This window comes from Phascolarctos cinereus, unplaced genomic scaffold (assembly GCF_003287225.1).
Source record: "Phascolarctos cinereus isolate Bilbo 61053 unplaced genomic scaffold, phaCin_HiC Scaffold_726;HRSCAF=1367, whole genome shotgun sequence".
NCBI lineage: Eukaryota > Metazoa > Chordata > Mammalia > Diprotodontia > Phascolarctidae > Phascolarctos > Phascolarctos cinereus.
In genome coordinates, this window is record NW_027556098.1 from 417369598 (window position 1) to 417513776 (window position 144179).

At 40.1% G+C, this 144179-nt stretch overlaps 4 protein-coding genes and 3 pseudogenes across 4 annotated transcripts; 4 read left to right on the forward strand and 3 right to left on the reverse strand.

Annotated features, from left to right (window-relative positions):
* The first annotated feature begins 3188 nt into the window (after window positions 1–3188).
* LOC110219890 (extracellular calcium-sensing receptor-like) lies at window positions 3189–17660 on the forward strand. Its single transcript, XM_021003609.1, is given in 8 exon segments — window positions 3189–3224; window positions 10383–11210; window positions 12709–12784; window positions 12787–12935; window positions 13896–14019; window positions 16683–16985; window positions 16988–17616; window positions 17619–17660. Coding segments are annotated over 8 exon segments (2187 nt in total).
* Window positions 17661–24968: 7308 nt separating this feature from the next.
* On the forward strand, window positions 24969–57234 carry LOC110219889 (vomeronasal type-2 receptor 26-like; annotated as a pseudogene).
* A 5477-nt stretch (window positions 57235–62711) lies between these two features.
* LOC110219749 (uncharacterized) lies at window positions 62712–76115 on the forward strand. The gene is made up of 5 exons (XM_078145949.1): window positions 62712–62787; window positions 64894–64964; window positions 68348–68474; window positions 70610–70705; window positions 74219–76115. Exons 2-5 carry the CDS (start codon window positions 64932–64934, stop codon window positions 76021–76023), a joined length of 2061 nt encoding a protein of 686 aa, XP_078002075.1. The 5' UTR covers window positions 62712–62787; window positions 64894–64931; the 3' UTR covers window positions 76024–76115.
* Window positions 76116–78772: 2657 nt separating this feature from the next.
* Window positions 78773–87596, reverse strand: LOC144454133 (vomeronasal type-2 receptor 26-like; annotated as a pseudogene).
* On the reverse strand, window positions 87596–106712 carry LOC110219888 (vomeronasal type-2 receptor 26-like). The gene is given in 4 exon segments (XM_078146261.1): window positions 87596–87889; window positions 92429–93232; window positions 99669–99960; window positions 106567–106712. Coding segments are annotated over 3 exon segments (1386 nt in total). The 5' UTR covers window positions 99957–99960; window positions 106567–106712.
* A 7373-nt stretch (window positions 106713–114085) lies between these two features.
* Window positions 114086–118652, forward strand: LOC110219887 (uncharacterized). Its single transcript, XM_021003607.2, is given in 4 exon segments — window positions 114086–114392; window positions 114629–115080; window positions 117513–117691; window positions 118334–118652. Coding segments are annotated over 4 exon segments (1257 nt in total).
* Window positions 118653–137166: 18514 nt separating this feature from the next.
* Window positions 137167–138172, reverse strand: LOC110219761 (uncharacterized; annotated as a pseudogene).
* Window positions 138173–144179: the final 6007 nt, after the last annotated feature.

Below are 144179 nucleotides of genomic sequence, written 5' to 3' on the forward strand. Positions count from 1 at the left end.
CAGGGCTTTAGGAAGACTTTAGGTTGCTTTCTTCAGCTCCTTTCAGATGAATGCTGCAGGGCACTTATCTGCCTGGGGCCCCCTTGTAGTTCTGCCTCCCTTATTTTTGCTGAGGCACTGGGAGACCCGTTTGCTGGGCTGCTGCACTGCAGCTCCTCATCTTTCTTCTGGTTCAGGTGTTCCAGGGTTTTTTTTCAGGGGTGATATTTTCTGGGTTTTCAGTGGTTGATAGGTGAGAGTGAGAGCGACTACCTTTTCACTCCACCATTGTGGCTCCCAGAAGTGGAAGTCCATTGACTCTTTATTTTATTGATGAACGTGCTTAGAGATATCAACTTGCTCTACAGAACTGCTTTACATGAATTACCAAAGTTTGGGGATGCTGTCTCATTGCCGTCATTTGCTGGGATGAAATGATCTGTTGATTCTCAGATTTTTTTCCTAGCTTGTGCAGTGGTTAGAGTGCCAGAGCTGGCGTCAAGGAAACCTTAGTTCAAATCCAGCCTCAGATACTTAGCTGTGTGACCCTCAGAAAGTCACTTAACTTCTTCTTGCCTCAGTTTCCTCATTTGTAAATTGGAGATAATAATAGCACTTACCTCCCAGGGCTGTTGTGAGGATCAAATGGGATAATAATTGAAATGCCTGGCACATAGTAAGTGCTATATAAATGCTGGCTATTATTATTAAATTATTTGTGCTTCATTTCAGTTTGAATCCTTTTCTCCAAGGCCCTTTATTGATTTTTTTTTTATTATGCTGTGGTCAGTAAAGGCAGGTTAAATATTCATGCTTTGAAGTGATTGTTTTGTGATATGATAAATATTTCTGCATTTGTTTGTAAAGTTTTTAAAGGGCTGACACATGGTCAGTTTTTTTAAAAGCACCACACACATCTGAGAAACATGCTATTCCTTCTCATTTTGATTCAGTAACTGTCAGGAACTGATAATAGCTAACCTTTCTAAAATCCTGTTCAGGTGTTTGACTTCTTAATTTATCTTTTTGTTAGACTTGGTAGATCTCTTTGAAGTGTACTTCAATCCACAACTCTTAGAGTTTTACTCTCTATTGTTCAGTGCACTTCATTCAATTTCTTCTTTACATATTGGATGCTTTACGACGTGGTGCCTACATAAAAAATATTGATGCTATTTCTTTCTCTTTGGTGCTTTTAATAATTAAATAGTTTCTCCATATATCTCTCGTATTAGATTCTGTTCTAACATCAAGGACCTGATGCTAGGCCCCTGGGCCTGATGTATGGAAACTTTCACTATTCTGTACCCAAGAATATGGTCTGAACCATTTTCAGGTGTGGGGAAACTTGGCCTTGAATGGGCAGGGGTTAAACACCTGTCGTCAGATCCATTAAACACTTGCTTGACACTTTAATTTTCTTATAGTTTATAAGCTAATCGCTCAGTTCAAGAGCTCAAAAGTTTCAGTCCTGGCTTTTCAAGCATGTGTAAATACCTCCAACAGTAGCTCTAAGTCTTTCAGTGAACCTCAGGTTAATATGACAGATGGCATTTGCACACACACACACACAAAAACATTGACAGTCCTCACTGCAGTAAATACAAGGGCCTCTGCATTCTCTGAATTGTGAGGCAGGATGGAGAAAGCAATGGAAGGCAGTTTTATGCTTGTCCTTTACCCGGAGGAAGCCATTGGGGACTTTTGAATGGGTTGATTTATCCTTTCCATTCTACAAGCACATGGTAAATGCTCGGTCATGAGGACTGTATTGAAAGTTGGTCCTAATAATGGAAGAAACATTTTTATCCATCCTCTCAGGAAGGATAAACAGTGATTTCTTCCAGTGGGTGAAAAATGGACCAGGAATAAAGATTATACCAAGATGCTTATTTTTCACAATTAAATTTCCCCCGAGGTTGGGGGAAAGGGAAGTAAAAAGATATTTAACATGTAATATGAATTAGAAATTTATTCATATACACAATAAATATTAGGCAAAAAGCAGAGCAGGTTTTAACAGAATGACTTAAAATGGAATTCAGGAATTTAATGTGAGAGATAACTAGGTGGTGCAATGATTAGAGCATTGGACATAGAATCATGAAGACAATGTGGATATTGAAATCTCCAAGGATGATGTTAAAAAGGGAGTCATTTTGTAAGCCAAGTGCCAAAGTCATGGAGAAAGATGCTAGATGTGGTCAATGCCAGTGGTAAGGATTAGAAGAGGACAAAATAGTCAGATGATAAATTTTTCCAAGGAGACTATTGAATAATGGTGGCAGGAGGAAGAAGCATTGGATAGGAATATTTTCCAAAAGCAACATGGAAAATAACTGGTGATTCTGACCCAGAAGAGAGACATCATTATATGGCGGATAGTGAGTGGTCCTTGAAACCAGGAAAACCTGGTGTCATGTATGACCTCTCACTGAAACTGGCTATGTGAGCCTGGACAAGTCACTTAACCTCTGAGTGACCCAGGCAATTCTCTAAGACCATCATTTGCAGAGAAGGTGATGATCTGCTTGAGTTGAGAGAATTTCCTAACCAGGGAGTTCTTTTTATTAATGAAATCACCAGTGCAGTCCCTATCCCCATCAGGGGCAGATGAGTGAGGGGGTGTGAATTGTGTATATTGTATCCCACTTGGGTCACTCTCTTACATCATGGTATCATTTTTGGTTAGGAATAAATACCAATGTTCTCTTTTTTGGTATCATTTCTGGTTAGAATAAATGCCAATGTTCTTCCTTTTTTGGTATCATTTCTGGTTAGGAATAAATACCAATGTTCTCCTTTTTTGGTATCATTTCTGGTTAGGAATAAATACCAATGTTCTCCTTTTTTGGTATCATTTCTGGTTAGGAATAAATATCAATGTTCTTCCTTTTTTGGTATCATTTCTGGTTAGGAATAAATACCAATGTTCTTCCTTTGTTCTTTTCAGATTTTCAACGTGAGGTTACCAGGTAGCTCGGGCTTTCATCTTTGCTATTGAGGAGATCAACAGAGAAGCACACTTGTTGCCCAACCTCACCCTGGGATTCTCTGTTTGGGATTCTGGGAACTCTATATTCAAGGCCCTTCAGGGGATTGGGGGCCTCCTGAAAGGTCAGGGGGATCCAGTTCCCAATTATAGCTGCCGGTCCAACCCTCCTCTGGCTGCTTTTGTTGGAGAAGCCCATTCTTCTCTTTCCATCCCCATGGCCAGATGGTTGCGCCTTTATAAATTTCCTCAGGTGAGTGACCTTGGACTCATTTCCTATTTCCTATTATCTGCTACCCAACATATTGAGTTACCTCATGCCTCCATATTATTAAAGAGCTTCTTTGATCGCAAACCTAGAAGTAAAACACCCCCAATCACACAGCTTGCTTATAAAGCAGATCTTCTCAAATTAGATCAGAATCTTTGCTTTGTGGGCTGCCATAGACAAAGAATTTATTATCAAGTGGTCAGCCTCCTGGAGAGGAACCCCTCATGGGCTGGTTAGCATTTATACCACTGGAGGGAATACCTGATCAAGGAGACCACAGAACCATTGGTATAGTTGAGAAACCAGAGCCAACTAATTCCAACAGTTGGTGATCTATTCCAATGAATACAACAGACTTGACAAGAAGTAGTCATCAAGCTCCAGTTAGGGGAACTCAGTACCATTTTTCCCCAAGGGCACCAATTTATTTATTGTTACACAGCTTTGTGTTGTTATGTACTTTACTCTACAGAGGAGCAACATTTTGATTTATGAGATGTTAACAAAAGTCCAAGCCCAGGGTTTCTTGCAGAACAATGCAAGCATTTCCCAATGATCATTCATGGCTCAGCTTGAAACAGTCCCCTTTTACTTCTGAAGGAAAGTAGCTAAAGATAAAGCCAAATACTGATGAGCATAAGGTGATGTGACCTGGTAGTTCTACATTCATTTCACTGGTAAGTAATGTTACCTGGAGCAGGCTTTCACTGTAACTCGCTACCTCCTAAGGCTGCCCATTCTGCTTTTGCATATCTCTAATAGGAAGGAAGCTTTTTTCCTTACATGGAAGCTAACTTTGCCTCACTACCATCTCTACCCATTCCTTCCAATTCATTTTGTATGCCCATGGTTCTTAGTATTAACAGAATCAAATTATTTTTCTCTTGAAAAGAATCATGTTGTCATTTCACAATCTACACATATCTGATTCAGATAACCCATTTTATAAATCCAGGATGGATACTACACCATGGTATTCTAAGTATAGTGAAATACAAAAGGGAGGAAATATAATCATTACTGAAAATTTGCCTTTCAAAGTTCTCCCAAACATTTTTAAAAACATACTCTAATCATAATAATTCACCCTAATTTTGAACTATTAAAATGAGAATATTACAATTATTTAAATAGCCAACAAGTAATACAGTATCCTTGAATATAATCTCCATGTTATTAGAAATATGAATCTCAAAGAACACAACCTTTATCAAATGTCTAGTAATAGGGCAAATACATCCTATAAAACACAGAAAATCATTGGCTGTGTTTATTCAAGATGAGACTTGAAGGTGGGGTGGGGATAAAGATGTCTCCTTGTTTTCAAGATATTTTATTTCCCTGCAACATTTAACATTCCCTCCTGCTTTGGTTTCTGAGATGCTGCGCTTTATTGGTTTTCCTCCTATTTCTGTTTTGATCACTTTTCTATATCACTTTTCTATGTGTTTCTAATTGTTTTCCAAGGTTCAATCCTTGTTATTCTTCTATCTCGTTACTCTCACAGGCTTGAGTTTTTCATAGTACATATAAAGAACTTCACAATCTTGTTTTGCAGTATGTAGCTTCATGGAACTGCACAATTACTGGTATAGAGTCAGAAAGGAACACAGAGGTGATCTACTCCAATTCTCTCTATTCTACAGATGAAGAAACTGAGGCATGTGCAGGTGGAATGTTTTGGCCAAGGTGGCGATAAACATCAGAAATAGAATTTGATCCTAAATCCTCTTCCTCCAGTGCCATATATATCTCTAATTGTACGTTGGCCGTCAGCTCTCGAGTGTAACATCCTATCAAATTCAATGTTTTAAAAACTTAACTCATCATGTCCTTCTCACCAAACTTTTTTTTAACCTACATACTTAGTTACATGTTTCTATGTTATTACCTTTGTCATAGTCCCTTAGGCTGGACATCTTTGACTATTCACCTCTCCTTTCACATTTGGTGAATTAAGACATTCTGACAGTTCAATTCTTCTTTTGTAATGTTTCATGCATCTGTCGGTTCCTTCTCTTTCTTACTGCCATCATCCTGATTCAGGTGCTCATTACCTGCTAACTTGGGGATTGAAATAACTATTTTCCAAAACACTACTACTTTTGTCTTAGGAAAAAATGCAGCACTTGAGCTTAAACATTGGGTAAATATTGCCAGGATATGTAATGAAGTAGGTTTCATCTAGAAAACAAAATCAGATATTTATAAAAGTAGATTTCCTTAATTTTCTTCAGAAAAACAGCTTGTATTTTAACTTGGAAACAGAGATTCCCAAGCTTTCTTTAGATTGGAGGACTCCTGTGGACCTCTTATATGAACGATGTTTTTGAGTGCATAAAATAAAATATGGTTACAAAGAAAACCAATTATGTTAAATATTTTTTAAATTAAAAAAAAAAAGCCCGAGCTACACACATAGACTCCAGGTCAAGAACCCATGTTCTAGAAAGTAAAAGTAGTCCTTGTAACAGAACTCACAATTTCTTTCTTTTTTTTTTTTGAGGATAGCCTACCATCCTAGGGACTTCTTTGATATCACATCTGGGGATCATTATGTAGACCTGTAGAAATTTTACAGCTACAGGCAAAAACAACCTTACAGAACTCTATTATGTTAAATTTTAATCTTCTACAGATATTTCTTAGACCAAATTCACCTTTTTTTTTTTTTACATTTTGCAGTTATAGATAAAGTAAAATAATGAATGGGGGAGGGTTAAGAATGATCAGACTTATCACTGAGTCCTTTCAAGACTATGAGGACTTACATTTTATAGGTACAGTTGCTAGAAAATTTAATGTCATGGCTTCATGTGGTAGAAATCCATTTGATTTTTTCTCATAGAAGGCAGCAAGGATTTCAATTTATTTGTCAGTCAGTTAATACACATTTATGAAGCATCTATTGTGTGTCTATAGTGTCCAGGATTCAAAGAAAGGTAAAAGACAGTCTCTGTTTTCAAGGGCCTCACAGTCCAATGGGGAAGACAACATATGAACAAATATATACAAGTGAGATCTATATAGAAATAAATTAAGGGTAATTTTAGAGAGAAGGCACTAAGATTAAGGAAAACTGGGAAACTTTCAGAAATAGTCACCAGAAATGAACAGATCAGTTCTCTGATTCATGGTTTGTTAAGTCAAGGTGGTCTTAACCCTATTAAAAAATACCTTATCCAATATAGAGGAGGAAGAATACAGTAAAACCTATTTATCTGGTTTTTCAACTTTATGAAGCTGGAATGAGAGAAGAACCTTTCCTGTGAGACAGCACAGAGTAGTGGAAAGTGTGCCCTGGCTTTGGAATCAGAGGGCTCAGGTCTGAGTCTTATCGCTTCTACTTACTACATGGGTAGCCTTGGGCAACCTTTACCTCTAAGCCTCAGACAGCCAGATGCAGCCTCAGATGCAATGAGGGAAGCTCAGTAGATGGCTTCTGTGGTCTGTGCCAGCTCTAAATCTACAATCCTATGACGGGGAAGTTGAATTCTTCTGACATCACAAAGATTCATTAAGGACTTCTTTTCATGGTTTTAAGATAGGCTAGCCTCTGAAATGCAGGTTAGAGAAGTGTCCCCATTCAGGTAAGGAGAAAGGGGTGAGCCCATGGAAGTGAGAATGTAGTAAGGAGTGCAAGTGCTCCCGGGCACTTCGATCAAAGATTGTAGTAACCAAAGGATGCAAGGAAGGCAGACCTCGGGATGACTACCAGTGTATTATTTTGGCATATTCCAATTGAGGTTACATTTTATGAGTAGTGCTTAGAATGAGTTATGAGGAGAGAGTGTGATATGTGATTGATGAGTTTTGGGGATGTGAATGCATAGATTTGGCCCACCAGTGATAGTCTTTGAACGTGTCCTTCCTGGGTATGGTTTCTCAGACATAAACATGATGACATAAACATCAACTTACCATTTCTATGACTCCTTAGATCAAAAATCCTTTCCTTTTCTGCCATCCATTCCCCTGTATATGTTATCCTCCTTTATTTGAAGGTAAACTCTTTGAGGGCAGGGATAGTCTTGCTTTTTTCATATTTGTATGTCCATTACTTATCACACTGCTTGGCACATTGGGAGGTCTTAATAAAACCCTTTGTATTTATTCATTCGTTAACTTATGGGCATACATAGATGGAAATGGACACAGTCCGAGCATAATTCCCTATTCTATGGATTAAATGAACCACTAGTAATACAGTGTTAGTGTCAAAACTGAAAATGCAGAAGCTAAAAAAGTCCAGGTGGCTAAGGGAAATCATAGTCTGAGTTTATGAGCAAAACATCCAAAGCATCATAGGACTTTGCACAGTTATCCCAAATAATTCTATGGCACTGTGTTAGCCATGAGACAATGTAGTATAGTGGCTAGAGAACCAACTTTGGATTCATGAAGACCTGGGTTCAAGTCTTCCCTCTGACACATATTAACTCTTTGACCCTGGGCAAATAATTTAACCTCTTAGGGGCTGCAAAGCTACTCCTGGCTCTCAGTCAGAAAGAAGGTATTGATCTGCATAGGTAAAGGAAGTTCTTTATGCTACTAAAATCAAATAACTTCACATGAAATGTTTGCAAACCTTGAAGTATTACATAAATACTAACTATTATCATTATTCACAGGGATGATCTCATTCTAGTCTGGCCTCTTTTCCCTCACTCAGTAGAGTGAGGTAGAAGGCAATACATTTGAGGGCTTAGGCACTGAGGACCAGGTAGTCCAGAAATAAGAAGCTTATGCAGAAAGCATAAGGGGCCAAGAAGAAGGACAAAATCTTTTTCCTCTAACACCGAAAATGCCTGACAAAAGATGGTATGAGCATTCTCATTGGCACAACATTTGAAACTTTGTTTTAGTATTGATAAAGTTTCCCTGATGGGATATGAACAAGTACATTTGCCCTGGGGAATCACTGCTCTGTTGACAGTATATTGAACATGATTACTTGAGTTATGGCACTTGAGGCTATTTGATTGAGTTGTAGACAGTCAGGCAGCTGAGCTACACCATCGAGGTTGTCCTTGAAAAGGACAAGCAGGCAGAGAGTTTGGAGTTGGCATTAGCAGAACTGAGACACACTGATGAGAGAGGAGTTACTGAGACTTGGATTCCGTTCTTCGGAGGGAGAGTCTGGGCATCGTGGGGCTCTCGCCAGGGAACCATGTGGCCCCAAGAGAGAAGGAAAAAAGAAACCAGTGGTCAAAGAGATGGCAGGAGTAGAGTGACAGAGTTACTACCAGGACAGTGGGGGATTCTCAGGACCAAACTTTCCCGAGAGAAGAGGGCAAGAACCAATGAGAAGCAGTGAGAGACAGTGTTGCCAAATAGAGGAAACCAAGACCTGGTTTTATGTTAGTACTGTGAGTTATGATAACAATATCTAGCATTTGTATAGACTTTAAGGCTTCCACAACACCATGCAAATATGGTGTCATTTGCTCCTCACAACAACCCTGGGAGGTAGGTGCTATTGTTATCCTCACTTTACAAAAGAGGAAACTGAGGCTGAGAGCATTTAAGTGTCTTGACCAGGGTCACCAGGATAGGAAATGTTAGAGACTGGATTTCAATGCAGGCCTTCCTGACTCTTTAAGTTCAGCACCCTACTCACTAGGCCACCTAGCTGCCACATGTAGACTAACTGGTCCTGGGGAATAGGAGGATCTATTCTCTGGCAATCCCAAATTGACATTTAATTTAACCTCTTGAGGGCTGCAAAGCTACTCCTGACTCTAAGTCAGTGGGAAGGTATTGATCTGCATAGGTAAAAGAAGTTCTCTCTGCCAATAAAGTCAGATGAGATCACTTTATATAAAGTGTTTACAAACGTTGAAATGTTGCATAAATACCATCATGGATGATCTCATTCTAGCCTGGCCTCTTTTCCCTTACTCAGTAGAGTTCCCCTTTCAGGGGACCTCCCAACCACAAGATAGCACTAAAACTCTGGAGAATTGCCCAAGTCTCTGGGGGAGATGAAGCTCATTCAGGAGAAGAAGAGTAATTCTGACCATTTATGGGCTTGAGTATAAAACCTTTCTGTTTTCTGCCTTCTGTTCAAGTAAGTTGTTAGTAAATATGTATTTGCTTGACTATTGGGTGAATAAATTCTGTCCTATATTTGACATACTTATAATGAAGGCTTGATGGCTGAGGATGTATTCAATCAGTCAGTAAACATTTGTTAAGCTCCTATTATGTACTAGGCACTGTGCTAAGTGCTGCAAAAAAGTCCCACCCTCAAGGAACCTATAACCTAATGGGTAAAGCCAATACATATAAGGAAATTGATGGGTGGGGGGAGGGGGGGGAGGAAGAAGGCAGGTATTGTCCCTGACCAGGGTTGGGGGGCATGGTGGAGAAGTCAGAAGTCCCAAATTAGTGCAGCCCAGTGAGACATGAGGAGATGGTTGCCTTGAGCCTCTTCCTTAAATTAAGGCATTGGAATTCATGGGTCTGTCCTCCAAAGAGAGTAGCAGAAGGTAGTAATAAGGTGTGATTTGCAGGATAATGAGGTTTTCTTAATAATGAGTTTCCTGCAGAATGGTGTAGATGTCAGAGAAGTCCCCAGATGGCCCGCCATTTAGGAAATGAGCAACATTAATATATTAGCTGTGTTCTGCTATTCCTAGGGCAGACCCTGGATGGGGCCAGAGCCAAGGTGTTGGACGTGTGAGGAGGCTCTCGAGACCACAGCAGTCCGTGTAAATGCATAGCGCCAGTTCTGGGTCAGGGATGACACTTTAAATGTCACATTCCAGTGCAACAGCAACAGCAGTAACAATAACAGTATTTATACAGCACTTTAAGGCTTGCAAAGCACTTTACAAGTGTTTTCTCATTTGATCCTGGGAGGTGAGTCTTACATCCATTTAACAGATTAGGAAATTGAGACAAAAAATCTAAATGACTACACAGGGTCATGTAGCTAAGTAACTGAGCCAGAATTTAAACTCAGGTCTTCCTGATTCTACCTGAAACCCACGGTGCCACCTAGTAGGCTCCTGCTGTATACAACATAAATCCTATGAGGGTGCCTGTAATAACTATTTACATTAATCTCAGTTTTATTAATGCCTTCTTCTGAGAGTGACTTACAAGCTCATCTATAGGAATATTTTCTTTTTCCAGGTCAGCTATGCATCTAGTGTAGTCAGCCTCAGTGACAAAACTCAGTTTCCTTCCTTTTTACGGATAATACCCAATGATCAATCCTGGTCTCACGGTGTGGCCTTGGTGTTGCAATACTTTGGCTGGACCTGAGTGGGAATTGTGGCTCAAGATGATGATTTTGGCAACCAGGCCAGCTACTTCCTGAGTGATGAGTTGAAGAAGGCTAGCATCTGCAGAGAATTCCTCATGAATATTCCCACCTTAAATTTTCACGAAAATTTTCCAAGTGTTGCACGCATAATGGGAACTGTGTCAGCCAAGGCCATTGTGGTGATTCTGAACACTTTCAGCTTCTCCCTCATGTTAAAGGGACTCTCAGGAAGGGATGTCACAGGAAAGATATGGATCAGAAGAAACATAGATGACAGTGAGATTGCTCTCTCCTGCCCAAACATTTCCCAAACTCTTGCCATTTCTAGACAAAGGGGAAAGATTCCAGGGTTTTCTGAATTCCTTGGCCACCTGCATGTAGATAAGACTCCAGAGAATGATTATATAAAAATATTTTGGGAAAAAATATTTGACTGTAGGTGGTCTACCCAGGGACTTCCTCGCCTGAGGAATAGGACAGAACTAGAAGGATCCAAATTCTGCACAGGTAGAGAGCATCTACAGGGTCAGACCATCTCTTCACTGACCTCAAATACCTTGAGTGAGACCTATGGCGCCTACACTGCTGTGTACAGCATTGCTCATGCCCTCCAGGACCTGATCTCCTGTGATGCTAGAGAAGGGCCTTTTGGGAATGGGACCTGTGCTGAGATCTGGGATTTCCAGCCTTGGCAGGTGAGAAGCTAAATACATTTACAATGACGTAGAATAACGAGTATAATCTTATATGTATCTAATAAGTTGCATGTAATTTCCCCCAATTATAACGTAAATTCCTTGAGGACAGGCACTATTTTTGCCTCCAATACTTGGCACACAGTAAACTTTTAACACATTCTTGTTGACTGACACACAGTAGCAGGTTAAGGACAATAAGCTGCCAGGAAAGCTAATCAGTACTTTTGTTCTCAAATGTAGTGCTTGGCTTAAGCACATTCACAGTTTTCAAAAGAATCTGGAAGTTGTGGGACATTTCAAAGGCCATTGAATCCAACCCCCTAACCCATAAGGATTCCTCTCCACAGTATTGCTGTGAAGTGGGCATCTTACCCCTCACTGGCAAATATGGAGGAATCCCTTTTCATTTTGGGACAACAATAGCTAATGATCTGAAAGGTATTTCATATATTCAACTCAATTCATTTCATCTGCAATAAACAATTGAAGCTCAGAGCCAATGATTTTAAGAGCTGGGTGATGCTTTTATATTGAAGGCAGCTTTAACTAGGGCTGTCTCAAACTCTTGATGTGAGAGATGTGAGCTCACAAGCTCAAATTATATGACAGCTTTCAGAGAGGGGATTCTATTCAATTCAACCAAGATTTGTTGGCCTAGAGCCAGAAAGACTCATTTTCCTGAGTTCAAATCCAGCCTCAGACACTTACTAGCTGTGTGACCCTGAGCTAATCACTTAACCCTGTTTGCTTCAGTTTCCTTATCTGTAAAATGAGCTGGAGAAGGGATGACAAACCATTATCTTTGCCAAGAAAATCTCAAATGAAGTCACGAGTTGGAAAATGACTCAACAACGTCATATGCAAGTCACTCTGTAAAGTTTGTGAGGATGGGAAATCCAGTATTTGTGAAATAATCAGTTTACCAGGTCTTATGAAGATCTGTACTGTGCCAGGTACATAGCTATAGGGACTACATCTATGATTTTATAGGGAACTTCTAGATGAGGAATCTCCCAGACCACTGCAGATTGGCATTTTCTCTTTCCCTTGTAGTTTTAGAGGATTACATGAGGGGCATTGAAAATTTCAGTGACTTGTCTAAAGTCACAAAGCTAGCATGTGTCATTCAGAGGTGGAATGTGAAGCCAGGTCTTTCTGGCTTTGGAGCCAAGTCTCCAGCCTCTATACCAAGCTGTTTCTTGCCTGGCACATCATAGTCACCTAAATGCTTATTGATAAATGGATTGCCTCTAATTCTCCAAGATGCATGAACTGAGTAAATTCTATTTCCTCTGTGGATGTACAACAACAGAAGACCAAGTTAGAGAACTATCATAAGTATTAAGTATCAAGCTTAGTTCTAAGGAAATGAGCAAGGTGACCAGAATTCTATCTTAATATCTTAGGATAAGTGAAGGCTGGAACCTAATACTAATCTACCTTTCCCCTGGCAAGATCAAGTAATGTAATTTTTTGTTGTTATTGTTGTCACTAGCTTTTGTGCTATCTCAAGAAGGTTCGATTCTGGGTCCATCAAGGAAAAGAGGTTGTTTTTGATGCCAATGGAGATTCCCCACTGTGTATGACGTTCTAAATGGGCAAGATACTCTCCCAAAATCATTTTCCTTGGTGAAAATTGGTGTGGTTGTTACTACAGGCCCATCAGGAAAAGAACTGACAGTCAATGAAAGTTCTATTATTTGGAGAGGAGGCCAATCACAGGTGATGTCCTGCATGTGGGAAGAATGACCCCGACAATTGTAAACAGTCAACCAAAGAACAAGAATGTTTTGGGTGTCTATTATGTTTGAGACACTGTGGTAGGTGCTGGGGATACAGACACAAAGAATGAGTCAATCCCTACTTTCAAGGAGCTTACATTCCAATGGAAGAAAATATGTATCTGGAATAAATACAAATATATACAAGAAGTTGAAATCCAAGTGGTTAGGAATAGAGTGACCAAGCAGTTGGAATCAGGAAAGGCTTCACTCAGAAGGGGGTTCATCCTGAATGAATAATGGGATTCTTTGATGTGCAGGTAAAAAGGGAGAACATTCCAGGCATCAGGATGACCTAAGCAAAGGCATAATAATGGGGGACAGTGCCATGTGTAAATCACAGGATGGAAAACCTATAACTCATGAACCTACCCATTAACACTTTTTTTTTTGGTAAGGGCAGTTGGGGTTAAGTGACCTGCTCAGGGTCACACAGCTAGTGTATGTTATGTATCTGAGGCCAGATTTGAACTTAGGTCCTCTTGACTTCAGGGCTGGTGCTGTATCTACTGCACTGCCTAGCTGCCCCATTAACATCTTTAAAGCAGAGAAATTAGGAGATTTTCCCACATAGTACATAAAAGTGTCTATAGGATATGAAGTTTTGGAGTACTGAGTTAGCTTTCAATTCTGTCTGTGAGCTCCTCAGTGGCACATATGTGAAGACTGCTTATGCTAGTCTCAGACCTATGTGCATTCCATGGGGCCACTCTGCTTCCTTTGTCCAATAACATTTCACTAGATGAATGTGACAACACCCTGAAAAAAATAATTCAGATATCACTTGTGGACCGTTCTTCTGATCCAACGATCTCAGAAGAGATTTTTTTCCCAAAGGAAAATCGAAGGCTACAATGGTCTCTGTACTCTGTCCCTCCCTATTTTCTCTCTGTGCTCTCAGGCTCCTCATTCTGTCTGCAGAGAGAGTTGCCTTCCTGGATCCAGTCAGATTCCACGACAAGGCTGGCCCCATTGCTGCTTTGACTGTAGACCCTGCCCAAGGGGATACATTGCAAAGAACAGAGGTGAGGTATTTTCAGGGATGAAACTCTCTCCCTCATCTATTAACTCTAAAATCCAGTTATTGACTGTTGTCATGTTCCTTTGTATGGAGATCCCCCTTCCATAGTAGATAATGATTGAGGCACTATACATGCATACATATATACATGTATGTGTATACATACATACACACAAATTTACATATACATATATCTCTATATATGTATGTATGTGTTTGTATATTTGTAGCAATAGAGAGCACTCAAGAATAGTCCAAAGTATTCTGTGGGCCCACAGCCATGCAAAATAACAGGTTATGAGCTTCTCCCTTGGTGATTATTTTTCTCTAATCAGTCTGAGAAAAAAAATCTTTGCATTTCAAAGATATTAAGTTGAATATCTCAGTAAGATGATTTGCAATAGAACCATTCGCCCATGTCACTAGGCACCTCAGATTTATAACACCAATAATGTGAAGAGTGAAGGCTTGGGGCAGCTAGATGGTACAGTGGATAGAGTACTGGCCCTGGAGTCAGGAGGACCTGAGTTCGAATCTGGCCACAGACACATAACACTTACTAGCTGTGTGACCCTGGGCAAATCACTTAACCCCATGCCTAGCCAAAAACAAACAAAAAAAACCCCAAAAAAGACTGAAAGCTTATAGGAATCACACATGAGAGGCTCACACCTAGGGAGTGTATGTAGAGGGGCATTTCCCCTGATATCTTCTGGTGATGTCATCATGCTGCTCCTCACTGGGTGTGGCACCTTGACTGGGTGCTTTGTTCAGCTGAATTCATCGGACCTGCTGCTCCCTGAGGATGGTGCCACTAATCGGCATGTTACTCCCCTGGGCATGCTGGTCCCTACACTTTTTCTCTGTTACTTTCCTGGTCTTGTTGTTTTGACATGGCTTTGTTCCCTACCACTGTTTTCTGGGTCATCGAAGCTATTTCACGGTGTAATAATGTCTACTAGGACATAAAGTTTAGAACTCCTGTCTGGAATTGGCTAGTTGATAGCCTTCTGGTCACAACTATAGCATCTACCTAACAGAGGCCAGGCAGTGCACCCCCAAGGGAAGACTGCATCTACCATTCTTGGAGTGGAGATGAAAAATTTCCATTACCAATAACTTACCTACTTATCTTAGGATTATGACATTCTTAAATATTTGTGAGATGATTTCTCAGTTAGCTACAAATAAATTTGAGCAAGAAGAAAATGAAGTTTAAGGAGACAAGATCAATGCTCTTCATAAACCAAGCCCAGATTCCTTTCTTATTACATAAATTTATCAGCAAGAAAAATCAGTTTTTGTGCTGTATGTTGGCCAGATTAAAACTTGATGTCCCCAAATTTTTATGTCCTTTTCCTCACTCCTTAAACATTTTTCAGATAGAAGAACAATGTTCTACCAAAGCAAATGTATATAGCAGAAATCCCTTTTCCCCCTTTCTGGATAGAAACCTCCTCAGTTGTCTGTGGTGGATAAAGTCAAACCTTCAATGTAAGAGATAAATGTTACTGCATGGTACTCACATGGTAGATTAGTGTGAGCTGGCTGGGGCTTTTTACATTCCCCAGGGATAGATGCATAGTTCGACAATGACTTGTCTAAAATTTATTTTAGCAGACTTTAGTGGACTATACATTCAGTAGGAGTCAACAGTGTGATATGATAACCCTCCAAAGAAAATATAACCTTCAGTCAGTTTAAATAATCATTTATGAAGTGCTTTCTATATGTCAGGCACTGTGCTAAGCTCTAGGGTTGCAAAGAAAGGCAAAAACCAGCCCCTGCTCTTGAGGGGCTCACAATCTGATGAAACAAAATTTCTCTCAATAAGATGGTAATAGTCCCACTGTACTTTTGTCTGGATCAGACCGTCTTTGGAGTCTTAGTTCAGTTTTAGGTGTCACATTTCAGGAACGTCATTGATAAGCTTGAGTCTATCAAGAGGAGGGCAACCAGAAAGGTGAAGGAACTTAAGTCCAAGCCATGTAAGAATCATTTACATGGACTAGGGATTCTTACGTTAGAGGAGAGAATAAAAGGCCTTAATAGCCATCTTTAAGCATTTTAAGTATGTTTCATAGAGGATGGGTTAGATTTGTTCTCTTTGGACTCATAGGTCAGAATCATGGGTAATGAATAGTGGTTGCAAAAGAGAGAAACAAGTTTGATGTCAAGGGAAAAACATTGCCTAACATCCAAAGAATGGAATGAGACACTTGTAGAGGTAGTGGGTCCTCTCCTTGGAAGTTTTCAAACAGGCTGTGTGGTCACTTATTGGATATGTTATATGGGGAATCTCTTTTTAAGATATGATTGGACTTGATGGCTGCTCCATTCACTTCCAATGCCAAATCACATTAATCTGCAACCAAGTGGGACCCCAACTCTTTACTGAGGTCCCCAGTAAAGGTCATATTTTCTTTGGGCTGCTTTAAAATTTGTACAATTACTGGCAAAAACTTACCCTTAGAATCACAGTTCAGGCAAAGGAGAAGGGTAACTTCTTGTAGACTTAGGTTGGCATTGTTAGGGAGAAAACTGGGATGAGGTTGTGTGGAAGACACTAACAATTTGATAGTTGTCACCAATCCAGCTGATGTAATTATTCCATTGGAAATGTTGGACTGCTACATATATGAATCACTGAAATGATTCCTTTCTTAGATATGGAGCAATGTGAAAAGTGCCCTGAAGATCAGTATTCAAACAGTCACGGGAATCACTGTGTCCCCAAGGCTGAAGTCTTCCTGGCCTATGAAGAGCCCATGGGCATGGCTGTGACATGTGCTGCTATTTCCTTCTCACTTCTTACAGTTTTCATTCTTGCAGTCTTTGTGAAGCATCGAGGCTGTCCTATAGTCAGAGCCAACAATGCAGTTCTAAGTTACATTCTTCTTATCTCCCTTGCTCTCTGCTTCCTTTCCTCCTTGCTCTTCCTAAGTCATCCAACCAAAGTCACCTGCCTCCTTCTACTGCTTTTGGGACTGTATTCACAGTGGCAATTTCCTCCATTTTTTCCAAAACCATCACTGTGGTTTTTGCCTTCCAGGAGACAAGACCAGGGAGCACAATTAGGAGGTGGATGAGACCCCGAATATTGAATTCTACGGTCTTTATATTCTCCATCCAACTCACTATTTGTGCTATCTGGCTGGGAACACATCCCCCTTTCCCAGCTGCAGACACCCATTTTCAGCCTGGGTACATCATCACTGAGTGTAATGAAGGCTCTGTCATTGCCTTCTATTGTGTCCTGGGCTACATGGGCTTCTTGGCCCTTGGGACCTTCATTGTGGCCTTCCTGGCCAGGAACCTTCCTGACATCTACAATGAAGCCAAGTTCATCACCTTCAGCATGCTAGTGTTCTGCAGCATCTGGATCTCCTTCCTCCCCACCTACCAGAGCACCAAAGGGAAGGCGATGGTGGCTGTAGAAGTCTTTGCCATTTTGGCCTCCAGTGCTGGGCTACTGGGTTGCATCTTTGTACCCAAGTGTTACATGATTGTCTTTAGGCTCAATGGGCACACACATAAATGGCTAAAGAGATCACCAGGTGGCACCAAAGAGGTCCATTTGCATACTCTTCCCTTAGCATCTTATCTTCTGCTTCATCTAAGGTTGGGAGGAAACCAATCAAGTGAAAAACATCTTAGTATCCACTTAAATGAAGACAAATCTACTGCCTGAAGTTCTTTGTTAATAATGGAAGCTTGGTCTTCCATTGATGGAATTCCTAACAACCAAAGGTGTAGTAACACAAGTGGTGCTGCTAGATTTTGACTTAGAAATTAAGTTTAGTGTCTGTATCAAAGCTGCCGAGATCACTCTCAAGCAGACAATAGCTCCAATTCAGCGCTCATGATGTGCTGCAAAAAGATAACAGATGTTTCTGATATTAAGCCTGAATCAACTGGGACAGTACATTGATATTACCTGAAGACACTCGGCACAAGGTCGCTTTCATGCATCCGAGGGCCATTGTCTTTCCTTAGCCAGCTGAACCATCAGGTTCCACAAGTGGTTATCTCACACAAAGGGAGCATTGGTGAAGAGGCCTGGGATCACATCCAAAGCAAAGGCTGTATGACCTTTGGCAAGTCAACAGTGCCTTCGTTGATTATTTTAATAATAAGATTAGTACTACAGACAGGTCTTGTTTTACATTAAACTCACGTTATGCAAATTCAAGTTTATGTAAAAAATTCTGAAAGAAATCCTCATTCCAAAAAAACCACCTATATTAACTTCACTGTTCTGTAGTGTGCCTTCTCTGCTCCTGCCCCACAGCTAGGCTTTCCATGGCCTCCTCCTCCTTCCTTAAAAAAGCCCTCCAGAAGAACAGAATTATGGAGAGACCACCGCCCGATCAGGGTTTGCCTTGAGACCTCCTAAATTCCAGCTGAATGAGGAGACCTTTGCTGTTCTCCGGAAGTGGTGCTGGTCCTCTCCTGTCCTGCCTGTGTCTGGCCCTCACCTACCTGACTCCCTCCCTTTTCCCCCATGTCCCCACCCCCCCCTCGCCATGGTCTATCTCTCAGTTCTGGCCAGGTCCCCACGTGGCTGGCTCCATCCCTTCTCCTCTCACATCTCTGTCCTCAGCCCCCAGGTATCCTCAAACCTTGTGCCCACCCCATCCCTCCGCTGGCACGTGACCCCCTTCCTCCCTCCCTCCCTCCCTTACCCACATCCATAGGTAAATATGCACAAAGTAAAAAATCGCTTTATGTGGAGGTCTGTGGAACTGTCCTCTTATGTAAATTGAGACCTGTCTGTACCAGTCCTTGAACAGAATGTGAATTAAAACTATCTACCACCTTTCATCTCCCTACCTGTGTTACTGAGGGCTTCTTCCACTCCACTCCCTCCCCCTTGTAGGGAGCTAGACCCATCAGGCCAGCAATCACCATCCATAGCTCTGGGTATTTAAAGAAAGGCAAAAGACAAATCACAACCTCAAGAAACTCACAATCTAATGGGTAAGATAGCAAACAAACATATATATATATATATATATATATATATATATATACAAGACACACACACACACACACACACACACACACACACACACACAAATAGGAATCAAACTATTTGGACACACAGACCACTATCAAATTATAAAATTTTGCCCCTGACAATAATATTGCTATAAGTAACTTTGCAATGTTATTCTTTTTTTATCAAATACATTTTTAGGATATAGTATCAGTAGAGGAAACACTGACTCAAATGGTAAGAACATTTTTTACTTTACTCTTACTTTATAATAACGATTTTGCTTTCCAAAAATGTTGATCAATCAATTCACAACTCCACCAGAAAATTAAAAAAAAACTTGCCTATTTTTATAGCTCTATGGCAGCATCATGAAGTTGTTTTAATTTTCATTTATCTGATTGTTATAGCTTTTGAATAACTTTTCAGGTCACTTTTTAGACTTTGTTTCATCACTGGAGCGCTGCCTCTTCATAAGCTTCTGTTTTAAATTTGTGCCCATTTCTTTTAGATTTTGCATGTCAGACTTTGATGAGAAATTACGGTAGAAGGATTTCCCTTATTCTATTTCTTTACTATTCATTAAAACCATTGCTATTTTCAAAACTTGATGTTTACATCAAATTTATCTATTTTTCTCCTATAGTTTCTTCTGCTTTTTGAATAGCTAGGAAGATTACTCTTCTCAATGACTGTAATAATATAACATTATGCTATCTCCTATTCATGTTATTCTTTCATTTGAATTTATTGTGGCATATATTATAAAGTGTGACTCTATCTCCATTTTTTCATCCAGCTGCTGTTCAAATTTCTTAAGTGTTTGATAATAATAAAATATTTTGCATTAATTTATGGTATTAGATATATTAAATGTTAGACCCATTTATCTATTTTCCTAGTTTTGAAATTCAGTACCAGAGAGCTTTACAATCACTGAATTAAAATGGAATTAGAAATCTGGCAGAGTAAGTCCACCATCATTATTATTATTACTACCAGTTTCATACTTTATCTCACTATTTCATCTATTTTTCTTCCATATAATTTGTTGACGCTAATTTTATGAAGTATCCCATTGGCATTTTAACTAGGATTGCATTAACTGTGAAGTATGTGGTTTTATAAAAACATTGTTTTTAGTATTAAGGCAGCTAGGTGGAATAATTCACAGAGTGTTAGACTTGGATTCAGGAAGACCTGAATTCAAATCCTGTCTCAAACACTTAGTAGCTGTGTTTTCCTGGGCAAGTCACTTAACTTGTATCTCCCCGTTTCCTCTTATGTAAATTGGTCATAATAACAGCACACTTCCATGATTGCTGTGAGGATCAAATGAAAGCACTTTTCAGATCTTAAAATTATATGTAAATGCTAACCATCCCATTATCAAAAGTACCTTGAAGCATAATGAAATTAATTGATACTCAGAAGTAAAAGCCATAGAATTTTAGACTGGTCTGCTAGACTAATCTATAACACAAGAATTCCTGGTGTAAGATAGTATTTAGATCCCATTCAGTCTTTGCCTGAAGACCTCAGTTAATGCAAATTTAACTACCTTTCAGGTAGTTTATTTCACTTTTAGATAGCTCTCTTTCAGGAAGTTAGATTTGATGCAAAGAGTAACTTTGTATTACATAACTTAGGGCTTCTTTGGAATTCTACTTATTGGGACATTGTGGGTCTGAGGGAAGGAGTTAAGAAATAATAATACCAAAATAGTAGTAAGGAAAAGAAAAAGGACCTTGCAACCCCAAAGGCAGAAATTCTGAAAGAAATTTGCAGTAATAAGGTCAAAACTCTATTAATAATGAAAAATGTGAATAAACCATAAAAAAGAATACAATTTAATTACTTTTTAAAAACATATATTGTTTCATAAAGTAGTTTTAATACTTTAACTAGACTGAGGATAATAAAATATATTTTCATTTCCATAAAGAAAAAAAATGTTAGAAGACAAATTACATTCAATACTTATGTTAACAATAAGATGTGAATAATATAAATTTCCCATTAAAATAAAAAGCTACACAACAGATAAAGAGCTAAAACCTATCCATGTGTTGATTACATGCCTATTTAATACAAAATGTAATGTATATAGCTGAATAAAAAATTTAAAAATTAATCTAAAATATCTTATGCCACTGAAAGTTTAAAAAAAGTAGCAGTAATTGTATCTACTAAAATGGAATAGAAACCAGAAAATATTGAAAGAAAAAACATTACACAAAAATGGAAATTAAAATAATAGTCAAATAAAACAAATATCTTGTTTTTTATATTTGAATTCTTTAATCATCGTTTAATAAATTACTCTTTTTAAAGTTCCTGTTCTTTTTAAAAATTTTGTGAATGTTATCGCAATTTAATCTTAAATTTATTGCATCATGTTATGAGAAAACATTTTTATCCAAACATGATTTCATCAGTGAAGGAAACTTCTTATGTTTAAAACCCTTCCGTAGATGCAGATATGCAACTCCTTTGAAATTTATAGTCATAAAGAGAACTGCTTCAGGGTTCTGAGAGGTCAATTTAATTTAATTCAATTCAGTAAGAATTTATCAATCACTTACCTTATTCCCAGAACTTTTTTAGACACTGGGAATGAAAAGATGGAAGGAAAAAAACCCAGTCCATTTCCTCAGGCTTTTCCTCAGGGGAAAAGCAATGTGTGCAAAAATAATTTGATACCAAACACATGCAAAAGAAACATGAAGTAATAGAGCACTAAAAACCTGGGCACATCAGAAAAAGGCTCCTGTGGAAGGTGGCGCTTAAGTTCTAAAGGAAGCTAGAGCTACCAAGGACAGAATGTGAAGTACAATGTGCAAGGAATGGGGGACAACCTCTGGAAACACTTGGGCGCTGAAGATGCAATATCATGTTCAAGAAATATCATGCACTAGAAACTGGCAAATTTTGCTAAAACGTGGATTTTCTGAGGAGGAGTAATATGAGATGTATGTGTGATATATTCATATACACACACATATAATCCTATATAGGCAATATATAGGCACACATGTGTACATATATACATGTGTATATGTACACACACGTGTATACACATATATGCACATATACACAGAGGTGTACACACATATGTATATATGTGTATACATGTATATACATATATGTGTATATACACATACATATATGTGTGTATATATACATATACATAATATATATATGTATGTATAGTTTCGGTATGTCATATGTATACACACACCAATGGGGCAGCTAAGTGACTCAGTGGATAGGGGGCCAGGCCTGCATTCAGAAAAATTAATTTTCCTGAGTTCAAATCTGTCCTCAGACACTTGGTGCTGTGTGACCCTGGGCAAATCACTTAACCCTATTTGTCTCAGTTTCCTCATCTGTAAAACGAATTGGTGAAGGAAATGACAAATCACTCCAGTGGCTTTTTGAAGAAAAACTCCAAAGGGATGTCAACTGGGTGAAGCCCACCTCTCAAAATGCAGAAGAGTTCAAGCTGAGTTGAAAGTAGAAAAGTTTTATTAAGAGGAAAACCAGACACATGCCAAGGCACCCCAATACAAAGTACAAAGGAGCCCACAGCCTGGGAGAGGCAGGAGCAATTTATGTTTAGAAACCACAAAGGGGAGGTTCAGGGAGGGTTCGGGTCAAGAATGGATAGTCTCTCCTAGGAATGGATGGGTCACAGAAGCAGGATGTTTTCCAGGAACAGCTGACTGCAAGGCTGGTTTAGGCCAGTTGGGGTGCACAGTTCAGCAAGGTCAACCAGCTAACACCAGCAAAAGCATCTGGGAGTGAGCCTAGCTAGGTTTTCATGATACTGCCTCTCCTGATTTTCCTCCTATTTATCCAACTGCTCCTTTTCAGTTGTTTTTGCTGGTTTTGCACCCACATCATGCCCACTAGCTGTGGATGTTTCTTTAAGGTTCTGATCTCTTTTCACTATAAACTATCTCACTTGGTGATCTCACTAGCACATGTGAGTTCAATGATCATCTCTATGTAAATGGTTCCAACATCTATATGTCCAGCCCTAATCTCTTTCTTGAGCTCCAGACTTGGTATAGTAACTGTCTCCTGCACTTCTGTAATTGGATATTCTGTGGATGTCTCCCATTTACCTATCATCTTCCCAGTCATCCAGTCCTTCAACCATAGTGTCATCATTGACTCTTCAGTCATTCACCTCACATGTCCAATCTGTTTCTAAGTCTTGTCATTTTTACCTTCACAACATTTCCCATCTACATCCCCTTTTCCCCACTCTCACAGCCACAATCCTAATTCAGGCCCTCATTACCTCTCATCTGGACTACTGCAGTAGCCTTCCACCTGGTCCCTCTGCCTCATATCTCTCAGCACTCTAACCCATCCTCTACTCAACTGTCAATGGGATTTTCCTAAAGTGTGGGTATGACTATGTCACTTCCTTCTCAATGAACCCCAATGGAGCCCAATCACATAAGGATCAGATATAAAGTACTTAATGTTGGGCATCTCTAAATTCTTCATAACCAATCTCTGTACACCTTACTTTCTCCTTTTCATACCCTGCCACTCCATGCACTCTCCAATCCATCCACACTAGACTCCTTGCGGTTCCTGGAACATGGCAGGATGCTTTCCATTTCTCTACTCTTCCACTGGTTGTCCTTCATTCTAATAATACTCTGCCCCCTCACTTCAATTTCTTAGTTCCCCTGGCTTCCTTCAGGGCCCAATTTAAATCCCACCTTCCCCAGGAAGCCTTTCCTGGTTCCTCCAGCTACTAAAGGCTTTACTTTTGGCATGGCCCTCTTATGCCTTCTCTCTCTCTCTCTCTCTCTCTCTCTCTCTCTCTCTCTCTCTCTCTCACTCTCACACACACACACACACACACACACACACACACACACACACTTCATATCCTCTTTCTACCTACACATTTAGATGTTTTCTCTTTCATTGGAATGTACACTCTTTGAGAGCAGGGGCTTTTTTGCTTTTACTTGTATCTCTAGAGCTTAGCAACATTCCTGGCACACTGTAAGCATTTAATAATACTTGTGGAGTGAGCAAACACCACCAGGCTGGTTCTACCTAGGCAAAGACTGTTTGAATGGGGATACCTTTACATAATTTTGAAAGTGTGGTGGGAGAGAGGATATCAGTGACTTCTACATTTAAGAGCTTAAAATTTGGAGAAATGACTCCAGACTTGGTGTAGGAGACCTGTGCTGTCCAGCCCATGGTTCAGTCAACTTCAGTGAGATGGAGGCTAGGAATATGGGAAGCTGTCAGAATAACTGGCATGCTTTTAATTTGTAACTTTGATGTTTCTGAGCATTTCCAGTATCTGCCAATTCCAGAATGCCACCACTTTACCTGATGCAATATTTGTCACCCTCAGAGTCACAGCATGGACTTTGCTTTCAGAAGAACACGTGGGTTTCACAGTCCATGGAGGCTCTGGGATCTTTCTTTCCCATAGATCTTTGCTGTTCAATGGAAAGGAAATACCAAAACAATACTTTTCCATTTGCATTTTTCTCTTGGTGACAGGGATACAGGTGTAGTGTTTCCAGGCAGGAATGATGCTTACTGAACAAGGTCTGCCTCCCTGGAGGTAGGAGGAGGACCTAGGGGATAAAGGGAGGAGGAGACCAGGCCCTTGTTCATCCTGAATAACAAGGACCCTTACAGTGATAATTAAGTGTCACAGAAACTTTATAGCACTACCTTTTAATCCAACACTGCCTTTGTTCTGGACAAGGGCTGGACTCACGTTGTGTTGTGTTTTCTCAGATATCAGAAGCAAAGCAGAATCTGGGAATCATTTAAGGGAGGAGATCTTTGTGGGAGGGCTTTCTCATTGGAATGTACCTGCAATTACTCTCACTTTTAACCTTGTTTGTCAGCTCCATAAAGACTAAGAGTTCTGGGGGTGTTCAAGACATCTTGTCCTGATGCTCACTCCAATTTTCCTGTTACTAATCATTGAGCTGCCCTTTTCTGTGTCCAGAACAGAAAAGCTCCTCTGCTTCCCACGAGGAGTCCTCATGTCTCACAAGATGGGGACCTGATCATTGGGGGATTTTTCTCCCTATATTCTCTTGAAGTAAACAGTTTCACAGGATCTTAACATCCTCACAAGGCCTTCCATGCTTATCAGTAAGTGTGTCCATGGTATCATCTCTGGAAGGGTGGGCTTGCTCCTTGATGATTGTGAAAGGGGCGAATTGGAAAGGCAGCCAAGTATCCCCATGGACTCCAAACCAGCCCCTAGGTTGCCCTTAAATGGAAATAAAAGAAAATCATACCATTTTCTACTCTGGGGTATGGGAAAGAGGTAGCAAAATACAGTGGATGACCATATTGATAATAAATCCATACCATCCCTGCCATCTTGTCTCCTACTAAGGCTGTCCCAAAGGTGAATTGACATTGTACTTTAGTTCAATTACAAAAAGCAATTATTTTATCTACTTGTGCAATATTCCATAGAACAATGGATATAAGAGTATAATAGCAAGATAGCAACTTGTCCCAGTGTCATTTAGATCTGAATTCCATTGAAAACTGAGAACAAGATGGCAACAACAGTGGTAATTTTTTGAAGAGAGGCAATGTGGTGTAGTGAATAGAGAGGCAACCTCTGAGTCAGGAAGACTAGAGTTCAAGGGCTGCTTGTGATACTAGTCGACTGAAGGATACTGGATAAATCACTAATTCCATTTCTATCTCCCCAGTATCTCTATTCTTTAAATAATAATTCTTTAAAGCATTATGCTGTGAAACTGCTTCCAATCTGCATTAATAAGGGTGATTTCATCACTTGAAATTTTCAGGTCTGGATAAAATAATAAAATAATATATTAACACTTTAGTATTTGCTAAGCACTTTACATCTATTTTCTTGTTTGATCTTCTAATCTTGTGAAGTCAGTGCTATTATTATTGACATGTTATATATCAATCATTCAGTTGATCAACAAGGATTTTTTATGCACCTAATTTATTTCAGGCATTTTATAGGTAAGTAAACTGAGGCTCTCAGGAATAGTGTTTCATTCAGGTCACAGAGTAAATGTAGGATTTGAACGCATATCTTACCAATTCCTTAATCGTTGCTCTATGGACGGTAGTCTGGCATTGAATCAAACGATCAATAAACTTTTATTAAGGGGCTGCTATGTGCCAGTCACTGGGATAAATGCTGGGGATACAAAAACAAATGAAGAGAGAATGGTGAGAATGAAGAATGTGTTTAGGAGTAGTAAGGAAGAAGAAAGGAAGCAAGATAGTGCAGTGGATAGAACACTGGGCCTGGAGTCAGGAAGACCTGAGTTCAAATCCAGCCTCAAACACTTGCTGGCTGTGCAGCCCTTGGTGAGTCATTTAACCCTGTTTACCTAACTTTTCTTATCTGTAAAATGATCTGGAGAAGGAAATGGCAAATCACTCCAGTGTCTTTACCAAGAAAATCCCAAATAAGATCACAGAGTCATATGTGACTGAAATGACTGAACAAAGGGAGAGGGGAACATGTAATATCAAGAGAGTTTATGAATTTGGAAGTAGAATTTAGTGAGGAGCCTAAGTGCTATGACCTACTAGCAGGGCTAGATGAATGTTTAAGGGGAATGGAGTTCCAATTCGGACGTACTAATCCAACAGCAAGAATTCTTGAGTCTCTTTCTCTTTGGCTAATAATCTGCTATAAAATATCTGTTCATTCATCTCTTTTTTGGTGAGGCAATTGGGATTAAGTGATTTGCCCAGGAGTCACACAGCTGGTAAGTGTTATGTGTCTGAGGCCAGATTTGAACTCAGATCCTCCTGACTCCAAGGCTGGAGCTCTATCCACTGTGCCATCTTGCTGCATGACACCCCCCCATTTCTTTAAGTGAAACTATTCCACGTCACTACTGATCTCTTTATCATCTTTAATTAGTCAGCAATTTCATCTACATAGGGAATTCTTTATGAGGAAACTCCCTCTACTGATGCAGATAGGCACCTACTCTTCAATTTATGATCTTAGAGTTTCTTGGGGCACTAAGAAATTAAGTGACTTGCCCAGGGTCACTCAGTCATATGTTTCAGAGATCAGATTTAAACTTACGTTGTTTTTTTTTTAACCTTTGACACCAGCTTTCTATCCATTATGCCATAGTTGCTTTTATCATCAAATACAGTGACTTTTTAATCAATCCTAATCCTTCCTCACCCTCTCTGCAATGTTTAAACCTGTTATATTTGAACTAACCTCCTTCTGACAACCTCACTATACTTACTAACAGTGAGTTGCAACATCCCAATTATATTTTTACTCCCTGAATATTTCTTCTCTATCTCTATTTGTGGGGAGTTTCTCCCCTCATGCTCCTAAGTGTGGATATTCTTGAAGGGATTGGTTTTTTACACTTCCCTCTGGGTTATGTATATTTTTTTCTCTGTAATATCATCCTGTCTCACAACCTTATCCATCACCCTATCTCAGCAGCTCCCATGTTTCAATCTCTAGCTTCAATTGATATTTTGAGATCCAGTTAAGTAATTCCTGAAATATTTGCATTTGAATTTTCAAACAGCAAGCTCAGTATATAAGAAAACAGATAAAAATGATCTTTCCTCTAAAGTAACTCCTCACTTATATTTCTCCATGACTGTTAATGACAGTACAAGTTTCTTTGGCTTCAAACATTGAATCTTTGACTTATTCTTCTTCCCCACATCCTATATAAATCAGTAAACTCATAATTCATCTTCAATCAATTCTCTTTCAGTCTCACTGCCTCCTCCCTGGTTCAGGTTCTTAATCAACATGAATCCTAGAATTATTGCAACACCTTCCTAATTGGTCTCCTGCCAATATTATAAACTGTAGTCATCTTACTGTATGCTTTAGTGGATTAAGTTTTCTAGACTACAATATTGTAGCCCATAAAAATTGATGGCACCATACTTCCTACAGAATAAATCTGCATACCCTTAGCTGTCCAGGATCTGATCCTTACAACAAAATTGTACAATCTTGTGGACCACTACTATGTAACCCAGTCCTTATACTTCAGTAAAATTGAATTGCTTGTTGTGAATGTAAGCAGAAAGAGGGTCAGGACTTTCATCTGGTTCTTTGTTGTGATTTTTCATATGTTTAGGATTTTTTAAAAATCAGGAACTAGGAATAAATTCCCAGGACTTGAGCCAATGAGTTTAAGAAGGATAAAGTGTTAAGCCATACAAAATAAAATTCCATGCTTCAGGTTCTGGCAATTTATTGTGTCTAGTAAAACAATGACTTTCACATGTTCTTGTAGTTCAATTGAAAATTCTAGGATTATTTTCCAAATGTTATTTTTACTCTACTTAAAATGAATTCTTCCTCCCTTCCTTCTTTTCTCTTTCTTTCTTATCTTCCTTTCTTCCTTCTTTTCTCCCTCTTTCCCTCCCTTCCTCCCTCCCTGTCTTCCTTCCTACTTTTCCTCCTTCCTTCCTTCCTACATTCCTCCCTGCCTTTCTTCCACATCTCTTTCTACCTCCATTTCTTTTCTTTTCCTCTCTTCCCTCGCTCCCTTTCCTCCTTCCTTCCTTCTTTCCTTCTCCCTCCTGCTTTCCCTACCCTCCCTATCTCTCTCCTCCTTCCCTCCTTCTTTTCCTTCTTTCTTATTATTGCCCCTCCATCTCCATTTTATGATCCCATGATTTTTTATAAAACATTACACTGTTTACTCATAGGATAATAATAAACAGAATCATAGATTTAGAGCCAAATGGATACTATAGGCCATTTAGTCCAAACTCTTCATTTTCAAGATGAGGAACCTGAAGCTAACAGTAGTTCTGACTTGCCTGAGGTCAGAAAGGTAATAGGCAATAGGTGACAAAACCAGCATTTGAACTCTTGTCCAGTAACCATTGCAAAGCCAGTTTTCTTGCCATGGTACCACCACCATCTTTTACTGAACTAGCAGTGCACTACAACCCCCAGATTGTCTTAGAACTAACTGCTATATAGCCACAGCCATCTTCTCCTTGGGAAACATATTTTTGATCTCAGATATGAGACTTCTCACTTATATTCACTAAGGCATTCAGCATAGTGGGAGAAAATGGACAAGAGTCATACAGTATGTTTAGGCTTTGGAGGGAGCTTTTAAATTCACAATAATGGCAATTTCCTGACAATATCTACCCTTCATTACAGATGGATGCACAAAAATTACCAGCAAGTACTGGCTCTGAAGTTTTCTGTGGAGGAGATCAACGAGAAACCCACTCTGTTACCCAACATTACCCTGGGATATCACATCTACAATGCCTACCCTAGTGATGCAAGGACCATGGAGAGCTCCCTGATGTGGCTGTCAGGATCAAGCCACATAATACCCAATTACCGCTGTTCAAGGCAGGATAAATCTGTGGCTATCATTGGAGGAGCCATGTATTCATTGTCTGTCCAAATGGGGACCCTCTTTGAGCTCTACAGGTTTCCACAGGTGGGGATATTGAAATTGGGATCTGTAGTGTCTTTCAGAGGCTGCCGTCCATGAGTTTTCCACATATTATGCAGCTAGAAGGGAATTAAAGTCATCTATATTTTAGAACTAGAATTGACCTTAGAGATCACCTAAATCACCTTCATCATTTTATAGCTCAGAAAACTAAAGAAATGGGCAAGGTAATTTGCCTAAGCTCTTATAGACACAACGCAAGTCTCATTACTCCCAGCTGGCTGCTCTTTCTACTATGCTATCTTATTATTTTGCCGCTCAAACTCTAAGGTGATCCTGGCTATCAATAAATTAATCTTTTTAATTAAAAAAACCCCCAGATTTATGTAGATACTACTGGGTACTGCATGGGAATATGCAGATCATTTGGACACTGGCAAAAGAAACTATGCATTGAATGAAAGGGGAAGAGGAGGAAATGGGAAAGAGACATATCTTACACTCTTAAAAAATCCATACATAAAATATTTTAGATTTACTTTCCACTCCCTTGTGATAGTAACATTAATTGATGCACTGAAAATCAAATATGTGAAGCTATTAGGATGACTTTGCCATATCTGTCACTGCTTTGGTATTGAGTCAAATGAATAATTCATCTACATTTTGCTATTGAGCATTACATAGAACAGCTTTCCGGGTGGTATAGAATGATATACAAAGTCACCTCTGCCCATAAAAAATTGGTGTTTATCTTTTTGTGACCTTGAATGCTTCTCAAACTTAGAGAGATCCGGGAAGTCATTTAAGAGGTAAGAAGATAAGTTTGTGGATAACTTCCATCCATTTCAGAAAGAGGTCTCTAAATTGTCAGGTTGAGATCTGCACATCTTCTTAAGCCTTGCAGTACATACGCTGTCAGACATCATCATTATCATCATCATCATCATCATCATCTATCACTTTAAGTTTTGCAAAGTGCTTTGGATACATTTTCTCATTTGACATAGACATACTCTGTAGGCCTTTCCCAGACTTTGTTGAACTGAACTTCCAAGAGTCCTACTCAGAAACATATGACGTTCACGGAATTTAGATCTGGAAGGGACATTAGAATATGTATATGCTTTGTTTCTATTTATTTGCATAAATACTATTTACCCTCTCTATCAAGCTTTCTACAGAATCTAGGTTTTTTGAGGTCAGGAGGTTTCAGTGTGTGTGTGTGTGTGTGTGTGTGTGTGTGTGTGTGTGTGTGTGTATGTGACTAGGCATTTCACTTGCCCTGTTGTTCAGTCATATCTGATTTTGTGACCTCATATAGGCTTTTCTTGGAAAATATACTGTCATTGTTTGTCATTTCCTTCTCTAATGGATTCAGCAAACAGAGGGTAAGTGACTTGCCCACGTTCACAAAGCTAAGGATATCAGATTTGAACTCAGGTCTTCCTGACTCCAGACCCAGAGCTCTATGCACTGAACCACTTAGTTGCCTGCAGGCATCTCACTTAGCAGGCACTTAATAAATGTTTGTTGAACTGAATTCCTAGTATCCATTTTGATCCATGCTTCCCCATCTGAAGACCATGTTACTTGTCAGGGAAAATAAAGAGTTGGGCAGATTCCTTTTCTCTGCATCCATCATCATCATTCTGTTCAGAATCACCAAACCTCAGAGTTAAATGGAGCCTATGAGGGCACTTAACCCAACCCATATATGAACAAGAATTGTTTTATGTGTGGCACACCTGAAAACTCTTCCTTGTGGATTTTCAAAAAAGATCTCCAGGAATAGGAAACCTATTGCCTCCTGAGGAAGCTCATTAGAAAGAGCCTTTATCTTTTTGGAATTTTTTCCTCTTTAGCTAAAGCCTACATTTCCCCTTGAAATTTCCACCCCTTGCTCCTGTTTCTGCACTCTAAGGCTAAGTAGAACATATTTAGTCCTCCCTTCCATAAGACAGTCCAAGTATTTGAGGACACCTAGACTATTCCACCTAAATTATTCTTTCCCTGGGCTGGACTTTCATTATTATTTTAAAAGATTCTCATATGGCATGAACTTGATATCCATCACTAATGTGGATGCCCTCCAATATCAATGTCCTTCCTAAAATGTGACATCAGTAAATGAATGTTATACTCCCAATATGATCTGAGTAGAGTACAGAGGTGACTATTATGTCCTTATTCCAGAAAGCTCTGCCTCTCTTAATATAGACCAGCACAAGCTCATATTAAGCTTGTAGTCCATTAAAACGCCAAGATCATCATTTAAATGAAGCATTATGTAGCCATTTCTCACCTATCTTGTCTTGTTGAATGTACTTTAATACAAATGCAAGACCTTAGATTTCCCCCATTATACTTTATCTTATTAGATCTAGCCCAAGATAAGTCAGTCAAGACCTTATCATATCCTGACTGTTATCAATCGTGTAAGATACCCTTCCCAAATTTTGTGTTTTCTAAATTCGATTGGCATATTGGTGATGTTTTTTTCAGTTCATTGTTTTTCTTTTTTATGATAAGGATAAATGGTACAGAGCTGGGAACAGATTTCTGGGACACTCACTTGGCAATATCCTCTCAAAGCAACATTAAATCATCAGTGACTACTCTTCCAGTCTAGTCATTCAGTCGTTTTGAATTCACCTAAGTGAATTATCATTTAAAAATATTTTTCTTTGCTAGTTTAAGCTCATTCTGACCTTTATCACTCCTTGTGGTATTCTTATGTGACAGGGCCATACTTTTGTATTTCTCTTTAACTATTTGCCCTTGCTTCTATTTTGTTTATGAGCCAATGAATCAGCCAGTACGTATTAAGCACTTGCTTCCTGGAACATTAGGCTAGTTGCAGGGTGAGGGCAGTGGGAATGTAAATAGACAGAATGAAACAATCAGGAGGCAGCTAGGTGTTGCAGTGGACAGAGCACTGGCCCTGGAGTCAGGAGGACCTGAATTCAAATCCGGCCTCAGACACTTAACACTTACTAACTGTGTGACCTTGGGCAAGTCACTTAATCCCATTGCCTAGCCAAGAAAAAAAAAGAAAGAAAAGAAACAATCAGCCCTTGAGGAGCTTGCATCCCCCCATAACTGACAACAAATGAATATCATATATAGAGAATGAATAAAAAGAGAATTAGCACGAAGTTGTCAAATACAAGATAGTTTGAGAGGGAGGGCACTAGCAGTTAGAAGGGATGGATTAGGAAAGATTTCATATAGAAGGTTTTACTTAAACTATGTGTGGAAGAAAAAGAGGGTTTGTCTAAGGCAGAAGGGAGGAGGTAATACATTGCAGGCATGGGAGAGGTCCAGTGGAAAGGCAGAGATATGGGTAATATAGTGTTGTGTGAGCAAAAGAGAGAAAAGGGAAGTTTGGCTAGATTGCAGAAGGTGAGAGGAGGAGTCATGAAGGAGGAGTCTAGAAAAATAGGTTGGTGCAGGTTTTGAAGGGCTTTAAATGCTAAACAGAAGGGTTTATCCTGAGGCCAATAGGGAAACATTGGATTTGATTGTATAGAGAATAGATATGATCATATCTGTCACTTTGGCAACAGTGCACAGACTTGCAAAGGGGAGAACATGAAGGGCTGGTGTAATGCTTTAGGTCAGGGGTGGGGAACCTCAAGGCCATATGTGGCCTTTTAGGTCCTCAGGTGTGGCCTTTTGACAGAGTCCAAGTTTTACAGAACAAATCCTGTTATTAAGGGGATTTGTTCTGTGAAGTTTGGATTTGGTCAAAGGGTCCTGCTTGAGGACCTAGAGGGCCATGTGTGGCCCCGAGGGTGCAGGTTCCCTACCCCTGATCTAGGTGAAAGGTGATGAGGTCCTTAAATAAAGTGGTAGCTGTATGAATAGAGAGTGTATGAATAGAGAGAAGGGGTAGAATTGACAGATGTGAAAGTAGAAATAGTAAGATTTGGCCACTGTTCGAATATGTAAGTTTGTACATAACATTTTTTTCCCCTTCCTCAGCGGTTAGAGACAGATGATGGCACTATGGAGAGGGCTGGGCCTCAAGTCAGGAAGACTGTAGTTCAAATCTAGCCTCAGCTACTTACTAGATGTATGATCCTGGGCAAATCACTTAACCTCTGTTGCCTCAGTTTCCTCAACTGTAAAATGGGGATAACAATAGCACCTACTTTGCTGGGTTCTTGTGAGAATGAAATGAGCTATCTGTGAAAAGTCCTTAGAACAGTGTCTGGTGCCTTGTAGACACTGTATAAATGCTTATTCCCTTTCCCTCATCAGTGGAATTGTCTGTCTTTGTGTCATCAAAATTTTATTCTTTAGAGATCCTTCCTGGTCTGATTTCTCCTACAGAATTTTATGCCACAGATTTGAATCTAGCCTGTTTCTAAAGTCTTTGTCATCTACCATTCCCAAATCTAACGTGTAGGTCAAATTATCCCCAGCATTTATTTTCTATCAAATTTTATATTTTATCAAAAATTCCCAGATGAAACGGACCTTTCCTTCCAGGGTTACCATCGTTTGCACCACAGCGAACAGCTCTTCATGGGTTAAAATCATATCCAGAATAAGATCATGGGTTTAGAACTGCAAGGGACTTCACAAACCATCGCATTTTCACAAATGAGGAAGCAGTGGCCTGGCAAGATTAAGTGACCACATAGCTAGTAAGCACAGAAGATTGCCACGCACAGGACTTTTCCTGGAAGAGAGTAAAGTTAACATCTTGGAAGGTTAAGACATTATTGACCTGTCTACTTTCAGCAGAGAGAAGGTACTAGCAGGTCTCAAGGTAATTGTGCAAGCTTATAATTTGTTCTCTGAGCTCTATCTCTCTCTTCTCTTCATTTACAAGTGGTTTGTATTATGCCTAGGTGACAATACCACTTCTGTTTCTGCCCCTTACTGATGTCTGCCAAGTACTCTCCACCATGCTTCTCCATGGTATCATTGGTTTGCTTTGTAATCCCTTGTATTTGACTTTTAGGAATGTAACCCCTGTCCTAAGGCCCATTGGTATGGGACTCTCTCCTTATTGGTAGAAATGAAGGCCTTGCCCAGGGTAAATGGTGAGGAAGAGTTGCTGAGAGTGGAGGAGCTTCAGTTTTCAGCCAGTCCCCCTTTGGGGACTGTTCAAACTGGAATTCTTTGGAACCCTCCAAGAGAGAATTCCCTTTTGAGTTTCCTTTGAGGACTAAGTGAAAATCTTCATTGGGTGTCAAGTCAGCTTCCAGCTTCGAGAGAGAAAATGTAAAAGGACAGCCCCACTACAGGTTTTTGAAGGAAAAAACCCTGAGAAGGCATGAGAGGAGCAAGCAGTCTTCATCAAATGCCTATCCACAGCTTGGTACTTTGGAGACTTATTTGCTATTCACTGTGTGTGTTCATCGTGAAACTGGTATCAGGTGGGAAAAGGGTCAGGCTCAGGCTCAGGCTTGGGGTCCAGCCTCCTTCCCAAAGTGACAAGGTGATCAAAAGTTATATGGAACCTGATCATATCCCCTACATTAATAATATTTAAGGGAGCAGATAGATATACTTCTAATCTGGTATGCCTTCTCCCTGAGGAAAGCAGAGTGGTGGCCTCTGGGCCCAGCCTCATGCTTCCCCTATTGGCTGAAATGGAAGTCTCCCTTGGAGAAAGATGGAAGAAGATTAGAAATGTCTATACTGCCCCAACTTTGAGCCACACAAGGACAGTGTCCTCCTTTCCGCAAGTGGAGTCTTACCAATACACATAGGACGCACTTCCCACTCCAACTGCTACATGCATTTAAAAACATTATTATGAGAAGGGGTCTGTGAGCTTTGCCATACAATCAAATAGGTCTATGACATGCAAAAATGTTAAGGATGCCTGCTATATTTGATATAAAAGGTAAGAATCTCTGGTATTTTGCCTGAAATATAGATAGAGAGGAAGGGAGGAAGGGAGGGAGAGAGAGAGAGAGAGAGGTACAGACAGAGATAAGGAGACAGACAGACAGACACACACACACACACACACAGAGGAAGTTTTCTCCCTTCATTTTCAGTTTAAATCCTTTTTGATTATACTGGCAAGGCTCTAAACAAACTTATTAGCTCTTATTAACTGTTGTTCATTCCTCAGAAGGAGAATATCATAATTGTATTTAAATCGTGATCCCCAATCCACATAATATTCTCAAACACCATCTCCTAAACATTCTGTTTTCTTCTCAGGTCTACCTTTATCTTCTAAATTATTTGCCTTGGATGGACTGTAGTGACTATACCACCACTTATGCCCCTAATATTTTACTCTAATATCCCTAATATCTGTATGTCCTGCTCTTTAGCAATACTTTTTAGATTCTTTCTGGGAGTAGCTATCATTTGTGTGAATGAATCATCAGAAGTAGGTAGTACTGCAAATCTTGGAAATTTCTCCATCACGTTTTGGATACATACTGCCTAAAGATAGAGGACCACTCTATTATGAATATCATCAGGTCAATGGGCTCACCAGTCCTCACCAAACACTCTTACAAAGCTCTTCTTATTCTGGCCCTGGTGGATGAGTTCTCACCTGCTCATAGCTGTGGATCCACCTTAATGGTTCCTTGGAAGATATCTTATGTATGTGACTTTTTCAAACTCTATGTTGGTGAGTTCCTTATACTTCCACATCAGTTGCTTCCTGCCCAGCCTGTCTAGTTCCCTACTCTTCTGAATCAATCTTCTATTTATTCCCATTTCAAGTGGTCAGCATTCCTTCTTCCCTGTCTCTTCTGGGTGATGTTCTTCTGCTCTTCAGCTTCTTAACATTGGATTTCCCTTTGAATCTATGGGTTCTTTGGCCTCTGATTTCATATTGAAACCCTTTTTGGTCATTTTATTTGTTTTTTAAAGAAGTATTTCATACTTCTCAATAATCCTAAAACTGGGGGAGGTCCGTCGTTAGGCCTTTTTACCTTCTCTTCAGCTTATGCTTTGCCACTTGACCACAACAGGAATGCAAACATCTTTATCTGAGTCATGGTGGTGGTGGAATTCCCTCTACTCTGCATCTTGCTAAAAGTGATACCCTCCATCCTTATGGTTCAATTAAAAAAACATGTATTACAATTCTATTTGCTCTCATAACACTATTTGCTCTTTCATTTATAAAAAGAGTCACATTCATGCTCCCTCCTTATTTGCTGAATAAGAAAACAGTTTTACCCCAGAAAAGAATCTGAGGCAAAGAATTAACACACACACACACACACACACACACACACACACACACACACACACACACATGCACACACATGCACAATGAGGAGGTGTTCTGGTATTTGGGGGAAAAAGAAAGATGGTTGAGGTATGCTGTGTGAGAGATCACAGGAGAACTAGTCTCTAAACTGGTAGAAAAGTTATTTCCCAACAGTAGCTTCAATAGGGTCTTCTAGGTGTGACATATGACAGAATTTCCAACTACCCCTTTAATTGCCAGTATAATCTGAAATTTGTATATTTTTTTCTTTTTAAGGTTTATTTGTGAGTGATTATTTGAATTTTCCTGATATTACCCTCGCAGTATGTTCCTATGTTTCTACCTATTCAGATCAGCCATGGTCCATTTGATCCCATTCTGAATGACAGAGTCAAATTTCCTTCTCTCTATCAAATGGCTCCACTGGACTCCTTTCTCCATGTGGGTATAGTCCAGCTGCTGGTACATTTTGGCTGGAACTGGGTGGGGCTCATTGCCCCAGATGACATGAGTGGTGAAACATTCTTCTGGGATATGTGAACAGAGATGTCCAGAAACAATGTCTGTGTAGCCTTTACAGAGAAGATTCCTGTTAGTGAGAGACACCATGCAGAATCCCATATGACTTTCATGCCCAGGATCCTGCAATCATCAACCACAGTGATTGTCATTCATGGGGATTCAGATACACTAATGATCCTGAGACATTCACAGAATCCTGCCTTTCTATTATTGAAGGTGTGGGTTGTCACATCTCTCTGGGATGTTACAGTTAGACCCCATAATTTGGTTGCATACAGTTTTCATGGGGCTCTAATATTTTCACATCAGACAAGAGAAATTCCTGGATTCAAACATTTTCTCAGGATAATAAACCCTACTAAGTACCCTGGGGACACTTTCCTTAAGAGTTTCTGGCAATCAGTTTTTATGTGTACAGGTGATCCTACAGTAGTAGAAGGAGAGAAGTGTTCACCAAATATTTCCTTGGAGAATCTGCCTTTGCATCATTTTGACATGACCATGTCTGAATTGAGCTATACCATCTACAATGCTGTGTATGCAGTGGCCTGGGCACTTTATGAAATGTCCCTGAGGAGATCAGAAAAAGAATTTAAAAACAATGAAGAAAGTCATCTGGTACCTCGATTCTGGCAGGTAACATACTTTCATAATGAGCTATATTATCCCTTTAGATTCCCCTAGGGCTCAAGAGAGTGAGGTGTACCTATAGTTTTTCATTTCTTGGTTTTCTTATGTTTCATCTTGGAATCCTAAGAGATGTCTCCTAGAATTAAGGGTGAGCAGTAATAATGGTGAGTTGGCAAAACCTGTGGTATGGGGAAACTCAAGATCTTTTCTTCCTGAAAAAAAATTGTATCCTCTCTCAGGGTTTCAAATGTCTTTACATGTCCTGTTGCCTAGGAAGGAATTTTAAATTAGGAGAGTCAAATTTGTGGCCTTCCCAGTGCTGCCCAAAATAGACTAAAATGTGAATGGGAAACATTTAACAAGAGAGATAAAACTACAGAAAAAGTAAATAACATTTCATTTAAAAATATATCAATGTGCAGCCTGCAGGGATCTATATGTATGAATTTGTGATCCCCAGTTCTATTTGAGTTTGACACCACTAATATAGATCCATTATAGGTTTAATTTGTTAAGAAATTTTCCCTTATGGAAAAATTGAAAAACAAAAGTAGGAATGAAGACAGAATAATATCTCCCAAACTCAAATTATGCTATGAAACAGTCATTATCAAAATTATTTGGTACTGGTGTAAAAATTTTTTAAAAAATAGATCATTGTAACAGGGTAAGTTAACAAAGAATTTAAAACAACTGGGAACATTAGAAAGTAATTTGACCAAAATTGGACCTTGACCAATGCCATACACCATGTGCCAATAATGAAAAAGATACATACAACTTGAATTTTAAAGTACATTCTAAAAATATTAGAAGAGACAGAAGATTATCATCTAAAAATATTAGAAGAGATATACATCAGGTACCATTTATAACAACAACTAGGTGGAGAGTCCTTAAGTAAATAAGAGACAGGAGATAATAAATCTGCATATGTAAACATAATGAATAATTTCATGAATGTGAGAAGTTATTTCACTAATCAAATCAACATAACTAGAATAAGAATGGAAACTGTTAATTGGATAAAGTCTTTATATCAACTATCTCTGATGAGGATCTAATACCAAAGAAACAAAGACAAATGGGGAAAACCAAGGTGCATTCTTCAATATATAAGTGGTCAAAGAACATTAATAACAATTCTTAAAAGAATTGAAATTTGTTAAAAAAAAAAACATGAAAGATTGTTCCAAATCACTAACAATAAGATAAATGAAAATCAAAACAATTCTGAAGTTTCAATTCAAATCCGGCAAATTCATAAAGATGTCCAAAATATGAATCATCAGCATTGGAGGGGATGTGGAAAGACAGGTACCCTCAAGTATTACTGATGATGCTGTAAATTGGTTCAATCTTCCTGGAAAGTAATTTGGAATGATTCTAAGAAAAGTAATAAAATGTCCATAGTCTTTTACCCAGAAAATCTGGTGCCATGCAAATACTGCAACAAGGCCAAAGAAAGGGAAAGGCCAACAAGTACATCAAAATATTTTTAACAGTCCTTTTTTTTTTTTGCGATAGCAGAGAATGAGAAACTTGGAAGAAAAAGATATGCCTGTTGATTAGCAAATGGCTAACAAAATATGGTACATACCTATAATGGAATATTAGTGCACCATAAGAAACAAGGAACAAGAAAAATTGAGAGAAGCATGGGAAGACTTAAGTGAACTGATGTACAGAAGTAAGCAGAATTAGGAAAATAATATATATGACTGCAGTGATGTAAATGGAAAGAATTTTTGGAATTAACTCAATGTTACATTATTAGAATAACCAAAATCTTATTCCTAAAGAAGATATAAGAAGATGCATATTTCCCCTTCATTGGAGATACGGGTGATTATGAATGTGGAACTTTATATAATATTGTCAGACTCAGTTGATATGTTGGTTAGTTTTGCTTTCTTTCTTCCCTCCTTTACTTCCTCCTTTCCCCCCTTCCTTTTCTTTCTCCCTTCTTTTTCTTCTTTCCTTCCTTCCTTCATTCTTCCTGCCTTTCCTTCCTTCCTTTCTCCCTTCTTCCCCTCCTTCTTCCCTCCCTCCCTCCTTTCCTCCTTCCTTCCTTCCTTCCTTCCTTCCTTCCTTCCTTCCTTCCTTCCTTCCTTTTTTTTTTTGCTATAATAGATAAATGATTGGGTGGGGGAACCAATAGATATATTATAAAATGAGGGTGATGTAATAACAAAAGATATCAATAAAATATTTTGTAAAATGAAGCCAAAATAAAATTAAAGTGCTCTGTTCAGAAACAGTGATGAAATTAGCAAGTTCAGGCTATTAATAAATGCTATTTATCTAAATATCTATCTCTTTGAACTCATACATCAAAATTATTCAATTCAGGAAAACAATAAACAAGAGCTCTATCTTTCAAAATATGTCTATATGGCACCAAAAATGATTGGATTGTATAATTTATTTTCCTGAATTGACTATATTTCTAGGTGTCCCTCAGAAATCTAGTTGTCTATATTTTTTTTGAGTTCAATCATTTTCATTAAAAATCACAGAATTTGGGTTATGGAAATGAACTTAGAGATGTTTGATCTAATATATTAATTTTCAACATGAGAAAATAGATAATTATGGAGGGTTAGATCATGAGACAAACTCACCCAGCTAATAAGAGAGATGGGAGTAGATGACAGACTACAAATTGAGTGAACATTCCATTCCATCAAACTAGTCTTGATTTTTTCCTCTGAATACATAGAGCACACCCAGAAATTATAGATTTGCTATTTTTAATGGGGAAGAGGAGTTCTTTATATCTGCATCAACCAATATTATTAATTTTATTTTAAAATAACATTTTATTATTTTTTCAATTAACAAATATTTATTTTCTTGGAGAGCCCTCCCCAACTAAACAAGTAAAAAAGAGTTTACACACATACATGTAGTCTATGTACACACATATGTCATCTATGTGTGTGTATATATATGCATATATACACAAATATGTAGTCTACGTATGTGTGTGTATGGATGTAGATATAGATAGTCAATCTATGCAATTTCTCACATTGGCTATGTTTAAAAATGCATGTCATTCTTCCTTTTCAATCTAACATTTCTCTGGCAGGAGGTAGGTATGTGGTTGGTCATTGCATTAGTTAGAGTTTTCAAATCTTTCAAAGTGTTTCTTTATAATGTTGTTATTGAATAAATTATTCTCTTGCTTTTGCTCACTTCACTGTGCATCGACTCTTTCAGCTGTCAGTTTTCTCTGAAACTATACTTTTGGTCATTTTTTATGGTACAATAATATTCCACTACATTCCCATACCATATTTTGGATAGCCATTCTCCAATAGTTGAGCATCCCATTTATTTCTGGTTTTACTACTACAAAAAAGAGTTGCTATAGATATTTTTGTATGTATCAGTCATTTTCCTCTGATCTCTTTGGGGTATGGATTCAGTAGTGCTATCAATGGATCAATGGATAAGCAAAGTTTAGTGCCTTTTGGGGAATAATTTCAACTTGTTTACCAGAACAGTTGGATTAATTCACATCTCTACCAATAGCATAGTACCTCTTTCCCCGCAGCTCCTCCAGTATTTGTTTAACTCTTTAGTCATTTTTGTTAATCTGGTGGGTGTAAGGTGGAACCTTAAAGTAGCTTTAATTTGGATTTTTCCAATTATTTATGATTTGGAGAATTTTTTCATAGGTTGTTGTTTGCATAGATTTCTTCCTTTGAAAATCACCTGTTCATATGTCTTGACCATTTATCAACTGGAGAATAAATTTGAATCCGTTCCTTATATATCTCAGACATGAGTGCTCAGGAGAAAACTGCTGGTCACCTAGTTCCAGTCTATTTTCAACTGGATGGGTTTGGTTGTACAGAAACTTAAATTTAATATAATCAAAATTGACTATTTTTACCTTCTGTAATCCTCTCTGCCCTTACTTGGTTAAGAATTCTTCCTCTATTTATTTATAGGTGCTAAAGGTAATTTCTCCCTTGCTCCTATGATTTGATTATGATGATGATGTCACTTCTTATCTCTAAATCATGTATCTAATTGGAGTTTTTCTTGGTAGCAATGGCACATGCTGGCCTATGCCCAATTTTTCCCAGACACTGTAACAGTTTTCTCAGATGTTTTTGTGCAACAGGGAGTCGTTAATCCCAGGGAACACTTCATGTGCACCTTTCCTCTGGAATTCATTAATCATCTTTATGCTTCCCTCCAATTATTGCTCAAACATCCCAGGCTAGGTGCAGCGAAAGTTGTGGCCCTGGATTCAAGAAGCTGTCTCAAGGGGGGAACCTGTTTGTTGCTTTGATTGGGTGCCATGCCCAGAGGGGGAAATTTCCAATCAGAGGGGTAAGTTTACTCCTCAAGTCTTGTATGGTCACATGCAAATCATGGGAACAGCCCTGTCTAAAGAACAATTGCCATATGTAATCAATGGGGACATGAGAGCAAAAATCAAAAGCACTGACAGAATTAGGTCTCAGGTGGCTGACATCTGTGCAATTGAGGCAATTTCCTCTGTGGTCCCTGAAAAGCGTCCTTTTATTAACTGTTTATTAATCTGTGTCCTTTTTAAAAAATGCAACTATGGTCTTTTTAATTGGAAACTGTCAGATAAGTCTGACTTGGGCTTGGAAATGTGTTAAGATGTATCTAGGCTTATATTCAGGGATGGAGATGAGATAAATGAATGAAAAAAGACATTTATTTGCAAAGCACTGTGCTAAGCTCTAGTGATACTAACACAAAAGCATGTCCTGCTCTCAAGGAGCTGTGATTTTAATAGACAACATAGATAGGAAGTTTCAACTGTAGGAAATGTGTTTGGGAATGTTGCTTCTGCATATCCCTCATCAAGGTGACGAGGAGCCGCTGGGGTATTGACAGCTGCAGGCTGTTGACAAGGAAATGTGGGGAACGGGAGATGTAATTAGGGGCAGAGACTCACGAGCTCTGGACAGGCTGTAAACGCTGCATTACCCAGCCAATGAGGAAACAGGAGAGGGAACTGTGATTCATGCCTAGGAATAAAAAGCTCTGCTCTCCCTTCTCTAAGGTGTGCCCACACATGGGACACTCAGCCTTGCTTGGCCATTAATAAAAAGTTTTTCTAGTTATCCAATGGTTTCTTGGAACTTTGTTGCTAATAAATGGGGGCCCATACAGGATCCAGATATCCTGAGTGGGGGTGACTGCTGTGGAAGGAGAGGAAGATGTGTCCTGTTGATTTCAATGGTCCCATTTATCCTTAATGGATATCTCAGCTCATGGACTGTTCAAGATCGTAGGACCAAGTTAATGAGTGAGGCCGTTGCTGAACCAGGAACAAAAAAGGAAAAGGGAAAGTAGTCATGTGGTAACCAAGCAATTTTGTGTAAGACCAAGGTAAGAAAAGAGGACTGTTAAGTATTGCCTTGGTGGGGCATCTTACTGGGGTCCAGAATCTGAGTAAGTCTTGGATAAATAAGTAAGATGGGGAATAATAATTCAAAGGCACCAGAGAAACCAGGGGAAATGAGGAGACCCTTGTGGACAATCTTCCAGATAGTCCCTTAGGGAGGATGTGGAAATACTGGGAAAATATAAGATAGATAAGAAAGATCACAGCTGATGTCAGTTAACTGAAGACAGCCTAAAAAGCCAACAAGAAAATTAGATTTGTGTGCACTTTGTCTTGTTCAGCCATTTGTCTCTGCGTGTTTGTGAAATGTTTCATGTTTGTGGTGAAAGATTTAAAATGGAGGTCTGTGATTGGAGAAAGAACATTGGGAAAGAACTCCCACCTTAGACTCTCAGTGGAAGATTTTTGGGTCCTAGCACCGGTCAAGTTGGGATATCGGAATACAGTTAGATAACGAGTAATGGAATCAAAAAGCAGGGAAAGACTCTCTCAGAAGTTAGTGGAAGGTGCAGCAAATGGCCTTTATGAAAAGCTAAGGCTTTGAATTCAGGGTTAATCAGATCTCAAAGCTATTTGTGAAGGGTGTGGGGGGGAAATAGAGCTCTCTTGATTTGCAAATTATTAGGCATCAATTCCCTCCAGATTCCATTTAACCACTGGAACTCTAGAGGTTTTCTGACTAGGGGAAAACTGGCCACACCATGTCAGCATTGATACAGATTCCTCAGGTTGTCTGAGTCAAACTCTTAGCTAACCTGAGTGATTTTACAGGTGATTTTAAGCAGTTTGTAAAACTTATATTCATCAGCCTCAAACTCCCAGAAGGATGAAATGCTTAGGGTATTTTTTATCTGATAAGCCTCAAAAAGGAGACTTTTCAGCTCTTAAGGAAGTAAGTTATTTAGAGCCAGGAATTGTCACCATGTGTCTTTCTATATGAATTTGTGGAGAATATTCCCTTTTAAAGGGGCAAAAGTATTAGATTAAAAAATGCTTTTTAAATGTTTATCATTACCAGATTTGACAGGTTAAGGAAGGATTTTAACCAAGTAAGCTGGGATTTAAAAACATTAATATTCTCTTAACCCTTAGAATATTGTATGTCTTCTACATCATTAAGAAGCTGTTAGGGGGCAGTTAGGTGTGGCAATGGATAGAGTACCGGCCCTGGAGTCAGGAGGACCGAGTTGAAATCTGGCCCCAGACCAAACACTTGACACTTACTAGCTGTATGACCCTGGGCAAGTCACTTAACCTCAATTGTCCTAAAAAAAAAGCTGTTAGGTCATTCTATCTGACCATGTGTTATACATTTCAAAGTCTATATTTAAAGGGAAGTTTCAGCTAAAATCATTTGGTTAACTAAGCTATTTGAAGTTATTGCTTAAATCAAGTATTTATAAAAGCATTTTTGTGAAAGGAAACTTGGTAATTGTACAAAGAAAGGACCATGTAAAATCTCCTTTTAATTAATTTAGTTTGTTATAGTAACAGGATAAATTGTAAGCTCTTTTGAAGAAAGAGAAATACTTTTATGAAGAAATGTTTTGTAGAATCTTTTGTGTGATTTTTGGAAGACCTACTGAATTTCCATTTGCAAGAGTTTTGAGTTTAAATTTCTTAGGTTTGTTGTATCCTTGAACTGGTCTTAATGGATGTTTTCTGAGTAACAGTCAGTCAGCAGCTCAATGGGAGAAGCATTGGAGGTACTAATACTAAAGCAATTACTGTAATGGGTTGTAAGTGGGGAAGATCTTGCTGTTTTGATCTGAATTCATTCCACAGCCTAGCAAGGGTTAGAATTAGTGTTTGAACTTCTCACACGTATACTATTTGATCCCTGAAAGTGTCTTATTCCTTCAGATTAAGTATGGTTAGAGAAGGATAAATAAGCTTGACAAATGGAGATGCAAATCTATTAGAGTAGCAACTTAACTAGAACATGCATAGGAATGCCTGTAAACTACTTGGGGCTCACTTTAGAGATGTTCCCTAACTAATGTGAAACTGTAGTCACACCTGAAATCCTGATGATGGGAATTTGCTATCCAAGATCTTAGGGACTGTTAATGAACTATTATTCTGAGTCTGACTCCAGGAATGGTTATCAAGGAACTGATTGAGCTACTGACCCATAATGCTAGCAACCCTGTGGGAGGGTCTATGAGCTGCATCTATGAACTGCAAAGGGTGTTTTCACGGGAAGGTTGGGAGAACAACTATTCTGCATGTGCTGAGGTAGGATTCTCCTGACTCAGTTTCCCCATTATGACACCAGACAGACTTCAAGCCTGGCTCAATGCAGTTAGCCATTATATAACTTCTGCCTCGGATTGACATGAAGTTAGAAAAGCATTGTTTTCTTACTTTAGTTATATCAAATTTCACAAGTTTTGTAAGAGATTGTTGCGGGAACTTCTGAGGTTATTTATAGTAAGATGCAAATATAAGATTGAGTTATTTGGCCTAGACTTTTAGCTTTCAATTCCTCATAATGGTATGGGGATAATTAGGCCAAGGGCTTGTGAAGCCAGGATATTGTTCTGTTATTTAGTTAATATCTTACCTGTTTCAGTTTGTTACAATTAGACCACAAGCCATTCTGTTAACATTAACTATCTTGTAAATGCCTTAAAGCCAGCACCCATTTTAATTAAAGGTTATTTATTTGTACATGACCAGAAGTTGGAATTGTTTTATTCTGTTATTAATTAGTAGAATCTCATCCTCTTGATGGAGAATATGAATGAATAATTCTTAAACATGACAATTAGCCAATAGAGACATAAAGGCAATGTACTTTAAAATTGTGTTAAGATCAATCTTGTAGGAGAGTAGATAAGAAAGAGGATCTCTACAAGACAGTCTGCTGGACACTGCTTGAGTACCACTTAGACCAGAAAACTTCACCAGATGATGTCCAGAATACCAACTGGACATCTGCATGAGATGCCTTAAATGGACTATTGTTTTTCCTTTTGGGTTTGTCAGTATGTCAATCAATTTCTCCCTTCTCCCATATTTTTATAAGTTCCAAAACCCCTTGATGAAATGTTACCCACAAAATTAGAATCTTCTTATGACTTAATGAATTAAGATGCAGGCACAACAGAGTGAGTAAAAGGAAAAGGGGGGATTGTAGGAAATGTGGTTGGGAATGTTGCTTCTGCATATCCCTCATCAGGGTGATGAGTAGTTGCTGGGGTATTGACAGCTGTAGGCTATTGATGAGGAAATGTGGGGATTAGGAGATGTAATTAAGGGCAGAGACTCATGTTAGAAGCTCTGGATAGGCTGTAAACCCTACATTACCCTAATGGGGAAACAGGAAAGGGAACTGTGATTCAGGCCTAGGAATAAATAGGAATAAAAAGCTCTGCTCCCCTTCTCTAAGGTATGCCCACACATGGGATACCCAGTCTTGCTAGGTCATTAATAAAAAGTTTTTCTAGTTCACCAATGGCTTCTTGGAACTTTTGTTGCTAATACAACTGCAAGTCAGATGGAAAGGCTTCGTGATCCTTAGAGTACAATGGCAAAACAGATGCTAATGAATCTTTAAAAATTTTTTTCCGTGGGTGGTACCATATCTATTTTTGATGTTGAACATTTGACAGTTCCAAGGACTTTGGAAACAAAAGCTTACTTTCTTTTTATTTTTTTTAACATTTTTATTTTAGGTTTTGAGTTCCAAATTCTATTCCTCCCTCTTCTTCCCTCCCCCCTGAGATGGTAAGTGATCAGATATAGGTTATATATGTGCAATTATGTAAAACATTTCCATATTAGTTATTCAAATCCCACTATATAAAATAAAAGAAAGAAAAATGAAAGAAAGTGGAAAAATAGCCTGCTCCAATCTGTATTCGATCAATATTAGTTCTTTCTCTGGAGGTGGATATTAGTTCTTTCTCTGGAGGTGGATAGTATGCTTCATCATTACTCTTTTGGGACTGACTTGTTCAGCCATTCCCCAATTAATCGGCATCCCCTCAATTTCCAATTCTTGGCCACCACAAAAGAGCTACTATATTTTTGTGTGTGTCGGTCTTTTCCCCATTTTTATGGTCTCTTTGGGATATAGACCTAGAAGTGGCATTGCTGGTCAAAGGGTATGCAGTTTTATACTTTGTACATAGTTCCAAATTGCCCTTTAGAATGGTTGGGTCATTTCATAACTCCACCAACAATGCATTAATGTTCCAATTTTCCCACATCTTCAACATTTATCATTTTCCTGTTTTGTCATGTTGGCCAATCTGATAGGTGTGATGTGGTAGCTCAGAGTTGTTTTGATTTGCATTTCTCTAATCAATTGTGATTTAGAGCATTTTTTTATATGATTATAGGTAGCTTTAAATTCTTCATCTGAAAACTGCCTGTTCATATCCTTTGACCATTTATCAATTGGAGACATAGTTTTCTTCTTTATCTCTTTTAATCTGATCTATTTTTGCTTTTGCTTTGTCTGAGATCATGGTTGCTTCCTCTGCTTTCTTTGCTTCAGCTGAAGCATAATATATTCTGCTCCAGCCTTTTCCTTTACCCTGTGTGTATCTCTCTGCTTCAAATGTCTTTATTGTAAAGAACATATTGTAAGATTCTGGTTTTTAATCCATTCTGCTATCTGCTCCCATTTTGTGGGTGAGTTCATCCCATTCACATTTAGTTATGATAACTATTATTTCCCTTTATGCTATTTCTCACTTGTTTATCCCCCCTCTCTCTTGCCCCAACCCCTTCTCACAAGTGTTTTACTTCTGATCACCACCTTCCCCAATATACCCTCCCTTTTATTAGTCTTCCTTGCCCTTCCTATTATCCCCATCCCTTTTCACTTCCTTATAGGGTAAGATAGATTTCTGTATCCAACTGAGTCTGTATTTTCTTCCCTCTTTGAGCCAGTTTTGATGAGAATAAGGCTTAAGCTTTGCCTACTCCCCCATCTTTCCTTCCATTATAGTAACTTTTTCATGCCTCTTTCATGTGGGATAATATATCCCCTTCAACCTCCCCCCTTCTTCCACTGAAATTTTCTTTGTCGCCCCTTTTTTTTGGGAGGGGTTATTATTCTATGAAAGTCACCTTTTATCCACACCCTCTTTCTACATATATTCCTTCTAATTACTCTTATAGTAATAAAATTGTTAAGAATTACAAATATTATCTTGCCATATTGAAATACAAATAATTTAATATTATTGAATTTCTTATGTTTTCTCTTGTTTTCTTTTTTACCTTTTTATGTTTCCTTGACACTTATTTTTGGAGGTCAATTTTTTATTCACATCTAATCTTTTAATTAGAAATGTTTGAAGGTCCTCTATTTAATTAAATATCTATATTTCCCCCTAAAAGATTATATTCACTTTTGCTTGGTAGGTGATTCTTGGTTGTAATCTGAACTCCTTTGCCTTCCAGTATAGCGTATTCCAAGCCCTGTGGCTCTTTAATGTGGATGCTGCCAAAGCTTAGCTTCTAGCTTTCTCTGAAGGGTAGTCTTCCCTTCTGGCTTGTACTGGTGGGTGGGACCTTTTGGCTTTCCCTGGATGTGGGGTTTATCTGCAGACCTGCTCCAGAGGTGGGGCTGTGCTGCTGGGTCTTCCTGCTGGTAGGCCCCAGGGGCAGGGGTCTCAATCTTGGCCAGTGGGGCTTCACTGCTGGTTTGCAAGAGAATCAAAGCCTACCTGGTGGCTTGTGCTGGGGGTGGGGTCCCTGGGGTGGATCCTTGCTGCACTGCACAGACTGCTCACTTTCCTAGGGGGCTGCTGGCTTGCAGGAAGGTTGGCCTCAATGGTGGATTGCCCCAGGCTTGGAGCCTTGCTGTAGGCCCCTGCTGTTGCTGCTCTTGGACCTTGCTCACCTCCTACTCCAGCGAGACAGAGCTTTCCTGCCAGCTGGTAAGCTGCCTCCCTGCTCCTCGATCAATTCTGAGGCAGTTTTCTAGTTGTTTGGAAAGGAATTTGGGAGGGTTCTAAAGGGTTCCTTTCTCATTCTGCCATCTTTGCACTAGGAGTGCAAAGAACTTACCTAAACCTTCAAAAAATATAGCTGAGTACCCATAGGAGAAATTTCCAGGTCTCAGCTCCACAAGGACTGATTCCCTGGGTTATGGCTTCTGTTTCTGAGCTAGAAGCAGGGCATGTGGTTGGCATGGAGAGGGGTTCTACTTATTCTTCAACAACTCATACCTGTCTTCCCTGGCTTACCGGATATCATTCATTTTGTTGTTTCTTAATGCAAAATAAGCAAACAAAAGTTTTTCTTTTCCTGAAAAACAAATCCTACACATATGGGCTACAATCCTGTCTATGCACTGAGACAGAGATGCAGCCTGAATACAGCTGGTATTCCCAGAGCTCTTGAACTCGGGGTTATGGGCTGTTTCCATTCAGATATGAAGAGAAATGGTGGTCTAGGTAGTAGAGGTGGCACATGCCACCTCTTGTTCTCCCACAGGATGCCTTGCTGCTTCAACTAGGCTGGCTTGCCTACCCTGTCTTGGCAGTTGTTCATGAGTTAATGGGGCTGGCTGGCCCCTTCTAATAAGGGTTTGCTCCTTTTCATGATGGCTGAAGGGGTTGAGTTGGAAAGAGGGCAAGTGATCTGGAGGTGATGCTATTTAGAGCTCTTGGCCTTCCTGGCCCATCAATTACAGTCAGCAGTTGGTGATGGTGATGGATCCATTTTCATTATGGAACATTCTCCTTGATGATGACTGTAGGGGCACTTTGTTTCTTCTTGTAGCATCAAGGATAGTGCTATGAGTTTCCCTTTTGATGTATGAGAATCCATGAAGAGCTTATGGAGAAGACAGAAAAAAATATGGAGAAAAGTGAAGAGAAACTTGTTTCTTGAACTATTTTGCCTGTTACATTCTAAAGAAACACAATAAAGAAAATTCTATGAGGAGTAAGTCAAGACTTTTTTTTTTTTACTATAATGGTTGGAGAGAAGCTAGAGGTCAAAGGAGAAGAAGAGATCTTCTTTTATGATGACATTTTCACCTTTATTTGCCAAAGTGGATTTTTTGAGGTAATTGAAGTGATTTGCCAGAGTCACACATCTAGTAAGTGTCTGAGACCTGATGTGAACTCGGGTTCTCCTGACTCCAGGTCCTGTGCTCTATCCACTGTGCCACCTAGCTGCACCTAAGTGGATTTTTGAAGAGAAACTTCACTTGTTTTCTTGGGAGTAATTGCATCTTGTAGGAATCTCTTTTCCCAATTGAACAGAAGTCATCTATCACTGCAGTAAGGTTTTGAGGTGGTTTTGACTGTGACACCACAACTAAAATGTGAAATAATTATCCATATTTATTTATTGTCTTAACACATTGTATACCACATGATTTCATTATTTACTTAATCATAGGAAATTAAAGGATTTAACAGAAGGAGATGGGGAGAGGAAAAAGAAGGAGAGAAGAAGGGAGAGTAGGAAGGAAAGAAACAGATACAGAGAGAGAGAAAAAAAATTGGGAAAGGAGGTTTCACTAGTTTGTTTAATCAACAATGAATTAGGATGAGGTTTAGAGTCCACTGGTTAATTAATGAGAGAGAAAGAACTTTCAATTCAAATTACTTAAAAAAAAACATTCAGACATCCTTGGATTATCATAAAACTCATGAAGAAAAGAATAAATATGAGAAGAAACCAAATGGCAGATTGAGAACTATCCTATAAGTGAGTATAGGTGATACTGATGCCTCACTGCAATGGAAGATCATCAGATCAAATGGATTTGGTTTCAACTGAATATTTGCTCATATTAGAATATTTTTACTTTTTAAATTATTATGCATTTTCCCCTCATTCCTTCCCCTTTCCATAATGGGGGGAAAAAGGAAAAGAAAAGTCTCATGATAAATATGCATGGCCAAGTAAAACAATTTGTCACGTTGATCTTGTCCAGAAACGTGTCATTCTTTATATTGAGTATCTTATCATCAGCAGGTGGGTGGCGTTCTTCATCATTGGTCCTCTGGAGTCATGTTTGGCCATCACTTTAATCAGTGTTATTTTCTTTTAAAGTTGCCTTTTTCTGTTGTTTTTACAACGCTGTTTTTATAGTATAAATTGTCTTCCTGGTTCTGCTTACTTTACTCTACATTAATTCATATCCATCTTCCTTGGTTTCCCTGACCCCATCCTCTTCACTGTTTCTTATGGCACAATAAGAAAACATAAGTTCCCTTTCTGGAATCTTTCCTGAAAAAACGACATATGTGGGCTACAGTTCTGTTTATGCACTAAAACAGATGCAGTCTAGAAATGCACATTTTTATTGGGGAAAAATGCAATAAAAATTAGGGATCAGATCCTGCATTTCAGCTAATGAAAATTCCACATGGTTATGAAGGCGGAATTCAAAATGGTAGATAGGGAGCGGTGGATGGGCATGGTGAACCTTTCTCTAGATGAAGTCTTTCTTCTTGAGTCCCTCAGAAGTTAGTATTATATTTGTTTCTATTTAAGGTTTTGATCAGTCATCTGGGAGGAAGTAGTTTTTTAATTACACAGCAAATTTTATGTGTTCACATGATATTAACTTTCCCATGGAACAAGTTACCAAACTGATAAGGATATACTTCACAATTATCTCAGAGTTTTAATTATTGGGTTGAAATGGGACTGATAAGCTCAAACATGTACAAGTGTATTTGCAGAGACAGTAATAAATATTTATTAAGCACCTACTATGTTACTGGTACTCTGCTAAGCACTGAAGATACAAAGAAAGTCAAAAGACAGGCCTGATTCTGAGGGGTGGAGCCAAGATGGCAGAGTAAAAGCAGGGACTCACTCGAGCTCTCTCCCCAAACCCCTCCAAATACTTGTAAAAAAAAAAAGACTCTAAACAAACTCTGCAGCAGCAGAACCCACAAAAAGTGAAACAAATCTCCAGCCCAAGACAGCCTGGACAGTTGGTGGGAAAGATCTAACGCCCCCAGGCTGGGAGAGGAGTGCAGTTCAGCATGGGCTGCTCCTGCTGGCAAACACCAGGGTGAAGCAAACCTGGAGCAGGCCTTGGGGGACTGAATCACGGGTAGCTGTGGCAGTTTCCATACTTCTCAACCCACAAACTGTCCAGCCTTAGCATAGCCCGGGGGCAGCAGCGACAGCTGCAAAGCTCTTGGACCACAGATGGTGGGGGGATTAAGTGGCTGATCAGAGGGGGATTGCAGGGATCTCTTTGCTGGCACTATGGCAGGATTCTCTTGCTTTGTCCTTGCTTGGATCTGTGACCTAGTCCTGGGGTGAGGAAGAGCACTGGCATAGCAGAGCTTGTGGCAGCAGTGGAGATGGAACCCTCTTCTCATTTCCAGGGTAGAAAAGGGTGCTTATGGTCACTCACAGAGCAGATCACAGGCCAGGAGAGGAGTAAATACCTCTCCTTAGATCGTGCCACATTGGAAGAACTCAAAACTTACAGTTCCCTAGAAGTATCTCTGAAAACAGCTGCACAAAATCCCTGAAGCTTGGGACAGCACATTCTCTACCCTGGAAGCAGAGCCCTACCTTAAAGAGTTAAAAAGTCAAGTGACTGGCTGGGAAGATAAGCAAACAGAGGAAAAAACCCTCAGACTATAGAATCTTACTTTGGTGACAAGGAAGATCAAGGCATACAACCAGAAGAACACAACAAAATTAAAGCTCCTACATCCAAAGCTCCCAAGAAAATTTTGAATTGGTCTCAGGCTGTGAAAGGGCTCAAAAAGGATTTTGAAAATCAAGTAAGAAGAGGAAAAATTGGGAAGAGAAATGAGTGATGCAAGAAAATCATGAAAAACAAGTCAATAGCTTGCTAAAGGAGACCTCAAAAATGCTGAAGAAAATAACACCTTAAAAAATAGCCTAACCCAAATGGCAAAAGAGGTCCAAAAAGACAATGAGGAGAAGATTGCCTTCAAAGGCAGAATTGGCCAAATGGAAAAGGGGGTCCAAAAGCCCACTGAGGAAAATAATTCCTTAAAAATTATAATGGAGCAAATGGAAGCTAATGACTCTATGAGAAATCAAGAAATTATAAAACAAAACCAAAAATTAAAAAAAAATAGACAATGTGAAATATCTCATTGGGGGAAAAAAAAAACAACTGACCTGGAAAATAGATCCAGGAGAGAACTTTAAAATTATTCAACTACCTGAAAGCCATGATTTTTTTTAAAAAAAGAGCTTATACATCATCTTTCAAGGAAAACTGCCCTGAAATTCTAGAACCGGAGGATAAAATAGAAATTGAAAGAATCTACCAATCACCTCCTGAAAGAGATCCCAAAAGGAAAACTCCCAGGAATATTATAGCCAAATTCCAGAGTTCCCAGATCAAGGAGAAAATATTGCAAGCAGCCAGAAAGAAACAATTCAAGTATTGTGGAAATGCAATCAGGATAACACAAGATTTAGCAGCTTCTACATTAATGGACCTGAGGGCTTGGAATATGATATTCTAGAGGTCAAGGGAGCTAGGATTACAACCAAGAATCACCCACCCAGCAAAACTAAGTACAATCCTTCAGGGGAAAAATAGACATTCAGTGAAATAGAGGACTTTCAAGCATTCTTGATGAAAAGACCAGAGCTGAATTGAAAGTTTGACTTTCAAATACAAGACTCAAAAGAAGCATAAGAAAGTAAACAGGAAAGGGAAATCATAAGGGACATAAGGTTAAACTGTTTACATTCCTACATGGGAAGATATTTGTAACTCATAAGACCTTTCTCATTAGAGTAGTTGGAAGGAATATATAGACAGAAGGCACAGGGTGAGTTGAATACAAAGGGATGATATCTAAAAAAAAGACAATTAAGGGATGAGAGAGATGTACTGGGAGAAGGAGAAAGGGAGAGGTAGAATGGAGTAAATTATCTCACATAAAAGAGGCAACAAAAAGCTTTTACAGTGGAGGGGAAGAGAGAAGGTGAGAAGGAATGAGTGAACTTTACTCTTATCAGATATGGCTTAAGGAGGGAGTAACATACACACCTAATTGGGTATGGAAATCTATCTTATCCTACAGGAAAGTAGGGGTAAGGGCATAAAAGAGGGAGGGATGATAGAAGGGAGGGCATATTGGAGGAGGGGGCAATCAGAAGCAAACATTTTTGAGGAGGGACAGGGACAAAGGAGAGAATAGAATAAATGGGAGCCGGGATAGGATGGAGGGAAACAGTCTTTCACAACATGACTATCATGGAAGTGTTTTGCATGACCACACATATATAGCCTATGTTGAATTGCTTGCCTTCTCAATGAGGGTGGATGGGGAATGAGGAGGGGAGAGAATTTGGGACTCGGTTTTAGAAATGAATGTTAGAAATTGTTTTTACTTGCAATTGGGAAATAAGATACACAGGCAAAGGGGTATAGAAATCTATCTTACCCTACAGGAAAACAGAAGGAGAAAGGGAAAGGGATAAAAAAAGGGTGAGATAATAGAAGGGAAAACAGGTTGGATGAAGGGGGAATCAGAATGCAGGCCATCATGGGGGGAGGGGAAGGATGGGGAGAAAATTTGGAACTCAAAATCTTGGGGAAGTGAATGTTGAAAACTAAAAATAAATACATAAATAAAATGTAATATTAAAAGTCAAAAGACAGTGTCACTATAATCACAGAATCCTAAAATTCAAATTAGAAAGTACTTTAGAGCTCATTTTGAAACTCTTACCCAAAGCATGGGTCTCCTTCATAACATCCCTAACAAGTGATCACCTAGTCTCTGAAGAGCTCCAATAACATGTATCTCACCATGCTGACAGGCAGACCATTTCATTTTTGAACAGCCCCAATTATTTAGACTTCAATCTTTTCATCTTAAGTCAAAATCAGCATCTTATAATCTTCTAGCTATTTATCCAAGTTCTGTCTGCCATGGCCAGGTAAGCCAGGTCTATAGTCTCTTCCATATGACAACCTTACAACTATTTGAAGACAGTTGCCATGGTCAACAAAATTTCTTGTCCAAGATATGGAATCTTAGTTCTTTCAATTATCTTATGACATGGTCTCAAGCCTGATATCCTTTCTCATGATACAATCCAACTTGTCAATGTCCTTTCTAAAATATGGTATCCAGAATTATATGTACTTTAGATATGATTTTGAGGGCAAACTTAATATGTGCCCAGTAAATCTTTGGGAAAGAAATTGCAAGCCAGTTAAGAATTCAGCATAATTTTTTGCCTGCTAAATTTACAGATGACACCAAATAGGTAGGGATATGTCACATTTTATGGCAGTCAGGATTCAAAGATTTTGACAGGATAGAACTCTATAAAAAACCTGATAAAATGAACTTCAATAGGGATAAATGTAAGGCCTTACTCTTGGATTCAAACAATAAATACTCTAAATTCAAAATGGTAGAAAAATGGGTAAACAAATTTATCCAGTTAAGATATGAGAATGTTAGTAGATTCAATAGCAATTAATCAAAACGGTAATGGTAATTAGATTGCCCTACAAGAAGCACAGTGTCCAGAACAATGACAGACCCTGAGCCGGTGAGAATATTGAGTTCAGCTATATTATAGGAAGGATGCTGGTAAGCTAAAGATGACCCAAAGGTCTGGGACCAGCACAGATAAGCATCTAGAGAAAATGATATAGGAGAAGGAATAAGGATATTTAGTTTGATCGATTAAGCTAATAAAGATTGAGCCTAAGTGCCTTTGTTAGTTACTTTGAGGGGGTGAAAAGCAATTGACTGACACAATTTTTTATAGTTTTTTTTTCCCCAGGCAATTGGGGTTAAGTGACTTGCCCAGGGTCACACAGCTAGTAAGTGTTGAATGTTTGGTCTGAGGCTGGGTTTGAACTCAGGTCCTCTTGACTTCAGGACCGGTGCTGTATCCACTGTACCACCTAGCTGCCCCTGATTGACACAATTGATAACCACTCTTGCATCAACATTTCATGGACTCTGTCTATTTCTCTGGGGGGTCTTGTGTGGTACACGATGGGGTTGTAAACTGTGGAAATCAGAACATGGTTTAGAGCAGGACAGGGCCTTTTAGTTCTATGGAGATAGCAAGACTGACTTGAGCTACTGAGACCATTTTTAAAATCCAGGTAAATCTCTAAACTGACTATCATACATTGGGATTTTTTTTGTCTGCTGTAGATATGGACAACTGTGTGAAATGCCCAGAAGACAAGTTTCCAAATGGAATGAGAGATGGCTGCCTCCCCAAGGTAGTGACCTTCCTCAATACTGAAGAGCCTTTGGGATTTGTTCTGGCCTGTACTGCTCTTCTCTTCTCTCTCCTCACAGCTGTGGTGATTGGGATCTTTGTGAAATACGAAGACACTCCCATAGTCAAAGCCAATAACAGGAATTTCAGCTATGCCCTCCTTATCTCCCTCTGCTTCTGTTTCCTCTGCTCGTTGCTCTTTCTTGGCTGCCTGTCCTCAGTAACATGCCTCCTACGGCAGACGATATTTGCAGTTGTGTTTACTGTGGCAGTTTCCTCTATTTTGGCCAAAACTATCACTGTGGTTCTGGCCTTTAAAGCGACAAGACCAGGAAGCAGGATTAGGAACTGGGTGAGACCTAGAGTGTCCAACTCCATTGTTCTCATCTGCTCTCTGATGCAGGTGACTTTTTGTTGCATATGGCTGGGAACTTCTCCCCCCTTTCTAGACACAGACATGAATTCTGAGCCTGGATACATCATTATTAAGTGTAACGAGGGCTCCGTCATTGCCTTCTACTGTGTTCAAGGGCTTCCTGGCCCTTGGGAGCTTCATTGTGGCCTTCCTGGCCAGGAACCTTCCTGACACCTACAATGAAGTCAAGTTTATCACCTTCAGTATGTTAGTGTTCTGCAGTGTCTGGCTGTCCTTCCTTTCCACCTACCAGAGCACCAAGGGGAAGGCCATGGTGGTTGTGGAAGTCTTCTCCATCTTGAGCTCCTGTGCTGGGCTACTGGGTTGCATTTTCATCTCCAAATGCTATATTATCCTGCTGAGGCCAGATAGAAACACTCAGGAATCATTAAAAAAATAAGTGAGGTTCCAGGGTCAGGGACCATTCTGTAATATTTTCTTAGAGATCCTGCTAGAGGGGGAAGAGATGCCTGAATTTATTCATGTCCTTTTTGTGTATTTATGATTGAACTCTTTGATCGTGTCTTAATTGTAATGACATTTGTCAATAGAGAACCCCTTCTTCTTAACCTATCAGGCTTTATTATCTGAAAAAGCCTTTAAATTTTTAGGCTAGTCTTTCTTCATTGAAAATGGAGAAAATATGCCCTAGTCATGCCCCTTCTCCTTGTCTAGTAGCCCTAGTAGCCCTTCCCTCCTGCCTTTTGTCTTTTCCAGAGCTCCAGCAGCTAAATCTTCTGTTCCTGGCAGCTTGCACACTGAAAATGTCCAGTTTTGTAGCTGATTATCAGGTTTCTGCCTGCAAACCAGATGGACACACCTGAGTGGGTAACCTTCCCTTCTCTATAAAGCACTTGAGCTGCTCTGACCCAGAATGGTCCTTAAGCATAGATCCAAGAAGTCTCAATAAGAGCTTGGCATAACCAGTCAGATCCTGGAGGCACTCTCACCAGAGCATAATGGTCTCTCTCCTCTTGTCACAGCCTGCAGACAGCTGTGCCTGAGGCTCCCTGGTGAAGTACCTGGTTTTGTCTCTTCCCTATCTTTTCCCATCCTGCTTTGGAGGTGTCAATCCCAGCCACAATATGGGAATATCAAACTGGGCTTGTTTGGGAGATGTCAGCTGATACCCAAGCAGAGAAGTAGATGCTCCACCAACATCCTTCTAACTTGTCCCTACCACCCTCTTGATGCTCCCTTGGGTGCACCCCAGCAAAGAAAAGGTCCCGTTGTTTTCAGCTTTGACTTGTTTGTCTATTTTTGTTTTCATTCTCCCGGGCTACGTCCATACTACTGCAGACTGAGCCATAAATAGGTCTCTGCTTTTGCTTATGAACTGCCTTCTAGAGGAGGATACCTCATTCTTAATGCACACTGGGGATCACTTCCTTACTCACCAACATCCCTTACTATTGATTCTTTTGCTGCACCTCTACTAAGGGCCATTTTTTACAATTGCGCTGTCTGTTGAGGGTTTCCCTTGGAAAACTAAGGATTCTTAACTCGAGATCTATGAACTTTAAAAATGAATGAATGCATACATATGTATATACACACATATATACATATTTAAATATTTTATTTTCCCCTATTTACATGTAAAGACAATTTTAAACATTCATTAAAAATTTTTTTGAGTTCCAAATTTTCTCCCTTTCTCACCTTTCCCTTCCTGAGACAGTAAGAAAATTAATATAGGTTATATTTGTGCAGTCATATAAAACATATTTCTATATTCACAGTCATGTTGTGACAGAAGACGCAGCCCCAAAGGGGGAAAAATGAAAAAAAAGTGAAAAACAGTATGCTTTGATCTACATTTAGACTCCATCAGTTCTTTGTCTGGAGGTGGATAGCATTTTTTATCATGGGTCCTTCAGAATTGTCTTTGATCATTGCATTGCTGAGAATAGCTGTCATTCACAGTTGATCATCCTTATAATAATCATGTTACTGCGTACAGCATTCTGTTTCTGCTCACTTTACTCAGCATCAGTCCATACAAGTCTTTCCAGGTTTTTCTGAAATCTGCCTGCTCGTCATTTCCTATAGCACAATAGTATTCCATTACATTCATATACCACAACTTGTTCAGCCATTCCCCAATTGATGGGCATCCCCTCAATTTCCAATTCTTTGCCATCAGAAAAAGGGATGCCATAAATATTTTTGTACAAATAGGTCCTTTCCATTTAAAAAACATATTTTGATAGCTGTATTTCAATATAATTGATTTTCTTTTTAATCATCTCTATTTTATGCATTTAAACTCTTTTGAGAAGGGGAGCTTCACTAGACTGCCACAGGGATCCATAAAACAAACAAAAAGAGTTAAGAATCCCTGCCCTTGACAACAGTTATTTGGGGTCCATGTTCCTGTATGTCTACTTGGATCCCAGAGGAAGTCTGGGTCCAATATGACCAATTCAGTGTGATGTATTCCTACCCAACCCAAGGTGTATGGAAGCCAGGTCTTCAGTCTACCAGGTCAGGGCTGTCTTTTTCAAAAGGTCAGTTAATGGTGGAAAAAGCAATGAGGTATTATCGGAAAAGTTTTTACCACCTCCATAACTTCAATCACCTTATTCTTTACACTACTTGTATATACTTCACCTGGGAACAATTCAGTATATAGATGTGTTGCTCATAGCCACCATATATGAGCACTTAGTGAACCAGACTGCTGCACTGACGGTTTTCTCTTATAGGGGTATGATCTGCAGGAATTTGGTACATAGAGACACTGTTCCTCCTCCCTCAAGAGAAGGGGAATCAGCTCCTTAGGGGCAACAGACACCCAGAAGAGTGGGAAGGTATGGACACAGGAAGGAGATTTTGAGGCAGATGGTTAAAAAAAAGAGAGAGACCAAGTAGAGGGCAAAGGTCAATCATGAATTGTACTGATAAATAAAGAGGAGAAAAAACCATTCATACATGCTAACGTTATGACAGCGTACTTTTAAAATCCTAGGGAATCAGCAAATACTGATCAAGACCAAGCTGCAGGCTACAAAATAACTCAAAAATCTACTGAATTTCTAAATAATAATAAAAAAAATCCATGAGGAAATAATAGAAAGGGAAATCCCATTTCAAATAACTACAAAATGGACAAATTATCTCGAGGTCAATCTACCAAAACATGTGATTTAGGAAAAAGGATGCAGAGAGATAATATAAAAATTGTGGATTCAATTAAAATGTGTTCTTGAAGAAATAAAGAACTTAAATAGCTGGAGGGATATTTGATGCTCATGGCTGGGCAATGCCAATATAATAAAAATGACAATAGTACCAAGGTTAATTTATACTTTGAATGCTGTGCCAGAGTATCAAAGGGATACTTCATAGGACTTGATAAAATTATTTTAAAAATTCATTTAGAAAACCAAAGTATCTAAAATATCAAGGGGAATGATTAAAAGAGGCAGTTATAAAGGGGAAGGAGAATTTGCAGACCTCAAACTAGGTTATAAAGCAACAGTGATCAGAACTATCTAGTATTGGTTTAGAAAAAAACCCAGCATAACAATAGGTCAATGGAACATACTAGACACGGGAGAATCAGAAACAATAGAACTTAATAGTCCAATGTTTAATAAAGTAGAAAAATGTAAAATACTTAGAAAGTAACTCCCTATTTGATAAACACTGCTTGGAAAATTGAAAAACAAGTATAGCAGAAATTAGGATTAGACCAACATCTTACATAATTTTCCACAATATGACTTTAATATTAAAAATCATAAAAAAGAAGAGAAATAGATCATATACCTCTCATAGCTATGAGTAGAAGATATATTTTTAACCAAATAAGGGGTAGAAATAATTATGAATGATAAAACAGTTAATTTTGATTACATGAAACTGAAAAGTTTCTGCATAGACAAAATTAATGCACCTAGGAAAAAAGGGAAGCAGTTGAATGGGGAAAAAAACCTGTCTATCAAATTTCACCTTATACTCAGCAGATTGGTGAAGATGACAAGAGATGGGAAAAATGCATTGTTTGGTAGATCTGTGAATTGCTAAAAACTGTTTTGGAAAGCAATGTGGAATTATGCAAATAAAGTAATTTAAAATGTCCAAACCCTTTGACCCAGAAACTCCACTAATAGGCTTATAAGTTATGCTGATTTCTCTCTCTCTCTCTTTTTAAAAATATTATTTCTATATTGGATAGATGGCTTTCAGGGGAGGGGAAGAGATACTGGGGAAATTATGATGATATAAATACACAAAGATATCACTAAAAATGTATTAAAAGAATAAAAAGACTGCAGAAGTACAGATTAAATCATCTTTATTCACACTTTATTCACACACATCCTTATGCCTAAGTGTCCTTCCTTCTCTTCTTTTTCTGTTAGAGTTCTAGCTATCATTTAAAGTTAAAATTAATTGTCACTTTTTCCATGGAAGCTTCTCTGATTTCTGCCACCCAAAGCTGATAATGACCTTTCTACTCACAGGCCTCACACAGCACTTTTTTTTTTGCTCCCCTCTAATGTAGTTATTTTATAGTACTTTGCATTTTAGCTGTCATATTTCTATACTAAACACTTAGTTCCACGAGGGCCAGAATTTATACCTGTTGTTCTTACCACAATGCTCTGCATACATTAGGTACTCAATTGAAATGAATATTTCTTCCTCACCATCCAGTTCTTTCATCTTCATTCCCAGAGGTAAGTTTTATTCTTGGGGACCTGAGAACTTAGGGAGAAGAATATCATACAAAACAGCAGGTATCTTTCAAACAGACGTTCTCTGGGACTTAAATCTGAACTCTTCATAATTCATAGATTTAGAGCTGGAAGGGACCTTAGAGGTCTTCTCCTACATTTTACAGATGAAGAAACTAAGACACAGAAAAGTTTGGTGAATTGCCCTTGGTCACACTGCTAGTGATTGTCTGAAGTGATATTATAACCTAGGTCTTCTTGATTCCTAATACTTCAGTACCCTGTCCACTACACCAGACTGATTCTCCAGGTCAGAATGGAGCCAAGGTCTACAGCTTCTGAAACTCATCACAAAGTCAACTATCATTCAATAAAACCTTTTTAAGCCCCTACAATGGCCCAGACACTTGGTTGGACCCTGGGGCTACAAAGACATAAGATCAGAGTCTTTGCCCTCATGAAGCTTACATTCTATCATGGGAAACCGCCATCTCCAGGACCCTGCAGAAGCCTAAAATGCTCCTCACAAGGTCTGCAGGATGAGTCTCTGGCAATCAAGGGTCTTAGGGTACCATTCAAACAATAGCAATTATGCTGGAAGTGTCTTGGGTATGGGGGGTGGGCGGGCCAGAGGAACACAAGGCTCCAGTAACCCTAACACTGCCCCATGCCTTTCCTTCCAGAATCTTGGACCTGGAAAGACGAAACCCTCTTGAGAGGATCTGCGTCACACAACACACTGATGGGGGCTCGTGTGTCGGTGCGACCCTTGCTGGATGCTCGAGGTCGCTTCCAGAGCTGAGAAGCCAGGAGTCCAAAGAAGCGCAATTAGGGTTAGGGTCTCATACTGCAGCAGGTGAGACCAGGTTGGATCTGCTCTGCGCGCTGCCGGCCCGCACCCAGGCTACAAACACTCCTCTTGCTCCCAGGGCAGGCGGCGTTCTCAGTAGCAGGACTTCAGCAGGTAAATAAAGCTGGGGAATGGGCTCTGTCCTCCACCTGGCTCCTGGCGCGCCTCAGAGCTGGGCACCGTGCCAGTGCAGGCACTACCTCTGGACTACATTTCCCAAAGGTCCTGAGAATCTGCGTTTCGGTCCCGCGGCTAGCGGCCCTTTCTGGTTCAGTATGTGCAGCCCTGAGGCCTCCTGGGAATCGTAGTTCTCGCGGTGGGGAAAAAGGGGGGAGGGGGTCATCCTGCGCAAGCGCAGTGCCGCGGGAGAGGTGGTCCCCTGGTACTTTTCTTAGGAGACTTGGAGGTGGTGGGGTCGGTGAGTACCACCCTCTCCCCCGGGGGCGTGGTAGGGGGTGGAGTTGAGGATAGCATGTAGGGGGTCGGAGTGAGGGGGAATGTGTGCTATTTTGTGCTTATGGTGTTGTTTATATGCGTGTTTGTAAGTTTCGTGTGTCTTTGTGTTTGAGTTTGTGCGTTTGTGAGCGTGAGTTTCCACTCGAGTTGGTGCGTGTTCATCTTTTGTGTGCATGTGCGTGTCAGCTGATGTGCGAAGGTGTTGCTGTTTGTTTTTGTACTTTAGTTTGTGTGCTTATGGATTGTGTTTTGTGCATAAATTTGTGTTTTTGTCAGCGGGCGTGGGTTATGTTTTCTCAGTGTTTGAGTGTGTGTGTGTTAGTCTGGGTTGTGTGACTGATTCCTCCGTGGGGGAATTCCCTCCACCCTGGGCGACGCCACGTGTGAGATACCAAGAGTCTGAGGCGGGGTCTTTCAGACTGCAGTCCTGGCCGTGCTGCCTGCCGCGCGCGCGCGTGCGTGCGTGCGTGCGTGCGTGTGAGAGAGAGAGAGAGAGAGAGAGAAACAGAGACAGAGGGACAAAGACAGAGAGAGAGAGACAGAGACAGAGAGACGTGCATTGTAGGTGTGTCGGTTAGACAGCAGGCACCCACTAAGCATGAACTATGCAGCGAGGTGGACCTGGAGTCAGGGAGACCCGAGCTCAAATCAGCCTCAGACATTTCCTAGCTGTGTCCCTTACCTGCTGCCTTCCTCAGGGGATAATATGGGTATCTCCCTCCTGGGATAAAAAAGATAATATTTGTAAAGCACTTTGTGGATGTCATAGGACTGTATGAATGCCCGATAGCCTTATCGTTATTAGCCAGGCACTGTGCAAAGTTCTGAGAATGTAGAGAAAGCTAAAAAGATGATCCCTGCCCTCAAGGAGCGTGGGTTCTAATGGGGGAGACAACACAATACCTATGTACAACCAAGCTATATACGCTGTAAAGGTAACGATTTTAGAAGGATGGGAAGGATCAGAGAAGGCCTCTTGGAGAAGGTGGGGTGGGAGGCGCTGTCCCAACCTTGGTGCTTGCTGATGGCTGAGCCACTGGGGGCGAAAGCCCCGGCCCTGGCTGTTTCCTCCTCCGATCCTGAAGATATGGGACCATGGACAGCTCACTTAACCTCTCAGTTCAATTCAGTAAACAGCCAAGTGCCCACTGAGTCACCAGGTACTGGTGTTATGCGTAAAGTGGTGGACTGGAAACGGGAAAACCTGGGTGCAGATACAGCCTGAAGACCCCAGCTGTAGGATGCTGGGCAAGCTCCTTCCCCGCTCTGGGCCTCAGTTTCCTCAACAGGTGCCTTCCGACGCTGAAGCCAAGATTCTGTTACTTGGGCTTTATATCATGTAGACAACTCTCAGGGCAAAAGAGCAGCAGCTCATCCACTGGACAGCTGAGGGAGTACTAGAGGGTTCCATGACTTGCCCACAGTGGTCTCAGGTGGTATTTGAACCCAGGTCTCCCTGACTCCTGGACCTCTTGAGGAGATTCCATTCTCTGAGAAGAAGGGATGAGAGTATAACATGGACATATGTAAGTCTGTTGCTTCTGACTCCCTGACTGTGTTACCCTGGGCACAGCCAGTTTAGGGAGTAGTCAGCTTATGCAATAAACATTATTAAGCACTTACTATGTGCCAGAGGGGCTGCTAGGTGAACAGTGGATTGAGTGCAGGGCCTGGAAGAATCATCTTCCTCAGTTCAAATCTGGCCTCAGATACTTTCTGGCTATATGACCCTGGGCCAGCCACTTAACCGCTGTTTGCCTCAGTTTCCTCATCTGTAAAATGGGGATAATAATAGAACCTATCTCCCACAGTTATTGTAAGGATCAAAAAGGATAAGTGCTCCATGGGGGCTTCAGAGCTGCATCAACCCTTAATGACCCTTCCTTTCTCTAGAGGAGGTGTCACTCCCCACACTTTAGGCTGTTGCCTCAAGGCACAGAGAGTCCCGGGGCAATGGGATCTGGCACGTGCCTTCAGCTCCTCCAGGGCATGGGGAATTCTACCAGGGAAAGTTTGGAAGCAGCAGGGCTTTGTTGCCCCCCCCCCAACTTCTTTTTCTTTTCCCCAGCTCTACTTCCTCAGGAAAGAACCATCAGGAAGAAGAGAATGACTTCCGGGCTCTCTGCAGCCAGGTTTCAGGTGAGTAGGGCTTTTTTTCTCTGTGATGTTGGGGCTAGGTAATGGGGACTGGACCTGGGATTTCAGTAGTATAGGGGACTCCCTGGTGAGGAAACACCCTTCACCAATGCATGTTGGCATCTTCCTTGCAATTCAGTCTTCAGTAATTGCCTAGTGGTCCAGATAGCTGCCTGGTGCTTCCCTGGTGGTCTGGTGGTTAGGATTTAACCCTTTCACCGCTGTGGCCCCTGTTCAATTCCTGGTCAGGGAAGGTTTCTTGGGCAGCTAAGTGGTGCAGTGGATAGAGCACTAGGCTGGGGATCAGGAAGACTCATCTTCATGAGTTCAAGTCTGGCCTCCGGCACTTACTAGCTGTGTGACCCTGGGCAAATCACTTCACCCTGTTTGCCTCAGTTTCCTCATCTATAAAATGAGCTAGAGAAGGAAATGGCAAACTGTTCCAGTATCTCTGCCAAGAAAACCCTCCACAAAGGGGCCGTGAAGGGTCAGGCATGGCCGAAATGACTGAACAGCAACATCCACAGAGAGGTTGAGTGATTTTGCCTGGCATTCCACAGGCAGCACGTGGCAGAGGAAGGGCTTGAAACTGGGTCTTTCTCCTCCTGTGTACCTTCCTCCTCCAGTTGGTGATTGGCTTCTGGAACCATCATTTTTTTTTTCTTTTGGAGGCAGTTGAATTAAGTGACTTGCCCAGGGTCATACAGCAAGTAAGTGTCTGAGGCCAGATTTGAACTCAAGTACTCCTGACTCCAGGAGGTGCTTTATCCACTGTGCCACCTCACTGTCCCTGTGGCCACCATTTTGAGGTAGGGCCCTGCAGGCACTGCAGCCATCCCTTACTCCTCTTCCAGCTTCCCAGGACTTTGCTGACATGTCCCCATGTACCCTCTCCCCATTCCTCCTTTCTTCTCCTCTTCTCATGTGGTCTTCCTCCATTGAGTGTAAACTCCTTGAGGGCAGGGACTATCTTTTTGCTTGTATTTGTAGCTAGTGCTTAGCACATTGCTTGCTATTTAGTAAGAGCTTCAGAAATGCTTCTTGACTGACTGACTGGTCCCAAAGTGGGTTCTCTCTCCATTGCACCATGGCACACCTCAATTTTTTATTTTATCAATTTAAAAGAAACAAAATCACAAGTGTATACATCCAAACCACTAGAAAGCAGCTAACTCTATTACCTTTCCTCCCCCTTTATGTAGTTGTAATCTCTGTGTATACAACAGTCTGTGTGCTTTTCAATAGTCAATAAACATTTATTAAGCATCTATTAAGTGCCAAGCCTTGTACTAAGCCCTGGAGTTACACAGAATAATAAAAAGAAAGATGAGAGGTCCCTTGCTTTCAAGGAGCTAATCTTCTAGTGCTAGAGGGAGCTGAAAATTGGGAGGGAGGGAAATGGTGGTGGTGGTATTGAGGTTTAAATATTAGGGGTGCTGAGACCCCAAAATCATGACAAGCGGGTCCTGCCCAAAAGAATTTGACCCAAGCCTTCTTTCAGCCAAAGACAAGGTTTATTAAAGATGAACCATACAGGCCAGACTCTTAAGGAATGTGAACATTTGTGACGCTCCTAAGGAGGAGCAGACATGAGGAAATCTCAGCCCTTAAATGGCAGCCAGGATGGATCTTATATACAGAAAGACTGTGAGAGGGATCTGGGGGTGGTCAAGTAGTTTTGGGGTGGTTGGGGGTGCTGGGAGAGGGGGCATCTTGATGGGAGTGGCCAGTACTGGAGGAGGATCTTGAAGCTGGGGTGACTAGGGATGGGTCCTGGGAGAATCCCCATGGGAGTGTCTGGGAGGTTGAATGGGGTCTAGATAACATCATGGATGGGAAATATAACCCAGGGCTATTAGGTCAGTACTAGGCTTAAATTAGGGTGACAAAAAACTGGGGGATGAGGCCTAGGCAATAAGGAAGAGCCAGCTGATCAGAATAATGATAACTTCAGAGGACCGTTAGACTTCCTTCACCAGGTTAAGGTTCAAATAGGGTTCAAGGGTTTTCTGGGGCTGTAGAAAAATGGGACCCAAATTCTTTTTGGGGTGAGAGACAAAGGTCTCAGCTTGGGCCCATACCACATCAGTGGTGGTGGTGGGGGTTTGAGGGAGTACTCAATCCTGGGGCATGATGGAGAACTTAAAAGCCGGGCAGCTGATAGGAAATGGGGTGAAGATTGTTCTGGGCCCCTGTATAAATGGAGGCCCAGGAGCCCAAGGTCCTGGGACCAGTTAGAGGGCCAGAGGGGACTGAGAAGGTAGTACCAAGGCTGATTCAGTCTGGCAGCATAATGAAATTTCCCAATGAGAAGTTTTCTGGGCAGGAAGGCAAGATGGAATAGTACATAGGCTGTGTCCAATTCTTCATGGCCCCACATGGGGTTTTCTTGGCAGAGATATTGGAGTGGGTTGCCTTTTCCCTCTCCAGTGGATTAAAGCAAACTTGCCTAGGATCACACAGCCAGTAAGTGTCTGAGACTAGATTTGAACTCAGGTCTTCCTGACTTCAGGCCCAGCACTCTATCCACTAAGCCATAAGCTGCCTCCTAAAGATGCCTTTACTAACTGAAAACTGACAGGATTACCCAAAGACAGCTGAGATCCAAGCGGCAGGCCTTTTTTTTTTTTATGCACAGGGTAAATGATTAATACATACTGGCTGAAGAAGATAGGGGATAATTTTGCACTGTTGAGACCTAGAATAAAGGAAGTAGTAGCTTGTGAAGGAGACAACAAAGTCATGTTAATGGCTGGAGATGGGGAGACCACCCCCCCAATATAATTTGTGGCCTGCTTTCTGAATATTCAAATGTGATTAGTAAATGTGATTGTTGTGGAAGAGATAACTAGAATTTAATATTGTGGATGCTTGTTGATCGATTTTAGGTTCTAGGGTTATGTTAATAGTGGGAGCAAGGTCTGAGGATTTAAAAGCCAATGGAGGATCTGCTTGGGCCTTTGTTTGGAAGCTGATTTATAGGGATCAACTGGAGGCATCCATAAAGCCTTCATGCTGCAAAGTCTAGAATAGGGGTTCTAAGCCTGGCATTGTTTTCATGAGGTCCATGAATTTAGATGGGGAAAAGTACATCTTTTATTCATTAGCCTCTAGCTGAACTTTAAATTATTTTAGAGCATGATTTTTGAGAGGGGGGTCCATAGGCTATTAGGCTGACTACCATAGTGATCTGTGACAGAAAAAAAAAATTAGGGACCACTGGTCTAGAATAACTTGAGGGATACAGTAATATTCAGTAAAATTTGACTTTTTAAAAAATTTTAAATCCTCAGTGCTTTGAAAAACCATTCCCTCTATGTCTTATCTCCTGTATGTGTATGTGAGGGATGGTCTCTGTGTAAGCAGAAATATGTTTTCTGTTTCAGGAATCAGTGACATTTAAGGATGTGGCTGTGGACTTCACCTGGGAGGAGTGGAAGCAGCTAAAGCCAGCTCAGAGGGACCTTTACTGGGATGTGATGCTGGAGAACTATAAGAACCTGGTCTCCCTGGGTGAGGGCAGCTTTCTCCCAGGACTCAGAATATGCCATTGCTAAGTCTTTGCATTCTCATTTGCCAAAGGGGGCCCAGTCCTTATCTAAAGTCCTTATTTCAATGAATTAGTCAACAAGCATTTATTTATTAAGTGATCTTGTGATCCAGGCCTAATACTAAGAGCTGGGTATACAGAGAAAGGCAAAAACACATTCCCTGACTGCAGGGAGCTTGCTTTCTAAAGAAAGAGACAGTATGCTAACAACTACATACACATAAGTGAGATAGACGAGAAAGAGATAGAGAGAGACAAAGACAGATCGATTTAGAGAGATAGGTATCTGTCTAATATTTAGATAGATATCTATAGAGAGATAGATAGGTAGACCTAAATTTATAGATAGAGAGATAGATAGATAGATAGATAAAGGATGGATAGGATATACCTAGATCTATATATCTCTATTGCTATCTATCTTATATATCTCTATCTATACTTGTATATATGTATGTGTGTCATTCAGTCATTCAGTCTTGTCCAACTCTTAGTGACCCCGTGGACCATAGCACACCTATACTGTCCATAGAGTGCCAAGTACTGAAGATGCAAAGAGAGTTCAACAACAGTCCCTGCTCTTAAAAAGCCCACAGTCTAAAGGGGGCGACCACATGCAAACACCCATGTACCAATATGGTATGTTTGGGATAAGCTGGAGATAATCTGGGAGGGAAGTCCCCTGGCGTATGGAGGCTCGGGGAAGTTTTCTCATTCAAGGCAGGACTTTTGTGCCAGTCAAAGTCACAGGGCAACTCCCCCACGGACGTGAAAAGCTCCCCTTCTCTAAGCAAGGAGTGGCTCACATCTTGTCTCTGAGCCCAAATCAGCTCCATGGCTCATATGGTTTGAGAATGTGGTAGAGAACATCCTTCTAAGGTCCTTTGTGCCACTCTCTTGGCCTTCCAAGTATGCCTTCCTTTCCTTAAGAAAAAAAAAAGTGATTGGACTGAAGTCTCTCCCTCTCTCTTGAACTGGATCTCTTGGGGGCATCTTAAATTTAACACATCTAAATTTGAAGTCATTATCTTTCTTCCTGAGCCTTCTCTTCTTCTTAACTTCCTAATTAAAGGTGCCATGATTCTCCCAGCCACACAGGCTTACAGCGTGAGTGTCATCCTAGACTCCTCCTCTCTCATCCCTCATATCCAATCTGTGGCCAAGTCCTATTGATTAGGCCTTCACAATGTCTCCTGTATACACCACCTTCCTCCTCTGACACCACTCTGCTGCAGGCTTTCATCATCTCAAGCATGGGGAACTCCATGGGGGCAGCTAGGTGGCACAGTGGGTAAAGTACCAGCGCTGAAGTCAGGAGGACCTGAGTTTAAATCTGGCCTCAGACCAAACACTTGACACTAGCTGTGTGACCCTAGGCAAGTCACTTAACCCCAATTGCCTAAAAAAATATTATTCAAGCATGGACCACTCCAGTAGCCTAATAGTTGGTCTACCTTCCTCAAGTCTCTCTCCATTCCAGTCTGCCCTCCACTCATTTGTCAGATTGATCTTAACACATGTCTGACCACATAATCCCCCCATTCAATAAAGTCCAATGGCCTCCTGTCACCTCTAGTATTAAACACAAAATCCTTTGTTTGGGGTTCAACTCCCTTTATACTTCCCCCCTCCTATTTTTCCAGTCTTCTTCCCCTTCCTCCCTCCTTCTCTTGCTCTCTGGTTCAGCACACTGGACTCTCTGTGGTTTCTCCCATAAAACATGCCATCTCCAAGTTCTGTGCACTTTCCCTGGCTTCCCCCCATGTCTTCAGTCCTTTCCTTCATCTCCATCTCCTGGCTTCCTTCAAGTCCCAGCTAAAATCCTATCTTCTACAGGAAGCCTTTCTAGATCCCTCTTTTTACCAATGCCTTCCCTCTGAGGTTAGCCCCAATTTATCTTGTTCATAGCTTGTTTGCAGAGTTGTTTGCATGTTGTCTCCCCTAGTAGACTCTGAGCCTCTTGAGGACAGGGACGTCTCTTGCCTTCCTTTGTATCACCAGTGCTCAGCATGTTGCCCAGCACATAGTAGGTATTTAATAAATATATGTTAACTGACTGACTTTCTTAGCACTTTCTCATTTCTTTCCCTGTGAGCAGGACTTCCAGTTTTTCAACCAGATCTGACCTCCCAGTTGGAGAGAGGAAAAGTCCCATGGATACCAATGGGAGAAGTCTTGAGAGGCTCTTGCCCAGGTGAGTGAAAAACAGACAGATCTAAATGAGTTCAACCAGACCAGGGATTTGGCCTTTAAAATGCCAGTTAGAACACTGTCTTCCAAGTCACTGAGGCCTGTGGGAACATTTGCACTCTCATGGAGCCTCATTGTTCACTTTTTTAGTAACTCTCCTACATTTCCTTCCAGTCTCAGAGAAAAAAATGTGCTTTCTTTTCTAATATTAAACCCTTCTCCCCATACACTGAATTCTATCCTTTTTTGCCTCCTCCCATAACTATTTCCTTCTCTCCATGCAAACTTACTCTCTCTCTATTCACAGATATCTTTCTTTCAGCTTTCACATATGCTTGTCTGACATATATTTATAAAAAAGCAAAGCACCTTGACTACCTTCTACTTTGAGGTTTTTCTCCGACTCGAAATTCCAGACTGCACAAATGTGTCATCCACACCCAGTGTCTCCAATTTCCTTAAATCTCTTTTCCTTCTTAAAGTAAAATACTACAGTTTGACTTCTTTCTGCTTGCACCATACCATAGAGAATGCTCCATAAAATCGTCACTACCTTTAGAATTCTAGGAAGGACAAAGAATCACACATTTTAAGTGGGAAGGGACCTCAGGGTTTTTCTTGTACAGGAAACCCCCAGAGTAGTCCCCTGGCCTCCAGGGAGAAGGAGCCCTCTCCCTCTCAAGGTGGCCCATTGCATTTTGTATAGCTCCAAATTGTAGAATATTTTTCCTGGCGTCAAGCCTAAAACATCCTCTTGGTAGCTTCTTCTCACTGTGTCTGGGGCCAAACAGAGCCATTCTGACCTATCAGGACGTGAGTGCCTTTCAACGTCCAGGTCGGCCCTATCTACGCATTCGCCTGATCTGCCGCTCCAGTAACTGGGGAACGAAAAGGAAATGGGGTTAGTCTTGCTCAGTCTGTTCTGTCTGAAGTGGTGTTGGTTCTTTGTGGTTACTGCTTCCCGTTCTCTGAGCAGCAGCCCTCCTTCTTCTTGGATTCTCCTTTCTTCACTAGTATTGGTAAAAACCATTCTTCGTGATGTCGCTTGCCCCGACCTGCAGGGCCAGTATACGTGGGGGGTCGAGGAGGATCCTGGCTGAAAGGAATGGGTAAAAGGAGGAGCGAGACACCAAAAAGATGGTAGGCAAGGTCTAATTTTATTTTTGAGCGTTCCAAGCTTATATAGGGTAAAAGTGGGGAGGGGCTAAAGAAAAAATAGGCCTCCGGAACTTTCCAGGGCGGTATGGCAACATTTTGCGGTTAGTACATCTGTTGACGAAAACATGTTATGATACGGTTTGTCCCGGAACAAGCTGCTTGCGGTTTGGTGTTTTCACGGGGTTAGGGGCCCACTACCAGGTGCTGGCTTCCAACAGTCGCTAGCTTTCTTTGCTAGCCTCATTTCATCCTAACCCTTGGCACTTCTGACACTGTTCTAACAGGCCTGGGCCATCCTATTTTGCCCATTCTGTGGCCTGCCTTTACTTCCATTTTTTTGTGTATGTCTTAAAAATCTTAAGTTGGTCAGTGAATTCCTCATGCATTCCCGTTAATAGTTATGATGATACTTAATCTTATTTTACTGTTGGTTCCTGTTGAGCTTATGATCAACTAAAACCTCAGGTCTTTTCAACGTGGCCTTTTGTTAAATTGTTTCCTTTATCCTATATATTTGTTCAATTGATTATTTTTTCTTGTTTCTTTTTTTGTTTTTTTGGCAAGGCAGTTGGGGTTAAGTGACTTGCCCAGGGTCACACAGCTAGTAAGTGTCAAGTGTCTGGTCTGAGACTGGATTTGAACTCAAGTCCTCCTGACTCCAGGGCTGGTGCTCTATTCACTGTACCACCTAGCTGCCCCTGAACAAATATTTAAGACATTGCATTTCTCTGATAGTTTTACCTTATTTTGGGCTTATTGATCTAGTCTATTGAAATACATATATAATGTGTGTATACAGATACACACACACATATATACATATATATATGATACATATTATATATATATATATATATATATATATATATATATATATATATACAGAGAGAGAGAGAGAGAGAGAGAGAGAGAGAGAGCGCACTTTTTTTTTTATCTTGATTCAATCATCCAGTGGATTTACTTTCCCACACTGTTTAACATTACCTACAAAATTGTTATGGGTTTTATATTTTTATCTAAATTATCTGAAAATGTAGAACCACAGTAGGATCAAGCCCAAAGTCCTGGGGCCTGACACAAGAATTCCCTCCAGTTTCATGTAAATCCCTTGGTCATAACTATCCATCCACAACCTTCAGGTCTGTGTAGCCATCCTGTCATCCAACCTGTATTTCTCTATCTTGTCCACAAAAAATTTCTTGATAGAGACTGTGAATAGGCTTGTTGTGAGAGAAATGATGATTTCTCTTTTGTATTTAATAACTAATTATTGAATTAGGACCAAGGTTTTCCCCCCTTTCTTATTTCCTCACCTGGAAATCAACCAGTGTTGGAAATCTTTCTCAAAGACTTACCCAGGATATAGATCTAGTCAAAGATAAAAGAAATTCTAAGTTTAGGCTAATGGGTGGATTCCTGCTCATTTTGTTTACTCAGACAGGTCTGGGAAAATACTGATTCTACCTTTAGTCAGACAGGTGATATGGAAATTGATAAGTCTCTTGGACCAAGACTTGGGTGATACAAATCACTACCCCTCAAGATCCTTATAGTATATATAACCTACCTCTTATTATAATATATATTCTCTATTTTTACTTATTAACCAGTTAGAGTTGATTTTCACCCTCAGGTGCACCCCTTTTTCAAAAGACTTTATAAATATCAAAGGTTCAGTAGGCTCTCTCTCTTTGCTACTGAGGGGACAATGAGCCTGCCTGGTTGACTGCTTTCTAGACACAGTCAATAAGATTGATTTTAATTTACCAGCAACTGTGTCTCTAGGCAATTTTCAGTCATCACAGCTGGAATGTAAATATATCTATAATTTTCCCTGATGAGCCTATCATTAGGTCCTATAAGAAATAGAAGTTGTAGTACACGATCTTTTCATGTTGAGCTCATTTTGAATCTTATCAAGCTAAGGTTTCTTTTCTAAGTGTGAGTAAAAGAATTGACTTGACACGTAGATGCTAGAATTTTGCTGGAGACTGACATCAGGGTTTATCAGTCTGTAGCTTTCATATTCAGCCACTTTCCCCTTAAGGAAGATATTTACCTTTACGCTAAGATTAGGTACAATGATTCCAAGTTGGAGAATGATTAGGAATATGAAATAAAGTAAGAGTGACAGGACAAGCAAGACAGATAATTGAGGCACATGATAATTATTCATTTTGTCCTGAAGCTGTCAATTCATTTGGAGAAGCTAGATGCTCTGTTATGATCTCTTCTCCTCTCTTGGGCATTATATGTCTTAACAATGCTCTTCACTTTCCATCTTAATGATTTATTTCCTTTGTGGAAAAGCTATCCTTTCTCCCCGCAGGGGATATTGACAAGACTCCATTTCTTTCAGATTCCCTCAATCAGGAAACATGTGAAATCATGGAGAGCGCCCTAAAGCAAGACCTTTTTGTGGAAGAGTCATCCAAGGAAAGATTCACCGACCATGACCCGTGGGATTCCAAGTTGGGAGAAAACTGGGAATGTCATATTGGATGGGGGACGCAAAAGAATAGCCAGAAGGAAAAATACAGACAAATGACAATCACTCAGGAAGGTCACATGTTTTCAAGAAGTTTGAGTCTGGGGTCAGTTTCTTTTGTACAACAGATGGATGCACCCAGGAAAACTCTCCATAGACATGGTATACATGGTGAGTGCTTCAGACCATTTTCAGACTTGGTGAAAAGCAATGGAATCTCCTCAGGTAAGAAGCCTTATAAGTATAATAAAGGCAAGAAGATTTCTTTTGACTCAGGCCTTGTTCAGTATCATAGAAGACATAATAGAAAGAAACAATATGAGTATAATGAATGTAAAAAAGCCTTCAACCATAGGGGATATCTTGCTGAACATAAGAGGATTCATACAGGAGAGAAACCTTTTAAATGTAATAAATGTGGGAAAGCCTTTAGCAGCAGCTCATCACTCAGGAAGCACCAGAGAATTCACACTGGAGAGAAGCCATATGAGTGTAATGAATGTGGGAAAGCCTTCATAAACAGCTCATCCCTTAAGAAACACCAGAGAATTCACACTGGAGAGAAACCATATGAATGTAATGAATGTGGGAAAGCTTTCAGTCATGGGGGGTATCTTACTGAACATAAGAGGATTCATACAGGAGAGAAACCCTTTAAATGTAATGAATGTGGGAAAGCCTTTAGCAACAGCTCCTCGCTAAGGAAGCATCAGAGAATTCATACTGGAGAGAAACCGTATGAGTGTAATGAATGTGGGAAAGCCTTCAGCAGCAGCTCATCCTTTAAAAAACATTGGAGACTTCATTCTGCAGAAAAACAGTATGAGTGTAATGAATGTGAGAAAGCCTTCAGCAACAGTTCATCTCTTATGAAGCATCAGAGAATTCACACTGGAGAGAAACCTTTTGTGTGCAATGAGTGTGGAAAAGCCTTCATACAGAGGGGAAACCTGACCGAACACCAGAGAGTTCACACTGGAGAGAAGCCCTTTAAATGTAATGAATGTGGGAAAGCCTTTAGTCAAAGAGGAAACCTTACTGAACATAAGAGAATTCACACAGGAGAGAAACCCTTTAAATGTAATGAATGTGGGAAAGCCTTTGGCAACAACGCATGCCTTATAAAACACCAGAGAATTCATACTGGAGAGAGACCATATGAGTGTAAGGAATGTGGGAAAGCTTTCAACAACAGCTCATCCCTTATGAAGCACTGGAGGATTCACACTGGAGAGAAACCATACACATGTAAAGAATGTGGGAAAGCCTTCACTAACAGCTCATCTCTTCTAAGGCATCAGAGAATTCACACTGGAGAGAAACCATATGAATGTAATGAATGTAGGAAAGCATTTACCAACAGTTCATCCCTTATGAAGCATCAAAGGATTCATACTGGGGAGAAACCCTTTGAATGTAATGAATGTGGAAAAGCCTTCAGCCACAAAGGGTATCTTACTGAACACAAGATAATCCATACAGGAGAGAAACCCTTTGAATGTAATGAATGTGGAAAAGCCTTCAATAAAAACTCATCCCTTAGGAAACATCATAGAATTCATACTGGAGAGAAACCCTTTGAGTGTAATAAATGTGGTAAAGTCTTCAGCAAAAATTCATCACTTAAGAAACATGAGAGAATACATACAGGAGAGAAAACCCTTCAGTGTATTTAATGTAGAAAAGATTTCACCCAGAAGGAACATTTCATTCAACATCAGGGAATTCATAAGGGAGAAAAACCCTATAGGTGTAATTAGTGGGAATTAGTGGGAAAACCTGTAAGAGCTGTTCATCTATTAAGACAAACTAGATAATTTATAGTGGGCAAAATCCTAGGAATGTAATTACCACTGGGAAAACCTTTCAGATCTAGTTCATTCCTCATCACGCTTTCTGGACGCAATGTCAAAAATTAATTATGGATATATAATAATATGGGAGAAATTCCATTTAGACCAGTCATGTTAAATGCTGGAAAGTCAAGATGTTGGAGTGTCATCTGAGTTATTGTTGCTTACTGATTTTTTTTTTTAGATAAAATGACCCTAACTTCTTTTATAGCCCTCTTTGTAATAATGTACATTCCTTGGAGAGTTGTATTAGTCAGTATAGTGTTGTAAGATCTGAGAATTTAGGTTTCAAAAAAACTATTTTTAGTAACTCACTTTGATTTTTTTTAACAAAATAGTTTAATTTTATTGAATTTTTAGAGCACAGGTATAAAAGATGGGGCACTGAATGAAGATTACTAAAAGGCAACTAGCTAGCACAGTGAATAGAGTACTGGGCCTGCAGTCAGGAAATCCTGTGTTCAAATTCAGCACCAGAAACTTCCTAGCTGTGAGACTGTCTGCCTCAGTTTCCTCATCTGCAAAATGGGGATAATAATAGCATCTACCTCAGGGTGTTTATGAGGATAAAGTGGGATATTTGGAGAGTATTTCTCAAGCCATAAAGCACCGTATAAATGCTAGCTATTGTTCTTGTTTAAGGTAGGATGATATTTTCAATGGAAAGTAACTGGAAGCTCCTCCAAGATGTAAATTAATGAACTGGGCCTGGGCAGGTCTGTTTTCTACCCATGACCCATCAGGGTTGGGAGAAACTTGGAGTTAGTCAGGCCTGGAAGTAACCTTAAAAAAACCCAAACATCCAATCAAACAGCTAACCAGGAGACAAGTTGGGAGGTTAAATGAGGATTAGATTAGGAGTATTTTTCTTCCTGCTGCAAGCAAAGTTGGAGAATTCTGGGTAAAACCAGCCTCAGAAATTATGGTGATATGTATGTCTAAAGTACAGCTGACTCAGTAAATGAGATCTGGATGATGGGAGGTGTTGTGATAGGCCTTGTGCTACAGCAGATCCAGATCACCTTCAAGAATGCCTCAACCTTCTCAAAAGGTTTATTCAGTATTTCTGTCCTTCACCACACCCGTTTTCTTTTTTTATATAATATTTTATTTTTCCTCCAATTATGTTAAAACAATTTTTAACATTTTTTAAAGTTTTGAATTCCAAATTTTATCCTTCTCTCCCCTTTTCCCTCCTTTTCCTCCTCGCTGAGATGATAAGTAATCCAATAAAGGTTATACATGTGCGGTCTTGTAAAACGTTACCATATTGATTTTGTACAAGAAGACTTAAATAAAAAAAGAAAAAAATAAGGAAAGTGAAAAACAGTATGCTTCAGTCTATAATCAGACAACATTAGTTCTTCCTCTAGAGGCAGATAACACATTTCATCATGAGTCCTTTGGGATTGTCTTAGATCATTGTATTGCTGAGAAGAGCTAAGTCAATCATGGTTGATCGTCACACAGTGTTACTGTTACTGTATACAGTGTTCTCCTGGTTCTGCTCATTTCACTCAGCATCAGTTCAAGTAAGTCCTGAAATCCTTTTCTGAAAGCCAGCTACTCATCATTTCTTATAGCACAATAGTGTTCCATTACATTCATATACCACAACTTGTTCAGCCATTCCCCAATTGATGGGCATTCTCTCAATTTCCAATTCTTTACCACCACAAAAAGAGCTGCTATAAATATTTTTGTACACGTAGGTCCTTTTCTTTTTTTATGGTCTCTTTAGGATACAGACCTAGAAGTGGTATTGCTAGATCTAAGGGTATACACCGTTTGATTGCTCTTTGGACATAGTTCCAAATTGCTCTCCAGAATGGTTGGATCAGTTCACAGCTCCACCAACAATGCATGAGTGTTCCAATTTTCCCACATCTTCTCCAACATTTATCATTGTTTTTCTGTCATGTTAGCCAATCTGATAGGTGTGAGGGATACCCTCACATTTTCTAGAATGTTACAGAATGTTCTAGAGTTCTCCTCATATGGACCATTGCTGTTGTATGGCATAACCTAACATTCTTCTAAGTGTTGTTTTATATTTTCACACCTACCCACCATCCCCAACACCTGCTTCTTAAGTCCCAACAGATATATAATAATATTGTATCTGTTTGCTAAAATAGTCAATCTTATTTGCACCATTCCCATCTGCCAGCACCTTTGCAAACCAAGCACAAAATTCCAGCCACCACGAAACAGCCACAGTGACTTAGTGCTCCAGCAAAAGACTGGTGGCCCGTTTGTTTTGTAGTATTGGGGAGGAGGCGAGTACTCTCCTCTCCTGTTTTCCTCAATTTATAGGCTAAGCACATCCTCGGTAGGCCATCTCCCTGGTGGCATAACTACTCAACCCAATACTACCTTTGACTCATTTCCAGATATAGATTTCTTTCTGATCTTGGAAAAATACAAACTTGAACCCACAATGTCTGAGACCAAAGTGCTGTGGAAATGATGTTCTGCCCCCCATCAGTGAGAGAGAATCTGTTGCCTGCCTCCTGTAGCAACCCATTCCAGGCAATCCCTGTGATGTTATAAATGTCCTGCTTACTGAACCTCAGAGTAAGCTTTGTGAGATTTCAAGCCACAGACTCTGTAATCTCCAATTTCCATCAAGAGGTGGCAGTCTAGTATACAGTTCACGATCCCTAATGCTCAGATTGTGGCAGAGCATGCCCCTTCCTGCAGGAAAGTATCTACCAAGAGTAGATTGTCTTTTCTTCAATTCTTGGTCATCTTTTCAATTCCAATTTAACTGCCACCTACTTCCACAAGTCTTCCCTGGTCCTTCCTGTAAGTAACAACTTTCCTGTTAGACCTCATATAGCACTTTGTTTTAAACTGGAATGAACTTACCAGATCATACTTTGTGCTGTTGCCATCAGCTCATAGAAGGGCAAGCTTGATTCTCTCCTAGTGCCTAGCATGATGCTCTGCATATAGGAGAAGCTAGATAAATGTTTGTTCTTATAAGAGCAAGACATTGCTCTGACTTGCTTCAGAGAGCCAGTGAAAGATCTTCCATAGGGGAATAATGTGGCCATGTTTATGGAAAAGGAAGATTAAATAGCAACTGTGTGAAGGATCACAGAATCATGGAATTTTAAAGTTGAAAGGTATCACAATGGCTATGTAGCCTGATTTCTGTCTAAAAAGAATTCCCACGGTAATATTTGCCCACTGAGCTGTCTCATTTGATCCTCACAAGAACCCTGGGACATAAATGCTATTGTTATCTTCATTTTACAAATGGGAAAACTGAGGTAAACAGGTTAAGTGACTTGCCCAGGGTCACACAGATCAAAGTCTGGATTTGCACTCTGTTCTTCCTGACTCTAGGCCCAGAATTCTATCTACTTTGTCAACTAACTGTAAGGAAGGGGTTAGGAAAGCAAGTTCACAAAAGAAACAAGAAACTCCAACCGTGAGTCATTTGTAGTTATTTTCAAGATTTTAAAAATTCTGCCCTGAAGAACACATAAAAACACAAAATGAGCATATCCATATGCATAGAACACATAAACAGGATTGCATGTGAAACAATTTCATGTCATTTGATTTTGAAAATACTTCATACAATTATATATGCTATTGATATAGAATGGTTACAAAGATTATTGCTGCTTATTACTATATTAGTGATATATGAACGTATATCTGATCCACACATCACTTTCAAATTTTCCTGCTTGTCTCCACTTCTTTACATTTTTTTCCATGCATTTATAAAACTGCTTCAATGGATCTCTGCTTAATTTGACATCACTATTGCTAACTCCCTCTCTTTTCCCCAAATCCAACCCCCCAATTAAAAACATTTAAACAAATAAACATAGCCCACCAAACCAAATCCCTAAAGTGAACTTTTCCAAAACTGCTTGTCTCCGATCCTTCAATCCATTACTTCTCTGTGAAAGAGATGAGTAACATGTTTATCTTAGGTCCCCTGGAGATCTGGTTGGCTATTGCTTTGATCAGAGTTCTTGAGGCTTTCACAGACCTTTTTCTTTACAATATTGTTGTCATTGTGTAAATTCCTGGTTCTGTGCCTTTCACTCTGCATCAGTTGATACATTCCAGGATTCTCAAATCGTTTCATAATTTCTTTGGGTTAAGCAATATTCCTTTACATTCACATACTAAAATGTGTTCCGACATTCTGCATATTGATAGACACCACTGTCACCTTAGGTTCTAATTCTGGGCCTCTCTTTTCTTCCCCTTTTAATTTCCCTTCTGCTTTCTGGATGACAAAGTTTGTTTTTCTTAAGACTGTTCCCTACACAGTATTATCTTCCTTCTTAATTCCCCTTTCCTAGCCCCAGTTATTTCCCTGTTGAGTTTAATGTATTTCTACAACAAAATGTGTATGTGTATGTTTATGTACATGTGTATGTGCCAGCCAGTGAAGGTCACCTGATGCCTGCTTCCTCTACCCCTTTTTCCATATTTGCATATTCTTTTCATGCACCCCAGTTGTAAGAAATAACAAATTCTACTCCCTCTTCCTTCTCTCCTTTCTACACTAATGAAGTTCTTATTCCTTCCTTTATCTCTCCTCCTTTAAAAGCTTCAGAATAGAACCAGTTTCACTCCACCCCCCCAACAAGAGCTTCTCTTTTTACTGACTCCTCCAATACCCTTGAAGACATTAAGGTTCTGAAAGGACCTTGTTTCTTAAACCCATGATACAATGTTAGCATTGTATCATCAATCAGCTCCCTCTAATTACTCAAATAAATTTACCTTTTGGAGTTTTTCTGGAGTACTGTTTGTATTTAAAGTTCTTACTCAGTGCTGATCTTTTCATGATAAATGCTTGAATTTCATCTATTCAATTAAGGGTCCATCCCCCCCCCACCCCGTGGGATTCATCTCATCTTTGCTGAGTGAGTTATTTTTTGTTGAAAGCCCATATCTTTCACCTTTTGGAATTTTATATTGCGAGTTCTCATCTCCTTTTAAAAAAGAAACCATCCAGAATTGTGTAGTCCAGGGGCAGCTAGGTGGCACAGTGGATAGAGCACTGGCCCTGAAGTCAGGAGGACCTGAGTTCAAATGTGGCCTGAGACAGAACACGTGACACTTACTAGCTATGTGACCCTGGGCAAGTCACTTAACCCCAATTGCCTAAAATAATAATAGTAATAAAAAAAGAGAAAAAAAAGAATTGTGTAGTCCTGGTTGTGGTTCCTTGGTACAAGAAGTGTTTTTATTCTGAATGTTGGGGGCATTTTTTTCTTTAACATGGAGGTTCTGGATTTGTAGTATGACGTTCCTGGGACATTTCCTTTTGAGTTTTCTTTCAAGAGCTGATTGATGGGTCTTTCTATCTTTACCTTGCCCTTTGTTTCTAATAGACCTGGAAAGTTTTCATTTATGTTTCCTTGAAGTCTGTAGAGGGCAGGGCTCACTAGCTGTCTTTTTTCCAAGAGATCCAACCTGAGGAGTTTTGCTGGGAAAAGAAGCCTCGTGGGCTGAGAACTGATCATACAAAGCTGAATCTCGGGGGGGGGGGGGGGTTGAAGAGCTGCCTGGGCTTGTCTACAGAGAGAACCAACCTGAGAAGTTTTGTAATTCTCTGGCCTAAGGGCACTGCTTATCAGTATAAGGCCCAAGGCCTGGTAATAAATGCTCTTTCCATTTATCCTCCTATGATAGTAGGACTCTGACAGCCCAGGTAAGGGTGGATGTGAGTGAAAAGATCTCATCCTACTTCATTAGCCCCAGAGTAGATGATGATCAGATTTCCCCAGCAACAGAGTTATGAGGACCACAAGGGTAGAGGGTGGGATAAGGGCAGAGTAACTAGCAGTGTAGATTGTTCCTGCAGGAACCAAAGACACAAAGGCTGGCAGTGCAGAGTTTTGAGCTGCCCTGATCCATTGGATTTCCTCTCTCATGTGCTTCCCTGCTAGGTTTCTATAAGGGTGTGCCTTTCCTCTGTCTTTCTGTCTCTGTCTCTCTCTGTCTCTCTCTGTCTCTGTCTCTCTCTCTCTCTCTCTCTCTCTCTCTCTCTCTCTCTCTCTCTCTCTCTCTCTCCCTCTCTCACACACACATACACATACACGCCTACAAAGACCCTATGTGCCTTAGTGGGAAAGTATGACCCAGGTTTATGGGTGGACTGTGGTTTATGGAAATGGTTTAAAAGAAACCATAGAAGACAGAAAAAAGGTAATGAGAACTTTCTTGGTGGAAATGTTTTAACTCATATTGTGAAGAAGATGAGAATTCTTTAGAAGAAATCTTACTTGGTATTGTAAGAATGAAGCCCTTCACATGAGACTCCAATCTACTTTCCAACTTTTCTAGATGCACCTCCCCCCTCCCCTTACTCTAGAACAGTGGTGTCAAAACTCTCAGGACCACCACAAAACTTTGAAATCTGTTGAAAATGTAATTGGGAAATGTTTAACAAAATAAATAAAAATATAACACAATATGGATAATGTTCTTTCCTTGGAATAGTTTATGTTCTAATGGGGGAAGACCACACATAAAAGAACTGGAAATGGGAGGAGGGCTAAGTTCTCTGGGGCAATGTTTGGAGCCAGAGGATGGGAAGTAAGGTGGAGGATTGGTTCCAACAAAACAAGGGAAAAGCCTAGGGTCATTCCAGGACAGGATCCAAGTTTCTGACAGGGAGTAGATTGGGATGATGGCTAAAGATATGAAGTAGTCTTACAGTGAGATTGATTGGTGAAAGGCACAGGAGATCAAACAACTTATATCATATAGTGGCCAAACTAGATAATACCCATTATGTGGGTATGCTGCCTTAGAACTAACTCTAAAGAAAGAGAAGGATTTTAAAAGGTGGATATGCGGGTGGAGGAAATTTGAATGTTCAGAGGTAGGAGAGTACAGGATGAGATCAGGGAATGACTAGTCTATGTCAGAATCATGTGTGTGAAGAAGGGGTGTACCTTCTTCTCCATCTTCAGCCTCTACCTTAGCTCAGGATGTCATTATCTCCTTACCTTGTCTATTACAATAACCTCATTGACTTCCCTGCTTTTAGTCTTTCTTCTCTCCAATGCATGCCTCACACAAGCATCAAAATCATCTACCTAACCTTCAGTGGCTTTCTATTGCCTCTACAGCAGCCACACCCCAGTAAAACCATCTAAACTGTGGTTAAACTGGGTTGAGTAATTGTCAGATCTCAAACCTGTTGGTGAGGTAGAGAGATATCTGTCCAAAGCATGTGAAGACATCCCCCAGTGGAATGGATAAATGAAAATAATTTGTTCCAACAGCCTTGAAGGCAACTGAAGCAGGCACTCTGGAGCAGTTAGAGCTTGGTCAGACATCAGACACTACAGTCAACCTGGGCCATCACCAGTTGTCTTTATTTTTGTCTTGCCACTGGACTTTGATGACTCTGGAAGAGAGAGTGAGACTGGTGTCTTTGTGCAACTCTACCTCACTTAAATCCGATTCATGCATAAGTCAAGACATCATCTGTGAAGTCATTGATCCTCTTCAAAAATGAAGGATGAACAACATGATATCTATAGGAATTCACATATCCAAAATGGAATTCAACTTACCTCAAAAACTTTTTTGTCTTTCTAATTTTTCCATTTCTGATAATGGCATTGTCATCTTATCACCTACTTAGACTCATAATTGAGTCATTATTTCCCTGTAACTCACCTGAGATATACAATCTGTTGCTCAGTTGTTTTCCCTGGTTTTCCTTCCTACCCTAGTCCATCACTTCTCCAACTAATTCTTTTCATAATAGCCTAAATAATCTTCTTAATGAACCACTGTAGTTATTCCTTTCCTCTACTAAAAATAATCAGTGACTCTATATGACCTATTGAACACCACATTAAATTCTATACTGGTGTGTAATGCCCTTCACAATACGGTTCCAGTGTACCTTCCAGGTTTATTTCACATAATTCCCCTTCACATGCTCTCCATTCTAGCCAAACTGTACTAATTGTCTATTTGTTTTTCTCATTATGCCATTTCCTTTCACTGTATCTTTGCTCATTCCATACTCCGTGGCTGGTACTGGCATACAATTAAGCCCCTTACTTTGGTACAACTCTTGCCAAATACTTCATGCAAACTTATCTCACCCACTCTTAAGGCAAAAACTATTTCTCCCTCTAATTCCTCATTGTAAACTTAACCTTAACCTTGAACCATCCTTGGAATTTCCCACCCTGATTTGTATCTTAATTAAGTGTGTACATTACCCCCTTGGTTATATTTTAAGCTTTCTGAGGATAGGTTCTTTGTTGTGTCACTGTTTGTGCCTTAGCATTTATAACAGTGTATAACATGGTAGGTATTTTAATGTTTTGGGGTATTGAATTGTAGCAAAGTGAATTCCCATAGGCATGTAAGAAGAATTAGCAAGGTTTAAATATGAGCTTAATGTACAGAACAAGAGACATTTTAGAATGAAGTATTGCACAGACTATTATAATAGTCCAGAGATGATGATTTAGTTGAGAATAACAATAGCTATGAAAGGTTGGCATCTTTAGTAGAGAACCTAGTAAAGATTTAGATATCATCAATATAGAATTCTCAAACTGATTCCAATATTTTTTTTCAGGAATCTCTTATACTGTCAGATATGCTTCCTAGTTAAAATTTCAGAATGATTCCTTCTAGAATCTGATTTCTGCTTTAGATATTTCAAGGTGTTCCTCTCTGGTCTCAGAAGGATCACATAGCACTTGGGAAGAAAGACGCAGCCTAATAACCCAGCACTGGGTTATTATCATCATAGCCTTTCCTTTGGGATTCTGATAGGCAGGAATGAAAGATAGCCAACATGCAGAAGATCAGCATGTTGAATGTGATAAATTTGGCTTCATTGAAGGTGTCAGGAAGGTTTCTGGCCAAAAAAGCCACTATGAAGCTCTCCAGGGCCAGGAAGCCCATGTAACCCAAGACACCATAGAAGGCAAGGACAGAACCTATTTTGCATACAATGATTATATGAGCAGGTTCTGAGTGTAAGTCTAGTCCTGGAAAAGGTGGAGAGGTTGCCAGCCAGATGCCACAGAGAGTCATTTGGATCATAGAACAGATGAAGACAACAAAATTAAAAACTCTGGGTTGTACCCACCTTTTCATCTTGCTTCATGGTCTTGTGGCTTTGAAGGCCAGAACCACAATGATGGTTTTGGCCAAAATAGAAGAAATGGCCACAGTGAATACAATTCCAAAAATAGTTTGTTGTAGGAGGCAGGTTGCTGATGTTGGATGGCCAATGAAGAGCATGGAGCAGAGGAAACACAAGGTATGGGATATGAGGAGTGTGTAACTGAGAGTCCTGTTATTAGCTTTGACTGTGGGAGTGTCTCAAAACTTTACAAACATCCTAAGAATCAGAACTGTGAGGAGAGAAAATGAAAGAGCTATACAAGTCAAAGTCAATCCCAAAGACTCTTTGAAAGTGAGGAAGTCCATAGTCTTTGGGAGGCAGTTATCTTATTTGGATACTTATCCTCTGGGCATTTCATGTCTTCAAGGAATGAAGAGTATCTCAATATCACATAGTTAATAATTTCATCTTAGCCTCAGATCAATACAATCATTGTATCATATCAAATCAGTTCTACTGACTCTATAGAATCCTTCTGAAATAGTGGGATATAGTGCCACCAGTATGTAACACAATGAAAGAGTATATTTCCACATTGCCCAAATCAATCAAGATTTGGTGGACATAAGTCATATTCATTCTCAAACTATACTTCCTTTCAGATTGAAATAGAGCTATTTTAATATATTTTTGTGATCTCATAAGAATAGAAAACAAGTACCCTAAAATACCTCTTTTCAATCTCTTTTGTTTCAGAGTGGCAGTATTTGGAATAGCAAATGTTAATAGATTACCAGAAAAGTAATATCATTTGCTACATTACAGCCCTCCCCTCTGCCCCCCACCAAAGTCCCTCCTGATAATGTCTAACAAATTAATGACTTTTGCAGCAACAGTGATATGTTCAGATGATGTCTTAAGAAAGTAGTTGACAATGAATCTGATACCATATAGTATTCCAACTGCTACCTCAGACACCATTAATTGATTAGCATAATTTGCAACTTTTCTTCTCTTCATACACTAGCAACTGATAATATTGGACCTAATAAGACATATCTGAATTCACAATATATTCTTAACATTTCGAGTAAAAATGGTTCCTTTTGCTAGAGACTTTAAATACACAAGAATCACTGGAATTGCTTAGGATGTGTAGCCAAGAACATCATAAGGCTTTGAAAAGCTATATCTTATTAAAATGACCTGAATATAAGACATGACAAAGTGAAGGAGCATTTGTAATCATCAGCATGTACTTATAGGAGGAAATCCAGGGGGAAAGTGAGAAACATAGTTTAGAAGACTTGGATAGGAAGAAAGAAGACTTAGAAATGGAGAAACACAAGTGATTATCTAGTGGGATTATAAAACAGACAACATGGACTGGGAAATTAGAGGATTTGGGAAGACATATCATGACCAAAATCAAGGCAGCACAAAGTCTGAGAGCAAGAATATATCTGAGAGGCTATTTATGCCAAATTGTATCAGAACAAAGATCCCCTCTGAAAAGTAACCAATGAATGTCCAGCCCTTGATTGAAGAATGATGAGAGGGAACATACAACTTCTTAAGGCAATGGAAGAGCTTAAGTTTATTCATTGAGTATATCTTTGAATATATTAATCTTCCATGCATTGTTTCTCTTTGTGGGCAAATGGATCAGGCCTAATCCTGTGGACAACCCTACAATTACTTGAAGAAAGCTATAACATTCCTGTAGGCTAAACCACCCCCTTTGACACTTACCATTTTTCAGGTATCTGCTAAAGAATTAGTTACTTTGGTTATTTTTCTGATCCAGATATCCCAAGATTTTCCCCCACAATGACCAATCTTTTCCTCAAAAAAGAAAGAAAGAAAAAGACCTAACCTAGAGGTATAATTTTATTGTGATTCAACAACATATTGATAAACTATGATAAACTACATCTTTATCTGCTCCTTTTGAAGATATGGATCTTCAGATATTTTTCTACCAGGATAGTAGATAATCTGCCTCCCAATTCTCCCTCATTATTTAAAAAAGTTTTAATGATATGTAGTATCCTCTGATTCTCTGTGAAGGGCCTGGAAATTGGACTTTCAGGTCATGTGATCAACAAGACAGGGGAGGCTAGACATTTTCTCTGATCCTCATGACCTGTCACTCCTCTCCAATAGAGAAATTATACCTCAAAGGGAAAGCAACTTCAACTGTCTCCATGGCCTAGGACACCAAGAATCCAAAAGAAGGTAAAACAAAACCATGACACCTACCCCAAGCTAACTCAATATACTCTCCCCCACTGGCCATCACACTTCTAGCATAAAGGTGTACCAGTTGACCAAAGGACCTGACATATGATCCAAGGACCCAATGCATGAGCTTGCGAGAAAATCAAACTCCGCACGCTGATCTGCCTTCCTTCTTCTTAGTGCTCTATAGGTATGGGCACCAGGCTGCAGAATTTTGCTCACTCCAAGAGAAAGAACCCATGTCCAAGAGAAAGAATCCATGCTAAGTAGCACCACAGGCTGTTGAAGCTTGTAATGGCCCTGAAAGTCAGCCATCCCTGTGGTTGTAGCATTTTGTTCTGCAAAAGATCTCTGCAGGAAAATGGAAGAACAGAGGGAAAGGGAAGAGCACATTTCTGGCCTTGAAATAAAGCTTAACACCACTGCCCATCTCAATCCCTTTCAGTGCCTCAGAGAACTACAGAAAGCAACCGTTTGGCACTGGCTTGGCAGCTGTCTGAACTGTGAGTGTGAGGCAAGCTCTACAAGACAGTGGCAGAAAGTTCCAAAAGGGGAGAACCTGGAATGGATATATTGGATGTTATGATTCTATGAGGTATACAGAGAATAGAGAAAGACTAGATAATTATGGGAAGGGGCACGAACAACAGAATGAGGGGCCAGACTGAACAGAAAGAGAAGATAGATAATGAAGAAAGTGGAAGAATCTCTCTCCGGAAAAGTGTGAAAAAATGAAGAAGATGAGTTGAAGGGAGGAGAGAAAAGGTAAATCTATCTGAGAGGATAAAAAAAAAGAAAAGGAATAATCAAATAAAAGAGAAAATAAAAAGAAACCAACAAGAAAAACCTCAAAGTGAAAGGAATGACAAATGGGAGAAGAGGATTGGGGTAAGAGGAAGAGAGCCAGTGGAAAAGACCCACCTTAATAAAAAGATTAAGCTAAAGTAACTGAAGGAACCATGTTTATAGCAGAAGAGGGAAAATACCTTAATTAGAAAAATCCAGTATTAGAGGCAGAGAGAGGAAATTATAAAACAACTATTATAACTTTAAATGTGAATGGATTAAACAATCCAAGAAAGTGAAAAAGAATGGTAGATTGGATAATAAAATAAAACCCTACAATCTTTTGCTTACAAGAAACATTAAAAAATCCCAAAGACATTAAAAAAATAAAAAGGAAGGGATGTAAAATTGTTATACATCAAATAAATCCCCAAAAGCAGGACTTTATCTGACAAAGCAAAGACAAATATTCCAAAAATAAACTACAAACACTTATTCTAAAGGGAACCATAGATAACAAACCAATGTCAGAATAACTTATATGCTCAAAATGCCTTAGCATCCAAATTCATAAGGAAACTGAACTGCAGGAAGACACTGACAGTAACATAATAATGACAGGAGTTTCAATATCCTTCTCTTAGTTTTAGATATATCTAATAGAAAGATAAACAAAAGGGAAAATATTAAACTGAACAAATTGCTAATTAAAGCTAAAAGATTTGTGGCATCTTATAAATGGGACTGCAAAAGAATATATACACACCTGTATACACATGTGTATAAAATTTCCCAGGATCATGTATTAGGGCACAGAGATATTGCAAGCAAATGTAAAAATGGAGAAATAGTATATCCTTTACAGACAATAATGTAATAAAAATAATTATTAGTCCAGGTATTCCAAACAAAAGACACCAATCAAAATAGAGACTTAATAATGAACTCCTAAATAATGAGTGGCTCAAAGAAGAAATCATAGAAACTATTAATAATTATGTGAAAGAAAAGAGTAATGATGAAACAAAATCCCAAAATTTCTGAGATGCAGCTAAAGTACTCCTACGTGTAGGAAATATATTCTTAGCCACCTAAGAGATAGAGACAATTATAAAAGATAAAATCATTAACTTGGATTATATGAAACTAAAAAGCTGTATAGGCAACATTTATGTACCTAGCATAAGAAAGTAAGTGTTTGGATGGGGGAAAAAATATTTGGGGATGTTTCTTGGAAGAATAACTCTATGGAGTTGAAGAGATATGAGAGGCCACTTGCAACCCACCCCTTAATGGAGAAGGGAGGGATACAGGGTTATATATTATGTTTTCAGATTTTTTTCAATGTATCGATCAGTTGTGCTGAGTTTTTTCCTCTTACAAATAGTATTTGTTGTATGGGATGACTCTCTGGGAGGGGAAGGAGCTAAGTGGGGAAGAGAAATCTCAGTTACTCCCTATTCCTTGAGAGTAGTGTGGGCCCAATATCAAGGTCTGAGAGTAGTGAAGGAAATTAATTAATATAATCTTTCTTTTTCATCAGATATATTGTTTCTTTTTCATGAAAAGTGTTTGACATTTTATATAATGTTCTGTGCTAGATATGTCAAGTTGCTGGAACCCTAGGCTATGAGATATGTCATATTCTTTAAGAGTAGGGTTTGTTTTTATAATTTGCTCTCAGAGAGGCTATCTCTAGTAGGAAAATTCAGAGATCCACAGAGTTTTTGAAGGTGTCCTCTTGTTAGCATTTCAAACACTGCTTTGCAGAGAGTAAGTTAATCATGTACAAGGAGGAATCATTGAACCTTCCTGCTCTTTGATCACAATTGTCTGGCTCCTCATTGTAAAGGGGCAAAAGAGTACCTTAGGAGGAGAGTTTTTATATTCACTTCTCAACTTCGCAGAAATGAATATCAGAAACAATATACACCACTGAATTTGTCTTTGTTCAGTTGTTTCTGTTGTGTCTGACTCTTCAAAACCCTATTTGGGGTTTTCTTGGCAAAGATACTGGAGCAATTTGTCATTTCCTTCTCCAGCTCATTTTACAGATGAGGAAACTGAGGCAAACAGGATGAAGTGACTTGCCCATGGTCAACAGCAAGTGTCTGAGGCTGGATTTGAACTCAGGTTTTCCTGATTTCATGCTGGGTGCTCTATCAACTGCACCACCTGTTGCTGTTCAGTCATTTCAGTCGTGTCTGACTTTTTTGTGAAGCTTGTGCTTGAGGCAGTATTTGAACTCAGAAAGATAAGTCTTCCTGACTCTAGGCTCTGCACTCTTTCCGCTGTGCCACCTAGCTGCCCTTAATGCAATTATTAGTTACCATTAAAATAGTGGCATGACGTTTACAAAGCAATATATGGTGGGATATCCATTAAAAAGAAAACAGATTTTGTACGTGATTGTCATATTTTTTGAGAAAGATGGTTAATATTTAATTGCAAAACTTCATTGCATGTTCTAGCCCAGGCAGCAGTGAAATTTTCTGATCTGCTAAGTGAAGACACTTTTTGAAGTCTATAGGCCAAGAAATGGAGTGTCAGACGAAGAAAATGGAGCTAGCCCTTTTTGGAAGGGATCTTGAGTAAAGAGGAAAGGCTTGGGTTGGATATATGGTGAAACCTAACAATTTGGTTGTGAATTCTTAATAAATAAGTTGACATTTATCCAGAATACCCTCCAAAATGCATTAGGATTTATAAAATTAAAGGAGAAAATTCAGCTCTTGGGCAACAAAAGATGATAAAGTATCTTGCATTTATTACTGACCACATTACTATTATGGCCATAAACATACACTTCATACTTACCCAACAAGCACTGTATATGTAAGAAGTAGAATGAGCTCCATGAGGTAAAGGCTTCACTTATGTCTGTGAATCGCCAGAACCCACCTTTGAAGACATTCCATTTTTGTTGAAAGGAGCTGTCTGTTTAAGTGGGATGTCCACATTTCAGAGGTAAGACCAAGTATTCTTATTTCTCAGTAAATGCAGAAATGTGGGAAGTGAGGACCAACCAGAACAGAATGAAAAAAATGTCTGTCAAATTTCCATTGCCTGATGTATGAAGACGTCATAAACAGCCTGTTGTGCTCATATCATTGTGTGGTTTTCTCCACACACCCTCCATGCCAGACAAATAAAACTGTTTGTTTTTCTCTGAATTCTATATCCCATTTTCCACCTCCACCGTTTTTATAAGCTACCCTCATGGCTGTAATATGTTGTCTTCTCATCTCTACCTCTTAAAATACTTTCCTTCATTCACAGCTTATCTCAGGTTCTATCTCCATGGAGTCTACCAGGATTCATTCATTCAGCAAGGATTTACTAAACACCTACTGTGTGCCAAATGATATTAATATGAAGACAAAAATGAAATAGTTCTTAACTGCAAGGAACTTCCATTCACCAGAAACAGCCGGTGGCTACACTTGGTCTCTATCACCTCCAGAACCAAATGTAAAGTCCTCTATTTGGCATTTAAAGCTCCTCATAATCGGATCCCTACCTACCTGTGGAGTTTTCTTACACCTTAATTTGCTCCACACTGTGACCTAGGTACACTGGCTTACTTGCAGTTCCTTGGACGTAACACCTCATCTCACATCTCCATCCATTTGTACCCACTGCCTTCCACATTAGGAATGCTCTGCCACCTCACTCCTCTTATCTTCCCTGGCTTCCTTCAAGGCTCAAATTCCATCTGCTGCAGGAGGTTCTTCCTGCCCCGCCCCCACCTTGATAATGCTGTCTCCCTTTCAGATTACCTTCATTTATTCTCTCTCTCTCTCTCTCTCTCTCTCTCTCTCTCTCTCTCTCTCTCTCTCATTCTCCATTTATCTCTCTCTATATATAGATGCACATACATATGTATACATAGATATTTGCATATATTTGTAAATATATTCTATATACCATGTTATTCATATATCATCTCCCTCATTAGAATATCTACTTAGGGCAGGCACTGTTTTTACCATTTTTTTGTATTCCCAGGGCATTCTGCAATGCCAAATAAATAGTGAACACTTAGTATATGCTGATAGGCAGACTGACTGACTGACTGGCTGGCTGATTTAGAGGGAATGTTACCTGCCAGGCTTGAAATGTGACATTTTCTCCCTGTCTCTCAAATCCCATTTCTGTTCTAACCAGGAACATTTTGAGGAGGGCCCATGCCACAGCACACACAGCATTATAGATGGAATAACTCAAGCTAGACATGGTCATCTCAGAATATTCTAGAGGCAGATCTTCCAGTGAAGCATTTGGTGAACATTCCCCTTCCTCCAGTTTTGTAGGCTCATCTGGGCAATTGAAAGTTAAATGCCAAAAGCTCTTCAGGAAAGTGTCCTCTGGATATTTAACAGGGTTAACACTCTTGAGAAAATTAGAAAAACCAGGAGCTTCAGTAGTCTGGTGTTTAAATACTAGAGCACCACGAAAAGGGTAACTATAATAATGATGGGTTCTCAGGGTAATATCCAAGTCAGACGTGATGATCCACAATTTCAATGATGTAAAAATAAGAGATTGAGAATGTCTGAGGATCATGAGTGAATCTGCATCTCCATGAATGATGATTACTTTGGCTGATGGTGCTATGATCCTGGGCATGAAAGCTACATGAGATTCATCTTGACGTCTCTCACTGACAGGGATCTTTTCTATAAAGGCCACACAGATATTACTCCTGGACATCTCTTCTGCAATGTTCCAAAGGAATTTTTCTCCTCTCATGTCATCTGTGGAAATCAGCCCCACCCAGGTCCATCCAAAATGGAACAGTAGCTGAACTATGCCCACAGAGAGAAAAGAGTCCCTCGAAGCCATCTGATACAGGGAAGTAAATTGGACCTTGTCATTTAGGAGAGGTTCAAATGGACCATAAGTGATCTGGGTGGAAAAAGAGTGTGTGTTATTTTGAGTTCCATGAAAATGGTGCTAGTGAAAGTCTAGTAGCAAAGTGTATCACAAAGTCCACATATCTTCATTAGGAGAAAATTCTATAGGCTCATGAGGCACTGATCAAGTGGGAAAGTCTAACCACCCCAATGTTTATCCATTCTGGGGTCCATTGGAAAACAAGTATTACACAGATACTTTTATGGTACTGTGTACATCAGCTAGTACCTGTCCTAGTCCTCACCTCCACTTTGTACTTTATGTTCTACTTTATTTGGAATCTGAATTGACTTACTCAGTGAAAGTATCATTTTTTACTGGGCTTTGTTTAAGAAAACGATGAATGGGGCCAGCTAGATGGTGTAGTAGATAGAGCACCGGCCCTGAGGTCAGAAGGACCTGAGTTCAAATCTGGCCTCAGACACATGATACTCACCAGCTGTGTGACCCTGGGCAAGTTGCTTAACCCTAATTGCCTTGCCCAAAAAAAGAAAAGAAAATGATGAATGGTGACCAGAAGGCTAAAAATGGGATTCAAATAGGAATATGTAAATAATTTTAGTGGTTGAATTTAAAGGCAGAAAATCATTCAACAAGAACACTAATTTTTGTGGTTTAATTGCTGGATTTTGAGAGAGAGAGAGAGGGAGGAGAGAAAGAAGAGGTGAGAAGAACACAGGAGAGAGAGAGAGAGAGAGAGAGAGAGAGAGAGAGAGAGAGAGAGAGAGAGAGAGAGAGAGAGAGAGAAAAGCCAGGTTCCTCACTCCTGCAACATAAAACAACAGCTAGAAATACCAAAGAGAAGAGTGATGGTTAAACTACTCATGAAGAGCTCCCACCAACAACCAGAATCAGGATTCTAAAAATGGAAGGAATGAAGGTAGGAAAATAAACTACATAAAAAGTAAGGCAGTATATACTCTGAGATTAAAAAATACACATTAAAAAAATAAAGTGATGCTAGAAAGATCATACTTAGGTGGAACCTAGTAATTCTGTTGTTTTTGGTTTTTTTACTCTTCCTAATTTCCTCAGATCCCATTTTCATCAGGTTGTCATGCCTTTTCAATTCTATCTCCACATCTGTCCCCTTCTTGCATAGTCACGATGTGAGTCTGCTCTGTGACCTCCAATCTCTTGACCCCTCAACTCTTTCCCGGGCCGTTTCCCCTACACTAACCACACTCTCTTTTTCTTGCCTCAGCCCCTTAGTGAATCAATTCAACTCTGCTCTGACCTCCTGTCTTGAATCCCTGGCCTTCTTGTCTTTTTACCAATTACACTCTACCAAACCTCAGCCTTGGCTCACTCCCACTCTTCACTACATTCACTCCTACACAAATACTATGGGATAAAGGTGGAGAAAATCACACAGTCATTCTGACTGGGTCCTCTACAAATTTATGTTACACCTGCCTTATTAATTCACTATCCCACTCTCCACAGCAAATCTTCAAACCTTTTCATTACTCTGTAAAACTCCTATGGCTCCTCCTCCCTCCACCTTCTCATCTGAGAATATTGCCTCATATTTTACAGAAAAAAATTGAGGCCATTCACCATGAGTTTCATCTTTTCCCCTCTTCCTTGTCTCCTATAACTTATCTGTTTTCTGCCACTACTTCCTTCTTCACAACTGTTATGTATAATGAAGTTGCCTCATTCCTTACAAAGGTTAATTGCTCTATCTGCTCAGGCAATCCTGTTCCATCCCATCTCCTCCAACAAACTACCTCCTCTGTTATCCCCACTCTTTCACTTGTGTTCAGTGTCTCTCTCTTTAGTGGCTCATTCCCTGCTGCCTATAAACATGGCCACGTCTCCCCCATTCTCAAAAAAAAAGGAAAGCACAAAACTCTAGTCTCATTTGATCTTTCCACCCTCACTAAATATTAGCCTGTATCTCTTTTGCCAGGCTAAATGTGAAAAGGCTGTCTACAATAGGTTCCTCCACTTCTCACTCTTTTCTTAACCCCTTGCAGTCTGGATTCTGACATTATCATTCCACTGAAACTGCTGTCTCTAAAGTTACCACTGATCTCTTAGTTTCCAAGTCCAATGACCTTTTCTCAACTCTCACTCACCTCTGTCTGCTCTGTTGATCACCCTCTCCTCCTTGATGCTTTCTTCTCCTAAGTTTTCAGGATACCTCTCTCCTGGTCCTCCTCCTGCCTAGATGACCGCTCCTTCTTAGTTTCCTTTGCTGTATCTTCATTCAGATCATGCCCTCTAACCATAAGGTTCTGTCTTGAACGTTCTTCTCTTCTCCCTCTGTGCTGCTCCTCTTACTGATCTCATCAGCTCTCATGGATTTAATTACCATCTCTGTGCCAACCCACGCTGAAATCCACCTATTGTACCCTAAACTCTCTGCTGACCTCTGATCTCTCCTCTCCAACTGCCTCTCAGACATCCCAAACTGGATTACAGTGGACATCTTAAATTCAACATGTCCAAAACAGAATTAATTATCTTTACCCCCTACTTATCCCCTTCCTACCTTTCCTATTACCATATAGGCCAATATCATACTCCCAGTCCCTCCAGCTCAAAACCTGTGTGTCATCCTCAATTCCTTCCTATTTCTGAACCCTCACACCCCTCATATCCAAGCTGTTGCCAAGGCCTGTTGATTTCATCTCTGCAACATCTCTCAAATACATCTTCTTTCCTCAAATGCTGCCACTACCCTGGTACAGGCACTTTTCACCTCATGCTTGGATGACCGCAATAGCTGCTACTGGGTCTGCCTCCTGAAGTCTCTCCCCACTCCAATCCATTCTCTATTCAGCTGCCAAAATGATTTCTTAAAGTGCAGATCTGACCCCTACTCATAGTAAATTCCAGTGCCTCCCTATCATCTCCAGGATCAAATACAGAATCCTCTGGTATTCAAAGTCCTTTATATCCTAGCATCCACCTACCTTTTCAGTCTTCCTATAAACTTACTCCCTAACATGTACTCTTTGATCCAATGACACTAGCCTTTTGCTGGTCCATGAACAAGATATTCTGTCTCTTGACTCTGATTTTTTCTGATTGTCCCCTATGTCTGGAGTGCTTTCCCTATTCATCTTTGCCTACTGACTTCCTTGACTTCCTTCAAGCGCCAACCAAAATTTCTTCTTCTACAGAAAGTCTTTCCCAATTCCTTTTGATTCTAGTTCATCTTTTAATCATTTCCTATTCATCCTGAATAGGCAGATAGGTGGCACAGTGGACAGAGTGCTGGACCAGGAGTCAGGAAGACTCATCTTGGTGAGTTCAAATCTGGCTTCAGACACTTACTAGCTGTATAACCCTGGGCAAGTCATTAACCCTGTGTGCTTTAGTTCATCATCTGTAAAATGAATTGGAGAAGGAAATGACAAACCACTCCAGTAACTTTGCCAAGAAAACCTCAGATGGGGTTGCAAAGAGTCAAAGATGACTGACACAACTGAACAACAAATTTATCCTATAAAGTTCGTATGTATTTACATATTTGTTTATTGCCTCCCCCACTAGATTGTGAGCTTCTTGAGGACAGGAATTGTCTTTTGCCTCTTTTTGTATCCCTAGCACTTAGCACAGTGCCTGGCAAATAATAGGCATTTTGTAAATATTTATTCACTGAATAATGACTGTCATTCACTGAGTGAATGACTGTATTAGAGCTGACCCCAATGACATTTCCCATGGACTTTTAAAGTAGCTTAATTGTTCTTTCTGTGTCCTGTCTCTCCCCTCTCTAATCCATCCTCCTCGTTGATAACAAGTTGATATTCCTAAATGTGTTTTTCATCACTACACATGCACAACTCATGTCAAACTGCTCGCCTTCTCAATGAGGGAGGAAGAGAATTTGGAACTCAAGATTTGAAAAAAAGAATGTCAAAATTGTTTTTACATGTAATTGGGAAGAATAAAATATTTAAGTAAAAAAAATTGACATTCCTGGAGCAGCAAGCTATGTCACTGTCCTACAACAAGCTTCAATGGCTCTGTAATTCTTTCAGAATCAAGTAAAAGCTTTTCTGGGGGGCATTTAGAGCCCTTTATAATTTGGCTCCATATCTTTCCAGATTTAATTCACATATTGCCTCTTTAAGAATGTTATTTAACGGGGAAGCTAGGTGGAGCAGTGGATTGAGCACCAGCTCTGGAGTCAGAAGGACCTGAGTTCAAATCTGGCCTCTGACACTTGATACTTAGCTGTGTGACCCTGGGCAAGTCACTTAACCCCAACTGCCTTGCAAAAAACAACAAAACAACAAAATATTCTTGGGAAGTCACTTAACCCCAATTGCCTAAAAAAAAAAGAATGTTATTTTATGGGGTTTTCTTTACCTGTGTCATAATTTCATATTTGTTGCAAAGCATCGAAGCATTGTGGACACATGAATTTACCTGAAAGTAGCAGAGTTATTCTATCAGATGATTTTAGCAATTATCCAAATGGAGTATAATATTTTTACTGTCATCATGCCTGCCTTTGTTACATTGTTAATTCAATCTGTGGACAAGGGTGTTGCTCAGAATAGAAAATGTTATGGAAATTTCAATTGCTGTGTTGGTTTATTCCATAAGCAAGCACTATACAAAATTTTAATCTTATAGAAGGTGAATTTTTGTTGCTTGTGCCTCAAGCTGTTAAAAAGTGAAATATTAATGGGCACGAAGAAAAAAATACTCCATTTTCTAACAGACTTTTGGAATTCTAATCCTTCCCCCAACAGAATATAAGCACCCTAAGAGATGAAGGAATTTATAGGTTTTTAAAAAAATATTAAGTGTCACCAGTACCTGAGGTGCCTGAAACATAAGAGGAACTTAAGAAATGCTCAATGAATCAAATTAAAATGTATTCTGAATTTTACCACTTACACAACTTTCAGTTTTTCCAACCATGCTTTTGTATTAATCCTTGGTTCCCTTGTTTCCACATTCAGTACATTTATTTTAAAATCTAAATGTATTGGAAAAAAAAGATTAATCATGAACAAGGTGAATTTATACAAATGCTAAAAAGATAGTTCAACATTAAGAAAACCATAATTGATAAAATTAGAAACAAAAACATCCCAGAGTATATGAATATGCAAATAGACAGGGAAAACTGCCTTTGGTGAAGTACAATAATCTTTTACGCTAAAAAATACTAGCAAAATACTTTTGACCAATATATATATATATATAAAATGATGATAATACTTAATTTATATATTTAGTGCTATACCAATTCAGTTGCAAGGGTATCCTGCTATAAAGAGCAGGCTAATATATAATAGTAATATCCATTTGGAAGAATGAAAGGTTTAAATCTAGAATATTAAGGACAATAATGCGGGGAGAGATGCATCAAAAGGGAAATAGCACATCCGGAACTCAAGTAATATTATTATAAAGCAATATGCATTAAAACTATTTGGTATAGTTTGACAAGGAGAAAAGAAGGTCCTTGGAATGTACAAGATAATGAAAAATCAGAAAAAAATTCAATATTCCAATGCACAATAGAACTGGTAACAGAAATTACTTGAGGTAAAACTCCTTATTTGATAAAAATAGAAAGAAAAGAAAGCAGTTCAGTAGAAATCAAGTTTTGACCAACATCTTCCTCCCTATGAAGTAGCTAGGCAGCACAGTGGATAGAGAATTGATCCTGGAGTCAGGAGGACTCGAGTTCACATTTGGCCTCAGACTATTAGTTCTGTGACTCTGAACAATTCACTTAACCTCCATCTGCCACAATTTCCTCATCTGTGTAATGGGGATAATAATATTACCTGCCTTCCAAGATTATTGTGAGGATAAAATGAAATAATGACTGTAAAGATGATTTTTTTGCAAACCTTAGAATGCTATATAAATGCTAACTAGTATTATATATCAGAATAAATGAAAAAATGGACATATGACCTGAGTATTAGAGGTCATACCACAAAAAATATAAAGTACAATGAGATCAGATATCTTTTTACAGCTATGGCAAGGTGTAAACTAATGGAATGAGAATGCAGATTGCAGAATATTTTTTCCCTTCTCTATTTTGTGCTTTTTTTTTTTTTGGAACATGGCTAATGCAGAAATTTGTCTTGCATGACTTCATATTTGTAATGGGTTTTGTACTATTTAACTTCTTGACAAGGGGGATGAGTCAGGGTAGGGAGAGAATTTGAAACTTTAAAAAAAATTGATTTTTGAAAAAGTAATGTTTTCCGATGGAGGGAGCAATAGGATGAAATTGATGAGACTGGAGTCTTAAACTCAGCTCTGCTACAAATGATCTCTGGGATCTTAGAAAACCAGGTAGTATGGCCACATGGAACAAGTACTGAATGTGGTGTCAGATAGAGAACCTTTGGAAAAGTCAGTTAACTTCTCTGTATCAAAGTTTCCTAATTTGTCGAAGGAGGGAAAAGATGCCATTTACAATAGGCCACACCTGTGGGAACTTGTAGAGTTCTAGTAGGGACCCCATCTGAACAGATAATGCAGATGCTGCTCCTCCAATGACGGCCACTGACTTATCTTGGGCCCTGCAGCTGTAATTAGGCATGGCTGGGCTTTGGCCTGATAGCCACTTCAGGGAGCTCTCCAAGGTCCTCTCATCACTGTGGTAGGTGTTATAGAGATGCTATCCCAAGGTAATGTTAGGTAACAGGTTGAGATTTTGGTCGATTTCCTCCACAGCAAACACCAGGGCCAGGACCTGCTGATAATTTTTGTGCATCAACCTGTGGTAAAGGAATGAGAAGAATGTCAGACAATAAGGTGAAGGTGGTGGGAGTGGAAACTATCTCAAGACAATGGGTTTCAGAAGGAGGAACTGCAGTTGCATTACAAAGACTAATCTTCCAGGGAGCACGGTTCAGCCAGTTTGGCCATCACAGAGCAATACCTGTTTTCTCTGTATTGATTTCCTTTACATTCCTAGCCTGTTGCAAATTCTAGAATGCAGAATAATTTTTCAGGAGTATCATCATTATAATTGTCTTACCTGAATATTCTATCTTTTATAGGTCCCAAAAGTGTACAGTATATTGAACAGCTTTGAGGCAACTAGGTGACTCAGTGGATAGAGTGCAGGCCCGGGAATCAGAAAGGCCTGAGTTCAAATTTAGCCTCAAACACTTGCTATCAGTATAACACTGGGCAAGTCACTTAACCTCTATTTGCCTTTATGCACTGGAGAAGGAAATGGCAAACCCATCCAGTATCATTGCCAAGAGAGGGTCATGAAGAGAAGACATGACAGAACAGCTGAACAACAACAATTCTTGAACAGCTACCACATTCAGTTCTCTGCTATGGTAAAAGACCAAATATGACCAAGGCAAAGCTGAACCTTGGAGTCAAATTTCTAAGTCAGATAAATCACACAACCACAAGGCATGGCATTATGCAATGAGCGCCAGATCAGTGGAATGAAAGTCAATATAATCTCAGAGAGGGAAGCAATATCATCTGGTGACAGGAAAAATAAATATGGTTTCCTGGAGAATATGGACATTAAGCTGGACTGAGAAGAATGGGTAAGATTTCAGTAAGAAGAAATGTCAAATAAAAGAAATAAAGGTGGGAGGAGTGGAATAAGCAAAGGTATAGAGGTAAGAAATACCAGGGCCCTTTGACCCAGCAATAGCACTTCTAGGGCTATGTCCCAAGCAAATCATAAAAATGGGAAGGTGACCCACATGTACAAAAATATTTATAGCAGTTCTTTTTGTGGTGGCAAAAAATTGGAAATTGAGAGGATGCCCATCAATTGAGGAATGGCTGAACAAATTGTGGTATATGAATGTAATGGGATACTATTGTGCTATAAGAAATGATGAACAGGCAGACTTTTAGAAAAACCTGGAAAGACTTGTATGGTCTGATGCTGAGTGAAGTAAGCAGAACCAGGAGAATGTTGTACACAGTAACAGCCACGTTGTGCAATGATTAACTTTAATAGACTTAGCCCTTCTCAGCAATGCAAGGATCTAAGACATCTCCAAAAGTCTCATAATGGAAAATGCTGTCCACATCCAAAGAAAGAACTATGGAGTTTGAATGCAGATCTAAGAATACTATTTGCTACGTCTTTTCTTCTGTTGTGTTTTGTTTCCTATTTTGGGTGGTTCCTCCTATCGGTTCTAATTCTTCCTTACAACATCACTAATGTGAAAATATGTGTAATAGGAACGTGTATATATATATATATATATATATATAGCCTGTACTAGATTGCGTGCTGTGTTGGGGGGACAGGTGGTGAGGGAGAGGGAGGAAAAATTAAAACTCAAAAGCATACGGAAGTGATTGTTGAAAACTAAAAATAAATTAATAATAATAATAATAATAAAGAAATACCACGGTACTTTTCCAGAAATTATTCTACTATCATGAGATTATAGATTTACTACTGGAAGAGAACTTATAAGTGCTTTACTCTGACCCCCATCCTTTACAGATGTGGAAACTGAAGCCCAGAGGAGAAGTAACTTGACATAGATCACACAGTTGTTGTGACTGAACTAGGACTGTTCCACTAATACTACTTGACTACCAAGGAAAGTGACCAGTTTGATTAAGCATAGTGCTTGAGTAGGAAGGTAATGAGAGATGAGGTTGGAAAGAGTGGTTTAAAAAATTAAGGGGGGGAGAGATGTATTGAATTTACTCATTAGACAATATGAAGCCATCCAGCCTCATTCTCAACCTGTCTGTAGGGTTTAACACTGTTGTTCACCCTCTCCTCTTTAACACTCTCTTCTCTCTACATTTTTGGGACCCCACTCTTTCCTATTTTTCCTCTTAGCTATCTGACCATTCCTGCTCAGTCTCATGTGCTGGATCTTCATCCACATCACACAATTTAACCATAGTTGTCCCACAGGATTCTGTCCTTGGCCCTCTTTCCTTTTATGCAACTTCCCCTGATGATCTCATTACCTCCCATAGATTTAATGATCATCTCTATGACAGCTATTGTTGTTATTGTTTTTATTGCTGTTGTTCAATGCTTTTGTAATCTCAGATTTGATAGCTGGTCTCTATTAAGATAATGTTTTGCTTGAGCAAGCAAAGGAAGATGGAAACTGAAAATTACTTCATTTGATAGAAAGGAAATATTGATGACCCTTAAAAAGACAATTTACTTTAGCTGTGTGACCCTGGGCAAATCACTTAACCCCAACTGCCTAAAAAAGAGACAATTCACTGAGGATGTTTTTCTTTATAAATCACTACTTCACAGGCAGTATTTGAGAGTGAGGATATTATAGAGGGAGGGAAAGTAAAGGAAGGATGAAGTATTTGGAGCAAGTGCCAATTAATTTTAGGCAGACAAGTCAGGGAGTGCTTAAAATAGGCAAAGATTTGGGAGAGATCTCATGAGCCAAAAATTATAGGATTGATCAAAGATTTAGAACTTAAAAAGAACTTAGGGGTCATTGAGTCTAACCCCATAATTTTAAAGTGGAGGAAACTGATTAGGGAGTTTAAATGACATGTCCAGGTTCATAAATCTCATAAGTACCTAAGGTGGGATTCAAGCCCAGCTTTTCCTGACAAGAAATCCAGCCTTCTGACCATACACCAGTCTATCTGATTCATATATTGGGGACCCTACCAACTCAGAGAATTTGAGTCTTTACTCTCTAAAGTTTCAGACCTTTGCATCACTGAACAAGAAAATTCTTGTGAGGAATGAATGGAAGCAGTCTGCCTAAGGATAAGTCAGTTTGCTGTCTCAAAGGAAGGGCCTTTGTGAGATCCAATGTCTAGTTGAACTTAGCTGAGGAAACTTAGATTTTACATTAAGTAATACTTTGAAAACAGTATGGTTTTACCTGTCCATTATTTTCAAATATTTTCTGCTCAAAGACCCATAGCCTCTTTGACTTACATAGCTTTATGTATCACCTAACAATTTCTCTCAGGGAAAAAAAAATGCTTCCTTATGTAAAATATGTATTAGAAAATTCTCAGCATTATAAAAAAGTCCATGATTTCTTCAGTCATATAATGTGTTAGCGGAAATTCAGTGAATGTTATGCATTTATTCAAATGAAATATCTGATTATCAGTGGATAATTTCAATAGTTACTGATTAGGAGAGAAGATGGGGAAAAGTTAATGAACAGAAAAAGTTGAAAAAGGGGGGAAATGGGATAAACATGGAGTGAGAGGGATATGTACAGGAGCAGGCAGAAGATTTGAACATACGCATTGATTCATGAAAACAGCACACAAACACAAGAATTCACAGACTCATAAAATGCATGCACACATATATCAGATAGCAATGGCATGCTTATCCAGTGAATTAAAAAAAACACATTCTCTCATATAAACAGACACACAAACATCTTTTCTGCTCACAATATTTGAGGCCTTCACAAGAAGGACACTTCAGTCCCCAGTTCCTCCTTTCCTTCCACAACAGAAAATCACAATCATATAAATATTTGTAGTTGCCACAATTTTGCATAAATATAGTGTAACAAAGAACTGACTGTGTGCCACCCTTTCTCAAAAAAAGTCCAGATGTTAACACAGAACTTCAAGGCCTTTCAAAGGAAATAAAAGCAGAGGCATGAATAGGGAATCAGGGGGACAGATGAGTGACCTAAGGGCTGGCTGTGTCACTCTTGACTTGGCTTATAACCTTACACTTCAATAGGAAAGCTAAAGAGTTTGGGAGTAAGGAACATTTAAAGATGCCAAATAAACAGACCAAGTGATAAAACGCTATTGTTCTTGATTTGCTCAGTGAGTGAAGAGATAAGCAGGGAAAAGAAGAAAGGGAAGCACAGAGAAAAACCACAGAGGAATTGAGAGTGGGAGAGAGAAGCCCACACAAATCATTCCCTCACAGGGAGGTAGAGGAAGTCAAAACTTCTGCCTTCAAATGGTCCCACACTTTACACTGTCCAAAATACTGTACTGTGCACAAACATTGCCCAGGATACCTGTCAGCATAGCTTCTGCTCTTTCATCCACCAGGGAAAGAAAGTCTATGGGGATGAGCCTCCACCTGTCTTGAAGCAGGAGCATTTTGAGAATGAGCACATATTGGCTGATCTCTAAATTTCTCATTTTAATAAAACAATCCTTGCTATGTCAGCCAGCACATCCCTATCAAAAGGAGAGTGGGTATTACTGCTCTTCTATATGAACCTTCCATCTTAAAACCGGGGGAAAAAAGAGAGTGGGATTCTATATCATCCTCTTCTTGCCTTGAATAATCCTACCTTTAAACTCACCTTCATGTCAATATAAAATGAGCAGATATCTGCTTCCAGTCTTTGGGTTTTACCTCAATCCCAGTCCCTTTCAATGATTTCATAAACTCTTTTGTCGTTATCAGTATACTTCTTGCAGAAAGAAACAAAATTGCTTAATGTTACTAATACATACATGAGAACTGAGTACTCAGTCCTCTCTCCTTGTACAAAATAGCTCAGACTTAATAAAAGTTTGTGATCCCACATAAGTACCCTTGCTTTTAAAAATTCTTCAGTATATACTCTATATTATAGTTGGCAATTGCTTGCAATCAGATCACAATTAAATGACAGATTTTCTCTATGAGTCAATGTCCTTCTCACTACAATACCTTGGACAGTAATAAAAACAATATGTATCCCTGGCCTTTAGAGGCAGCTAGGTGAAACAGTGACTAGAACACCAAGCCTGGAGTCAGGAAGATCTGAGTTCAAATCTTGCATCAGATACATACTAATTGTATGACCCTGGACAAGTCACTTAACTCTGTTTGCCTCAGTTTCTTCATCTGTAAAATGAACTGGAGAAGGAAATGGCAAATTACTCCAGTATCTTTGCCAAGAAAACTCCAGAGTCAAAAAGAGCCGGACATGACTGAAATGACTGAACAGTAAAATTTTATGAGATGAGGGGCTTTTTAATAAGCATTATCTAAATCAACACAGGATATATAAAAATTGTGGGAAAATGGCTAAAGGCCCAGTGATTCTGACATTATTGAAGAAGAATTCAGACCAGCAAGTAAAAAATCTCTAAATTTCCTAGAGGGAGAAAACACTCCTAAAGCCTCTAGGAAATGTCAAGTATTCAGAAGTTAGTGTTATAAATTCCTAGAGTGATGTCGGTAAATTAGAGTGGGTCACTTCAAGCCTCCAACATGGGCTAGTTATCTTTGATCTGTTCTTCTAGCATGGGTTGTACTAGTAGACTGTATAAATGTCATTGTGTGGTAATCTAATGAGAAATTGAATCCTTTCCTACTAAATGGAAAGTCAGCAATGGGTATGGTCTGATAAGACAGGCTAGGGAAATGTGGGTCACTAATACCCAATTTGTATTTGAAGACAGGCATATGACTCCTTTATTGGGGCTGTTCACCTGATATTTATATCCTTAATTCATTCACTAATGTCATTAAGTTCCTTAGGGGAAGGAACTATTTGGGTTGTGGCTTTGACACCCCCCCCCCAGTGCTTACCTAGTGCTTTCCACATACAAGATTCTTAAGAAATATTTTTGAAATTGAGTTGAATTTACTCAATGAACATTTAACAAGCATCTAATGTGAACCACATATTGTGCTAAACTCTTTCAACCGTAAATGAGAAAAAGTAAAAAGGAGATATGGAATATGACATAGAATTGTTTTCGTTTCAGTTGGATTCACACCTTAAACACCAGTGTCTATAGCAATAATCACTCTAAACAGAGATAAGTAAAAAGAGGGGATATTACTTCGGAGCAGAGAAGGTTAATATCATTTCATTGTGTTCACCTTTCACCTGTGGTCACAGGGATCAAATTCTATATCTGTTGATTTCAGCACTGACAGGATGATTCATATCCAAGAAGCTACTAAGTAATTTCTTCTGGGAAATATGGGCAGAGCCTTCTAATCTCATCCTGGAGTCCTCTGAGGAACTAAATGGCCACAGAGATGATGAAAGCCAAAGGAGAAGGTAGCCCTCTCCTAATCTGCTTCTCTCTCTCTCTCTCTCTCTCTCTCTCTCTCTCTCTCTCTCTCTCAGTTACTCTTTCTCCATTTTCCTTCTTTCTGTCTTTCTTCATCTCTGTCTCTGTGTCTGTTTCTCTCTCTCTGCCTCTGTTTCTATCTCTGTCTCTATCTGTCGCTGTCTGTCTCTATCTCTCTATCTATCTCTCTATTTTTTACACACACACACACACACACACACACACACACACACACACAAGAAATACTGAGATAATGGAAAACGAATGAAAGTCAATGACAAAGATATGAGGACAGATTGCAGTGAGTCCCATGGACTCCATCAGTACCGTTCAGAATCACCAGGAAGAAAAGTAACTCTTTAAAGTACGGCTACACAGCCACTTCCTGATAATTATTACAAGCCTTTTGAGGATGTTCCGAGCCTGTGAAACTGTTCACTTCAACTGAATACAAGGAGAAAAATCCCCCAATTATCAGGCCCCCATCTCTGCAGAAGTCATGACTAATTTGTTGGAAGCAAGACAGCGTTTCTGTCATGAACACAGAGAGAAGCAGGAGCAAAGATCTGAAAAGAAGGGAAAGCATCATGATAACGGATCCTGAATAATAAGCAAATTGTTAAGTCCTGAGTCTGTGAGGAGCTGGGGAACAGGCAGGGCTCAGGAGATAATGGCTGTTTAATTCATGTTCCGATAGAAATGGTCCCTGGCATAAGAAAAATGTATGCAATCTCTTCCCCAAATCTTGTCTGTCCCTGACATCTGAGAAAACACAAGAGAACGTGAATCAGGTCCATGTCAAGGACAAGGACAAGCCTGGAAAAACAGAAAGCAATTTATGGAGATTTTAAAGGTGACTCTCAGTGCTTTTGTCACTGGGGATGACTGGGATCCCATCCCCTTTGGCCTTCAGTCCACATAGACAGAGTTTTTGCATTGAGGGGCTCTGGGGACTGTCCTTACCTGAAGTCTCTGCACCTGTGTTCCTGAGTCCAAGTAAAAAATAAAAATAGAAAAGGTCGTTTGGGAACCTCCTTCCCATTTCTCAGGCTTAAGGGAAAAAGGGGTCTAGAGCCCTCACGGACTCTTCTTCAGCTGGAAAAACCTGTTTATGCTTTAGTCGTGTTCCTACAGTCAATCTGAGAAAGGGTGTCAGGAGTTGCATCTGGCAATCTGAGGGAGCTGCTCCCTGGAATGTCAGAAGCTGAAGCAGGAAGTCCATGAGAGGTGACAAGGTCAGAAAGTGAAGTGATACCGATAGTGCCTGCAGTTTGCCAGGCCTGTGGCTCCTGGCTCTCCGTAATTTAAGGGACCATGGTCAGGGCAGCGCAGGCCTCCTTCAGATGACGTAGAGGATAATTCCTCCACAGACTTGGTCCTTGGATGTGGAAGGGCCACAAGTTCTGTCTCCAAGTACTCTGGGGGGTACATGCAGGCACACAAGTCCAAAACAGCTGACCAAGCCGCGGCCATTCTCAAAGAAACCAGGGGTAGACAAGGTTTATTTCCAAAATTAAAAGGAGCTGGGCAAGTAAAAGCAAGAGCCAAACACATTCTTTTCCCTCAACCTAATGATTAATCTTCTTCTCTGCATCCTTACTGATAGAAATTAGAGGTGAAGTTCTGTATAGTTAGTAATATGATAATAATAAATAACAACATATTAATAATGTAAAAACACTATGAGAAAAATGTCTTTGGCTCCCCATTGCCTACTGATCAAAGTGTAAATTCATAACCTATCATTCAAGGCCGTTCACAAGCTGGATCCCATGTATCTTTCTAGGCCCACTTTATATAAGATACTTTCTCATAGTTGAATTAGTCTATCATCATTCTTCTCTTCTCTTCCACCATCTGTATAGTTTGGGCCATGCTGTCTTACTTTTCTGCCATCTACCTCCACCTGTAAGAAGTCATGGTTCAACCCTAGTTTTACCTTCACTGGGAACCAGTGATATGATAGTTACTACCATACACACCAATACCACACCATACCCCCAATTAATGGACTAAAAGCTTCTTAGGGGAATAAAAGCCTATTTATCTTTGTATCTGCAGTCTTGAATAAAAGAGGGTATCACTGAGGTACAGGTGATTGAGAAGTATTTGTTCAATTGACTTGAATTAAACTGAATTCAAGAATAGTAATAGTAGAAATCCTGTCTGATTCAAGAATGAGACCTTCTGCCTCTTTCACTTATTTTAACCTTAGATTTGAAGTAACAAAGTAAGCTCATGGGAAATGGCCAAGAAAATTCAGAGAAATTTGGTGGCTTACCTCTGCCTGATATTTCCTCATGTTGCATTAAATTCCTTTTGGCTATGTAAATCCAGTCTGATTAAACTAATCAAGAGATGATTGTGCTATTATAGCACAAGTGTGTGACACTAAGATGGTTGAAAAATGAGTTTCCCAAAGTATTAGATGCTACAACTTAGTTCAAGTTACAAATTTGCCTGAGTTCAAATAGAATTTAATGACAGACTCATCACCCCCTCTTTAAGGTTAGGTACCAGCAGATATTTGTGTCATTCATAAGCAGCAAGTCATTGTGATACCAAAACTAGTGATGCAGAAGAGGCCCACAGATTGTTTTGCTGGAAGGGAAATTTCAATGTGAGGATTCAGCATGAGGAGATTTTGTCTCAGGATAGTCAGGAAAAAGGGGGAGGAATCTGAGTGCAGAAGCCGATTGGATACTTTCTAAGATCAATAAATGTCATTACTGAGCAGCAAACCCATCTCCAGCCTTTCCTTCCAAGAACCATTGGTCCTGATGCATTGAACCCTGTCTTTTTGCAGTTGTTGGGAGAATATATACATTATAATATACAATATTTGTACATACATACACACACATACGTACACACCTATACGTATACATAAAAATGTCTAGCTTCACTTTTCCCATTTTCTTGTCACGCATACACTCCTAGCATCCTTCCATCCCCAATATTCTACTGAAATTTTCTCTTCAAGGATAAATCCAATGATATCATCACTGTTAAATCATCACTTCTAATTCCTCGACTTTGTTAAGCACTGTTCAGTATTTGAAATTGTTGATAATTACTGCCTTCTTGATACTTCCTTTGAAAGTGAAGGCGAAAGGCTTACTCCTAGCTCTAATTCTTACTTTCTGGATTCAAGCAAATATTCTCTCTTTTTGTGATCCAGGACAAGGTTAAGTATGAGTTCTATTCTAAAGTGTTCTTCACCTTGAAAATTTCACTTGACATAGCCCCCAAACCTGCCTCTGGATAATCATGCAAATGCAGGCTATTTACTGCTGGAGCTTTAAAGTGTCAGTAATTCTTTTTCCATTTTCCCAAAAGTTTCTAAGCTCTCCGATCCTCTGTTCACATTGTCAGTGAAAACAGATCATGACTTTCTGCCCATGTTCCTTTCATTCCTACATGCTTAAACTTTCTCACTTTTCCTTTTATATACATATCTTTCTAGTGGACTTTGGCTAAACTGCACACCTCTTATTTCTTTCCTACTCTGATCTGAAGTCTGAGGGGAAAAGATTCCCACTCCCTCTTTTTTTCCCCTCATCTGTCCTTCTACACCCCAGAACCTGGCCACAGTTCAAGAAGGTAGAGGAAGGGAAAGAATCTGTTTGAAAACTTACAGTGGTTCACATTAATAAACAAACAGAAATTTAACAGCAAAATTTTTTGTTTTTTTTCAGTATCCAACAATTCTCTTGCTTTGTCCTACATGCTTATACCAATCATATCTTGAATAATCTTCACTTCTCTGAGTATATTTTCTTCTTCTCTCTCTCCCATCCACCCACTCAGGCTGCTGTAGTCAGCCAGGAAAGAAGGGCTGTTCCTTTCCTCTCTAACATCCTCTATTCCTCCTCCTCTTTCATAATCATTTTATTATCTTTTGTCTACATTTGTGTTTTAATTTAATTTACTTTTAGTTTTCAACATTCACTTCCATAAACTTTTGAGTTTTAAATTTTCTCCCCCTCCCTCACCACCTCTCTCCTGAAAATGGCATGCAATCTGATATAGGCTCTACATATACATTCCTATTAAATGTATTTTCACATTAGTCATGTTGTAAAGAAAAATTAGAACCAATAGGTGAAACCATGAGGAAGAAAAAGCAAACAAAAAAGAAAAAAATAGAGAAAGCAAATATGATTTAATCTGCATTCAGACTCCATTGTTCTTTCTCTGGATGTGGATAACATTTTCCATCATGAGACTTTTGGAGATGTCTTAGATACTTGTATTGCTGAGAAGGGCTAAGTCTATCAAAGTTAGTCATTGTACAATGTGGCTGTTACTGTATACAATGTTCTCCTGGTTCTGCTCACATCACTCAGCATCAGTCCATACAAATTTTTCCAGGTTTTTCTGAAGTCCTCTTGCTCATCATTTCTCATAGCACAATAGTATTCCATTACCTTCATATACAACAACTTGTTCAGCCATTCCCCAATTGATGGGCCTCAATTTCCAATTCTTTGCCACCACAGAAAGAGCTGCTATAAATATTTTTGTACATGTGGCTCATTTTTCCCATTTGTATGATGTCTTTGGGATACAGCCCTAGAAGTGCTATTTCTGGGTCAAAGTGTATGCACATTTTTATAGCCCTTTAGGCATAGTTTCAAATTGCTCTCCAAAATGGTTGGATCAGTTCACAACTCTACCAACAATGCATTAATGTTCCGATTTTCCCAAATCTTCTCCAACACTTCTCTTGGTTTCTCCTATTTGCTTATACCAATCATATCTTAAATAATTTTCACTTCTCTGAGTATATTTTCTTTTTCTTCCTCACTCCATTCAACCTACCGAGGCTGCTGCCATCAGCCAGGGAAGGAGGGAGAAAAGGAGAAAGAAGCTCTCTCTTTGCTCTATACCATCCTTCATTCCTGCTCTTCTTTGGGAGTCCATGTCTTGGGGTCCCCCTCCTCTCTCACAATCATATACCTTATCACCTTTTTGTCTACATTCTTAATTACCTTCAGCCTGGCCATCCAGCAAGCCAATTTTTCTACATACTTCTCCCTTTTCTCTACTGTATCACCTAAATGTTCAGCAATGAGAGGAGTTGCTTTTCACATGTTAATTTCTAACTGTACTTCCTCCTGCAGTCTCCTAATCTCACCTTCTTACTTCTGAGTCTAAGACGTTTATAGTGGCTTCCCTCAACACTGTGAGAAAAGGCCAGCCCACATCTGCCACTACCCTCTTTCCTTCCTTCCCAAACCTGATGGGACATAATTACATCAGAAGGGACTCTAAGGTCTTTTGGCATATTTGGGGTATTCCCATACTCACTCAGTGGCTTGCAGATGTCCAACCCTGGCCAGCCCCCCTCCACATAGAGGTCATAGACCATCCAGGAATTCCCCCTGGTCTATTCCCTACTCTCTTGGGCATTTCTTTGGTATCCACTCAACTACACTAATTGTAGAGTACAGTATTCTCCTGGCTGGGGACCTCTGTATCTTACTAAAGTTTAAAAAAAATCCCTGTGCACTGGGATATTCTTGGATTCCCCAATCATAGAAGCTAATTTGAAACTGGAGAAAGAGACTGAGAAGTCCAGATTTATTACAAGAAATACCAGTTTAATCAAAAGAATTACTTAAACAAAAGGAGGCAGTCTGGAGTGGCTACCAGACAAACAGTCTCAATAGCAGATCTATCCCCACTTAGAGAACCCAGGAAAGCCCAGGTATAATTACAGAAATCAGACAAAAGAAAGAGGGGTTATAGAATATGTCATTGATGATTGAGGGATATTCAGGGTTTCTATTTGGTAATGAGCTCATTTCCGAGCTAGGGCATTGAGCAAATGTTGATGGGTATTTACCCAAACAAAAGCTTGTTTATTGATCATATATGGGTTATGAACTGTTTACTATGTCCATATTATGGCTTTCACTAGTCACAGTAACTGTTATCACTCAGTGTCAGAATTATGATTTTTAACAGATCATCATGTCCAGGCTTCTACCTTTCACAGAAATGAAGTTAATGGCTTTCATTTCATGCTGTATTTTATGACCTTTTCCCCAATCTGGAACACAAGGATAGTCAAAGAGCCTATCATAAGGCACACCCTTAGGCTCAGTCAGTTCATTCTGGCTGTTGACAAAGCTGCCTAGGCTTCAAGGGGATTCACTCCCTCAGACTGAATTCTGTGCTTTCTCCTAGAATCTCAGCTAACTCCATTTGCAAAACTTTCAAGAATTGTCTCTGAGCCTAAGGAAGCCTCTTTCTTTCTTTCTGTCTCCCAACTAAAATGTTTCTTGGTGCCATGGCTGCACTGCATGGAACATGATACTTATGGGCTCCAGGGACTAGGGTGACAGAGGATGATTTGACTCTCTCCATAGAGCAACTAGCAATTGTCTAGTCCACAGATCAGAAAAGTGAAGCTTGAGCCTTGGCTGCATTCCCCAGATATATTGGGATGCTGCTGTCAGACCTGCAAATATCTGAGTGAACACTTGGTATGAAAACTCTCTACACCACGAGAAGACAGGAGCCTTCCATTGACTAAGTCCTAGACACTTGGTAAGTGTGTAGGACACTCATAATACTAATGGATAAAGATTAATTGTTTCTGAGGATACCCTTAGGAACTGCTTCCTGGCTGAAGGAAATTCCTTGGTGCTTCAAAGATAAGTAGGTGGGGGTGGGGCAGAAGGGAAGAGAGCACTGAGGTGTGAATCTTGGAGAAGTGGATGGAACAAGAGGGTTTTTCTCCCCAGTGACACTTATACTGGGGATGGGGATTCACACTTTTGAAAGGCAACTTGGATGTGGCAGGAGATCCCTGGGGGAAGCATATAAAAGGCCAGCACCAGTCCATTTTCAGCATTCCTTCTCAGAGCAGAGATTGCAATTGGAGCTCTTTTCCTCTCTGAGAAGCCTCCAGTAAGGACATCACAGGTAAGTTTGCTCCTGGGGAGATACCTGTTTCTTTGACTTCTATGCAAATGGAGAGGTCTTCTGCTCAAGAGACTGAGAAGAGATAGCTAGCTTAGGGGACTTGGAGTCAATAGATTGACTGGGTTTCACTCAGTGCTCCTAGGTCCCCGACCAACGTCAAATTACTTGCCTGCCTCAACTTCAGTTCTATCCTCTGTCAGAATAGGGCATTTCCTGCCTGCAATAGCCTCACTCTCTGACAGTTGCTGAGCATCAGCAACCTAGAACCTGGCAGTTAGTAGGCCAGGAGCTGAGTGGGATGATAACAGGAGACCAGGGCCATTCAAGGGGAGCACTGTCTCTAAGTGGATCCCCTGCTAAGGAGGTGTGGAGTATCTGGGGAAGTTAGGAAGGGTTTTCACGATGAATCCAAGGGGGAGCTCCAGAGCTGGCTTCTATGAGAAATTTTTAAGGATGAGGAAAGTGTGATGGGCCTGATTGTAGAAAGAAGGTTAGGAGGCAGTGGGTTGGGAGAGGATAAAGATTAGAGACAGTAGAGATGATAGCATGCATAATCTGCTGGGGAAGGAGGGAAGAGTTGGGATCAAAGATGCCTGCAGAGGGCTTTGTCTTGGCAGGGAGAAGGTTAGACTTCAGGGAAGAGAGGTGGGGGAAGACATCTAATTGACTTCAAAGGAAGAAGATGGGCAGACGGACCTTCATCCAATGGCTTCAATGTCATCCAGCTTCACAAGGATGCTGGCCTTGAGCTGAGGAAACAGAGTACAAGCTCAGAAAGGCCAGGGGGAAGGATGCAAATGGTTAGGCTAGCTGCTATGGGAGTGAGATAAGGAATCAAATACAGAGTTGTACAAGGACTGGTACATGCTTACAAAAGAGAAAGCAATTCAATATAATAATATTGCATTTCCTTTTCACCCTGATATTTTCCATGTCATTTGGGTCATAGGTGCCATCATGCGGGTTTCAAGTCATCCAGAGCAGGGTGGAAGTGAACTGAACTCTGATGACGAATTCCTTGGGCTTCCTTTGCTGACTTCGCCACCTCAGTTTATCGCCGGACATTTGGAAGATTTGGAAGATGCCCTCCTGTGTCCTGACCTTCCACCTGCCTACCACACTGATGACAGCGAAGACCACAGCAGTGAGGACAGTGAGGGTGGCCATTCTGATGACAGCAATGACAAGCATGGCAGCAGGCATGATGACAGTGACTATCACAGCCAGGATGATCACACCAATGATGTCTACAGCAAAGGCTATGGTGAGTATTGAGGAGGGCTGTTGGGAGAGGCTTGAGGAGGGCTCAAAATGTTGGGGAAATTTCTTGATGGGGAGATGGAATCTTTTAGGAGGGTTAAAAATGGATAAATTTTACAATTTTGGATGTTAGTCAAAAGTGTTAATAGATTTTCACCCTGTGGTTTTGTTCCTTCGTTGAGATTGTTTGAGTGCACCCTCCCCTCACCTGATCCATCCTCCACTTTTTCTCTTTCACAGTCAAACTGCAAGAACAAGGAATGTGCACAGCTTGCTGTCACCTTTGCAATATGCAAACTAAGTGGGAACTCAGCCACAGAAAAGCCACAGAGAGAAGAGGAAAGGCTGTAGAAATGAAAGCAAAGGAGCTAGAAGTGTACCACGAGTGTGAAGCAAGATGTCAATGGAAAGATCGTGAAGCATTATTTTCAGGCTCTGTTTTTCATGAAGGGGTCACCATGTCAGTGTCGGGTCTCCCAGAGAGCAGTGGACAGGACACGAGTTCTGATGAAGGAGGCCTCATGTCCCCCCAGTTTGTGCCAGGACAATTGGAAGATTTGGAAGATGCCCTTCTGTGTCCCAAGCTCCAACCTGATGTGGACATGGATATGGAAGAAGAGGGATTCGCTTTGCTGGATGCGTGGAGTTAGAGCTGTGTTCCAGCTGCAGTTCCTTGCCTGACTTTTGCCTTTGTGAGTTGAGCTGGGGGACACTTGCTGCCATGTTGCAATGTCTGGAGGAAACCCCAGGCAGCCAACATGCACTCAGATTCTAGAGGCTGCCAGTGACCAGTAGAGACAACAGTGAAGTCATTTTGGACATAGCATGTAGGGCTTTCCTCAGATTCACTCCTTCTTTCTCTCCACCTTTCCTTCTTCCCTAGTTGGGGGCTGAATGGAAGAGAAGCCCATCACACCAGGGAAGCAAGGATCACCACACCTGCCTTCCCTGTCCTATCTTGAGGCAAGGTTTAAGGCCATGAAAAAGTCAAGGAAATCCCAAGAACCTCTTCCATCCCACCAAACAACAAAACCAAGAAATGCCCATGTATGCAAATTTATACAGAAAAGTCCATCCCCTAAAGAAGAGATAACAGAAGACACCCAGATCCTTTCACTTTGCAGAGTGGGAAGGTTCTTGGTCATGCTATTTTGCAGATCTTGTTGATATGTCCATCAGTTTTACTCACTTTTCTCTTCCCCTTTCATGCTTTTGATCAAAATCATTTGTTACCTGAGCTGGCTGTCGGGAGAGAAGGAGGGAGGAGTGGGGGAATAGTGGTTGAAGTTCTGGTGATGGACAAAAGTGACACTTTAATAAAATTTATTTCCAAGAATTCGACTATCTTTGGTCTTTTTTTTCTTAATTTGGTGAGACAATTGGGGTTAAGTGACTTGCTCAGGGTCACACAGCTAGTAAGTATCAAGTGCCTGAGGCCAGATTTGAACTCAGGTCCTCCTGACTCTAAGGCTGGAGTTTTATCCGCTGCACCACCTAACTGCTCAAGAACATTCCTATCTTTGTAGGGAGCATGGTTCAACATTTTGCCTGTATGTTTCCAATAATATTCTAAAGAGGTATGGGCACTGCACCTGGACCAGTTCTACTTGCTAGAATGTGAGACTGAGATTGGGAACCAAGGGAAGAGTGTCCTGAAGCAGAGGTTGAAACTTAGAAGGTATTATTGACCCAATTCAGATACGCCAGTGCCCCTGGCTTGCAGAAGGGAAGCCCCAAATTTGCTGAGATTTCAGTGCTTCCCAAGAAGAAAGAATACTATTCAGGGTCTCAGATGCTTTAGAGCTGGTGATCCAGGACTGGTCTCTTAACTGCTGTCTACCTCAGTTTCCCCATTTCTAAAATGGGGAGTCATTGCAGCATCTAAGGGGCTTTGAGGATCAAATGAGATAATACTGAAGAGGGCATAGCACAGAGATAACACCAGCCCCTATATAGTAAGTGCTTAGTACTTCCTATCTAATTTCTCCCTTCAGTCCTGCCCTTCTTTTCTTCCTTCTTCCTTCCTCTTATATTTTCTGCATCTTTCTTTTTTGCTTCTTTGTTCTTCTATTTTCCCTTCCTTCACACCTTGCTCAATTCTCTCTGGAGATCTAGATAACAATCCAGCTGAATTTCCCTTTCAAACTTTCTGGAGTAGTTATTTCAGTGCTTGAAGGAAAGTCCATCCCAGAGTATTGAAGGAGCTGAAAGGAAGATAAGCCTCTATGAAGGGAGAGGAGAAGGAATTCCGTCCACTGTGCCCTGACAGCCTTTCTCTTTGCACCCGCTGCTGCTCAGGTGCCGTTGTCTTTTCTTTGTCCACCTCCACTCTTGCCTGAAGCATTCATGACACCAACATCTGGAGCAAGCTGGCATGCCCGTCAATTGGGGAATGGCTGACCAAGTTGTGCTATGTAACTGATGGAATACTACTGTGCTAGGAGAAATGATGAGCTCACTGATTTTTGAAAGACATGGATGGAGCTGCCCATGGTGCTGCAGAGCAAAATGTGCAGAACCAAGAGAATGTGGTGTACAGTAGCAGCAATATTGTTTTAAGAACAATTTAAAGTAACTAACTCATTTTGAGCTATGATAAATACCCAATTTTTATACACAGGACATATGAAGGAAGAAGCTAGCTGCATCCAGAAAAATAACTGATACATAAAAGTATGCATAGAATGATTTTACATTCAAATATGTCCATATACATGCACACACACACACACACACACACACATATATGTATGCATACATACATGTTTGTTTCAAACGGTAGTCATTGCTAGGGCAAGGGGGTTGGGAGTGGAGAAAATGGGACAAGGAAATTTACATGGCAACTTTATCACAGATTTAAAAGGAATAGCAACTTATACATAATAGATTTACAGTTTCATGAGCAATCTTCACCTGCAATGAAGAGTTAGATGCCCTCAGGAAGTATCTCAGGGCTAAAGGAAATGGGATGGTGCTCAAGAGATAAATGGGAGGGTGGGTGGGGTGGAAGGAAAGAGCACTGAGGTGTGAATCTTAGAGAAGAGGAGAACAAGAGGATTTTCTCCTGTGCATTCATTCTGAAGATGGGGGCTCACACTTTCTAAATGTAAAGTGGACATGGCAGGAGATTCCTGTGGAAAGCATTAAAAAGGCCATCACCAGCCTACGTTCAGTGATTCCAACTCAAAGCAGAGATTGCAATTGGAGCTCTGTTGCCCCCTGCGAAGCCTCTAGCAAGGACATCAAAGGGAAGTTTGCTCTTGGGGAAATGCTCTTCTGTTTGACTTTTATGAAAGTGCAGAGGTAGTGTGTTTGAAGGACTCAGGGACTTCGAGTCAATGGATTGACTAGGTTTGATTCAGTGCTTGAGACATGGTCCTAGGTTCACATTAAATTCCTTGCCTGCCTAAACTTCAGTTCCATCCTCTGTCAAAGTAGGCCATTTCCTGCCTGCAATAGCCTCACTCTCTCACAGCTGTTTAGCATCAAACACCTACAGCCTGGTAGTTAGTGTGCCAAGAGGTGAACAGAACGATGACAGGAGAAGAGGGCCATTCAAGGGGAGAAGTGTGGCTCTCAGAATCCCCTACTAATGAGGTGTGGAGTATCTGGGCTACCTGGAAAGGATATTCACACCCAATATATGGGGGGAGCTCCTGAGCTAGCCTCCATGAAAATTTGTAAAGGATGGCTTCTTGAGTTGAAGAAATAGGGAGAGGGCATCCTAAGATAGGCTAGAGGGGAGGGATGGAAATGGTTAGGCTAGCTGCTATGGGGAATGAGATTATGAATCAAATACAGAGTTATAAAAGGACTGGTAAATGCTTCAAAAGTAATGTTTTTTTCTTTTCCTCATAATATTTTCCATGTAATTTTGTTCATAGTTGAGAACACACGACTCTATTCTCTAATGATAATCTATTTTTTTCTTCATTCTTTTCAAAGCCCAACTTCCAAAGCAATGCACAGTGCTAACCTTCACTTTCTCAACCGAGCACAGATGTTTCAGAATTCCAAAAGACAAACTCTGGAAAGAAGTGAAAAGGCTGTGGAAATGGAAGAGAAAGAAGGAGAATTACAGAAAGAGAAGGAATCAAACCAACCTGGAGATAAGGAAGTCTCACCCTCAGGCTCCGTGTTGGCCACAGGTGCTGCCATGACAGTTTCAAGTGATCCGGAGAATGGTGGGAGTGAACAGAGTGCTGATGACCCTCTTCAGGGTCTTGGATGCTTCATAGCTATTGACCCAGCGTTAGTCTCTTAACTGCTGTCTACCTCAGTTTGCTCAACTCTGAAATGGGGTAATGGGAGCACCTAACTCAAAAGGTTGTTTTGAGGCTCAAATGAGATATTACTGAAGAGGGCTTGGCCAGGCACTGGCATCTATCAAGTAGGTGCTTGGTAATTCCTACCTAACTTTTCTCCTTCCTTCCTTCTTTTCTTCCTTTCTTCCTTCTTTCTCTCTTCCCTTCCTTCCATACCATGTCCTCTGGAGATGACAGTTAATAAGAATCCAGCTTAATTTCATTTTCAAACTGTTGTCAGGAGTGATTTGGAGAGAAGAATGTTTGAAAGTAAGCCTATTACTTGACTTTTGAATGAGTTTGAAGAAAGCCAGGCCACCACTAAGGGAGAGGAGAAGGAATTTTGTCAGCGTGTACACTGACAGCCTTTATCACAGACACCATTGTAGGCCATTATATGTCATTGCCTTTTTTTTTTCCTACCTGGATTCTTCTGTAAATCATTCAAGACACTAACACATGTTGCAAGCAGAAATCCTGGGGCACTTCACTAAAGGCTGTATTGGAAACTCATGGGATGCAGCCAAAGCAGTTCTTAGGGGAAATTTTATATCTCTAAATGCTTACATGAACAACATAGAGAAAGAGGAGGTCAATGAATTGGGGATGCAACTAAAAAAGCTGGAGAAAGAACAAATTAAAAATCCCCAATTAAATACCTAATTAGAAATTCCAAAAAATCAAAGGTAAGAGTAATAGAAAGTAAGAAAATTATTGAATTAATAAATAAAACCAAGAGCTAATTTTATGAAAAAAACAATAAAATAGATAAACCTTTGGTTAATTTGATTTAAAAAAAGAAAGAGGAAAACCAAATTACCAACATCAAAAATGAAAAGAGTGAATTCACCACACATGAAGAAGAAATTAAAACATTAACTAAATTAATGTTTAATTAATTAATTTAATTAGTTTAATTAATTAAAACAGTTGGGCTATTTTGCACAACTGTATGCCAATAAATTTGACAATCTTAGTGAAGGGAATGAATATTTACAAAAATATAGACTGCCCAGATTAACAGAAGAGGAAATAAAATACTTAACCCCTTTTCAGAAAAAGAAATTGAACAAGTTATCAATGAACTCCCTAAGAAAAAATCTCCAGGGCCAGATAGATTTACAAGTGAATTCTACCAAAATTTAAAAAACAACTAATTCCAATACTATATAAACTATTTGGGAAAATAGGAGAAGAAGGAATCCTACCAAATTCTTTTTTAATGATACAAATATGGTGCTGATACCTAAACCAGGAAGAGTCAAAACAGAGAAAGAAAATTATAGACCAATTTCCCTAATGCATATAGATGCAAAAATTTTAAATAAAGTATTCACAAAGAGGATTACAGCTACTTATCTCAAGGATAATACACTATGACCAAATTTACAGACCAGATTTATGACCAGATTTATAACTTCTGCTTTCTTTCCCCTTCTCACCCAGCTCTCTGCTTAGCACCTCATCTAGATACTTTAGCCCTGAGATGCTTGCTGAGGGCAGTGGAATCCCCTGGAAGTGTAGACTGCTAGGACAACAGGCAGAATGAATGTGACTGGGGCTGAGGGTGTGCCTTCTGATAAGGGCCATGCCCATCTCAATGAAAAATATACAAGCAATAGCTCACAAGGGCCATGCTCATTTCAAAGCTGAATACCCAGCCCATGTGCCTCAGGTTTCTCCTAGACACAGACATGGCTATGCTAATAGCCGATATTTATATAGCATTTTGAACTATGCTAAGGTCCCTTTAAACATATGATTTCCCTTGCATTTGATGACTACCTTTTCAGGTAAGTACTATTATACCCATTTTATAGATGGGGAAAGAGGCTGAAGGATGCTCAGTAACTCAACTAACTTGTCTAGGATCTCCCAACTACTAAGTGTCTGAGGCAGGATTGAAACTCAGGTGTTCCTGATGCCAAGAGCAGCATTCCATCCCCAAGAGTTTTTGATTAGGTTAAGCTCCCCATTCCTTAGAACAGGAAGTCACTTCTCAGAAAAAGGAAACAAACCAAAGAAAAAAAAAGACAGTGTAAAGAGTTGATAGCAAAGCTCAGGAAAGACAAGCAGACAAGGAAGAGCTTTTAATTTGCTCCAGCCCTGGCATAATGCCCAGGGCAAATGAAAGACATGGAATTCAGTTTGTCTCATCACCTAGTCCATCTATGTTGCAGAGCGGAGAGGAATCAAACTACCATTGTTTAGGAACTGGCTGGGACAGACTCTGGAGGAAAATTCAGAGCCTTGGGATCTCAGGGAGTCCAAAGAAAGGTGGTATCCAAACAACCCCATCCATGTTTTCATGAACCCAGGACAAGTGTTCCTGAGTCAATGGAAGTGAGGTGTTTCCCAGGTGGAGAATTAAGTAGGGGGCCCATGTGATCCTAATGATCTTGCTGGAACATGTGATCTAGCAATCTAGGAGAGAGGGAAGAAACTATTTGGTAGAGTGCATGACGTGCCCTGAACAGAAAATACAAATTATTTAACTTGCAAAGCCTTAGAATTTCTAAAAAAGCCTTCAAAGCATTTGAAAGTAGTAGAAATACATTGGGATTCAAAACAGAACTTTTTGTCTTTAAAATCTAAGATCTGAGGGGAAAGGATGCACTTTTCCCATGTCTGACCCAAAGGAAAACTAGTTCATTCCTTGTGTTTGGGAGAAGATGATAAATAACTTTAAGGCAATGGCAGTATTAAATGATTCAAAGATTCCTTTGTATGTTAAGATTTTCCTCATGTGTTTGTATGATAATGTGTAACATAATTCTGTTGCATGACTTGACAGAAGTATACCTTGCTGGATCAAAAATGTGCTAATAGCTTTTGGGGGGAAGTTCCCAACTGCTTTCCAGAAAGCCTGGACTAGTTCACAACTCTACCAACAGCCCACTAGAGAGCCTGTAGTGCCTGAAGCCCTTCAACACTTCTCACTTTCCTTATTGGTTTTCTTCCCTACTTGATGGGTGCTAGGTAGTGCCTCAGGGCACTTGAAATGGGCATTTCTTTACTCATTGGTTATTCAGAGCATTTTTTCATATGGCTATTAATACCTTTGATTTCCTCCTCTGAGAATGGGCTCTTCCTATTCTCTAACCACTTTTCAGCTGGAGAATGTTTATTTTTTCCCCCATAAATTTGACTCAGCTCTTTAGATACCTAAAATTTATCAAAGAAACTTGATGCCAAGACGTTCTCTCTACTTTCTTGTTTTTCCTTCTAATTTTAGTTGCCTTTGTTTTGTTTTTGCAGAAAGTCGCTCATTTTATGTAATCATATTCATTTATTTTACTTCCAGTGAAGCTCTCTATTTTTTCTATGATCATGATCTCTTCCCCCATCAATAGATCTGACAGTTAATTTCTTCTCTATTCCATGAATTTGTTTTTGATATCACCCATTGTATATGTAATGGTGTGGAGAGAAGAAATTGATTTGGAAGGAAGGTGATGTCAAAATAGAAGTGTTTTTTTACTCAAAAGGAAGGATGACAGAGAAAAGAAGAGGTGCTCTCTGACTGTTGAAGGAGAATAAAAAGGCTGGATTTCATTCAGTGATATCAGAAAACTGAAGTGATAGAGTAGTGACCTTGACTTTGATGCCTGTCAAATTCTACAGGCTGAAGGAAGCTACACTTCCTTTTCTGGATGTTTACTGGTAATCCTGCAATGAGGCAGCATGTCTTCCTCAAGAACAAACACCACTGTGAGCAGCTAGATGGCACAGTGGATAGAGCACCAGCCCTTGAGTCAGGAGGACCTGAGTCCAAATCCAGCCTTAGACACTTGACTCTTACTAGCTGTGTGACCCTGGGCAAGCCACTTAATTGCATTGTCTAGCATAAAAAACCCCACCAGTGGTGATCTCATATTCTGTCTTGAGAGGGTCACTAGAGTGTGACATCAAGGGAATTCAGTAAAAATTGTTTACCTAGTATTTTTATAAAGCAATTGACAATGTTTCACCTCCTTTTTTTTCCTGCACAAGCCGAAGAAAAGAGGCTAAGTCGACATCTAAATATTGGCAGTTGGGTTGAATGATCAAAACCCAGGAGTTGTTGAAGGACTGATGTCAATTGTAAGACACTCTTTAGTGGAGCACTCCAGGAATTTCTGTTTGCTACTTGGGTTAGTATCATGAATAATGTATGTAAAGTCCAAGTGGAAGAAGAAAAGACAATGATCCATAAGCAGCAAGTGGGGCTATTGATAAAGTGTGTCAGTTTACTGGGGACAGAAATCCTTCTCTCTCTTAGTGGAGGCTTGGCTTTCCTTAAAGTCATTCAATACTCAAGGGATGATGGGCTTGCTTTTAAACATTCTTCTCTCCAGATGGCTACTGCCAACAGTTTGATAATGAAATTAAGCTAGATTCTTATCAACTGGCGTCTCTAGAGCAGAGAGAAGAAAGGAAGGAAAGTATGGAGGGAAGAGAGGAGAGAAAGAAGGAAGAAAAGGGAGGAAGGAGGAAAGTGAGGTAGGAATTACTAAGCATCTACTTGATAGGTGCCAGTGCCTGGCCAAGCCCTCTTCAGTATTATCTCATTTGACCCTCAAAACAACTTTCTGAGGGAAGTGCTCCTATTATCCCATTTTAGAATTGAGGAAACCGAGTCAGACAGCCATTAACAGACTAACCCTGGGTGGTCATGAGCTATGAAGCGTCTGAGCCCCTGAAGAGTATCCTCTTCCACCCTGTGAGGTGCTTCAGTCCCAGGAGAGCTTGTTGCTGCACCAGCAGCCCTGGCACATTCAAACTGGTGTAAGAAAACCTAAGAACTCTCAAACCCCTCTTCAGGACTTCAGACTTCAAGGACTTCCCTTGATTCCCAATCCCACTCTCATTCTAGTAAGTAGAACTGACACAGATTGCAATGGTCATACCTATTTAGATACTGTCAGAAAAAACAGAGAAAATACATAAACAGTAACTACTTACAAAGATAGCTGTGTTTTTAAAAAATAAATTTTATTGAAATATTTTTTTCTCTCTATCACCAGAATCTTAACCTACATTCCTCCCCCATCCTCTCCCAGGCAGCCATCTCAGATAACAAATGATTTTTCTTCAGAGGGTAAAAAGGGAAGAGAAAAGTCAGTACAAATGATCAACACATAAAAATTAAAAGAAAACCCACACTGAACCAAAAACCTCCCATGTCTTCAAAGTGGTGGGTTAGGGAGTCTTCCCTGATCCCTTCATTGGGGATGGGTTTTTCTGTGTCATTTTGCCTCATTCACTGTTATTGTTTTGAGGTTATTCTTAACTTAAATTTTTAGTGGTCTTAAAAGCTGCCTCAACAAGAGAAAGGATAGATAATTGGCTTTCACAGTGTATATACTTCCCTTGTATCCAGCCAGCCACTTGGGAAAAAGAAAAACAGTAGAGAAAGTGGGAGAGAATTTGAGGAAAGCCCCAGAGGTAAGTGATGGTTTCACCATTAACCGCCTTGTAGCATTTCTTCTGGTCACTGGCAGGCTCTAGAGTCTGAGGGCACATTAGCTGTCTTGGGTTTCCTTCTGGCATTGGGAAGTGCCACCAAATCCCCCTCAACTCCACCTACAAAGGCAAACATCAAAAGAGGAACTGCAGCTGGGTTGCTGCTCTGGCTTCTCCCATCAGGCAAGTTCTGATTCACTATTGCTCCATATCTGAGAGCCAGGTGGGAGCCTGGGATGCAATAGGTCATCTTCAAAATCTCCCAGTTGTCCTGGGACAAATGAGGGGGGCAAAGAAGGCACAAATAATTCTTCACCAGGACTTCAACAGGACTTTTGCTGCTCTCTGGGTCACTAGAAGCAGACATGGTGCCACCATCATCCAAAGCGGAGCCTGAAGGTGGGGCTTCCTGCTCTGTCTGCTGACTTGCTTCATTCTCTTTGTGCACTTCTTCCTCTTCCTCTTCCAGTTCTACAGCTCTTCCACTTCTCTCTACAGCATTTGTGCAGCTCTGTTCTAACTCAGTTTGCACATTGTGAAGTGGGAGCCACCAGTGTGCATTCCTTGTTGGTGGAGTTTGACTGAAAGAGAAGAAATGAAAGATGAGTTGTTGAGGAGAGGGTACACTCAAGTGGTTTCAACACAGAAACAAAATTGCATGAGGAAAACCATATTTACAAATGAAGAATATGTCAATATCAATACTTTTTAATTACTTCCAAATTCACCAATCCTTTCTACCCTCCCTAACAGATTTACTCTATTCCCAACTTTTGAGCCTTCCTCAAGCCCCTCCCAGCACCCTGTCTTCATGCTCACTATAGCCATTGCTGTAGACATCATTGGCATGACCATCATGACTGTGATGGTCACTGGGATCCCTTCTGCTGGCATACTTCTCAGTGCTGTCATCAGAATTGTCACCATCACTGTCATCACTGCTCTTGTCTTTATTGCCATCAGTCTGATAGGCAGGAGGGAGGTCAGGATACATAAAGGCACTTTCCAAGTGTTCAAAATGTCCTGGGCCACACTGGGGTGACCAAAGAATCAAACTTAATTTATCAGCACTCTGTTTACTTCTACTTTTCTCTAGGTCACTTGAAATTGTCATGGTGGCCCCTACGGTCAACATGGAGCCTGAGGGTGAGACTTCATTATCTTCAGGTTGGTTTCTTGATTCCTTCTCTTTCTGTAATTCTCCTTCCTTCTCTCCCATTGCCACAATTTCACTTCTTTCTACAATTTGTCTTTGGGAGTTCTGAAACATTTGTGCTTAGAAAGTGGAGGTGAGAACTGTATGTCACCTTTTCCTAGAAGTTGGGTTTTGAAAAGGATGAAGAAGAAAATAGATTATCATTAGAGGTAAGAGTCATGTGTTCTCAACTATGAACAAAATTACATGGAAAATATCACAAAAAAGAAAAAGCTATTACTTTTGTAATGCTTTAAATTTTGTATGCATTTACAAAGCCTTTCAAAGTTCTGTATTTGATTGCTCATCTCAGTCCCCATAGCAGCCACCCTAAACGTTTCCACCCCTTCCCTTCAGCAGTTCTTAATATGTCTTCTCTCTATTTCCTCTGCTCCAGGCCATTACCTCATTGTGAACTAGGAGACACTGAAGTCATTGCATGAAAGTCCCTCTGCCTATCTTCTTCCTCTCAAATCAATTAGATGTCTTCCCCACCTCTTTCTCATGAAGAGTAACCCTTCTCCCTGCTAAGACAAAGCCCTCTGCAGGATCCAACCCCTTCCCTCCTTCCCCATCAGATTGTGCCGTCTATCATCCCCACTGTCTCTAATCTTTCTCCTTTCTCAACCTACTGCCTCCTAACCTTTGTACAAACAGGCCCATCACTTTGCCCGTCCTTCACAAATTCTCATGAAGGCCAGCTCTGGAGCTCCCCCTGGGATTGAATGGGATTACCCATTAGAGCTAGTCCAGATAGTCTGTGCCTAATTAGCCTGGGATCCACTTAGAGACACTGCTCCCCTTGAATGGCCCTGGTCTCCTCTCCTCACCCCATTCAGCTCCTGTCCTACTACTGCCAGGCCCCAGGTTGCTGATGCTAAACAGCTTGAGAGCGTGAGGCTATTGCAGGCAGGAAATGCCCTACTTTGGCACAGAATGGAACTGAAGTTTAGCCAGGCAATGAATTTGACCCTGGTCAGGGACCTAGAAGCACTGAGTCAAACCCAGTAACTCCATTGACTCCAAGTCCCCTAAGTCCCCCTATCTCTCCTCAGTCCCTCAAACAAACTACCTCTCCATTTTCATAGAAGTCAAAGAAAAAGACATCTCCCCAGGAGGAAACTTACCTTTGATGTCCTTACTGGAGGCTTCTCAGGGGGGAACAGAGCTCCAGTTGCAATCTCTGCTCAGAGCAGGAATCACTGAAAATGAGCGGGTGCTGGCCTTTTATATGCTTTCTTCCGGGGATCTCCTGCCATGCCTACTTTACATTTAGAAGGTGTTGAATGGGATGTCCTAGTGAAGACTTCTCAGTGTAATTAAGGTAATGAGTTCAGAAGGTAGTGTGAGAAATGAACTCTCACAAGTGAAGGCTCCTCAAAGGGTCAAGTAATTCTTGATTATTACTTTCAAAATCCTCCTCCACTTAGACCCTGTTTTTAAGCACTTAATAGAAAGAATAAGGCCTGCCCCACCCCCAACCTGAGCTTCCGACCTCTTTCCTTGTCTTTGAATTTCGGGCCTGGAATGTAAGCACACCTCCCAGTTAAGAGGATAGGAAGAAACTTTCGGCTTAGAATGTAAGCCTACCCCCACTTAAGGGGGTAAGGGATAGTGGTGGGTGGAAACTTGTTTGGTGGTGGGTGTAGGCTTGTTTGCATGGTGGGAGGAGATTTGCTTTCATAAGGCAGGCCCCTGTGTCTCTCTCTCTCTCTCTCTCTCTCTCTCTCTCTCTCTCTCTCTCTCTCTCTCTCTCTCTCTCTCTCTCTCTCTCTCTCTCTCTCTCTCTCGCGCTCTCGCGCTCTCGCGCTCTCGCGCTCTCGCTCTCGCTCTCGCTCTCGCTCTCGCTCTCTCTCTCTCTCTCTCTCTCTCTCTCTCTCTCTCTCTCTCTCTCTCTCTCTCTCGCGCTCTCGCTCTCGCTCTCGCTCTCTCTCTCTCTCTTTGTCCCTCCAGTACCTCCCAGAATTCAAGCCTCTTGTACTCCACCCCCCACACACTCAGTTACCTCTTTAGCACCTCATCTAGTTACCATTTGTTAATCTCCTCACCTACTTACCTTTGCCCTGAGACACTTTTTAAGGGAAATCCAACCATTCACTCTCAGAAACAATGAATTTTGATCAATTAATCTCAGGAGTCTCCTGAACTAGAGGTGGAGAGCCCTGTGGCCTTCTGGTCTTTGGGTGGGCCTGTTGACTGAGTCCAAGTTTTACAAAACAAATCATTTTATTAGGGGGATTTGTTCTGTGAAGTTTGCATTCAAAGAGCCATGGTTGATCACCCAGAGGGCCTCATTCTGCCTTGAGGCCACAGGTTCCCCACCCAAGTACCCAAAAATTTAGCAAATGTCAGGTGCTTAGAGAATGGAGGACTCCTGGCTTCTTGCAATGAAGAGAGCTTTCACACCAAATGTTTACCCAGACTCCTGCAGGTCTGACAGCAGCATCCCAATATGTCTGGGGAATGCAGCCAAGGCTCAAGCTTCACCTGTTCTGATCTTGGAACTAGACAATTACCAGCTTCTAGATGGAAGGAGTCAAATCATCCTTAGTCACCCCAGTCCTTGGAGCCCATGTGTCTTATGTTCTATGCGGTGCAGCCCTGGCATCAAGAAACAAGGTACTAGAAGGAAGAACAGAAAGAAAGGGGCTTCCCTAGGTTCAGGAATAGCCCTTGAGAGGGGTGCAAATGGAGCTAGCAGACATTCTAGGGGAGGCTACAGGATTCAATTTAAAGGAGTGAATCCTCCTGAAGTCTAGGCCACTAGAATAACAGCCAGAATGAATGTAACTGGGCCTAAGCATGTGCTTTCTGATAAGGGCCCTGCCCATCTCAATGAAAAATGTACAAGCAATAGCTCACAAGGGCCAGGACGATTTCAAAGCTGAATACCCAGCTCATGTGACTCATGCTTCTCCCAGACATAGACATGGCTCTACTAACAGCCAATATGTAAGTTTTAAGCCAAAATTCAAGTTTTGCTAAAGTCCTTGTAAATATCTGATTTCACTTCCATTTGACAGCTACCTTTCCATTTTACAGATGGAGAAAGAGGCTATAGGAGGCTCAGTAATTTAAGTAGCTTGTCCAGGTTCTCCCACATATAAGTTTCTGAGGCAGGAGTGAAACTCAAGTGTTTCCAATGCCAAGAGTAGCACTTTCCCTAGGAGTCTTAGATTAGGTGGGCTCTCAGGCCAATACCTTAGCACCCTACTCCTCAAGACCACAGATCCATTACAGAGCTCCCTTCTCAGAAAACAATAACAACAACAATTGTGCAGAGTTGATAATCTTCGACAAGGCCCAAGAAAGACAAACAGGCAAGGAAGAGTTTTTATTTGGCTCCAGACCTGGCATGATGCCCAGGGCACATGGAAGACATTTGGTTCAGTTTGTCTCATCACAGGGTCCATTTGTGCTTCAGAGCAGTGAGGAATCAAACTACCAGCTATGAGGAACTGGCTGAGATAGACGTTGGAGGAAAATTAACCTGATAGTTTTCCTGATATTGAACCAGACCTGCATTCCTTATATAAATCCCACTTGGTCATAGTGTATTATCTTGGTAATAAATTGTAATCTCTTTGCTAATATTATATTTAAAAATTTTGCATTGATATTCATCAGGGAAATTAGTCTATAATTTTATTTCTGTGTTTTGTCTCTTCCTGGTTTAGATATCAGCATCATACTTGTGTTATAAAAAGAATTTGGTAGGACTCCTTTTTTGCCTATTCTTTCAAATAGTTTATAAAGTATGGGAATTAATTGTTCTTTAGATATTTGGTAGAATTCACTTGTAAATCCATCTGACCCTGGAGATTTTTTCTTAGGGAAATGGCTTCTTCAATTTCTTTTTTTTTTAAAGGTTTATCTATTTTCTCTCCCCCCCCAAAATCAGATCTTAGTTTTATTTATTCAATAGTTTTCTTAATTTCAATGTTTTAAAGCATATTTTCACGTTAGTCAGGTTTTTAAGAAGACTTAGGACTGATGGGAGGAACCACAAGAAAGAGGAAAACAGTTACTCACTGTGTGACCCTGGGCAAGTCACTTAACCCCATTGCCTAGCCAAAAAAAGAAAAGAAAGAAAGAAAGAAAGAAAGAAAGAAAGAAAGAAAGAAAGAAAGAAAGAAAGAAAGAAAGAAAGAAAGAAGGAAAGAAGGAAAGAAGAAACAAAACAAAACAAAACAACAAAAAGGGAGCAAATAGTCTGCTTCCATCTGCATTCAGACTCCATAGTTCTTTCTCTGGATGTGGATAGCATTTTCCATCATGAGTCTTTTGGAGTTGTCTTGGATCCTTGCATTGCTCAGAAGAGCTAAGTCTATCAGAGTCAGTCATTGCACAATGTTCCAGGTTTTTCTGAAGTCTGCCTGCTCATCATTTCTTATAGCACAATAGTATTTCATTACATTCACATACCACAACTTATTCAGTCATTTCCCAGTTGATGGGCATCCCTTCAATTTCCAATTCTTGGCTACCACAAAAAGAGCTGCTATAATTATTTTTGTACATGTGGGTACTTTTCCCATTTGTATGATCTCTTTGGGACACAGATCTAGAAGTGGTATTGCTGGGTCAGAGGGTATGCACAGTTCTACAGCCCTTTGGGCACAGTTCCAAATTACTTTTCAGAATCATTAGATCAGTTCACAACTCCACCAACAATGCATTAGTTCCAATTTCCCACCATCTTCTGCAGCATTTATCACTTTCTTGTTTTGTCATGTTAGCCAATCTGATAGGTATGGTGGTACCTCAGAGTTGTTTTGACTTACGTTTCTCTAATCAGCAGTGATTTAGAACATTTTTTCATATGATCATAGATAGCTTTCATTTCTTCATCTGAAAACTTCCTGTTCATATCCTTTGAACATTTATCAATTGAGGAATGACTTATATTCTTATAAATTTGACTCAGTTCTCTATATATTTTAGAAATGAGGCATTTATTAGAGACACTGACTATAAAAATTGTTTCCCAGCTTTCTGCTTCCCTTTTAATCTTCTTTGCATTGACTTTTTTGTCCAAAAACTTTTCAATTTAATGTAATCAAAATCATCCATTTTGCATTTCATAATATTCTCTATCTCTTGTTTAGTCATAAAGCCTTCCCTTCTCCATAGATCTGACCCATAAACCATTCCTTGCTCTCTAAGTTTTCTTATAGTATCAGCCTTTATGTCTGGGTCATGTATCCATTTTGACCTTATCTTGGTGTAGGGTGTAAGATGTTACTCTATGCCACACTATTTTCCAGTTTTCCCAGCATTTTTTGTTAAATAGTCAGTTCTTATCACAGAGACTAAAGTCTTTGGATTTATCAAACAGTAGATTACTACAGTCATTAACTATCATGTCTCCACTCTATTTCTTAGCCAGTACTAAGTAGTTTTGATGATTGTTGCTTTATAATACAATTTAAGATCCGGTACAGCTAAGCCACCTTCCCTTGCATTTCTTTTCATTAATTCCCTTGATATTCTGGACCTTTTGTTCTTCCAGATGAATTTTGTTATTATTTTTTCTAGCTCTATAAAATAATTTTTGAGGAGTTTTATCGGTATGTCACTGAACAAGTAAATTAATTTAGATAGAATTGTCATTTTTATTGTATTAGCTCAGCATACCCATGAGCACTGATATTTTTCCAATTATTTAGATCTGACTTTATTTGTGTGAAAAGTTGTTTGTAATTTTGTTTATATAGTACCTAGGTTTGTTTTGGCAGATAGACTCCCAAATATTTTATAATGTCTACAGTAACTTTAAATGGAATTTCTCTTTCTATCTCTCATTATTGGGCTTTGTTAGTAATACATAGAAATGCTGATGATTTATGTGGGTTTATTTTACATCCTGCAATTTTGCTAAATTTGTTTATTATTTCAAGTAATTTTTCACTTGATTTTCTAGGATTCTCTAAGTATACCATCATATCATCTGCAAAGAGTGACAGCTTTGTTTCTTCTCTGTCTATTCTAATTCCTTCAATTTCTTTTTCTCCTATTATTGCTAAAGCTAACATTTCTAGTACAATATTGAATAACAGTGGTGATAATGGACATACTTGTTTTGCTCCCAATCTTATTGGAAATGTTTCTAGCTTACCCCCATTACATATAATGCTTGCTGATGGTTTTACATAGATGCTACCTATCATTTTAAGGAAGACTCTATTTATTCCTGTATTCTCTACTGTTTTTAATAGGAATGGGTGTTGTATTTTCTCAAAACCTTTTTCTCTATCTATTGAGATAATGCTGTGATTTCTGTTAATTTTGTTGTTGATAGGGACAATTAGGTTGATAGTTTTCCTAATATTGAACCAGCCTTGCATTCCTGGTATGAACCCTACCTAGTCATAGTGTATTATCCTCAAGATAAGTTGCTATAATCCTCTTTGGTAATATTTTATTTAAAATTTTTGCATCTATATTCATTAGGGAAGTTGGTCTATAATTTTCTTGCTCTGTTTTGACTCTTCCTGGTTTAGGTATCAGTACCATATTCGTATCATTAAAAAAGAATTTGGTAGGATTCCTTCTTCTCCTATTTTCCCAAATAGTTTATATAGTATTGGAATTAATTGTTCTCTAAATGTCGGTAGAATTCACTTGTAAATCTATCTGGCCCAGAAGATTTTTTTGCAGGGAGTTCACTGATAACTTGTTCAATTCCTTTTTTCTGAAATGGAGTTATTTAAGTATTTTATTTCCTCTTTTTGTTAATCTAGGCAATCTATATTTTTGTAAATATTCATTCCTTTTACTAAGATTGTCAAATTTATTGGCATACAGTTGTGCAAAATAGCCTAACTGTTTTAATTAAACAGTAATTAAAATAATTATTTAAACATTAATTTATGTTTTAATTTCTTCTTCATGTGTGGCGAATTCACCTTTTTCATTTTTGATAAAGGTAAGTTGGTTTTCCTCTTTCTTTTTTTTAAATCAAATTAACCAAAGGTTCATCTATTTTATTGTGTTTTTTTCTCATAAAACCAGCTCTTAGTTTTATTTATTATTTCAATAGTTTTCTTACTTTCAATTCTATTACTCTCAGTTTTGATTTTTCAGAATTTCTAAATAGGTATTTAATTGGGGATTTTTAATTAGCTCTTTTTCTAGCTTTTTTAGTTGCATGCCTGATTCATTGATCTCCTCTTTCTCTATTTTGTTCATGTAAGCATTTAGAGATATAAAATTTCCCCTAAGAACTGCTTTGGCTGCATCCCATGAGTTTCCAATACAGCCTTTAGTGAAGTGCCCCAGGAATTTCTGCTTGCGACTTGTGTTAGTGTCTTGAATGATTTACAGAAGAATCCAGGTAGAAAAAGAAAAGGCAATGACATATAATGACACATAATGTTGTCTGTGATAAAGGCTGTCAGCGTACATGCTGACAAAATTCCTTCTCCTCTCCCTTAGTGGTGGCCTGGCTTTCTTCAAACTCATTCAAAAGTCAAGGAATGGGCTTACTTTCAAACATTCTTCTCCCCAAATTGCTCCTGACAACAGTTTGAAAATGAAATTAAGCTGGATTCTTATTAACTGTCATCTCCAGAGGACATGGTATGGAAGGAAGGGAAGAGAGAAAGAAGGAAGAAAGGAAGAAAAGAAGGAAGGAAGGAGAAAAGTTAGGTAGGAATTACCAAGCACCTACTTGATAGATGCCAGTGCCTGGCCAAGCCCTCTTCAGTAATATCTCATTTGAGCCTCAAAACAACCTTTTGAGTTAGGTGCTCCCATTACCCCATTTCAGAGTTGAGCAAACTGAGGTAGACAGCAGTTAAGAGACTAACGCTGGGTCAATAGCTATGAAGCATCCAAGACCCTGAAGAGGGTCATCAGCACTCTGTTCACTCCCACCATTCTCCGGATCACTTGAAACTGTCATGGCAGCACCTGTGGCCAACACGGAGCCTGAGGGTGAGACTTCCTTATCTCCAGGTTGGTTTCTTGATTCCTTCTCTTTCTGTAATTCTCCTTCCTTGTCTCCCTTGCTACATTTTTTTCACTTCTCTCTACACTTTCTCTTTTGGAATTCTGAAACATTTCTGTTTAGAAAGTGGAGTCGCCTTTTCCTAGAAGTTGAACTTTGAAAAGAATGAAGAAAATAGATTATCATTAGAGAATGGAATCATGTGTTCTCAACTATGAACAAAATTACATGGAATATATTATGGTGAAAAGGAAAAAAAATTTACTTTTGAATTGTTTTCTATTTGGTAAGCATTTACCAGTCCTTTTACAACTCTGTATTTGATTCATAATATCATTCTCCACAGCAACTAGCCTAACCACTTCCATCCCTCCCCTCCACCCTATCTTAGGACGCCCTCTCCCTATTTCTTCAGCACAAGGCCTCATCCTTCACAAATTTTCATGGAGGCTATCTCAGGAGCTCCCCCATGGATTGGGTGTGAATATACTTTCTAGCTAGCCTAGATACTCCACACCTCAGTAGCAGGGAATCCTGAGAGATACACTACTCCCCTTAAATGGCCCTGGTCTCCTGTCATCATTCTGCTCACCTCTTGGCCAACTAACTACCAGGCTGTAGGTGTTTTATGCTAAAGAGCTGTGAGAAAGTGAGGCTGTTGCAGGCAGGAAGTGCCCTACTTTGAGAGAGGATGCGACTGAAGTTTAGGCAGGCAAGGAATTTGACTGTGGTCATAGAGAGGTCTAAAGGATTTGAGGTACTGCTGGAACCCCAAGATCATGGTGCCAGGCCCTGCCTGAAAGAATTAATCTCAAATCTTCTTCAGCCAGATGAAAAGTTTATTAGTGATAAAACACATAGGCCAGGTGACGCTCATAAAGATGGGCGGGTATGAGAAAATCTCAGCCTTTTGGGCTTGAAATTCTGTGCCCTTAATGAGGGCCAGGGGTGTTCTTATATACTAAAATGACTCTGGGTAGTCAGGGGAAGGTCTGGGAAAAGGGTGTGAATAAGAATTCTGATTGGTAGGTAAATCAAAAAGGTGGGGCTAAGGCTTTCAAAGGGAGATAAGGAGATAAGAAACCTAAACTGGGAGACAGATTACCTTTGGGGCAAGGGGCAAAGACCTCAACTTGAGCCATACCCCATCAGTCAGGGACCTAGGACCATGTCCCAAGCACTGAGTCAAACTTAGTCAATCCATTGACTCAAGGTCCCTCAGTCCTTCAAACAAGACTACCTCTCCACTTTTGTAAAAGTCAAAGAAAAAGGCATTTACCCAGGAGCAAACTTACCTTCGATGTCTTTCCTAGAGGCTTCTCAGGCGAGAACAGAGTTCCAATTGCAGTTTCTGCTTTGAGCTGGAATCACTGAACATGGGCTGGTGCTGGCGTTTTTTATGCTTTCCCCAGGAATCTCCTGGCATGTCCACTTTACATTTAGAAAGTGTGAACCCCCATCTTCAGAATGAATGCCACAGGAGAAAAATCCTCTTGTTCCTTCCACCCCTTCTCTAAGATTCACACCTCAATGCTCTCTTCCCTTCCACCACACCCCCACCGTCCCCACTAATCTCTTGAGCACCATCCCATTTCCTTTAACCCTGAGATATTTCCTGAGGCCATCTAACTCTTCATTGCAAGTGAAGATTGTTCACGAAATTGTAAATCTATTATATACAAGTTGCTATTCCTTTTAAATCTATGATAAAATTGCCATGTAAATTTCTTTATCCCATTTTCTCTACTTCGACCCTCCCTTGCCCTAGCAATGACTACCATTTGAGACAAACATGTATGTATGCATATATATATATATGTATATATATATATATATATATATATATATATATATATACATATTTGAATGTAAAATCATTCTATGCATACTTTTATGTATCAGGTTTTTTTTTCTAGATGGGGATATCTTCTTCCTTCATATATCCTTTTTAGAAAAAGTGGTTATTTATCATAGGTCAAAATGAGTTAGTTACTTTAAATTGTTCTTAAAACAATATTGCTGCTAAAGTACACCACATTCTCTTAGTTCTGCACATTTTGCTCTGCAGCACCATGGGCAGCTCCATCCATGTCTTTCAAAAATCAGTGAGCTCATCATTTCTCCTAGCACAGTAGTATTCCATCAGAGTTACATAGCACAACTTGGTCAGCCATTCCCCAATTGACGGGCATGCCAGCTTGCTCCAGATGTTGGTGTCATGAATGCTTCAGGCAAGAGTGGAGGTGGACAAAGAAAAGACAACGGCACCTGAGCAGCAGCGGGTGCAAAGAGAAAGGCTGTCAGGGCACAGTGGACGGAATTCCTTCTCCTCTCCCTTCATGGAGGCTTATCTTCCTTTCAGCTCCTTCAATACTCTGGGATGGACTTTCCTTCAAGCACTGAAATAACTACTCCAGAAAGTTTGAAAGGGAAATTCAGCTGGATTGTTATCTATTGTCATCTCCAGAGCCGAAAGAATTAAGGAAGGCGTGAAGGAAAGGAAGAAAATCAATAGGAAGAAACAAAGAATCAAGAGATACATAAAATATAAGAGGAAGGAAGGAAGGAAGAAAAGAAGGCAGGACTGAAGGGAGAAATTAGATAGGAAGTACTAAGCACTTACTATATAGGGGCTGGTGTTTATCTCTGTGCTATGCCCTCTTCAGTATTATCTCATTTGATCCTCAAAGCCCCCTTAGATGCTGCAATGACTCCCCATTTTAGAAATGGGGAAACTGAGGTAGACAGCAGTTAAGAGACCAGTCCTGGATCACCAGCTCTAAAGCATCTGAGACCCTGAATAGTATTCTTTCTTCTTGGGAAGCACTGAAATCTCAGCAGACTTTGGGGCTTCCCTTCTGCAAGCCAGGGGCACTGGCGTATCTGAATTGGGTCAATAATACCTTCTAAGTTTCAACCTCTGCTTCAGGACACTCTTCCCTTGGTTCCCAATCTCAGTCTCACATTCTAGCAAGTAGAACTGGTCCAGGCTGCAGTGCCCATACCTCTTTAGAATATTATTGGAAACATACAGGCAAAATGTTGAACCGATGCTCCCTACAAAGATAGGAATGTTCTTGAGCAGTTAGGTGGTGCAGCGGATAAAACTCCAGCCTTAGAGTCAGGAGGACCTGAGTTCAAATCTGGCCTCAGGCACTTGATACTTACTAGCTGTGTGACCCTGAGCAAGTCACTTAACCCCAATTGTCTCACCAAATTAAGAAAAAAAAGACCAAAGATAGTCGAATTCTTGGAAATAAATTTTATTAAAGTGTCACTTTTGTCCATCACCAGAACTTCAACCACTATTCCCCCACTCCTCCCTCCTTCTCTCCCAGACAGCCAGCTCAGGTAACAAATGATTTTGATCAAAAGCATGAAAGGGGAAGAGAAAAGTGAGTAAAACTGATGGACATATCAACAAGATCTGCAAAATAGCATGACCAAGAACCTTCCCACTCTGCAAAGTGAAAGGATCTGGGTGTCTTCTGTTATCTCTTCTTTAGGGGATGGACTTTTCTGTATAAATTTGCATACATGGGCATTTCTTGGTTTTGTTGTTTGGTGGGATGGAAGAGGTTCTTGGGATTTCCTTGACTTTTTCATGGCCTTAAACCTTGCCTCAAGATAGGACAGGGAAGGCAGGTGTGGTGATCCTTGCTTCCCTGGTGTGATGGGCTTCTCTTCCATTCAGCCCCCAACTAGGGAAGAAGGAAAGGTGGAGAGAAAGAAGGAGTGAATCTGAGGAAAGCCCTACATGCTATGTCCAAAATGACTTCACTGTTGTCTCTACTGGTCACTGGCAGCCTCTAGAATCTGAGTGCATGTTGGCTGCCTGGGGTTTCCTCCAGACATTGCAACATGGCAGCAAGTGTCCCCCAGCTCAACTCACAAAGGCAAAAGTCAGGCAAGGAACTGCAGCTGGAACACAGCTCTAACTCCACGCATCCAGCAAAGCAAATCCCTCTTCTTCCATATCCATGTCCACATCAGGTTGGAGCTTGGGACACAGAAGGGCATCTTCCAAATCTTCCAATTGTCCTGGCACAAACTGGGGGGACATGAGGCCTCCTTCATCAGAACTCGTGTCCTGTCCACTGCTCTCTGGGAGACCCGACACTGACATGGTGACCCCTTCATGAAAAACAGAGCCTGAAAATAATGCTTCACGATCTTTCCATTGACATCTTGCTTCACACTCGTGGTACACTTCTAGCTCCTTTGCTTTCATTTCTACAGCCTTTCCTCTTCTCTCTGTGGCTTTTCTGTGGCTGAGTTCCCACTTAGTTTGCATATTGCAAAGGTGACAGCAAGCTGTGCACATTCCTTGTTCTTGCAGTTTGACTGTGAAAGAGAAAAAGTGGAGGATGGATCAGGTGAGGGGAGGGTGCACTCAAACAATCTCAACGAAGGAACAAAACCACAGGGTGAAAATCTATTAACACTTTTGACTAACATCCAAAATTGTAAAATTTATCCATTTTTAACCCTTCCTAAAAGATTCCATCTCCCCATCAAGAAATTTCCCCAACATTTTGAGCCCTCCTCAAGCCTCTCCCAACAGCCCCTCCTCAATACTCACCATAGCCTTTGCTGTAGACATCATTGGTGTGATCATCCTGGCTGTGATAGTCACTGTCATCATGCCTGCTGCCATGCTTGTCATTGCTGTCATCAGAATGGCCACCCTCACTGTCCTCACTGCTGTGGTCTTCGCTGTCATCAGTGTGGTAGGCAGGTGGAAGGTCAGGACACAGGAGGGCATCTTCCAAATCTTCCAAATGTCCGGCGATAAACTGAGGTGGCGAAGTCAGCAAAGGAAGCCCAAGGAATTCGTCATCAGAGTTCAGTTCACTTCCACCCTGCTCTGGATGACTTGAAACCCGCATGATGGCACCTATGACCCAAATGACATGGAAAATATCAGGGTGAAAAGGAAATGCAATATTATTAATATTGAATTGCTTTCTCTTTTGTAAGCATGTACCAGTCCTTGTACAACTCTGTATTTGATTCCTTATCTCACTCCCCATAGCAGCTAGCCTAATCATTTGCATCCTTCCCCCTTGGCCTTTCTGAGCTTGTACTCTGTTTCCTCAGCTCAAGGCCAGCACCTCCTTGTGAAGCTGGATGACATTGAAGCCATTGGATGAAGGTCCGTCTGCCCATCTTCTTCCTTCCTTTGAAGTCAATTAGATGTCTTCCCCCACCTCTCTTCCCTGAAGTCTAACCCTTCTCCCTGCCAAGACAAAGCCCTCTGCAGGCATCTTTGATCCCAACTCTTCCCTCCTTCCCCAGCAGATTATGCATGCTATCATCTCCACTGTCTTAATCTTTATCCTCTCCCAACCCACTGCCTCCTAACCTTCTTTCTACAATCAGGCCCATCACACTTTCCTCATCCTTAAAAATTTCTCATAGAAGCCAGCTCTGGAGCTCCCCCTTGGATTCATCGTGAAAACCCTTCCTAACTTCCCCAGATACTCCACACCTCCTTAGCAGGGGATCCACTTAGAGACAGTGCTCCCCTTGAATGGCCCTGGTCTCCTGTTATCATCCCACTCAGCTCCTGGCCTACTAACTGCCAGGTTCTAGGTTGCTGATGCTCAGCAACTGTCAGAGAGTGAGGCTATTGCAGGCAGGAAATGCCCTATTCTGACAGAGGATAGAACTGAAGTTGAGGCAGGCAAGTAATTTGACGTTGGTCGGGGACCTAGGAGCACTGAGTGAAACCCAGTCAATCTATTGACTCCAAGTCTCCTAAGCTAGTTATCTCTTCTCCTCCGTTTCTTGAGCAGAAGACCTCTCCATTTGCATAGAAGTCAAAGAAACAGGTATCTCCCCAGGAGCAAACTTACCTGTGATGTCCTTGCTAGAGGCTTCTCAGAGAGGAAAAGAGCTCCAATTGCAATCTCTGCTCTGAGCAGGAATGCTGAAAATGGACTGGTGCTGGCCTTTTATATGCTTCCCCCAAGGATCTCCTGCCATGTCCACTTTACATTTAGAAGGTGTGAACCCTCGTCTTCAGAATGGGTGCCACAGGAGAAAAATCCTCTTGTTCCCTCCACCGCTTCTCTAAGATTCACACCTCAGTGCTCTCTTCCCTTCCGCCCCACCCCCACCCTTCCCACTTGTCTCTTGAGCACCATCCAATTTCTTTTAGCCCTGAGACACTTCTTCAGGGCATCTAACTCTTCATTACACAGGAAGATTGCATATGAAACTGTAAATCTACTATATACAGGTTTCCATTCCTTTTAAATCTGTGATAAAGTTCCCAGGTAAATTTCTTTGTCCCATTTTTTTCCACTCCCACCCCCACCTTGATGCCTTCCATTTGAGACAAATGTGTATATATGTATGCGTGTATATATGCATATATACTCGCAAACATATATACATGCAAAATCATTCTATAGATACTTCTATGTATCAGTTATTTTTCTTGATGCAGATATCCTCTTCTTTCATATATCCTTTTTAGAAAAATTGGGCATTCATCATAGGTAAAAATGAGTTAGTTACTTTAAATTGTTCTTAAAACAATATTGCTGCTACTGTACACCACATTCTCTTGGTTTTGCACGTTTTGTTCTTCAGCACCACGGGCAGCTCCATCCATATTTTTTTTTTTCAAAAATCAATGAGCCCATCATTTCTCCTAGCACAGTAGTATTCCATCGGAGTTACATAGCACAACTTGGTCAGCCATTCCCCAAGTGACGGGCACTCCAGCTTGCTCCAGATGTTGGTGTCACGAATGCTTTAGGCAAGAGCGCAGCTGGACAAAGAAAAGACAACGGCGCCTGAGCAGCAGCGGGTGCAAAGAGAAAGGCTGTCAGGGCACAGTGGACAGAATTCCTTCTCCTCTCCCTTCATAGAGGCTTATCTTCCTTTCAGCTCCTTCAATACTCTGGGATGGACTTTCCTTCAAGCACTGAAATAACTACTCCAGAAAGTTTGAAAGGGAAATTCAGCTGGATTGTTATCTACCGTCATCTCCAGAGCAGAGAGAATCGAGCAAGGTGTGAAGGAAGGGAGAAAACCAATAGGAAGGAACAAAGAAGCAAAAAAAAAAAAAAAGAAAAGATGCAGAAAATATAAGAGGAAGGAAGAAAGGAAGAAAAGAGGGCAGGACTGAAGGGAGAAAGTTAGATAGGAAGTACTAAGCACTTACCGTCTAGGGGCCAGTGTCTGTCTCTGTGCTAAGCTCTCTTCAGTATTATCTCTTTGGTGCTCAAAGCCCACTTCTGAGTTAGGTGTGACTGTTACCCTTCATTTAGAAATGCGTCACCAGCTCTAAAGCATCTGAGACCCTGAATAGTATTCTCTTTCTTCTTGGGAATCACTGAAATCCCAGTGGAGATTTTGGCTTCCCCTTTTCTAGCCAGGGGCACTTGAATATCTGAATCGGGTTAATAAAACCTTCTACCTTTTAACCTCTGCTTCAGGACAGTCTTCCCTTGGTTCCCAATCTCAGTCTCACATTTTAGTAAGTAGAACTGGTCCGGACTGCAATGACCATACCTCTTTAGAATATTGTCAGAAACATACAGACAAAATGCTGAAGCAATGCTCCTTACAAAAACAGTAGTGTTTTAGAAATAAATTTCGTTGAAGTTCTGTTTTTCTCCATCACCAGAATTTCAACCACTGTTTCCCCACCTCCCTTCTCTCCCAGACAGCTATCTCAGATAATAAATGATTTTTATCAAAAGCATAAAAGGGAAAGAGAAAAATCAGCAACTGATGGACATATCAACAAAATCTGCAATACAGCATGACCGGGAACTTTCCCCCACTGCAAAGTGATGGGATTTGGGTGTCTTCTCTTATCTCTTCTTTGGGGAATGGAATTTTCTGTATAAATTTGCCGCATTCACTTTTATTTCTTTTTTGTTTCGGGTGGGGGTGGGAGAAGAAAATGTGGAGAGAAAGAGGGAGTGAATCTGAGGAAAGCCCTACATACAATGTACAAAGTGACCTCACTGTTGTCTCTACTGGTCACTGGCAGCCTCTAGAATCTGAGTGCACATTGGCTGCCTGGGGTTTCCTCCAGACAGTGCAAAGTGCCAGCAGGTGTCCCCCATCTCAACCCACAAAGACAAAAGTCAGACAAGGAAGTGCAGCTGGGACACAGCTCTGGCTCCACCCACCCAGCAAAGTGAATCCCTCTTCTTCCATATCTGGGAGTCAGGTTGGAGCTTGGGACACAGAAGGGCATCTTCCAAGTCTTCCAGTTGTGCTGGCACAAACTTGGATGACATGAGGCACACTTCAGCAGAACTCAATTCCTGTCCACTGCTCTGTGGGTGACCTGATACTGACATGGTGACCCCTTAATCAAAATTGGAGCCTGAAGATCATGCTGCGTGATCTTTCTGTTGACATCCTGCTTCACACTCTTGGTGCCCTTCTATCTCCTTCACTTTCACTTCTACAACTTTCCCACTTTTCTCTATGGCTTTTGATGCTTGTGTCAATTTTCAGATTCAAAAAAGTACAAAATCTAAACTTGGAATGGTTTGCCAGGAAAAGATAGCTTTCAATTATGAAACTTCAATAACAGAAATTGTTTCTTGATGCATGGCTTTTTAACACTCTGAAAAGACAGCAAATACACTTGAGAAGAGAATGTATCATTAACTTTAAGAATCCAACACACTCTGTGCAGGCAAAGCCTGCAGAGATACAGACGAATGTTACATTGCATGGTAAAACACGCTTGGATCCCATTCAAAAAGAATAACCAATCTGAGAGAATATGGTGAATTTCTCATGTCAATTCTTCCATTTCATCCTTTTCAACCTCCCAAAACAGACAAGAGGATTTCCTGGCAAAAGGACACTATGATTTTTAATTTGGGAGAAAAGAGTCTCATGACACAATTGACTTCACTTTCTAAGTTTTAGAAAAATGGTTCTTTTAAGTTGTTGCTCTCCCTTTAGGGACAGACTAGGTTTCCCTCACTCACTCTAACTTTCTTCCTACCTGGGCACAGGTTGAAACACTTTACTATTGATGAAGTCACTTACAGAGTTGGAGATATCTTTTATAGATGAAAAAAATACAAATAGTTGCTACTGTCAGGTGAAAAAAAGTTTATTTTTTGTTTTTATGTGTTCTTTTTTTCTGTCTAAAAGCATCCAAAAATCTGCTTTCACCACAAAGGACAATAATTTTTCTCTCTTTTAAAGTTCTCTTCACCCTTGTTGATTTCCCATGAGTTACTGACAGTAAGGTAATAGCTCAAAGATAGAGGTAAACTAAGTTGGTAACATAACAAGCAAAAACTACAAAATGAAAGTTTGCTGTTAAATGTGGGGCTTGGAGCAAAGGATCTATGGACTCCCTCTGACCTCTTTCTAAGATTGTAGGCCATGCCAGGCTTTTAAGTCTATTGTCCCTTTCTTGACTTGACAGGTTCCAGGTCATGTCCAAGTCATCAACTCAAGAATCCCCTGCCATGTGAAAGAGAAAATGTGTTTGACTAATAAAACTGCGGAAGAAAAGTGTACTCCCCAAGGTAGTAGGAATGAAAGTAGGAAAAAATTTCCAAGAATTGTACTGTGTACAAGTAAAGTCAAGTCTTGTTCTGACAATGTAGGATTCTAAGATTATATAACATTCTTGGAATCTTAGTATACTCATCCTTTCTCAACAGATTCCAGATATTTCCTGAAATTAAATTATAGTTCTCAGAATTAAAGGTATGATTCTAAAGCATGGGCAGTGCCTGTTCCTGAGAATTCTATCCACAGATAGCTTTCATCTATGAATGCAGAAAAAAATATTACTCCAGATAAGCTTCCATATAGGTTTTCTTCTTCAAAGAATGGAAGAGGTGAATTTAACAAGCAAAGCTATAGAACAAAAGTGTGCTGTCAGATATGAGGCTTGGAACAAATTACCTCTAGGATCCCTTCCAGATTGGACATTCTTGGTTTCTAAGACTGTATCACATCCTAGGCCTTAAAGTCTATTTTGCCTTTTTTGACTTGGCAGGTTCCAGGTCATGCCCAAGTCATCAACTCATCAACTCCTGGAATATAATAACATCAACTCCTAAAATCAAAAAGTTAGCTTGACAAATAAAACTGCATAACAAAAGCAAGCTCTTAAAGATGCTGTTGGAATGGATTAATAAAGAAGCTTTTATTCAATACTTACTGTGTTCTTATAAGGCCAAGTCCACCTCTGAGATTCGAAGATTATATTCCATCTCATGAAAATATGGAAATATCTAATCATCTGCTTGCCTTGGTGAACTGCAAATGAGACCTAGCTAAACAGGCTGATAAGTAGTAGAGATAACAGGCTTGCCTGAAAAGATCCTGTGGGAGCCATCAGTTAGTTTTACTGTTGGTGAAAAATTCATAACCAGACTGTACAGTTCAAAAAATGTGTATGGGGTTCAACATGTCTCTTGGAGTCACCTTGGGTGAATTGCCCAGGTTCCCTTTCATGTGACCTTCTCCAGGTCAGCTAGTTTTCTTTGTTCCCACAAGTGACACAGCTTAACAAGGTTATCCACTTTATCCCTTCTCACCCAGATACTGAATTTTCTTATTTTCTCTTCTCTTTTTGACTGTTGTAGCTTTTAGAGACAAGAAAGATGGAGCAATTAATACTTGCTTATATTTCTCTCCTCTATTTTGTGGAATCTCTTGGTTCCTATAACCCACCCTTTCTGCCATCTTTCTTTGGTTGCAAATGGGATGTCTGTAGAAGGATAAGGCAAGGCTATGCTACGTAGTGTCTGTTAGGGGAGGAAGTTGAAGACTAATTGAAGATGTTTATCTCATCTGGTATACCAATTGCCCTGAAATCAGCATCCCTACTGGGGCCTGCCTTGGCCTCTACTGCTACATATTTCCCCTCAATGTCAGAAGCAC

What these genes read in the sequence shown, in the direction of transcription:
- LOC110219749 (XM_078145949.1), top strand. Translation starts at nt 64,932, where the DNA reads ATGACTTCCGGGCTCTCTGCAGCCAGGTTTCAG. An exon ending in TCTCTGCAGCCAGGTTTCAG is followed by an intron (nt 64,965 to 68,347) that starts GTGAGTAGGGCT and finishes TTTCTGTTTCAG; the next exon opens with GAATCAGTGACATTTAAGGA. An exon ending in CTTGAGAGGCTCTTGCCCAG is followed by an intron (nt 70,706 to 74,218) that starts GTGAGTGAAAAA and finishes CATTTCTTTCAG; the next exon opens with ATTCCCTCAATCAGGAAACA.